Genomic DNA, 144,179 nt, shown 5'->3' with positions numbered 1-144,179 from the left:
TTCTTAAACAACAAACTTCTGATTCCAAGGCAAGATAGCTACTAATTTAGTCAGGCTGACACCTAAGCTTGATAGAGACATGCACATTTGAAAGACAAAGACCATCTTGAAAGGAGATGAAAAAAATTAATGATATAAATCAAAGAATTATAGAAATATAATGTTTCCATTTGGCCCATCAAATCTGCACCAGCTCTCAGAACAAGCTGTACTTTCAATACCACTGCCCTGCTCTGTCCCCTTATCACTTCAAGCCTTAATCAAATTAAAGTGATGTTTAAATTAAAAGCATTTGACTGCAGAGGTGAATGTATATTTGTGAGAGAAAGAAAAGGCAGGATCTCTAAGGGTAGCTGGAGATATAAACTGACATTAATCCAAGTAGTTGCTGGAACAATTAAGCTGCTTGAAGAATTATAAAAGGAAAGGAGCTTTAATGTCACTAACACACAATAGATCTACCAGGGAAAAAGAATAGCGATACATGGTTAAAAAAGTCTGTGAAGCTTTTAATAAGGGTAGAAACTATATTGCATAATGAATTATTCAACTTTACGCATTTGGAAATCTTCACTGTCCAATTCATCCATTTGTAAGTGATGTCAATAAGGTGCAAGGTTGGCAAAATCTCAATATGACATGTTTAAAAATAATAATAATTCTTGCATTTGATATAGCACCCTCTCACACTGTTGAGACATCTCAAAGCACTTTACAAAATATACTGTAAAATGAACTGACTGTATATTTTGTTGGTGAAACGTGGCAGCCAACAGCGCATAGCAGTTTCCCACAAACAGTCATGGATTGAGTGACCACTTTTTTTAAAAGGGATTATTATCCCTTGAAAGCAATCCACAAATCGACTAACAACTGGGTTCCTATTTACTGCTGGGTAAACAGAGAAGTGTAGAGTAGGAAAACTTGGATAAGTTTTCGTCTACCGCAGGGATCAAAGCCAGGTCCTCTTGCTTGTAAGGCGAGTGCTCTAATTACTCTAAATGTGCGAATGCACAGTGATATATCATGCCCACATTGGCAATTTGCATCTGCAGCTTCTGGACTCAATAGCTACATGTGCAATGCAATGCAATCAAGAACAATGCAGAAATCAATTTAAATGCAGCATTAGTTACACTTGCAAAATACAGATTTAAAAACAAAAAAAAGATGGTTCAGGATCTTAAGGTTTTTTTAGTATCTTCATTTTAAACCCAAGATTACAATGCTTTACTTCAAAATTTGCAACAGCCCTTGCGCTGCCTGTGGAATGATAGATTAGATTCACTGAAGTATTGCCACTGAGTAAGATGGAGTAGGTGTCAGGCATATAAATCAACCACACTGACAGGTCAGGAATCGTTGACATGTATTGTTGTATGCATAAGTGTCATGGTGGCAATCTTCATAGAAAGGCTATTGCCATTGAGCCAGCAACCCTCCAACTCCCCTGTCATTCTGCAATGATATTAAAATTCAGATGCCTAATAATTATCGTGATATTTATTATCGTGTGCTTGTGTGCTGCTCCTTTTATTTTCCCAAGTGTCCTCCTCGGCATCGACCTGGAAATAACTAGTCACAGTTTATTACCCCATATTACAATGTAATCATGTTGTGACATCAGCTACCATCATTCCTGGATTCGGGCGGTTTACATTTTGTAATTCCTTCAAGGATCTTGCATTTTTATAATAATTTTTATGGGAAGTTCAAGACCAATTTGTTTTTATTTGCGAGGCACGTTGAATATTGTTCAGCCTGGTTTCATTGTTAGCACTCTCGCCTCTGAGTCAGATGTCGTGGATTCAACCCCCACGTCAGAACTTTGAGCTCATAGTCTAAGTTGATACCAGTGCAGTGCTAAGCGAGTTCTGGATTGTCAGAGGTGCAGTCCTTCAGATGAGATGTTGTACCAATCTGCCTGTTCAGGTGGATGTTAACAATCCTTTGGCACTATTTGAAAAGAGAGTGTTATTTCCAATGTCCTGGCCAAAAATTCCCCAAATAAAATTGGTGTGCAAATCCCCAAAACTGCTATGCACTAATTGACTACTGATTCAACCACACAAAAAAGATACACACAGTCACATCACTTTACAGTATATCCTCTAAAGGGCTTTGAGAGGTCTCAACGACATGATAAGGCTCTTTATCAAATGCAATCATTATAATTATTATTACTGCATTCGCCTACAATACAGAGTCACTACACTTTATAGTAAAATTATGTGAACTACTTTAGAACAGGATAAGATGCTTCACCAAATGCAAGCATTATTAATATTATTATTCGGAGAATCTACATTAATATCACCTGGAATTCTGAGTATTCAGGTAACAAAGATACTACTACTAATAATAATAATTGTTGCATGTGATAGAGCACCTTATCACGTCTCAAAGTGTTTCACAGAATATACTGTAGTGTCCCACAAATGGTCGTGGATTTAGTGATCACATTTTTGGGGGGAAGGATTATTACCCTCCAAAGCAATCCACTAATTGACTAGCAACTGGGTTCTTACTTACTGCTAGGTAAACAGAGGCATGTGGAGTAAGGAAACTTGCCTATGGTTTTGTTCCGCCCGGGAATCGAATCCGGTCCTCTCTCTTGCGAGGCGAATGCCCTAACCAATACTCTACAGGACTTCACTTATAGATCACATTCATAATTCCAATTTACATTTATATAGTGCCTTTCACATTATGTATCAAAGCACTTCACACAGTTGGCTGGGAGTTTGATCAATAATTAACAGTCATTACTAATTGTCAATTGATGATTAGCTGCTTTTGAAAGATGTCGAAACATTGAACTCACTGGGGATTGTGATCCTGGACAAAATCTTTCTTTAAAATTCTAAGGTAATTATGGATTTCCAGGTTTTGTTTTTTCATTTTTTTATGTACTTACACGCATTGTGGTGAGCGAAAACAGTGCTAGAAAAACAAACCTATTCAACATTGCGCTCAGTGATAGACTCATCTATACCAGGTCAACATGAAGTGAAACATTCTACATTATTATAGGTGCACTACTGATAGATAGTATCTGGCTTCAAATATTAAAGCAAAGCAGATAAAGTGGCATACTTTGTTCCTCTGTTTGTCACATCAAAGACGTTATGCAAGTGGTACTAATGAGAATGTGAGGCGAGGTATATCCTTATTAAAGCAAAACTGACAGCACAAGCAGCTAATTTTAAGAAACAAGCCGTAGACCTTGGCATGAATAATAATACCTCAGAGGTGGTTATCAAATTATTTTTGTTTAGAAAGAGAGAAAAAAGAAAGCTAAATCGAGAGAGAGATAAAGAGAGAAAGAAAATAAATGAATCAATATATGCAGACAGTGTACAAGTAGCTGGAGCATTGGGTGTGTGTCTGGTAGACAATGTACAGTATACAATAGCCACAGTGGCTGATCTCTGGGTGTGTGTCAGGGAGCGAGCAGGTCAAGGGGTAGAATGCTGCTGCTTATTCACAGTGACAGCCTGTAATGAGACACTCAACCCTTTATATTCCCCAGCTCACACATCGGTCATTCTTAGTTGGAATTGGGTACAGCTCAGGCCAAGTGTTCCCTCAGTGGATCTTTTCTGGGGTAAATAATCCCTTCAAAATTTTTTTTAAAAAAACAATAATTTGGTCACTCAATCCATGACTGTTTGTGGTACACTGCTTGTGCAATTGGCTGCCACTTTTCGTACACAAAATATACAGTCAATTAACTTTATAGTATATTCTATGAAGAGCTTTGAGACATCTCAATGAGAAGATAAGGCACTATATCAAATGCAAGGATTATTTTCATTATAAACTTGCTTTGGCCCTTTGTGGCTTTATTCAAAGATCCTTTAGGAGAGTGACCTAAAACAGACATGGTTTACAGTCAACTGCTCTCACAATGTCTGTGAAGTAGCAAAGGTAAAATAAACTCAGTTTCTATTTCTCTAACCAGCAAGATACCATATCAAAAACCCGCCACTACCTAAAAAATCTCCCTAGGAAGTGTAGGTACCAAAAAGCTCTACACTATTGGGGTGAAGGCAGAGGTGGCATCAAGCTATGCTTCATCTTCTGCTGTACCTGAATGACCTGCAACATGACCTGCAAGAGAAAAATGCAGACATAAATGAATGAAAATGTTGTGCACTGCAGTTTCTAAATAAAATGTTTTACAAATGGTTCTCTTCTCTCAGTGTACCGGATATGGCAGTTTATCATTGTAGTATTGCTGAATTAAAGAATATTTATCCAGTGAGAAAAAACTGATTGAAGGACATTAAGTTGTTTCAGTTATAAGCTTAACCGTTAGTGGAATAAACAGCTCCAATATAAGAATAGTTATCTAATGCAGCATCTTATCACATTGAAATGTCTCAAAGCACCTGACAACAACTTGCATTTATATAATGCCCTTCACTGGGGGTAGCATCTGGGAGTCCATATAAATGGCATAGTTTTGACACCAAGCTGGGGAGAAATGGGAGGTGGCAGGAGGCACGATTCAAGAGAAAAATCAAGAGTTGTGGCTAAGTTTCTATGTGCTACTTAAAATACATCAGCTGATATGTGTTCTCCTTCAAAGCATGATTTATCTGACTTTAGCTCCTCGTTTCACAGTTTGAAAATTTTGTCTTTTATAACTTAAGTTGAACATTTTGCATTGGAATGATTGTGCTACGGTCACTTCCTTCCCTTTCCTCTTGCTTGGTGTCCTCCTGACTTGAAAGGAGCTATACAAATGTAATTTATTGTTGATGGAGTCCGACCCCGCCATTTTGCAGCATTCGAAAATGCTATCCTGTGTGAAGCGTACGATATACAACAACAACAAAATTACTTTTGTGAAGTGCCTTTCACTTCAGGAGGACATCCCAAGGCACTGAACAGTCGGCGATCAGGATCCAAGCGTGGGGGGGTAGGGTTGGGATGAGGGAGGGCAGAGGGGTAGGAGGGCAGCTGAAGATACGGTTGAAAACGAGGGTCTTGAGTCGTGCCTTGAAGGAGGCAAGAGAGGGAGCGAGGTGAAGGGATTGTGGGATGGAGTTCCAAAGGGTGGGAGAAGAGAGGTTGAAATCCCGGCTGCTGATGGTAGGGCGGGTCAGGCAGGAGACATGGAGCAAGGCAGAGACGGCTGAATGGAGGGAGCGGACAGATTGATAGGGGATTAGCAGGTCAGAGAGGTAGGAGGGGGCAAGGCAGTGGAAGGCCTTGAATTCTCTGATGGATCGGGAGCCAGTGGAGCAGGCAAGGGTGGGGGTCATAGGGCCTGGTGTGGGAAAGGACACAAGCTACAGAGTTCTGGATGATTGTGGAGGGAAGAGTTGGGGAGGCCGGCAAGGAGGGAGTTTCCGTAATTGAGCTTTGAGGTAATGAATGGATGTATGAGGGTTTTGGCTGCCTGAGGGGTGAGGCAGTAGTGGAGTCAGCAATGTAGCGGAGGTGGGCTAAAGCAGAGCAGGTTATGGCACGGATATGGGGGGAAAAAGACAGTTGAGGATCGAACAAGATGCCAAGGTTTCTGACTGGCTTGGTGAGGTGGAGTGTGCATCCGTGGATGCTGATGCTGCCGGTGCCTGAGGTGCTGAGGTGCTGGTGTGAGCCAATCAGGAGAGCCTCGGTCTTGCTGACATTCAGCTGTAGAAAGTTGGCTCTCATCCAGGACGATGTCAGACAGACAATCTGACAGGATGTCAGTTTACCTGGAATCGAGGGTGGAGGCAGAGAGATAGAGTTGGATATCATCTGCGGACATGTGGAAGTTGATCCCATGTCTGCAGATGATGTCACCTAGATGGAGCTCGCAGAGGTTGAAGAGGAGGCAACCGAGGACAGAGCCCTGAGGAACACCATACAAGACTGTGCGGGGGCTGGAGGAGAACTTGTTGACAGAGACAAATTGGAGATGTTTGAGAGATAAGACCTGAACCATTCAAGGACAGAAGTTTGAAAGTTGAGGTGAAAAGAGAGGCGGTGGAGGAGGATGGAGTGATCCACTGTTTCGAAGGCAGCAGAGAGGTCGAGGAGAATGAGGAGGCAGGGGGAACCCTGGTCACAGATGGGCAGGATGTCGTTTGTCACCTTGACCCAATTGGAGAGGCACGCGATTGGAGGGGCTCGCTTCCATATAAATGCAAGTTGTTATTATTATTGAAAGGGCAGTAGCCTTCGCAGCGGTTCGGGGAAAACGTAGGTAAATGGAATTGAATTGATTGCTCTTTCAAAGAGCCAACATGAGCACAAAGGGCTGAATGGCCTTCTTCTGTGCTGTAAGTTTCTATGATTCTATACCTCTTCACAGACTGAGACGGTTTTCTGAACAATAACAGAAAAAACACTTCTTATGTCAGCCTTTAGTAATGCTGGGCTCTGAAGTGATTTTGTTAGCATGACTTCGGTGAGTTCATTCCTTTATGATTTGAGCAATGTCAACCCCCCCACAGATTCAATAAAACAAATATTTTCTCTTTCGAAAATGTCAAAGAGATTCAAACAATAATAACGAACAACAGATGGTAGGTCTGGTTACCTTATTAAGCCACTAAACTGAATAAGTGTCTGCTTGTAATTTAAGAAATATTGTTGCATCAGAGATTTCACTAATTATTTACCAAGGGAAAACTTCTTACAAATCAATTATTCATCTCTGCACATCTCATTACTTGGCTGACTGCTGGGAACTGTTACTACTTTTCATTCATTGTTTCTTTCCTGTGGACTCTACAAACTTTGCAGCTTTTTAACACCTCATACTGATAAAGAACCCAGTGGCCATTGAAAAAAAATCAACACTAGCCTGTGGCTTTTTTCTTTCATCTCTCTCGTTCACAGTGAGATGACGCGCTCTGAACTTCAAACATTCAGCTCCTGTGCAGAGAAGCATAAAATAAATCTAGCATTTGTATACATGAGGTGTGCAGGGTGGCTGAAATGTTCTCAAAGCTGATTTACAATGCACAATACCATAACTAAATCATAAGACGTTCTTCTGCTACACCGAACATCAAAATAATTGAACTCATAATAAATAATAACTGATAATATATAACAAAGTACGAATACAATCCAAGGCTGTTGTGTCATTTCTAACTCCAGCAAGTTGTCCTCTGCTCCCTCCAGAGGTAGCACTCATATACAAACATTTCACATATCCAAAGAGTCATGGTCTGTGCGATTTCCCATTCTACCATCAAGGTTGGTATATTAATGAAGCAGTGGGGAAAATTGTATTTTCATATTATTACCAAGCTCTGTTATTCTCTCACCTTCAGAGATACATCCCTATTGAATCTATAGGATTGCTTGAGGTTTCCAATACATCAAGAGAGAAATTTTATACAATGTCTATATTTATAGGTATCATTGTGGGTTGTCAAGATTGTGTTTTGTCAAGCAACAGCAGAACAAAAGGTGATCAGGGTAAGGACATAGTGGTGAATGGGCATGAGTGATTAGTTTTTTTTGTTATGTTTTGGCTCTCGGTTGTGCTAATGATTGTCATTTTGGGTTCTGTCACTTGAGTTTGGGGAGCTGGTAAATTGGGAATAGGGGTTGGGGGGTAGTAAGGGATTACACCTTTCAGTGTTTTTCTTGTTCCGGGTACAGGCTTCATGCTGTTTGGTCAGACTGGCATGTTTCCAACAGCTGTTCTGCTCAGGTGTTAATGATGATATTGTTGGAGGTTGGGTTGTGAAAAGTACTTAAAGCAGTGTGCACTGAATATGTTTGCATGCTGGATGCAGTCCCTATTCATCAGGGGAACAAGCAGACTTATGGCGGAGTCTTGGGGGAAGGCAATGTCAGGGTCTAATGGAATAGTGAAGCCAATCATGGCTTATAAGTCGCTAAATTTTGTGTGACATTAAATATTGTATTTTATCCTTTGCCTGTAAAATACAGTCATTGAACTTAACAGTATATCCTGTAAAGCACTTTGAGACATCCTCCCAAAGTGCGAGGTGCTATATCAAATATAAGGATTATTTGCTATTATTTATCCAAAAAAGTTGTACATGAAGCGTTACCAGAAGCTTACAACAGTGGAGCCTTCTGCTTCAATGAGTCATTGCCTTGTACGTATTCACCCCTGTTGTAAAGCATTAATTTTTATAAGATTATCTGTTCCATTCATCCACAGCCCTGTGGAAAAAAACAAATATCTCAGTAGCCATTCCTGCTTGACGTTGTTAATTTTACACCTTGTGTGCTCTAGTATTGTAATCACAATCTGATAACATCTTTCCATGTACACTATCCACAATCCCTTATAGTTTAAAGATGTGGATCACGTATCTCAATGATTTTCTAATGAAAACATATTCAGTTATGTGAACTTGTCTTCATAAATTAGAATCTGGAGTTACAGAGACATTCACGTTGATCTTTTCCTGGACTCTAATTCATCAATGTACCTTTGAAGGTACAGAGCCAAAACTGCACACAATATTTCAAACATAGAATAAAGTTAAGGTCAATGTATCTTGTATGACTTAAAATCAGTTGCTCTTGAGATACAACCTAGTACTTATTTATTCTTGTTAATAACAGGTTTATATTGACTGGATACTTCCAGTAAATGGCTGTGAATTTCCCCTGAATCCTTTTTTGCTTTACTGATCCATTCATTGAGTATTTCTGTTCCATGTTTTTTGCTCCAAACTGCATTGTCTCATATTATCCATATAAGATTGTCTGTGGGTTTAAATTTATTGGTCAGAAATCTTTAGAAACTCTGAGTTTCCATTATGTTAAACACCTGAGCTCGAATTGCACCTACCCCACGATTAGCAAGTCATCAACGGTGATTGTTGATGCGGGTACACATATAATAATTGCTTCCCCCCACCAAAGACAATGCAGATTGAAATATAACTTTGCATGGGACCTCAAAGGGCAAACAGCACCTCTGGTATTAGGAAAGATGAGATTGGGTGTGCCAAAGCAACTTTTTCGTCCAGACCTATCTTGTGATCTTACAAATTACAAATTTACATTTATATAGCGCATTTCATATCAAGAGGATGTCTCAAGGTGCTGGATATGAACAGAGCATTCTATCTTTATCCCACACACAATGGACTGACCTCAATAAATGGGTTTGGTACCAGGTCAGTTGCTGACTGAGACCTGTGGAGCTCAGCAATCAGCTCATTGCAAAGCCCCTGATCTGAGAACTGGAAGTCCCTCACATAAAACGGGGCTAATGGTTTGACTCGTCCAAACTAATATCTGGTGAGCACCTCAGTGCCAAACTTTATTCGTATTTTACAAATTCTGTCCACAATCTCAGTGACTGTGTATGTGAATGTATTGGCATTGTCTAAGCCATTAAAAGTCGGGTAACAACGCTATGCAATGAAGAATAGCATTGCAAAGTAATAAACCATGCTCTTCCTTGCAGCCCCTTCATCCTTGTATTCTATTAATAGCCACTCCTAATGGAGCAGATTTAACAAATGATTGTCACACAAATTTTTCTAACTTCTTTTATACAGTCTAGTTTGAACCAGCCACAAACCATTCAATTGAAACTCAGACTGAACTTGTAACAAAATTCACACTATTGCAAACCTATCTGAACTCTTCTCTCATTAACTCCAAGAAAGCAAACTAACGTTTTCCTTTCCATGCACACCGAATACTATACTAATGATTCCACACCAACACAGTGAATGCCAATTACTTTTAAACCAACACTGAATTCTGATCATTGTTCAGGGTGTATTGATCCAGACATCAGGCTTAAACAACTAAAAGTCTCAAACTCTCTCTCCTTTGGTTTAGATTTTAAACGGAAGTCTGTTGAGGTGAAACGTTTAATGTAGCACTAATCAAGAAGGAATGGGGAGTTTATCCCAGTGTCCTGGCCAACAATCCTCCAATTAAAATTGCTCACTCATTCCATGGCGGGTTATGGAACAAAGCTGTGAGCAAATTTGCTGCTGTGTTCACTTCCTTTCCAATCCATCAGAGTTTGGGTGTGAACATTTTCCCCTCTCCCCATTACGCTAGGTGGTGCAACAACAGTGGTCGGGATAAAAGGGCTTCAGCCATGTTTGGGGCAAACCATTGAACTGAAGTGTGTGTATTTGGGTGTGGGGGAAACCAGACAATGATTAAAATCTGTTTTCCATCTCAACAGTTTGCAATGTGATATATTAGCACTGATAATCATGTCACATTATTCACCTTCATATATACATTTTGTTTTAAAATAAGACTAGAGGACCCATAATGAGTCTTTATATAGTTCACAAATCTATCAAACAAATAACTCCAGTGTAATAGCCTATGAATATTCATAACAAGAGCACTGGAGATTCAATAAACTACAACCTATAAATATACCAAATAATGTGCGTACCCATTGAGCTAAATCGGTGTCTGACGTCATTACAGTGCTGGTGACCATGAAAAGTGGAGAGGAAATGCCAGGAATATGTAGACCGACGGAAATGGAACAATTAGGAAGAGGGATTGCAAGACAAAAATGACAGGTTTTTAAAGTTTTATCCCTTTATACATTTTTAACTAAAGAGTACTGCAATATCACGTCCTGATTCTGAGAAACTGTAATGGACCAGGACCAACAGCGTAAGCATTACGTAAATGCTAATTTATTTTCATTTGCATTGATTGTTTATTGCATTTTTAGCTAGACTTTGGGTAGGTACTGTAAGAGATCATCCGCGCTGGAAATCCATACATTTTATCCCCATTTTGAACGTTTGGTAATGTTACTTTTCATTCTTTTTTCCTTTTTATCTCTTTCATGGCATAGCAAACCTACAGGAGCAATGATGGGAAATATCATTATGAATCACCTCATTACAATGTATTTGTAGCAGGGTTAAAGTATGAATTTGAGACAGGTCATTCCTATTAATTCCATGAATATAAAATGCATTGTTTATTTTTTTTCTCCTTGATAGTACACATAATGCCAAAGGTAATCAACCTTTTAAAGTACAGCATATTAAACATCTATTTCATTATAAGTTGAAAAATGTGACATCAGACTACTTCAGGAAGAGATCTCTTAGTGTTTTATTTAAATGCACATTAAATCTGAGTACCTTTCAAAATTAATGAAATTGTAATTTCATCAGCATCTGTATTTTATTCATCTTTGTAACTTCCAATGTATTATGGACATTGATTTTTGCGGTGACCATTAAAGAATATAACCTTTTAAACTGACTTGCAACAGTTATCATTAAGTAAAAGACTTATCTGCTAGTTCCAGTGGTGGTGAGATGCATAAAGCACTATATTTTATATTTTGTCTTTTACATCAGGGAGGATTCTTCATTGCCAAATAGCTTTTATGAATGAGAGAGTTGCCCTTCCTAGCCAAAGTCCTAGAACGCGTTGTTGCCAATCAACTCCACTCACACCTCTCCTCCCACTCCCTCTTCAAACCCCTCCAGTCCGGCTTCCGCCCTGCCCACAATACAGTCGACCACGCCATCCTCCTCCACAGCCTTTCCTCCATCATCCACTGCAGTGGGACCGCACTCGCCTGGTTCGAGACCTACCTCACAAACCACCAGCAGTACATCTCCACAAACGGCTTCTTCTCCCGCTCTCACCTGGTTACCTGTGGGGTACCTCAAGGATCCATCCTTGGGCCCCTTCTCTTCCTAATCTATATGCTCCCTCTTGGGGATGTCATCCACAGACGTGGGGTACACTTCCACATGTATGCGGACGACACCCAACTCTATTTTTCCACCTCACTTTGTGACCCCCAGTCCCCTGATGTTCTATCAGCCTACTTTTCAGACATCAGGAGCTGGATGAGCGCGAATTTCCTTCAGCTAAATGTTGATAAGACAGAAGCTATACTCTTTGGCTCTCGTCAACGTCTTCAATCACATGGTTCTTACCTCCTCCACCTACCCAACCTGCCCCTAAAAACTCTCCGCACCCGTACGCAACCTAGGCGTCAGGTTTGACCCCCAATTATCCTTCCTCCCCCACATCCGGTATCTCACCAGCACCACTTTCTTCCACCACCCGTCTCCGCCAATATCTCATTCCAAAAACTGCCGAAACCCTCGTCCATGCCTTTGTCACTCTCAGCTGGACTATTCAAATGTCCTCCTCGCTGGTCTCCCCTCCACTACCATCCATAAAATCCAGGTCATCCAGAATTCTGCCACCCACATTCTTATCCGTACCAAACTCCACTCCCAATTACCCCAGTCCTTGCCAGACTGCACTGGCTGCCTGTCCCAGAGATCGATTTCAAGATCCTCACTTTTGTTTTCAGTGCCCTTTGCCTGACCTCCTCCTAGTCCCCTGAATCCTCCGCTCCACCATCGATGGCCGTACCTTCAGGCACTACGCGCCAAAGCTCTGGAACTCCTTTCCTCACGCCCTTCACCTCGCCCCCTCTCTTCCTACTTTCTGGTCTAGGTTAAAGACCTTTCTTTTCGACCGCGCCTTTAGTCACCTTCTTCCCCCTCCCCCTGGCTCGGCCCCAGGATCCATTATTGTGAAGTGCTCTGAGATGTCGTCTGGGGTGGAGGGCGCTATATAAATCCAAGTTGTTGTTGTTGAGGGAATCTGTGAATGATCCCTCTCGGGTCTCTGCCTATGATATCTTTGAGCAGATGCATAAAAGCATCTCCAAATGCAGCAGTAGTCCAACAACACCCCTTATTTCGATTTTTCTCCTCTCCCTCTGTGGAGGTACTTAACCTTCACTTGGTGCCATTGCACCGCAGGTGAGCTTGGGACCTCAGCAGAGTGAAGCATTGAGACTGCATCTCTCTGCTCTATGGTGCCATGGTGCCGATCTATGGTGCTGCAAAAGTATCGCATTACTGTGTCCTGATGTTCGATTAGATACATTAAAACAATACAAGAAGAGCAGGATTGACTTAAACCTGCACCATATTTATAGTAAACTAGAGTCCCTTCCCTCAGACATGGCCAGTGTCCTGTCCTCAGTAGTAGAACATGCTTCCTTAAAAGGCAATAGTAGCCAGATTGCAGCAAGACACTTGCATACCTCAGTGTGGTACTTGAAATGTCCGAATAGCCACTTAAAAAATGGACTCCAATGGACAAATTACACGCATTTTAATATATAAGCATAGACCACTTTATTTACTGTATGTTTACGTCTTTATGGCTAACCTTTCCACTGCTCATTTTTCTAGGCCCGCAATTACTTGTAAAATATTGAGTTTTTCTTTAAGTGTGGAGTTTCCAATGCATTAGCTGAAGTAACATAATTTTTCCTTTTCTGACACTATAATCGTTAGTCTATTCATTAATCCTCCAAATGCATGAGTTCAGCTACTTTTTCAATACCTACTGGAATCCAGCAGCAAATTTGTTCCACTTGGGTTGTTTGAGGAGCCATACATAAAATTCTGTGTTATTGAAACAATATAGAATTTAGTTTTTTTAGTGCAGAACTCGAGTCAATTTAAATTCTGCTGGCTACTGTGTTTCTTACAATGTGATCCGAGATTAAATTGGTGACCAATCATTCAATCGCATGTTGAAAGTCTAAATCCTTAAATAGAAGGCTAAAAGAGGAAACTCAAGGCCAATGATAAGTCTGGAGAATCAACAGAAGTTGAATCCATTATACATAAGAGGATCATGCTTGAATATTTTGTGAGACAATATGGACATTGGCCTTCCTCCAACAAGACATAATGAGTCAATAAAGAACTTTTTCTGTAAAAATTATTGTAATATTAGGGACTGATTTTCAAATTTCTGTTTGTGTCTCTTTCAGGACCGTACAAACCTGTCTTCACTTTTTCATATTACCAGAGTAGTTGTGTATAAGCAAATTAACTTGTGGCCTAAATAAAGAGATCCATTCAGCATCAAATAGGAATTATCCGGATGTGTGGAATCCAGAAGCCAGGTTCATAGGAACACAAGATTGATTCAGATGAAGATAGCTCTTTGGCCCATTTGTACACATCCCTCCAGAATGCCTGCTCCACTGTCCACCATCACAGCAATAAGATATTTTTTAAATGAGTCCAGTGTCCTAAACCAGCCTCGGTAGAGAATTGATTCAGTTATTAATTAATCTCTGAGTAAAGAAACACCTCTTGAAATTGCCCTTTGCAACTCTAAACCCATGTTCTCTTTCACTGTCTTGGTGTATCTGAAAGTTTTGTATTAGGTTTAGTTTTTACAGTTCCATTTAAAATATTATCCATCTGTATAAATTCCTCTCAAAGTCATCTCCTTTTTCAGACATGATCTTGCTTGTTTGATCATTGCTCATAGTTCATTCCTCTAACATTGGGGGATTGTCCTCGTTCCCCTCAAAGTAAGGCCAAGCTGTAATCCTTAAAATTGGTTGTTAATTCTGTATCTAATGTGTTTCCCTGTAACTGTACCCTGTAATTTTTCACAAGAGTTGTTAAGTAATTGAGCATCAACATTGTTCTGCAGAGCAACATTACTTCTCCCCACCACCCCCCGCCACCGCCCACCACACATATATATTTCCATGAAAGGTGATGTCTGTAAAGCTGTCTTTCATTCGGTATTGGGCTACTAAGATTTGAGAAAATGATTTTGTAAAGATTTCAGAACCTTTGCCTGAGGGCAATCTTCAGGCTAACAAAATCTAACCTGAAAGCTATAAAGGTAAATTAAATCTCTGACTCACCATTGGTTTCCTCTAGATTATAGATTATCTTTGAGTTTTCTTTGCGTGTCCTTTTTTGTTCAGAAAATTTCCTAGAAATCTACGTCAGAGATCAGAATATATCAGTACTATTGATATACAGCGTATAATGCTTGACTTATCTGTTTAAAGACTATTGATTCATGGTCAAAACCAATGTTAGTGATGGCTATTGACAGAAGCACCAAGGGACTCTATAACCACACAGTCAAGAATGTGATTTAACCATTTCCTCTCACTTTAAAGGACATTAAGAAAGAGCTGAATGACACATCAGGACAGTTCTAAGAAATCATAAGAAAGTCTTGTGTATGGATAGATTACATTTCACAAATTAGATGGTTGTGGATTATAGGTTCTAAATTTATCATAATTTATAAATTTAGCAAAGTTGCTTTCTGAAGACAAGCTAGCTATATATTGTCCTGAGGATCAATCATAGTTATGTATTCATCATTAATTTTAATTGCAAATTACTTTCTGCATTCTTCGGGATTATAGGTACATCTACCATTGAGAATCACCAGACCCCAATTTTAGTAGAGAGTTGTAGCAAAGAATCCTGGTAGAATTCCTGTTAATCTAGAGAAACTTTGCTCCAGAAGCCGATCATGCTAGAAGAGAGTTCCTGCGTGTCTGCACGACGCATTTCCGATTGTTGAAAAAAGTTCATATTACAAGATCACAAGAGAGGTTTGGATAAAGAAATTCGACCCGTTTGATCTTGTTTGTCCAAAGTACCCACCCTGCTGTCCTTCCATCACAGAGTCAAACTGTTTTTTTATAAATAAATCCAACAATCTGGACTCAACCACCCTATAATAAATGCAAGCAGTTGCATTTGAAGTTAGAGGATAATGTAAACCATGATAAGCTGTTTTATCTTGTCCAGAACAGTAGAACCAGAGGATGTGGCCTGTGTTTGAACAACAACAACAGAATTACATTTGTAAAGCACCTTTCACGTGGGGAGGATATCCCAAGGCACTGAACAGTCAGGGATCAGGACCCGAGTGTGGGGGGATAGGGTTGGGATGAGGGAGGGCAGAGAGATAGGAGGTCGGCTGAAGGCACGGTCTAAAAGGAGTGTCTTGAGTAGTGCCTTGAAGGAGGTAAAGGAGGGAGCAACGTGAAGGGACTGTGGGATGGAGTTCCAAAGGGTGGGGGAAGAGGCTGAAAGCCCAGCCACCAATGGTAGGGCGGGTCAGGCAGGAGACATGGAGCAGGCCAGAGCCTGCTGAATGGAGGGAGTGGACAGGTTGATAGGGGATCAGCAGGTCAGAGAGGTAGGAGGGGGCAAGGCAGTGGAAGGCTTTGAATTCTCTGATGGATCGGGAGCCAGTGGAGCAGGCAAGGGTGGGGGTCATAGGGCCTGGTGTGGGAAAGGACACAAGCTAGGTAGGAGGGGGAAAGGCCGTGGAGGGCCTTGAAAGAGAGGACGAGGATTTTGAATTCTATCGTCTGAGGGACGGGAGTCAGTGGAGCTGGGCGAGGGTGGGGTTGATGGGGTCACGGAGCCTGGTGCAGGAGGGGACACAACTTGCAAAGTTCTGGACGATCTGCAGCTTGTGGAGGGAAGAGTTGCAGAGGCTGACAAGGAGAGAGTTTCTGTAGTCAAGCCTTGAGGTGACGAATACATGTATGAGGGTTTTGGCGGCCTGAGGGGTGAGGGAGTGGTGGAGTCGGGCAATGTTGTGGAGGTGAGGGAAGGCAGAGCAGGTCATGGCATGGATATGGGGGCGATAGGACAGTTGAGGGTTGAACAAGACACCCAGATTTCTGACTGACTTGGTGAGGTGGAGTGTGCATCCATGGATGCTGATGTTGCCAGTGCTTGAGATTGTGAGCTTTAAACAATTACAATTCCAGTTCCAGCGCCTTGGGATGTCCCCCCAATGTGAAAGGCGCTCTATAAATATAATTTTGTTGTTGTTGTTATTATCAGCATTTACCAGCATTTTCTGGCACTGGAAAAAGCTTCAAATTCCTGCTCTACGAACCGGATCTCAACCTCCACCACTCCACTCGTCCATCATTAGTCCGGCTAGCCGGGATTTAAGTGTGTATCAAATGCAAGGATTATTATTATTATTTGTTTTTGGCGATCCACTATAAGTTTTATATATGTTAGTTTACATGNAAAAAAACTTGAAAACATTTTCAAGACAATTTGAATAATCTAATAAAAGATCATTTTAAATTACTCCTGTCTAATTTAGCCCCAAAACTCCTGGTGCGGAAGAGTTTGAGATGTCCTCCTGACTTGAAAGATCCTATATCAAATGCAAAATTGCAAGAATTCTGACAGCCGAGCGTTTCCAAACATTTTCAAAGAGCATCTGCCTTTTTATTGTTATGTTCAACATTTAACAATTCATTGCTATTTAGCATAGCTTTGGAAGTCTAAAGACGTTTGTTGAAAGTTTTAGATACACATTCGTCATCTGCTATGTCAATGTGACGGGTCATGTCTTTAGCTCAGGTATTGAAAATGTTGGGAATGTTTACATTTATACAGTCATTACACTTGATAGCAATTACCTGTGAAGCACATTGAAGTAGATTTGAATAGAGATGTAAGTATGCGCAGTCATGTTTTTACTTGTTTTAAAAGATTGATTTAGTTCCAAATTAAGGAATAGATTATTCACTTGTTTGTTTTCTTTGTATAATGTTTTAGATTGGTGACAATTTTTTTTCCCTGAAGAAGTCCTCAGAATATGAAAGCGCACTTTCTCAATTTAACTTAATAACTGCACTGTGTTATTACATTGCAAAATCAATTTGATAAAACAAGGCACAAGGGTCAACCCTGCTTATTAACACAGGAGAAAAGGACTTTTTATTTTGCAGTTAAATGGCATTTCTCATTTTCTTGAAAATAAGTTATCAGACAGTTGTTGAATATATATCAATACATTTGCTGTCTTGATCATTTCACACAATGTAAAGTAGTAATACACCTTGCATCATGTCCCGTCAATTACATAAAATATTAATGACATTATTAATAATGCTGGGAAATATTCATCAGATCCAGTTGACCGCTGAACACTTCCATTTCGCAAGCAATGAAGATTCTACAGCTCAATATGAGGGCTCTTTTGATTATAATAAAAGGCTGTTTTGCAACATTTGAATGAATATTTAATGAGTTCAGCAGACAGGAACTTTAATTATTTTTGTTGTTCATTTGCTTTCAGTAATGTATTCAGTGCAGTTTCAAGACCATTATGTATAAAGGGGAAAAAAAAGTAATTGGTTCAAAATGTTAGTGCAGGATTTGTATAATTACCATTGGGCTCTTTTCAGACTCTTGTTTCATTTCAAGTAAAGCACTCTTCTTTCCAAATTTGCCTTTTCTAGACAGTAGTCATTAGAATGTGAAATTAGATGCTGGCAAACAGACTCTAGTGAATCGTGAAAGGGTGGGTAATGACTGAGGTACCAGTAAATTGAATATTTTAATGCTCAGGCTACTGCTATATGACACAGGATTAAGCAGGAAGAGCAGATACTGGTATATGTGCCTGGACTGATCTGTCAGGCCTCCGATTACATTCATTCTCAGCACAGCAAAGCTCCACATGCCAAGGCTCCAGGCAAGCTCTTTGATGGATTGAACTGCTGCTCAGACTGGTTTTGTTCCAGGATCATGCTCAGGGGATTAAAAGGATTTCACCTCATCACAGTCAGGTCAACCTGTGTTCAGAATGCAATAGGATGCAATATTAATTTCGGTATAATTGGCAAATGTATCAATCTCTTGTTGTCAGCCATCTGGACATGGAACAGGAGTCATTACTAGTAATTGTCATAACAATAGCAGCTTATATTGACTCTAATGAATGTGATTAAAATGTTTTACTGAAAGCGGTAGGAAGCTCTTCAAACCATAGCACCAACAGTGAACATCGAAAGAGATCCGAATGCACAATTGTTTTTGTAATTTCTGCTTGGCAATATGTGAGCACCTGAATTCATTTTTTTGTGTGAAAAGACCTCACTTATTGGCAGTTTCTCTATATGTTAGCTTGTCATTGATTCTTTATCAACCAATATAATAATAATCTTCAACAAAACACAAAATACTGCAGATGCTGGAAATCTGAAACAAAAACAGAGAGAGCTGGGAATACTCAGCAGGTCAGGCAGCATCTATGGAGAAAGGAAAGTGAGTCAACGTTTCGGATCCCTTCGTTAGTGACTGAAAGCATGGCCGTCGATGGTGGAGTGAAGGGTGTGAGGGACAAACAGGAGACCGGAGCCAGCTGAGCAGAGGCAGTAGGTCGTGGAGTGGGGTGTAAGCAAATCGGGTAGGTAGGGAAGTGCGAGGGCATGAAGGGAGACGTCAGGTGTCCACAATTGTTAATACTCCAGCCACTTTCCAACCAATATCCCAAACGTTTTAAATGTAACAGTAACTCTTGCTTACATTCAATACCATATGCAGGACAACCCCACTAGAACATACCCCAGTTTAGCACAGGACTGAATAATAATAATAATAATAATAATCCTTGCATTTGATATAGCGCTTTTCACGTCGGGAGGACGTCCCAAAGCGCTTCACAGAATAGACTGTAAAGTGAATTGACTGTATATTTGTGGGCGAACGCGGCAGCCAATTGCGCACAGCAATGTCCCACAAACAGTCGTAGATTGAAAATGACCAATTTATTATTGTTTTTGTTTTGGAGGGATTATTATTAGGCGTGTGGAGTAAGGAAACTTGCCCAAGGTTTCGCCCTGCCTGGAATTGAACTCAGGTCTCTCACTTGCAAAGCGAGTGCTCTAACCACTGAGCTACAGGACTCCACAATATAGCACAGGTCTGTCGAAGGTCATTGTTACACGAGGTGCAGGGTACACCTATCTTACACCTGTGTATTTCACACATGTGCTCAAGGATATGCAGAAAGTGGCACTACATCAGCATGTTTTGCCCATGGAGCATGCATAAGGTGCAGGGATTGACGTGAGCGACTATCTGTTGACCAGGAAGCCATCCTTTCTCTCATGCCTCATTTTAACATACTGTGGGAGGTGGGCGGGATTGAGCTTTGAACCCAGACCACTCCGTTATAAACAATTTGCCTAATATTAATAAATAATCCTTGCATTTGACCATAGCTGAGATGTCTCAAAGTGCTTCACAGGAAATATCTCAAAGTAATGTGACTATGTGTATTTTGTGGGTGAACATGTCAGCCTTGCCTAGAATATAGAATTCCTCCTGTTATTTTATTATCTGTTTGCACCCCTACAATTAAAGACCTGTCTCCTTTGGTGCTACATCTCTGCTGTTTAATTTGAGAAATTAGGGAGGTATTTGACTCCACATACAGCCAATATGCACACATTATTAAAGAATCCTTTTCAGAATTAGTGCAGACTAGATCCTGCAGTCATTTAAAAGGATTATTGTTACTGACTTGTCATTATCTGTGAATATTCCTAATGTGAACAGACATGGGCAATACAACGGCTATTTTAGACTGATTGATATAGACTTAGCAAAATGATTGCTATGTTTAAAAATCAGCATAAGATTGACTCTTAAGTATGGAAAGATCTGACACCTTTACTTAAGCATTTTGTTTGGGCAACCGGTGTCTGACATATGCAGAATCCCATTACAACGGTATGCAAACTAAACTGAGTTCCAAATATGTATGCCAAGTATACAAGGAAATTTCCATGTTTGGAATAGAATGCTCACTCTCTCCCTCGAGAGATGCACCCAGCTTACCTAATTCTAGAAAACAGATTGACAAAAAACAAGGCTTAGATACTCCTGATGTTTAACCAGCTAAAACCACATATCTTACCATTGAGAGCACTGTCTGGCAAGTTTCCTGCTGCTTGTTTAGCTAAGACCACCCTTCTCATCAGTGTTTTAGCTTGCAGGGTTAGCAGGAGTTATGTGGGAAGAATCCCTGCTCCCAGTCTGTCCCTCCAAGTCTTGATCTCTATAAGGTCCCCATTCTGACTGGTTTCTTTGCATTGTTCAGTGATATGTTAAGTAATACTGATGATAATTATCATATCACACATTTCATTTTTACACATACATACACACACTCTCACACACACATATACTCACACACAGTAAAGAAATACCACAAATTAGACCTGGTGTTTTCCACAAAGCGAATCTTTACTGAACACCAGGTATCTGTAGGTAATTCTGTAGAAAGTTACGTTAAGTGAGGGTTGACTGTGGGCTTGCTAATAGGCTCCACTCAGTTTCCCTGTGCTTCACCAGCAGAAAGGAAATTCTGCTTTTAAGAGGCTTCTTGTTAGTTTATTTGCTTCACATGGGACTTAGATTATCTACTGGCAGGATTATGTTAAAACAAAATAAAATGACGCATACACTTTCACATTCTCTGTTCTTTATTCTGTCATAATAATGCCTAGTTTTTTCTATAACAACTGCAATTATATATATTTGGTTTATAAGGCAGTGACAGGATTCATTTTAACAAACCTGTGAGCCTCTATCCTCAATGTCCACAACAAAAGTAGATTCATGTATCTCGCAGTTACATTCAGGTTTTATATAATAACCCCAAGTATTCCCCTTTCCTATACGCTTCTATTTCCTTCCCCGCATGTATGAATCAAGGTTTCTCTTACAACATGCTTCAATCACAGCTTTCCGGGAATTCTCATCACTCTCTACGTAACATTCCTCCTAAGCTTCCTTTTAGATTTGCTACAAGCTAACTTATATTTATGCCCCCTATTTTGGACTCACCAATAAGGATACATGATTCATAACAAACATATTAAGTCTTAGGAGTCCTGTAGCTCAGTGGTTAAAGCACTCGCTTTGCAAGCGAGAGACCTGAGTTCAATTCCAGGCAGGGCGAAACCTTGGGCAAGTTTCCTTACTCCACACGCCTAATAATAATCCCTTCAAAACCAAAAACAATAATAAATTGGTGTTTTTCAATCTACTACTGTTTATGGGACATTGCTGTGCGCAATTGGCTGCCGCATTCGCCCACAAATACACAGTCAATTCACTTTACAGTGTATTCTGTGAAGCGCTTTGGGACGTCCTCCCGACATGAAAAGCGCTATATCAGATGCAAGGATTATTATTATTATTAATTATCACTTTTTGTTCTAAAATTTGTTTTACAGCGCCTTATGCATTTGATACAGAGCCTTATGATGCTGTCAAGACATCACAAAGTGCTTCACAAGATATGCTGTAAAGTGGTGTAACTGCATATTTTGTGATGAACTATGCAGTCAATGTGTGCACAGCAATGTCACTTTGTGACAATTCCAAAACATTGGATTGAGAATGTAAATCTAGGACAATATTTTCAGATATGCAAAATCAGCAGGACAGGAAGGAACAAGTTCAAAGTAGTGAAGGGAATTTCAGGAGATAATCCACAAACTTTCTTTATACATGGGATAATTAACAATTGGAACAGATTATCAGGAAGTTTACTGGTGGCCAGGACACTAGATTCATTTAAGGAACAGCATACATAATATTATAATGGGCAGAAAGCGTATTCTAGAAGGATGAGATCTAATGCACCACAGGGTCTTTATCCGTACTTATTAGGTTTTAACCGATGAACCAAAATCAGGTTGTGCTAAGGGTAAGTTTTCTTATGTTTATCAATTTTTTTGCATTTTGAATTTAATTAATTCATAAAAGGCGTATCTAATTGAAATACTTTATTCAACAACAACAACAACAAAATTACATTTATATAGCTTCTTTCACGTCGGAGGATGTCCCAAAGCTCTGGATAATCAGTGTTGAGGACACGAGCTGGGGGTCGGGATTGGGGAGCGGAGAGGGCATGGGGTGAAGGAGGGTGATCGAAGGCATGGTCGAAGAGGAGGATCTTGAGGAGGTCTTGAAGGAGGCAAGGGAGGGGGTGAGGCGGAGGGACTGTGGGATGGAGTTCCAGAGGGTGGAGACAGAGTGGCTAAAGGCCCGCTGCCAATAGTGGGGTGGGACGAAGTGGCGGACTTGAAGCAGGCTGGAGCCCACTAAGCGGAGGGAGTGGGCAGGTTGTCAAGGGGTTAGGAGGTTGCAGAGCTAGGGGAGAGCAAGAGCAAGAAGGGCTTTGAAGGTGAGGACCAAGATCTTGAACTGTATTCTCTGTGTGATGGAAAGCCTGGTGCGAGAGAAGACATGGGCTGCAGAGTTCTGGATGATCTGCAGCTTTTGGAGGGAAGAGTTGGGGAGGCCAACAAGCTACACGTTTGCATAGTTAAGCCTGGATGTAATGAATGTGTGTATGAGGGTTTTGGCGGCCTGTGGTGTGAGACAGTGGCGGAGCCGGGCGATGTTGCAGAGGTGGGGGAAGGCAGAGCGGGTCATGGCACGGATGTCGGGTAGAAAGGATAGTTGAGGGTCAAACAAGATGCCAAGTTTCCGGACTGACTCAGTGAGGTGGAGTGTGCATTCTTGGATGGTGATACTGTTAGTGCCTGAGGTGTGGAGGCGCTGATGGGAGCCCATCAGGAGAGCCTCGGTCTTTTTGAGATTCAACTGTAGAAAGTTAGCTCTCATCCAGGACTTGATGTCTGACAGACATTCTGTCAGGACAGCAGAGGTCCTGGAGTCAAGGGTGGAGGCAGAGAGATAGAGTTGGGTGTCATCTGCATACATGTGGAAGTTGACCTCATGTCTGCAGATGATGTTACCAAGAGGAGGGGACCAAGGGCAAAGCCCTGAGGAACACTGCATGAGACGGTGTTGGTGCTAGAGGAGAAACTGTTTGTGGAGATGAAGTGGAGATAGTGTGAGAGGTAGGATCTGATCCATTCAAGGGCAGAACAATGGGGTGAGGTAAGAGGAGAGGTGGTGGAGGATGATAGAGTGGTCAACGGTATCAAAGGCAGCAGACAGGTGAAGGAGGATGAGGAGGCAGAGGAAGCCTTGGTCGCAGATGGATAAAATGTCACTTGTCACTTTGAACAGGGCTGTTTCTGTGCTGTGGGTAGCATGGAAATACGATTGGAAGGGTTTGTGAAGGGAGTGGTGGGAGAGGAAAGAGCAAAATTGGGAAGCAATGACTCATTCCAGGACCTTGGAGAGGAAAAGGAGTTTGACATGGGGCGGTAGATTAAGAGCAGGGATGGGTCCAGTGAGGGTTTTTTAAGTATAGGAATGATGATGGTTGTTTTTAAAGGGGCGGAAACAGTGCCAGTGGACAGGGAAAGGCTTATGATATCTTTGAGTAGAAGGGCAAGGAGGTGGAGCTAGGAGGTAAGGAGAGGGGTAGAGATGGGGTCAAGGGAGCAGGTGGTCAGTTTCATGTGTGTTATAGTGATGGCCAGAGAGGATGGATAAGATTTCCATAGGGTGGGGGCAGAAAGGCTGAAGACCTGGCAGTCAATGGTGTGGCCGGCTGGGTGGCGGATGTGGAGCAGGCCAAAGCCTGCTGAGTGGAAGGAGCAGATAGGTTGATATGGGGTCCACAGGTCTCAAAGATAGGGAGGGGCAAGGCCGTGGAGGGCCTTGAAGGCAAGGACGAGGATTTTGAACTCTATGCTCCGTGGGATGGGGACCCAGTGGAGCCGAGTAAGGGTGGCGGTGATGGGGTCACAGAGCCTGGTGCAGAAGAGGACACGAGCTGCAGAGTTCTGGATGATTTTCAGCTTGTGGAGAGAAGAGTTGGGAAGGCCGACAAGCAGGGAATTGTCGTAGTCGAGCCTAAATGTGATGAATGTCCTTTTGATGTGTATAAATGTAAAATGTTGGTAAGGAGGGGAAAATAAATTTACTAGGATATTTGCTCTTGATTGGTATCCAATGTCTCCTGCTGGAAAATGAGGACCTGAACATTGGTACATGGATACAGGCTGCCTCAGCTGTGATATTCCCACAGTTAACTCGCTGCTTAACACACATTGCCTGGGCTCCTGAAGTACTTGATGTATTCCCAAAATAAATGATTGCCTTCGGAGAAGTAAGGGATGAAACTGGGAAGTAGACATTGAGGTCAATTGTTAAAAATATGAATGTTTGGTTATGAGTTTCTGTTAGGAAAGTTAATTATAAACATGTAATGAAAAGATTAGCATTGATGACCAACCCATGACAGATCCACAGTGTACTAAACATTGCCCTTTCAGTTCTGGGACCTCAAATGCAGATGTGGTGATGATGTTCTTTTGTGGTCGTCATAACTAGACAATTTCAATCTAATTCTTTGCAGATGGAAATCCACCCTTATCTTCCAATCTCAACAACAAAATGCTTCAGTAAGACTCAGAAACATTTAAAAGTAGCAAGCAATCAGTAATCAGAAAGCCAAACCTTTTTTTTGCTATTTGTTTGTGTGCTTTCTTTTCAACTCGTTTACTGTAGGGTATTATTGACATTTCCCGATATGTCCTCTGAGAATGTTGCCACTGATCTTAACTAAAAGTGGCTTGAATTCACTTCTGCGAATAAATTCAATTCTGCAGTAAAAAAGCAAAGTATCTGTTTTTATTCTTTTATTAATAGTCCAGAACCATATCACTGAGCTTCAGACTTTCTGAGTCACATACAAGCCTTGATTCCATGTTTTGGCAAACAAACTCCTGTGGGATTTTGCCAGCTACATTAATAGCACAGCTCAGTTACATGGCACATGTGGTCACTAACCCATAAAATCAGATTGCATGTTACTGCTGCTGTAATTCTCTGGAGCAATCGCTGATATGCCATACTTCATCAGGACTAGCATGCACACAGAGAAAGGTCTTTTTGTGTTTGTTTCAAATTGATATTTAAAACTTCACCACAAGAGAGCGCTCTAACCCTGAAATAAGACAAATATTGATGTTCCCATTTGGGACTTGAAGCTCACAGTTAATACTGACACTATAATGCATTGCTGGAGAGCCCTGCATTATCAGGGGTGCCATTTTTGGATGAGACATTAAACTTAGTTTCTGTCTACATGTGGATGTTAAAGATCCCATGGCACTATTTCAAAAGAGGTTGGAGTTTTTCCCTGTGTGCTGGCCAACAATACCCCAGATAAAAATTGTTAATTCACTTTGTGGTTGTTTCTGGGACATTACGGTATGCAAAGTGCATTTCACAACAACAAAAACTAATAATAATAAAAATAATATAGCGCCCCTCATGTAGGTCCCAGAGCGCTTCTATAATCAAATGCAACAAATGATCATTCTTGGTTTCTTAGTTTGGAATAGTTCAGATTGTGTTAGAGATAATATAAATACAAATCTAATTCAAGCTAATTTCATCAATTACAATATTTTTAAAAAATGCAAACAGTGGAACCAGAATGATTATTTCTCCTCTAAACCACTTTATCTATTTACTCAAAACAGGAATAATGACATAACTGAGCATATAGCTACACATTAAAGGTGCCAAGGCACTACTTTCTGGGGTCAAGTTAATGGTTTCCATGATAACAGGAATGTGATAAAATGTGATGTAAATCAATGGATTTTCTAAGCCAATTTTGTTAAAATTGTGACTTATTATGTGTTAACTAACACTGGTGATTCGGGGGCCAGCCTTCGGCTCAACTACTGTAGTTGTCAACCTGGTGCAGGTAGTAGCACTCTTGAGTTTGAGTCAAAAGGTTGTGAATTAAGCCCACATCTGGACTTTGAGCCCAGAGTCTAGGTTGATGCTCCAATGCAGTGCTGAGGGAGCACTTGATTGTCAGAAGTGCTGTCTTCAGATGAGACATTAAATCAAGGTTCCATCTGCCTTGTCAAGTGGATGTTAAAGATCCTGTGGCACTTTTTAAAAAGAGAAGGGAGTTTCTCCTGGTGTTCTAGTCAACATTCCCCCAAATAAAATCAGTCATTCAATCTTGGATATTTGGGGGACATTACTGCGCACAAATTGGCTGCCGCTTTCACTTACAAAGTCATTATACTTTATAATGTTCAATGAAGTAATAAGGTGTTATACAACAAAAATACTTGCATTTGATATAGTGCCGTCCACTTTGCAAAGCTGCATCAGAATGATTCACATGGGAGCTATTGCAATCTAAAATACGACAGCGTCAAATCAAATCCCTTAATTAGATATTGGGAAACATGTCACATCAATCTGAGGGAAAACCCTCCGATTCAATCCATTTTCAGAGTGGAATTCCTGAGAATCAGTACAGCATGCTTCCTGTTACTGGAAGGAATCCCCACTTGGAATCCTGTTTGAAATTTCCGTGTTTTAGACTCTGTTGAATTTATTTTCTTCTACAGAGGGATCAGCGACAATGTCACAATGACTAATGTAGCCAGCAGACTGATGAGAACACCAACCTGTTCAACTAATTGTGCCCAGTCAAGTTGCAGAGTGTGATGGAAAAGTGTCATGTTGCTATCAAGCATTTAGTTGAATCCAATCTGCACAACATCAATTACAGTTTCATTCAATAAGGCTCTGCAGCACTCTGTCTTCACTAACTCAAGGAATAGATTCTGAGGTGAGACTCCTGATTCTCCCCCCCCCCCGCCGTTTCCCTCTATCTTATATGCCCCTCTCTGTCCTTTCAGGTGTTCTTTCAGGTCTTGGCTGAAGACCTTTTTTTTCGACTGTGCCTTTGGTCACCTTCTCCCCCTCCCCCAGTCTCGGCCCCAGGATCCATCACTGTGAAGCGCTCTGAGATGCTGTCCGGCGTGGAGGGCGCTATATAAATCCAAGTTGTTGTTGTTGTAAGCAAAGATGAATGACCTGTGTGGTAGGTGATATGTGTCAGGTGTTGCCTTTCACATTTCTCCACTGCTTCCCACGCTACACTTCTCAGATGATGGATGACTTTCAACATGGTTTTCCTTCTGTCGCCACCAACAAGAATCAAGTTAGAGTTAATAATAATAATCCTTGCATGTGGTCTAGTGCCTTTCATATCAGGAGAACGTCCCAAAGTATTTCACAGGGTATATTGTAAAGTCCAATGACTCTGTTTTGTGAGTGAATGCAACACCCAATTTGCACACAGCAATATCCCACAGACAGTCATGAAGTGAGTGACTATTTTCATTTGGGGGATTGTTGGCCAGGACACCGAGAGCAACTCCTTTCTCTTTTTGAATAGTGCTATGGGATCTATAACATCCACCTGAAGAGGAAAAAGGAGCCTCAGTTTAACATCTCTAATGATGGCACTTCCAGCACTGCACAGGAGTGTCATCTTAGGCTATATGAGTTCCAAGTCCCAACATAGGGCTTGAATCCATAACCTTCTGATTTAGAGGCAAGAGTTCTACCAACTGAGCCAGGCTGACACCTTGAGTTGCTCATAGAAGTCACATGATTCATTTCCTGTTAACGGGACTAATTTGGACAATTATTAATTAGATACTTGAAGTTATCTGTGGTGAAGAGGTAAATACTGGGGGTGGCGGGTGGATGGAGGGGGGAGCGTGCTATGTTTCATAACTAATTCAATGTAATCACATCAATTGTAAGTTCCCCACAGCTTTGGGACAATAGTTTGCTCAGTAGAACCTCAGCGCTTTAGGATGTCCTCCCGACATGAAAGGCGCTCTATAAATGTAATTTTGTTGTTGTTGTTGTTTTTGTTTCAAACCATTTTGGACATGTTTTGTGGCCATTCTTCCAGAATATACATTTTATCAAGCATCTGAAATTGCTTTTACAGGATATTGGCTGAGTTGAAATATAGCCTATTTTTATGTGATGAAACCAACCCATCTTCTCATTCAGAAGATTAACTATTTGTTGTAAGCTGAAGACTCTGTGCTCCTGATTTTCCTTTTAAAAAACATGAAAAGCAGCATTCAACACATATGGATCAAGATCCCCGTCCTATCATTTAAATGCCTCCACTGTGTTGCCCCATCCTACCTCTGTGACATCCTAAAAAACCCTACCAACCAACTGCTCCCTCCGCTCAGCTTTATGTTGCCTGGCCCACCCCCCACCACTTTCAGCCTATCTACCGTCACCTTCTTGAACTCCATCCCAGAATCCCTTCGACTCACCTCTTCCCTTGCCTCCTTCAAGGTCCACCTCAAGATCTTCTTCTTAGACTGCATATTTGGCCACCTTCCCTCTCTTTTTGAATTGTGCCATGGGATCTCTATTCATGAAAAGATGGAAATTTCACCCTATAATGTCAAAGGAACCTGATGAGCAGATTGTTGCTCACTTCAATCATCTATACTTTGAGAAATAATTTTCTTTTATGAAGCCAGCGCTAAATTGAAACAGCTTGAAGATTCTCAGAAATGTCAATGCATTCCTGGATTGCACTCCCAAAATGAGTCATAACTTTACCTACGATCATAATGTATATACAACAGATTTTGTTTGCTAGTGAATTAATAAGACGTTTTGATCTAATCTTGGGGTCCAGGGCACGTTTGCAAACTGTTTGAGATGGGTTATAGTCTTCACGTTGTTACATTCAAAATTGTTCATTAATCTTGGTGCTCAGCATAATCTGCTGTGCAACCATATGCTTGTAATTTACGATACGATGTATCATTTTGAAGTTTTATGATAAAATAAGGCCTCATCATTTTATTTGTAATACAGTATGCCAATATTGATTAAAATATCACAAAACCGTGGCATGTTATTTCAGAGGAGATTGATCTGAATCCATTTTTAGATGAGAAGAGATTTTGAACATTGAAGAAAATATTTATTCAACAACTTATCATCAAAGGAAGATGATCAGGTAAGACAAATTCCTCATTGTCCAAAGTGGGCAGATGAGGAATTTGTCTAATCTTAGATGTTTTCCAGAAACACTATTTAAAAATACTCTTAGAAAATGTTTGTGATGATTCCAATCTTTCTTGTCAGTAACAATCTGCTAAAGTTCCATTATTCTGAATGATCTCAATGGAAAGGATCTCCTTGAAGGATATATCTATTGGATAACAACATTCTGAGAAGTTCAAAACCATCAGCTCATTTGATCTCACCCCTTCAAGGAACCACAACCCTGAAGCACTGGAGGCAGTGAGAGGAGATCCACTAGAGGAGATCGCTGAGCCAGAGAGAAAGGAAAGGTGACCATAGGCATGATTGAAGACGGAAGTCTTCATTTGTGATCTGAAGACGGACAAAGAGGGAGCAAGGTGGCAGGATTGGGGCAGGGAGTTCAAGATGGTCAGAGCATAGCAACTGAAAGCATGGCCTTCGTCAAAAGATGAAGAAACAAAGGGGAAAAGAGTATGAATTGATTTAATCTGAATTGAGCCTGGCTCACTGGTAGGACTCTTGTTTCTGACAAAAACAGCAGCGAGGTAAATGAACAACGTATCTGGAGGATTGCTGGCCATGACCTGGGAGAAACTCCCTTCTCTTTTCAAATGGTGCCCATGGATCTTTAACATCCCCCAGAAAAAGGCAGCTAGGTCCTCAGTTTATCATCTCATTTTAAAGACACACCTCTAATACTGCATTAGAGTGTCAGTTCAGACAATAAGCTTTGCTTTCAAGTTTCTGCAGAGAACCAGGAGTTTGACTGACTACTTCAGGTTAGCAGAGAATGTTGAAGAGCTTGTGTCCATCAAAGTTTGCTGGAGCACTAGATATAAGAGATGAGCATATTAGTGGGAGGACAATCTAAGTAGCTACACTGCATCATTCATGGACGAAAACACAGGGCATAAAAGAAGATGCCTTCACCGCTGAAGCATCAGTTTCACCAGGTCCAATTGTCATAAGACCCAGGGTGCCAGGACCGGTGTTGAGAAAGTTATTTTAAATTATTTCATTAACAAGTTTCACATATGGGGATAACTGCTGTGCACATAGCTTGTTAAATCCTCCCGGGGAGTTTAGTAGCTCAGGATGCAAGATGGCAAGCATGACAGCATTTGACATCAGTTGTGGTTACTGGAATACCAAAGGTCAGGAAGAAGGTTGCTGTGCTTGTGAGTTTGTGAGCCACATGCACAACTTAGTTTGACAGCAAAGGCTGACCTTTCACTGTGATTAAACCCAACTACAGGCTCAATATACTGCTCTTATAAGAAAAAAAGTATACCTTAAACTTTTACAGGAGAGATTAACAAGCTGCTTTCAGGGAGATTGTAGAGTGTTTCAGAGAGATGAACTTTTCCATTCCTACACTTTAAGTTCATCATTTAAGATGACACTCCAGGGAAGTGCTGGGGCTCTTTCAGATGAGTTGTTAAACCAAAGTCCCATCTGGCTGCTCAGCAGATCCAATGGCACTATTTGAGAAGAGAATGGAGTTCATTTCTCCCAATGTCCGGATAACAATCCCCAGATAACTTGATCATTCATTTCATGATTGTTTATAAAACTTTGCTGTGTGCAAATTGGCTGCTGCGATTGTTTACAAAATATGCAGTCACTACACTTCACAGAAAATTAATAGATGGTTTGAAATATTCTGAACTTTGTAGGCAATATCTCAAATGCATTGTTATAATTGTATTACTTGATCCTGAGTGTCACAGCTACCAGCTCAAACATGTGCTACCGTTTTCATGAAATAGAACCCATATTACCAGACTGGTTCTGTTAGTAGAAATCTCACCTCTGAATCACAGGGTTGTGGGTTCAAGCTCATAAATATTTAAAGCTGAGAGGGCAAGTGGATGAAACTGTGAAGAAAGTTGATGGGATCCTAAATTTGTTAAGAGGGGAGTAGAATATTTATGTATGTTAACCCCCAAGGTCTAAGGCTTAGCTCTTCCACTTCTTTTAAAATTGTACCATTTAGAATATAGTTGCTCTGGGTATTCTTCCTCCCAAAATGTACTCTCTTACACTTTTATAGCGACCGCATACATCAGGAGAAAAGCAGCAAAATATATCATTGCCTTTGTGGAATTGTCTTACGGCATACCTTTGCAGTATGTGTTAAGTGAATTTTTTTCATGGAATCTAAGTCATGCAAATGGGGAATCCTTCACAGTGACCCCGACCTGCAGGAACTCCGATCCCACACCATCTGCTTGCAGAGTGGTGCACTTCAGGATTTCTAACAAGATTCCTTATGAAGAAATTCCTTCAAGAAATATTCCAAATTTAACTCCAATGCTTCCTTTAGTTTGCCTCACTTTCTCTGTCCCCAGGACATACTGCATTCATTTATTACATCTAAGTAAGACTACGCCAACTCCCTGCTTGTCGACCTTCCCAACTCTTCCCTGCACAAGCTGCAGATCATCTGGAACTCTGCAGCTTGTGTCCTCTCCCGCACCAGGCTCTGTGACCCTATCAGTTCCACTCTCACCTGGCTCCACTGGCTCCCCATCCCCATCCTAGAGGATAGAGTTCAAAATCCTCGTCCTTGCCTTCAAGGATGGAGCAAGGATGGGCTTTGCTCCATCCTACCTCTGTGACCTGCTGACCCCATATCAACCTGTCCGCTCCCTCCACTCAGCAGGCTCTGGCTTGCTCCACGTCCCCTGCCCAGCCTGCCCCATCATCGGTGGTTGGGCCTTCAGTTTCTCTGTCCCCACCCTTTGGAACTCCATCTCACAGTTCCTTGCCTTGCTCCCTCCCTTGCCTCCTTCAAGACACGTCTCAAGACCCTCCTCTTCGACGGCACATTTGGCCACCTTCCTACCCCTACCCTCCCTGCCCTCCATCCCACCTGATCCCAAACCCCTGCTCGGGTCCAAATCCCTGACTGTCCAGCACCTTGTGATGTCCTCCCGGCATGAAAGGCCTTGTTGTTGTTGTTGTGTTTGAATAACTGATTCTTAATTCTCCTCTGGTGGGTTGAAGTGTTCTGTTCTATTATGTTTTGGAGGGGGTGCTGGAATGGATAAGGAGTGAATGGTCAATGAGAGTGAGTCACAAGCAATGTCAACTGCTCTGGCCTTGGGCCAGCGCTGCAATGTGGCAGAAGTAATATTTATTTTTATGTATTTGGACAACTGCCTGCATGGCACTAACAAACTGTGACTGTCACAGTCTCAGCATGTGGTGGTATCACTTCTGTCTTAGGTGAGTCACCAGTGCTTGTGCCCCCGATGATACAGTCTGACTGTGGTGCTATATTGCTTTGATTCTCTGGGGTTTGCCACTCTCTCTCTTGTTCCTTCCTCTTTCCTGAGTTTGGTGCAATTTCCTATTTAGAATGAATCTGGCTGCTTTGCCTGGACTCATTATGTTACTTATTTTTCCGTTTCTCTTGTTTTCTCCTTGCTGCAGTTTTCATCAGTTCTTTGGCAGTTTTTCTTTCCTTCTCTTCTGTTTAGTTTAGTTTAACCCTCTCCATTTGTGTTCCTCCTAACACGCCATCGTCCACGCTATTCTTCCTCTTTCCTGGGATTGTAAGAGCCCTTGAGCAGGAAAACTGTAGCAGTGTAACTGGGGCAGGTGCCAGAAGAGTTACCTCAAGACATAACAGGTGCCTTTTGCAAAGAGCCCCATCCTATGTAAGTCACGCCATCTCTTGATACCTCAGGTAAGGGTTTGAGATTGCATTCACAGTTGAATTCTTGCAGGTGACGCCAGTGGGATTCCATGCAGGAGATGCCCTTTATATCTCCATGCTATGGTCCTACCTTTCAACCACAGAGCTTGCAAAATTTGTCATCCATTGCTTGCTGAGACATACATTTCACATTCTCACATCCTATTGTGTGACAAAGTCTTTTTTGAATCCATTTGGAATTGATATAATCCTAAATTAAAGATTATGTCACCTTGTATTGATTTCTCCTACTAAAGGGAGGAGTAGTTCTGTATCTAGCTTGTCAGTTCCAATTATTCTTTTTAAAGACTTCAGTCAGATCATCTCTTGACTTCCGCAGGTTTGAGAAATACAAATCCCTATGATAATCCTGTATTTCAAGTCTATAAAGCTTGATGCCACAGTATGCTGCTGTGTCCTGTGTTTTTATTCCCAGTGTTTATTTGTTACATTTATCTGAGCTGAAATGCTCTGTTGAATGAAATGGCTGATGCCCAATGAACATCATAGATGGGAACAGATGTTATGTTATAGTTACAGGAAAAAGAACAGAATATTAAATGAAGAGGCGTCATTTACAGATTAACAGTACATCATGTCCCAAATCAAGCACATTAAAACATTTGTTCAAAATTGTTTCTCCTTAACAAGGAATAAAATGTAGCTGTATTCAAAGAAGCATTTATGAAAAGAGTCATGCATTACATTGAAAATTGATGGAAAATTCAAATAGATTAGACATTAAACAAGATACATCAATATTGTTGTTTTAAGTATAATTAAGTTTTCTGCTAAAGTTAAATATGCCTCTCTTTTAATATTTAGTGAGTCCTGTAGGATACTGGTTACAGAACTTGCATCGCAAGCAAGAGGACCTGGGATCAGTTGCCAGGCAGGCTGAAACTTTAAGCAAGTTTCTTGCTCCACGGGCCTCTGTTTGCCTAGCAGTAAGTAGGAACCTAGTCGATAATGATTGATGGATCGCTTTCCGGGGGTAATAATCCCTTCAAAAAATAAATAAATAATTTGTCACTCAATTCACGACTGTTTGTGGGACACTGCTGTGTGCAATTGGCTGACACGTTTCGCCTACAATATATTGAAAAGCGCTATATCAAATGCAAGGATTATTATTATTATTATTATTATTATATGTTTCAGCAATGTTTCACAACAGCTATGAAGTGAATGACTATTTTTATCTGGGGGATTGTTGGCCAGAATATTGGAAGATACTCTCTTCTCTTTCTGGATAGGGTCAAGGGATCCTGAACTCCGCATGAATGGGCAGACAGACCTTGAATTAACATTTCATCCAAAAATGCATGCATTGGAACCTCATCTTAGGTTATGAGTTCCAAGTCCCAACGATTGAATTCATAACTTTCTGACTCTGAGGCTACCAACTGAATGCTAAAATAAAATAATTCAATTTCCAGTCTGGAATTCCCTTCCTCTCTCCCCCCACCCCACCCCCACTACACACTTAACTTTGGCATATTGGTTTGGCTGTCATTTTGGATTGATGCTTTGTGAGAGTCAGACAAATATACTATTTTAGTATACTATTATTTTGTACATTGAAATTTGGAATAATAATTGGGTCCGAAGATCTCCATGTTCATAATAATAATGCTCATAATAATAATAGTAATTCTTGTATTTTGCTATTACACCTTATCAAGTTGCTGAGACATCTCAAAGCGCTTCACAGGATATACTCTAAAGTGAATTGACTGTATATTTTGTGGGCAAAATGCGGCAGTCAATTGCGCAGAGCAGTGTCCCACAAACATTCATAGATTGAATGACCACATCATTATTATTTTTGAAGAGGTTATTATACCCCCGAAAGCAATCTGCCAATTGACAAAAACAACTTGGTTCCTACTTACTGCTAGGTAACAAGAGGCATGTGGTAAACAGAAACTTGCTTAAGGTTTTGCCTTGGCTGGGAAACAAACAAGAGTCCGCTTGCTTGTGAGTTGAGTGCTCTAACCAATACGCTACAGCAGGTGGAGAGATATGGAGAATTACATATTTGAGCATTTGATAATACAGCAATAACAACAGCAAATTGTATTTTTTATACACATTTCACATCAAGAGGACGTCCGAAGGCGCTAAGATAGTAAATAACAAAATAACAAGATATCAGCTTAACTTAACATCATCCAGTAAGGCAGTATACAACTTCCGAGCTTCTAAATATTTTTGACTGCAACTGCTAAGAGCTAATTTAAGATAAAGATAATTTAAGATAAAGGCAATTTTCTCCAGCTTCTTGGAAGCAAACCATTGTCCCACGGTCACAGGGGGTGTTGAGACCAAAACCGATCCGTGATTATCAACTGAAATTCCACCATTTAACAACATGTTCCTTTTTTGAAATATCACAAATTGACCCCATGATTTCCACAGGTCTTTCTGCAGGCAGGCTTTACATTGTTATTCGTATCATGTCAAGAATTGTTACAGAATGATTAACCCAGGAATCGGTAATAGTTACCATTTAGAAATGAGCTTTTCTAAGTAAAATCTGGTGCATTTGCTGAATATTAAGAGGTAAAGAGTTAGTCAACATTATTTGGGTCTGTCATTGTCAACACAAATATAATTTTTGCCATTTATATCACAACACTTTCTGGATTTGTTTATTCAAATGTTCTCATCTGTGCCCTGGCGATTAAGAATGGCAACTAGATAGAGATTTAAAAATATCAATTCATGAAATAGAATCAGATTTTTTTTTGTAGTGCTGATTGATTACTATAATTGAACAGTTTAAAGCTGCTAAATTAGCTCCAGAGCTCGTTGCTACAAAAACAGACATGAGAAAGGTATCATCACCTATCTAGTACTTTCATGTGTTGCAGTTCATGTGATCAAGCTGTAATGCTTGACTATTTTTTACATGACTGTAGGGTCATTCACTTAATTTCTGTTTGTGGGACATTACTATGTGCAAGTTGGCTGCCGTGTTGGCTTACAAAGTATTTATCATTACACTTTACAGTAAATCCTATGAAGCCCTTTGAGATGACCTCCTGACACAAAAGGAATCATATCAAAAGTAAGGATTTGCAACATGGAAAAATATATGGAAGGAATTCTCAAGCATAATACTATATAATAATAATTATTATATCTATTCCAGTGTATGTTAGTACATGTCGTGTATTGCTCTATCTACTTTGGCACACTCTAATATTTCTCACATAATTCGTCTTTCTGAGCCTGATATTTAATTCCAACATGGTTCTCAATTCTGAATGTTTTAGAGTTCTATTAACCAGATTGAAACGGTCTGAATATATTGAAAACTGGATTTGAATCCAATCAAAGTCAATGAAATGCAAGTCTTTTCATTCTGCCAGCTCTGAGGGTTCTAATGGAGTCCTGTAGCTCAGTGGTTAGAGCACTCGCTTTGCAAGTGAGAGACTTGAGCAGGGCGAAACCTTGGGCAAGTTTCCTTACTCCACACGCCTAATAATAATCCCTCCAAAACCAAAACAATAATAAATTGGTCATTTTCAATCTACGACTGTTTGTGGGACATTGCTGTGCGCAATTGGCTGCCGCGTTCGCCCACAAATATAAAGTCAATTCACTTTACAGTATATTCTGTGAAGCGCTATGGGACGTCCTCCCGACGTAAAAAGTCTATATCAAATGCAAAGATTATTATTATTATTATTATTATTAAGTTGAATTTGCACAGTATCAATACAGTAACATACTGTATTATTCAGTAATCTCACTGAGTGGGGCTACTTGTTCGGGAAATGGAATCCTGCTGTTGCAATGAGGGCAGTGGTCTTATGAGACTGGACTAAAACACAGTCCTGCAGTGAATCGTAACTCTGCATGAGTCATACTCATAAATTATTCTTGGATTTGATATCATGCCTACAGTGTTGAAAAGTTGCAAAGTGCTATGATTAGTATACCTGATATGCTGTTTATCTTAGACAGACTTTACATTTTCCAGACACAGACATCTCTCACACAAAATTGTCCTCCCCTCACACACTCACAAACAAATAAGTAATGTTCTTTTTGTTCACAATAATTACTCGACAATTGTCATCTTCTCATCTGCCAGACACTAGTGACTGAAGTGCATATAATAACAATCCTTGCATTTCAAGTAACCCCTAAACCTCAAACAATTTGCAAGAAATTGTTGTCAAGTGTAGTGACTGTGTTTGAAGGTTGATACAGAAGCCATTTTGTGCACAGCAATTTCTCACAAACAGCCATGAAGTGAACAATCAATTTATATGGAGGATTCTTGTCCCGGACATTGGGAGATACTCCCTTCTCTTTTCAATTAATTTCCTAGGATCTTCAATGTTCACCTGAGTAGGCAGATAGGACTTTGGTTTAATATCTCCTCTAAAGCATAGTACCTCAAACAATTCAGTGCTCCCCTAGATTATGAGTTTAAGTGACCACACAGAACTTTAACCAACAATCATCTGACCCAGACACAAGAATGTTCCCAACTGAGATTCCCAACTAATACCTTAATAGTGAATCCATTCAAATCACCTGAAGTACTGTACGTGGGCGTTAATTTGTAGCCTATTAAAATTACTATCAACCAGCAGGAACTTGCTCCAGAAGTAAATCTTGTCAGAGTGGTGTCCCATGTGTCAGCATGTCCTATGTACAATGACGAGAAGGAGTCCCAGTTGCTTGACTCTGAATCCTTTAAAAGGAATCCCATTAATAAATAAATCAAATTATCTGCTATTAACATCATAGATATGTGATTAGCCTCCTATAATAATAATAATAATAATAATCCTTGCATTTGATATAGCGCTTTTCACGTCGAGAGGACGTCCCAAAGCGCTTCACAGAACATACTGCAAAGTGAATTGACTGTATATTTGTGGGCGAACGCGGCAGCCAATTGCGCACAGCAATGTCCCACAAACAGTCGTAGATTGAAAATGACCAATTAATTATTGTTTTTGGTTTTTGAAGGGATTATTATTAGGCTCTGTGTGGAGTAAGGAAACTTGCCCAAGGTTTCGCCCTCTGCCTGGAATTGAACTCAGGTCTCTCACTTGCAAAGCGAGTGCTCTAACCACTGAGCTACAGGACTCCACAATAACTGTGGGAACTCATACATCTAAAATTTAGAGTTGTAACTGGACTCTTAGAGCTCACATAGCATTTTGAACGACTCAGAAAATTCTGACGATACCTTGGACAAATGCCAAAAAAAGGGAGAAAGGGGTTTTAAAAAAAAAGAAATTATCTTGTGTACATCACAAAATTGTTTTTTTTACCTAAACAATGGGAGGATTGTGAATGCAACAATTGTGTTTATGGCCATGACAAAATCCAATTGATGTAGTATGCCAAACCTTTACAACCTTGGAGACATGTCCTCTTACAAGGTACATTTCTAAATAATACCAGTGTTGTTCACTTATGTTTATTGTTCTTTCTTTTCTTGTGCAACTCCAGTAACTAAAACCAGATTGCAAGACATAAACTGCACATTCAGAAGGTTACTGGTCTGTCCTGTATATATACCCACCAGCTCACTGGAAGAGCCATCCAGGGATGAATTGGAGTAAGTATTCCGAATATCCCAAATACGAACTGAATTGTCAATAGATGCAGAAGCTACCAAACTACTATCAGGACTGAATGCCAAGCTAGTTACATTGTCAGTGTGTCCTCGTAACTCTTTAAATAAGGAGCCTGATGCAAGGTCCCATATCTTCAGTCGCTGGTCTTCACCTGCTGAAGCCAAGTATTTTCCATTGGGTGAAAAGGCCAATGAGAGTACAGGGCCACGATGTCCTGTGAAGAGACGTACAGTACTTCCTTGCTGCGTACTCCATAATCTTACAGTTTTATCTGTTGAACCTGTGGCAATGTAGTTGGAGTTGGGATGAAACTTGACACAGTCTACATCTGCTAAGTGACCTGCATAAATGCGCAGTGGGTATGTTCGGTCCAGTGCCCAAAGTCTAGCTGTCCGATCATGTGATCCACTTACAAAATAAAGGCTTAAGGGACTAATATCAATGTCCCAGACTGGATAGGCATGTCCTTGATACAAAACAGTGTTAGTGAAACTGCACAGGTTCCAGTAGCGGACTGTTGCATCTTCTGAACAAGAGAGAAGGCCTGAACTATCCGACAGAAACTTTGTGCCATACACTGGTCCACAGTGCCCTCGTAGGATCTTTATTTCACTGCCCACATCGTCATCTTCCCCCTCATTATCCAAGACATCGCAGGCTAGGTTGATTCGAGAAACATCCACCTGCCCCGGGGCTGCCTAATATCCCAATTATAAAGCACCAAAAGATTCACTGACATTTTATCTCTAGGTTGTAGTGGGTACCACTAGAGAGGCAATAAGAACATAAGAACGTAAGAATTAAGAACAGGAGTAGGCCATTCGGCCCCTCGAGCCTGCCCCGCCATTCAATAAGATCAAGGCTGATCTATTCTAACTCCACCTATCCGCCTTATCCCCATATCCCTTAATCCCTTTATCCACAAGAAATCTATCAATCTCAGTCTTGAATATGTTCAAAGACTGAGCATCTATAACCCTTTGGGGTAGAGAATTCCATAAATTCACTACCCTCTGAGTGAAGAAGTCTTTCCTCAACTCAGTGCGAAAGGGCTTACCCCTAATTTTAAGACTGTGACCACTGGTTATAGTTTCTCCAACCAGGGGAAAAAGTCTCCCACTATCTACTCTGTCGTGCCCCTTAATAATCTTATAGGTTTCTATAAGATCACCTCTAATTCTTCTATATTATAGAGAATATAGGCTTAAATTGCTCAACCTATCCTCATACCTCACAACCGTCTTCCTTGGTACCAACCTAGTGAATCTATGTTGTACTGCCTCCAAGGCGAGTACATCCTTTCTTAAATAAAGAGATCAAAACTGCACACAATACTCTAGGTGCGGTCTCACCAGGGCCCTATTCAGTTTGCAGCAAGACTTTCCTACTCTTATATTCTAACCCTTTTGTAACAAATGCCAACATACCGTTAGCCTTCCTAATTGTTTGCTGTACCTGCAAACTAACTTTTTGTGCCTGGTGTACAAGTACACCCAAGTCCCTCTGAATGCTAACACTATCTAGTTTCTCCCCTTCTAAAAAATAATCTGCTCAACTGTTTTTGCCACCTAGGTGGATGACCTCACACTTACATTATACTCTATCTGCCACCTATTTGTCCACTCACCTAGCTTATCTATATCTCGTTGCATTTTTTAAATATCATCCTCAGTGTTTACTCTCCCTCTTAGTTTTGTGTCATTCGCAAATTTGGATATATTAAGTTCGATGTCCTCATCTAGATCGTTAATGTAGATTGTAAATAGTTGAGGCACAAGTACTGACCCGTGTGGCACTCCACGAGTCACATCCCGCCAATCTGAGAAGAACCCGTTTATCCCTATTCTTTGTTTTCTTCCTGTTAGCCATTCTTCAATTCTTCAATCCATGCTAATATATTCCCCTTGATTCCATGGGCCCTAATCTTGTGAATCAACCTTTTATGTGGCACCTTATTGAATGCCTTTTGGAAATCTAAATACACTACATCCACTGATTCCCCCCTATCTAATCTACTTGACATGTTCTCAAAAAAATCTAAAAGATTTGTTAAGCATGACTTCCTTTTTGTAAAGCCATGTTGACTCTGTCTAACCATATTGTGATCCTCTAAGTATCCCACTACAACATCCTTATTTAAGGATTCTAGAATTTTCCCTACCACCGATGTCAGACTAACTGGTCTATAGTTCACCATCTTTTCTCTCCCACCCTTATTAAATAGCGGTGCGACGTTTGCGATCTTCCAAGGCCTCCACTATCTCATGAGCTACCTCTTTTAATACCCTAGGCTGCAGACCATCAGGTCCAGGGGACTTGTCACTTTTTAATGCCAACAATTTCCCTAGCACCAATTCTTTGCTAATGTAAATTTCCTTAAGTTGCTCCCTATCATTAGCCTCTTGGTTCATCTCTATTTCTGGTAAACTTCTTGTGTCTTCTAACATGAAGACAAAAGCAACGTATTTATTTAGGGACTCTGCCATATCCTTATCCCCCATTATAATTCCTCCTGTCTCTGCCTGTAATGGACCCACATTTACTTTTGCTAGCATAATAATAATAATAATCCTTGCATTTGATATAGCGCTTTTCATGTCTTCTAGACGTCACAAAGCGCTTCACAGAATGTACTGTAATGTGAATTGACTGTCTATTTGTGGCTGAAACATGGCAGCCAATTGTGCACAGCAGCATCCCACAAACAATCGTGGATTGAGTGACCAAATTATTATTGTTTTTTTTCTTGAGGGATTATTATCAGGCATGTGGAGTACGGAAACTTGCTCAAGGTTTCGCCTGCTGAGAATCGAACCCAGGTCTCTTTCTTGCACAGCAAGTGCTCTAATCACTGAGCTACAGGACTCCAATGGCCAATCTAGTTTAATATAAAGGTTAGTATATGGGTCCTTATATATACTATATATATATACCACTACAGTACAACACTTTGCATTTATCCAAAAACACTGCACATCATATTAGTAACAAAATTTTACAGAGCGACTCCTACACACTGCTGTTCCTGCTTGGCTAGGTTTCCAGGCAGTTTCTTTTACACATGCCTCTGTCCCTTGCATTCAAATGTCCAACAAATCAAGAGGTTCTGCTGAAGAAATCCTTTTGGCCCAAATGATCTCGACTTTCCAAAATGCAAACCTTACCTTCATCTCACGACAGCATTTCAAATTATCAAATCATTTCTTAAATGAATTCAGTATCCTGGATTCTACTATGATTCCTGGTAACCCATGACAGCTGACAATTACCCTCCGTATAAAGAAATACTCCCTGGTTTAGGTCCTAACATTGCCCTTCACAGCTCTGGTCCTCTGCCCTTTTGCCACGTCTGGAAATGTTGTGGTTTGCATTTTCCAACCTGTCGAGCAACTGAGATTTGAAATGCGCTCAATGGCCCATAGGAAAGCTCCCAATTGTAAACCTTCTTGCCCTGGAACATATTTCCCAATAACAGTGAAGGTCAATTTAGTTACAAACCTTGCCTTTTTATAGTTGATCAGAAAGAATGGGGTGATGTTCTACCTTGGTTTGGATTTATTCTATTAACATAATGCTTTAGAGCTTTTGGTCCTTGGCAAATTGTTATATTCACTTTTAACTTTGAAATCAGTTTTCTGTTTTTTCTTAAAAGACTCTTGAGAAGAGGAGACATTTTTTTTACCCAGAGAGTCGTCACGATCTGGAATGAATTGCCTGAATGGGTGGTGGAAGCAAATTTGATAGTAGAGTTCAAAAGGGAATTGGATAGGTGCCTGAAAAAGAAAAAAAATTGCAGGGCTATGGGATAAGAGTGGGGGAGTGGGACTAGTTGAATAAATCTTTCAAAGAGCTGGCATAGGCATGATGGGACGAATGGCCTCCTTCTGTGCTGTAAGATTCTATGAAACACGCAGAGAAAATTAAGGCTAATTTTTAAAGATTGTGTGAAATTCTGAACACTCTAAAATGCTATCTTAATGGAGTAAATGTAGACCCAAGTGGAAGGTATGCCTTTGTTTTATCTAAACTACAAAAAAAATGAATTTCGGATATTGTATTGAAATGTTCCTGGAGTCCTTTGGGGTAATCTACAAAGCAAACCTGTGAAATTAATTATTCTTTCTTCAACTGTAAACGTATAGATCTGGAGCAAGAGTATGAGAAAATATGCTATCAGGATATGGTCTTTAAACCGTTCATTACGCTGGTGAAATATAATTAAAAGTAAGGAGGAGGGAATTTTTCAATGACTCCTGACATTTAATGAAAATAAAAAGAACAAGCCTTCAATGCTAGGTTTATTGAATTTTACAAACCCATGTCTCCATACAAGCGCAGCATGTTATTTGTCAAGGATAACCCCACACTGTCCTTCACATTTAAGCTATAACAAAGAAAAACAACACAAAAATTTGCCTCAGACTGCATGACGCACCTGAGCTTTCAGATATCCAACAGTGCTTTTTAACTGTGTGAGGACTGGTGTTCCCTTGCAGGTTCCTGTCGATATATCAAGGCTGTGTCAGTTAGTATAACTTTGTATACCTGCTGAAGAGTTCCCTCAATGTTAAAAGGCTTGTATTTGGCTATTGTTCATGCCAGCGCTTGAGAGATCTGAAAGACCACACTCGCTGCAGGCTGCAGAAAGCGAGATGAATGTGCAATGGCAAACATTAAAACCGTTAGATGAATTATTGATTTATTAGCTATATAAAATATAGCTAATAAGTAATCTTTGGTTGATTTCCAAGGCCAACCACCACCTCCCAACTCAATATAAACTTTAATGTGGAGTTTGCCATTCAACATTCAGCGATGCTGAGACTCTACGGTTGCCAGGTAACAGAATATGTAATTCCTTCAATGCAGGGCTGAGGGGTCTATTTTTGGAGAATGTAGCTTTTTACAGACAGCTCAGTGGTTTCAGACCTGTGATTCCCATTGCTAATTGTCATTCCTGATTCATTCTGACAGAACTATTTTGTTCTTTACCACTGCTGTACTTCATATTGTACAGACGAATATACTGTATGCAATCAATACGTTGGGCTTCTCACTTGTTCATTTTTAGTGCCTGCTTATTTTTTAAGAAACCTTGTTTTCTCCCACTCAATGCTGGACTGAGAGGATAGAGAGTTGATCTGTCTGCAGACCTCAGCCAACACTGCTCTGGAAGGCAGGTAGTTGTGCAAAAGCAGATGGGATGACTCACTCTGATGCTCTTCAACTCTCTATTGGGAAGTACCCTTGCTCTGCATGGCGTCTCTGCCTGGTATCATGGCTGACATCAGAATTGAGACTGAAGGTGAGTGATAACCACTGACCTACACCTACCACTGTGACAGAACAACTTGGGCACTATCTCACATCATAAACGTTTTTAAAAAAAACAATAATAATGATAATTTGGTAGAGTGGCTTTCATATCAACAAGTCAGTTTGAAGCACTTCCAAGATTTACTAAAAAGTGTAGTGACTGTATATTTTGTAGATGATCCACGTTTCAACCTTATGTCATTTTTGAAGCTAATAATACTAGGACAGGGCTGAGATGGACAGTGAGTTAAACGCTAGATAGTTACCAATGGGAACTAAATTTGAATCCAAAGTGGATCAATGTGATCAAAACCTAATGTCGGATTAGAACTTACAATTCCCTGTCTCGGAAATGAGAGTGCCACTAACTGAGTCAGGCTAACACCTCTTCTATTTCTGGTTGTAAGGGTTCTTTCAATTCAGTTCCTCGTGATCGCAAAGCACAAAAATGATATTAATGTGATTCTCGTTTATTCCCAGGATAACAGTGCATGTGCAAAGCTGGGACACCTTCTTTTGCCATTAGATGCTTATTGACTCTACATTCTATAGTAGAAATTGAGATTAACCTTTCCTGTTAACTAATTTTGCTAAACCCAAGCTTGTTCCAATAGCATCAGTCAGGCCCAACAGTAATAATATGCTATCATTACATCTGCAGGACCATTATACAGCATAGATTATTACTTCAAAATATGCTGGTTTTCAGTAAGAATCCAAGATGGCATTGCCTGTGACTTTCATCTAGATTTGGGTGCTACATTACTCAGAAATTGGAGTTCTTTCAAAATACATTTTAGCATTCCTTAAATAAGAAGTAGATTGTGTTTAAGAATACATCAATTTGACCCCAACAAAATATTACTATGGAAGCAACACCATTGTCAGGCTTATTTGACGTGTATTCCCTTAGTACCAGTGCTGTTTGGGCTCTTAATTAATAAACAATAATACTAGTAATAATCCTTACATTTGATATAGTGCCTTTCAGACCAGGAGGACACTTCAAAACACTTCACAGGAATCACTGTGTATTTTGTAGGTGAATGTGTGCATAGCAATGTCCCACGAACAGCCATGAAGTGAATGACCAATTTTATCCTAGGGGATTGTTGGCCAAGACATCAGGGGAAGCTCCATTCTCCTTTTGAATAGTGCCATGAGATTAACATCCACCTGAACAGGCAGACAGGGCCTCAGTTAAACATCTGATTTAAAGGATGGTAACTTGGACAATGCAGTGCTTTCCCAGCACTATACCTAGAGGGTTGTAGGTTCAAACCCCACATCGGGACTTTGAACTTTATGAGTTCAAAGTCCTGATGTGGGGTCTGAACCTACAACCCTCTGTCTCGGAGATGAGAGTGACACTGACTGAGCCAGTATGACACTTAATTTGCCAATTTATAGTAAAAAAGATCAAATCACAACAAAGAGTAAAATTGTAAATCATAAATGAGGCACTGCACCCTAAAGAATTCTGATTTCTTCAGAAATTGTCAGTAATAGTATACAATTACTCCATAGTAATTGTAATTGGAGTTGATTCAATGTTACAAACAGCAAGGAGAAACTGGAAGAATGGGCAAAGTAATGTAAGAAAGTCAAACAGATTGTAATTAACCCCCAAAAGACCAATAACTATATTCTACATTGACTAAAATGCAATGCTACAATGATAAGTAGGCAGAGCATTCCTTTAAGATTATGCAGCTTCCAACAATTGTGTGGCCCCACCTGGGGGTCTGGATGAAACATAGAATCACTACCCTTTGTCTAAATTATTCAGATATAATGGTGGAATCTTAGCTAGAAAATGGCTTTTTTCGTGATCTCTTATTAAAAAACACAAAATTTATGATTTTCTAATCTCTACAATTTCTGGGAATTTCTGTGTCACTGATCGTGGCACAGTGGGGTTGCCCAGGCCTTAGAGGTGGTGGAGTGGAGAGTAACAAGGATGATCCTCAGTGGTAGAGGAATGAGCTACGAGCAATAATTAGACAAGCTAGGGGTCTTCAGTCTTGAGAGATGAGGACTCAGAGAGGACCTTGTAGAGGTACAAAAGATTAAATAGGAGGGAAAAATTTAAACCCAGATCAATACTTTAGGATGTACCAAGATAAGAGGACATGGTTTTAGAGTTGCAAAAGTCAATTTCAAGACAGATATCAGGAAGTTTTTTTTTACTGAAAGGGCAATTAAATGGAACAGGTTGCCAGGAAAGGTGGTAGAGGTCATGACACTAGATTCCTTTAAAAAGCAGCTGGATGCAGTTGGGGATTGGTAAGGTGGGTGTTCTGGAGGGATGCGATTGGATGAGTTGAAAAGCTTTCTCCATCCAGACCAGTCTTGTGATCAAACATCACGCTTAGCAGGACATTTCATATCCCATCCACACTGTCTAAAAACAATTCTCCTAACCTCCCAATGTTAACACTTTGGGTCTTTGAACTCCCGATCTAGGAGCTGACACTTCAATGTTGTGCTAGGAAGGGTAGAGGGTGCTACTGCATTGACGGTGGCTTAAACCAAGGTCCCATTAGCCTATTCAAGTATATGTTAAAGATCCCATGACCCTATTTGGTCATTCACATTATGGTTACTTGTGGGACATTGCTGTGTGAAAATTGGCTGTCTGCTTGGAGAACCAGTGGAAACCTGGCGAGGATGAGATGCAAGTCAACAATTCTTAGCTTTATAAAATACAATTCTGACCAATACCCTTAACAATTCTCCCACATCTTCAATAGTTCTTTGATCATCTCTCCATAAAAGTCTTTCCATGTCTCTCACTTGTAGTCTCTAAACACACATCTGTCCCACCTCTTTTTGTCTTTCTGTAATGCTATTGATACTAGCATAGTCCTTGATCGTTTGAATTGTTCTTTCTTGGTTTTGTTTTTTATAACAATTGCAAGAATTATTATTATTACTTTGTGGGAGCTTGGTGGTACAAAAGACTACTTGCCTACAAATACAGTCACTACACTTGGCAGCAGGCACTTATGACGTGTTTTGAGACAATCCAATGTAATAAAATGTGATCTAAATAAAAAGGCACAAATTATTATTAAAATCAAAACTCAAAATATCATGTCCTTTTCTAACTCATTCTTTCCTAGGACCTCAAACTGAGGAACTCCCTACTTCCAACTTCCTTTCATTCCTCCTATTATCCATAGGTTTACCACTAACTTGTCTCATTTTCTCTGCTTTTAGCAGGGCCCTGAACTGTACAGCACTTTTTCACTGCAGTCTTTCCAACCAAAAATTGATCTGAGGACACTAAGATTCAGCCTGTTGTTAACATTCTGCGGCATGAAATCAGTCTGTGTCTGAAGATCAAGTTGTGGGAACTCAAACCAGATTCTTAAAGGATAAGAGAATTAAAACAATACGCTGACACTCTTCAAAAGCTGAAATGTAACATGCCACTGAGGGATTGGAGTAAACAAACTAGCAGGATTATTTTAGCTACATTATTCATGATGTATGAATGATTATTCCTGTCCCAAGTTACAAAATAATTAGTTCTCCAGCATTATTAATCACTCATCACAACATTAGATGATCGCAAAATTCAGTCAACAGCTGAGAAAAAAAATTATTTGACAATGAGACTGATGAAGTGAGTGTAAGTGTAGCCATAAATAAACCAGTTAAAATATAAATAGCAACAAAATACAGCACTAATGATTAGCCCATAACTTTAAATGCCGGTAATTGTAATATCAAAGAAAGATAAAAGAAAAACAATAGTTAGCAAAGTTACTGTGAAAAATAATAATCATTATCAATATGTAATTTCAGATAGATTAGATACTCAGTTCAATATTTGGAACAATTTTTGTAAACTTCTGTGGAAACAAAATCAATAGAAACTTAATTTGCACAAAACAACATCCTCAAGAAGAAACAGTAGCAAATTCTTGTGACTGATTCAGTGAGACATCTTATGACGGCTTTATTGCACACCAAATGGTTTGAATCCTCAGAGACACTTGTTACCTATCACTCAAACTAACGGCACGCACATTTTTAAGATGACAAAATTCTGTGATTCATAGCTCATTAAAGTCACAGGCAGTAACAATCATTTACATCAATTTGAGTTTACATTACAGCAGCTGAGTGTTGTGCAGGAGCTCCAGATGTTGAAAGCAGACCAATTAAAACTTACAAAGCCCTTATCTTTGTAAGTGTTTTACATGTTCATCGGTCAAGAGACAAGAGAGTTTGAGATAAAGAAGGCCCTTCGGTCCATTTAATCTCATCCACCCAGAATACCACCCTAACATTTTTCCATACTAGCAACAAGCTGCTTCTTCAATGAAGTCAAAGAAATACATGAGCATGCACTGCACTGGGTTCTAACTACTATTGAAATCATGGTCTGGGTATTAATAGTTGAGCATACATATTGGTGAACTGGGTTTGGAGGAAAGTTGAAGTCTCGGTCACATTAGAGTTAGCTAGAGTGATATGACATGGAAACAGGCTATTCAGCTCAACTTGTCCATGATGGTATTTACACTCCACACAAGCTCCCATCCCTCCTATTCCCCTTATCTGTATCCCTCAAGGTGGGTCATACCTGGTGGTGTTAGTTTGTACTGATGTTAAATAAGAAATACCACAAATTTGATCCCTATCCAAACTAATTATCCAAAATTAAGCTTAATATTTTTTTACAATACACACGTGAATAATTCTCACGGAAGGTAGCCTTTCTGTTTCTTTAAGAATGGCAGTTTTTGAGCACTTGACGGTATTCAGTCATGCAGCAAGACATGTTTTACCTACCTTTTTAAAAAAAGTTAAATTGGTGATTCATAAAGTTTACTGGACCATTCAGAGGAAGATACCAGATAATGAATGAGACGTATCACTCTAGTGTAACATATGACATTTCATTTGTACCGAAAGATTACATGGTGGAATGGTTTCACATATAATTCGTGTATAATATGATTCCTTATTATGTTAATGACCTCTTGACATTTGAGAGAGTACAGTGAAGGATAACAACAACTTGCCCTTCACAAAGGATAATGTCTCAGAGCTATTTACAAGACAGGTTTGGATATCAATCAAGGGAACTAAGCAATGACAAATAAATTGAAAGCTGGAATTTGGCACCTGAGTTATGATGGGAAGGAAAGGAAAGAGGAGGAGTAGACGTCTTTGAAAGACTAAACCCTAATATCATGCTTGTCCTGGTCATAGCTTCGAAAGGACAGAGGGATTATGGGATAAGGGGGTAGGGCGGTTAAATGGAATTAGGTTAGAAGATCAACCAAGATCTTATTAAATAGCGGGGAAGGCTCGAGGGATCGAATGGCCTACTACTGCTCCTACGTCTTATTAATAATAATAATCCTTGCATTTGATATAGCACTTTTCACGTCGGGAGGATGTCCCAAAGCGCTTCACAGAACATACTGTAAAGTGAATTGACTGTGTATTTGTGGACGAACGCGGCAGCCAAATGCGCACAGCAATGTCCCACAAACAGTCGTAGATTGAAAATGACCAATTTATTATTGCTTTTTTTGGGGGGTTTTGGAGGGATTATTATTAGGCGTGTGGAGTAAGGAAACTTGCCCAAGGTTTCGCCCTGCCTGGAATTGAACTCAGGTCTCTCGCTTGCAAAGCGAGTGCTCTAACCACTGAGCTATAGGACTCCACAAATTATCTTATAACAATTATATTATGAGGCATAAACAAACACCTTGGATGTAATTACTTTACACAGAGGGTGGTGAATATGAGGTATAGACTATCCAGGGAGGCTATGGAAACAGATTATATCAGCAAATATGATTTGTAGCTAGATATCTATTTGGTGAAAAAATCAATTGAGGTGTCTAAGAGATAGAATAGAACAGCATTTCCTTTGTATGTTCAGAACTGTATAAGTTTATTTATGTGTCAGCCTGGCTTAGTAGCACTCTGAGTCAGAAAGCTGTGGGTTCGAGTCCCACTTTGGGACTTTGAACCCATACAAAACTTATTATTATTATTATTGTTATAATAGTAATAATAATAATGCTGACACTCCAATACAGGGCTGGTTGCAGGTGCCGTCCTTTGAATGAGACATTAAACCGAGGTCCTGTCTGCCTGTTCAGTTGGACTTTAAAGATCCTATGGCACTATTCGAAAAGAGAAGGGTAGCCAAAAGGATGATAGGTTCCTAAGAGGTTCCAAAAACATAGACCCTAAGAAAATAAACAGAGGCTGCAAGCGTGGAATATTTTCTATAATCATTTATAAGGCATTGTAGTTCAGTGTATTTGTATTTCAAACTGCAACAATACATTTGCAGTGACGTGTTTTATGTTTACCAGCATTTCTCTGTACAGTGAGAGAGTTAATAAATATGAGCACTTAATTAGTTTAAGTGTGAGGGCCATTTTCTGTGGCATTGCTGGGATACATTATGAGAGTACTGGTTTGTTTGTGGTTCGGTTGTTGGAGTAGTTTTCTTTGTGCTCAGTAATAATCTCTGGCTACAGAATGAGAGTAGTGCTGGCACCTCAGTCACATGAGAGAGGAATCACTGGAGCTCCTTCCCTCTGACCCAGTCCCTCTCCCCCCCTCACATAAAACATGCTTCTTTGACCACGCTTTCAGTCATCTGTCCCCTTCCAACCCCCTCAGCTCCCACCTCCAGCTCGGATGCCCATCCAGCATTATTAAGTGCTTTGAGCAACCCTCCCAATGTGAAAGGCATTATATACATGTACATTGTAATTGTAAATTGTATTGAAATATTTAACATCAAGTATATCTTTCCATTTTAGCTTCCATTTATATATTTCCTATTTCCATTAACGTTTTATTACCTCTGTGCAAGATTCTGAAATATGTGTTGCTATCAATGTTTTCAAAATATTTGCCAATGTGATTTATGAAATTTCCCAACAATATTTATTGATGAACTCATGTCCTACTCTTGATGGTGATCTTAAGGAGGCTGCTTTGAAAATATACACATTAACATTCATCATTGAAAATAATAGCAGGGTGAATTATCTCAGCAGACGTGGAACTATGAACTACATGTAATTAAGTATGAAAATGAGTCATGTCAAGTTCCTCTCTCATAATAATCCTTACATTTGATATAGTGCCTTATCATGCCATTGAGATGACCCAAAGCGCTTCCCAGCATTTGACTTTGAAGTATATTGATTCCATACCTGTATTTGGAGGTGAACTCAGCAGCCAATTTGCACACGTCAATGTCGCACAAGCAGCCATGACATGCAGAGCCGAGGTGAATGACCTCATGTTCTGGAGGTCGATGGTAGAGTTTCTGTGGGGTTCATGTGACACAGTTCTGGTTACTGTCAGGATTCCCTTTTTGCAGCTCGGAGTCGATAATACCAATTCCTGACGGATTGGAGTCAGTGATTTCCAAACAAGGCAATTGCTGTTGAGGCCAGAGTGCTGGACTTCTTTAAGAGAGAGCTTGATGCTGTATTGGGACGGCAGAGGGTGAGTGTTCTGAAGCAATAAAATCAAATGAGTTGACGGGCCTTCTTCGTCTAAACCTCTCTTGTGATCTCGTGAAATCCTGGCTCTGTTTCTCTTCAGTTCAATTTGCACGGTCAATTTTACGGTTTGTTGTTTCTGTCAAAACAATAATCGTGCCTATAATTTGTTTTGTCATTTTGATTGCTTCCTCCTCCCTCCTCTTCCTCCGCATGTTGTTGCTCTCAAATTTTTATTTAATCTTAGATTTAATTGTTTCATTAAGTTGTTTGAAATAAGTTGTCTTACTTTTTAGTCTGGGGCTAAAATGTCTTTCTCATTAAAGACAGGAGAGCCAGCGTAAATAAAGGAAGATGGAGTGGGTGCCATTACAAGAGCAAATGGCTGTGTTTACACTGGAGTAGTTAATAATGCCTTTCTCTCTAACATACGTCAGATAGGATTAGCAGATCTATTGCAGGTAGGAAGTTTGACGCAAGTCAATAAAGAGAAATGATCCTGAAGTGTGAAAAGCTTCATTTTTGTTTTCATTAAACAGGGTTTACTTTGGGCTTCTCACGCTTCTTTAGCAGTTTTGGAGACACAGCAAGGTCATTCCAGTCACGTGCTTTGTGAGAGACCTTGAAGTCTTTGCAAAGGCAGATAATACTTAACAGCAAATTTGTGAGAAAAAGGTTTCTGAAATGAAAGAGCTCTGTATTTTCACATATAACGGTACACAGAGATAAGAAATCAAAGGTGCAAGTTGCAGTCAAGTGAACATAATTTGAATCAACGAAAATATCAAACATCAGTTATTTTCAGTACAACATCAAAATTACATTTGTATAGAGTCATTCACTTTGGGAGGACGTCCCAAGGGGCTGGACAATTCAATGTTTCGGTCCCGAGCTGAGGGTCAGGATCGGGGAGCATGGTGGGCGGGGGGAAAAGAGGGTGACCAAAGGCATAGTGGAAGAGGAGGGTCTTGGGATGGGTCTTGAAGGAGGCAAAGAAGGGGACGAGGCGGAGAGATTGTGGGATGCAATATATTTGCAATCTTCTTGAAGAAAAGGAGCATTATTAAAATGTGTATTATTGCATTTAGTTGAGCTAGTTTGAGGATTTAAAATGTCTCAAAGAGATGTAATTTCTGTCAGATGTAGTGGTTATTTTATTAGTCATTCCCACAACAGCTTTGGGGTGAAGGATCAATTTATCCAGTCAATTGTTGATCAAGACAGCAGGAGAAACTCCTCTTGATTGTTGTCAAAGGATCATTTAGCTTCCAGTGAGACAAAGAGTCTGGAAAAGTGGGTATTCAAGATGGATGAGATCACATGGGCTGAAAGTGTTCTTACCCTATAGCTATACCTGCACATTTTACTGCAGAGGGATCATTGGATATCAAAGAGGGGTGAGAATTCCACTCCACCCACCCCATCTCATTCACTTCAAGCTGAGAAGCGTTGAGTAAAATTGTATCACTTCAATAGATTTTTTTTTGGTCAACCGGGTTGATCAAGCTTTCCTACTGCTTGATCAGCTAGGACCATTTATCCATTACTGCTTTGGTTTGCAGGATTAACAGGAGCTGAGTGGTAAGAATCCCTTCCCTCAGTGACTGGTCTGCCCTTCCAGGTCCTGCCAATGAGCCAGTCTGGCTGTTGCTATCACCCTCAGTGCCCTGGAATACTGCAGACCCACCTGGCTCAAGAACTGGACTGGAAACCACCACAGAGGGCTGGCTCGAGTCCAACGTTCCATTGCCAAACATGTCACTTTATAAGCAGTTCAACTCCAAGGAGACCACACTTCCGCACCCCCACCCCCACAAGAAGAATAGTCTAAACATACAAATTTATATTTATATACCGTCTATCGCCTCGCAGGGAGTCCCATTCTGTTCCTGAATTAATTGCCAGGATAATAGAGAAACAGTACAGAAATTGTCTTTGAAACGAGTGTTTAAAACGTGTCTCTACAGACAGTTTTGGCACCTTTTCCTCGCTTCAAATTTGTATAGAATGGTTTCTCACACCGAATTATCAGAATGGAAATTTTTGTTTACTTTCAGGGATGTCCTCCAAACATGAAAGGCACTATACAAATGTAATTTATTGTTGTTGTTGTTATTTACTTAGAGAGTACACAATGATTTTATTCCTGGCATATTGAAATTTCAGCCACTTTGCCCCGAAACTCTGGAACATTCTCCCTCAATTCCTCCACCTTGCCCTCTCCTTCCCTATGTTCAGGTTGCGCCTGAAGATCTTCCTCTTTAACCATGCTTACGTCACCTCCCACTCTCAATGGCTTGGCGTTGTGATCCGCCACTGTTCCGTTCATCTAAATCTTCCTGTTTGTTTTTTTTCTCTTAAGTTATCAAAACTTATATCGTGGAGTCGTATGGCATATTGGTTAGAGCACCCGCCTTGCAAGTGAAAGGAACTGGGTTTGATTCCCTGGCAGGGCGAAACATTAGGCAAGTTTCCTTACTCCACATGTCTCTGTTTACCTCGCAGTAAGTTGGAACATGGTTGTTAGTAGATTGGCGGATCACTTTTCCAGGGGCTAATAAACTCTTCAAAAATAATAATAATAAAAAAAATTTAGTGCTCAATCCACAGCTATTTGTGGGACACTGTTGTGCATAATTGGCTGCCGTGTATCGCCCACAAAATATTTAGTCAATTCACTACAATTTTGCTATAATTGTACATCCTGGAGTCCTGTAGCTCAGTGGTTAGAGCACTCGCCTGACAAGCGAGAGACCTGGGTTTGATTCCCGACAAGGCGAGATGTTGGGCAACAACAACAAAATTACATTTATCGAGCGCCTTTCATGTCGGGAGGACGTCCCAAAGCGCTGAACGGTCAGGTGTCGGGGCCTGAGCATGCGGGAGGGGTGGTGTAGGGGTGAGCGAAGGCAGAGAGCTGGGAGGGAGACCAAAGGCACAGTCGAAGAGAAGGGTCTTGAGACCGGCCTTGAAAGAGATGAGGGAGGAAGCGAGGCGAAGGGACCATGGGATGGAGTTCCCGAGTGTGGGGGCAGAGAGTCTGAAAGCCCAGCCACCGATGGTAGGTCGGGTCGGGCAGGAGACATGGAGTAGACCGGAGACCAATGAACGGAGGGAGTGGGCAGGTTGGTAGGGAATCAGCAGTTAAGGGCAAGTTTCCTTACTCCACAAGCCTCTGTGTACCTAGCAGTAAGTAGTTACCCGGTTGTTAGTCGATTGGCGGATCGCTTTTCCAGAGGTAATAATTCCTTCAAAAAAAATTTTTTAAATAATAATTTGATCACTCAATCCACGACTGCTTGTGGGATACCTCTGTGCATAATTGGCTGCCATGTTTCACCCACAATATATACAGTTAATTCACTTTACAGTATATTCTGGAAAGCGCTTTGAGACGTCTCGAAGACGTGATAAGGCGCTGCATCAAATGCAAGGATTATTATTATTATCCTAATCTTTCCCATTCCCTTTTCTCTGTACAATTTTCTGCTAGCAGCTGGAACTGTCAGTCTTTTATATGCAGCTTCTCAGTTCTAATGCAATTGTAATGAAGTATAGTGAAAATGGAAGGTTTTGAGATGCTGGTATATAATAATAATAATAATAATAATAATCATTGTATTTGATACAGCGGTTTTCACTAGACGTCTCAAAGTGCTTCACAGAATATAGGGTGAATTGACTGTATATCTGTGGGTGAAATGGGGCAGCCAATTGCACACATCAGTGTCCACAAACAGTTGTGGATTGAAGTGATCAATTTTTACATTTTTTTAGTTTAGTTAGAATACATAGTTCTCCAAGGGCATGGACTATAGCTTTTAATCTGTTCCTTCACAAATTCCGCTGTTTGAATTTAAAAATGCTCGTTAGGAAGTAACTATCCCTCAGTAAGTAAGAAACAAGGTGTAGAGTCCAATTCTGTTTGGCTTGCCCGAATACTTAGTTTCTAAGCTTGTAACATGACTATTTTTAATATAAATATTAGTTTCTTATTTTAAATGGCTCTCTCTCTCTGGATAGTGCAAATGGGATTCAGAATGAGGATTAGTAGCCTGAACCAGACAGATAGATCCAGTGTCTGCTTGAAAGCGCAGTGATGGCTTACAATGGTAGACGTTGGTGGCAACTGCAAATGGAGTTGAAACAAAGCCTTTCCTTGTTCGCCCTGCCTGACCTCTTAACGACATCAGGGCAAATCAATAGCAAAAAGGACAAGGATTTCATGACAGATAATAAAGGTAAAGAAATAGACGCAGAGGTCAGCAAACACGTCTCCCATTTTGCCGTACGTATCCATGGAACGATTGATGACTTCCGCGGGAATTCCAGACAGAAGCAGTGCAGCAGTCAACAGTGTGGTTTTCACCTTCTTTTCGCTCTTTGGAAAATATTACGACAATCCCATATATGCAAGTTGAAGTGTCAGAAATGGAGCAAAAATTGACAGATATTTACCTGCAAAGGTTCGGATCATGTCAACCAGCAGAGCTCTCCCCACTAAACGGAAAACATATGAAAGTGTTCAAATGATGAGCTGTGCAGATATTGGAGAGAGGGGCCTGGTGGCAGAGAATAGGTGGTTCGCTTCTGAAGATGATCTTTGAGATTCAAGTGGTTCATAGTCATGCCACTGAAAACAATGACCTCTGAATTGTAAAGTGCTTTTACTGTTACACTTTGAGAAAGTATAACCAAGGAAATGTCAAATACTTGATTGTCTCCTCGTCATTCACCATTAAAATGAAAGTGCATTTAAAATACAGTACTTAGTGTAAAGCATAATCTTATTATTTTCAATTAGAGCAGTTCACAGGTTACAGGCTGGGGAAGAATGAAATCTTCTCAAGTGCCAGGGTTCATAAATGCATCACTTAAATTCTGGATAAGATCAAGCCATTTATACAAGATAGACTACACTAAAGTATCAATTTATTTACTGTAAATGTAACTCGAATCAAACCTCAAGATGCAGATTTGGAATCCCATAGTCTAACAATAAAATTGGTGATACTCTTGCCTCTAAGTCAGCAGGTTGTGAGTTTAAACTACATTTCGGGAATTTGAGCTCGCAGACTTTGATAACACTTCAATGCAGTCCTGAGGAAGTGCTGTATTATCAGAGGTGCTATCCTTCGGATGAGACTTTAAACCGAGGGCCTGTCTGCCTGTTCAGGTGGACATTAAATATCTTGTGTTTTTCTCAGTGTCCTGGCCAACAATCCCCCAGATAAAATTGGCCATTCACGTCATAGCTGTTTGTGGGTCATGGCTGTTTGTGGTATATTGTTGTGGAGAAATTGGCTACTGTGTTTGCCTACAAATACACAGTGACTATACTCTACAAAAAAAAATTGAGGAGTTTGAGAGGTGTCAACATGATAGGTTGTTATATCAAATTCAAGGATTATTATATTATTATTTATTGTAAGATTTGATCTCTTTATCATTGTAAGTTCTGAAAACAAAAGGTATGAGAAAGAACAGTTTGAATGGTTTAATGAGGAGTGAAAAGTATCATCTGTTTAAATGAGTAAATGATGCAGATTAATGAAAGGGCTTTACACCCCTTCACTGCAAATAGAGTATCCGATGCTGACAAACATGAGGCAACAAAAAAGCAGCAGTGCACATGTGGAAAGAAACTGATTAAATGCAATCCTAGCAGAGACACAGAACTCCACAACCTGGCTGGAGTTCTGCTACGACTGGAGATTAACCCCAGCAGCTGATGATGTGGAAGAATATTGAGGATGATTTTAATCTCAAGTGCCATGCACTACGGCAAGGATTCCAGTGATGACAAGAGCTGTATCTGTAAAGAAATATCACTAGTTAGACTTAAATAAAGGATACAACATGAAGCAAAAAGATTCTCACTGAAACTAAAATCTACCAAATTACAATAAATATGATCAGAGTCATATAACAACAACAATCATATAAATAAATAACCTAAATTGTAATGCTAAAGACTTAGCAATCTTCAATGCAAAATCTTAGTCATATTCTCATAATAGTTTCAATGGGAGGATAAGCATTTCACAGAATTTATTGAAGCATGTAGTTACTGTGTATTTTGTAAGTGAACATGGCAACCAATTTGCATACAGCAATGTGCCACACAGAGCCATGAAGTAAATTAACTTTTTTTTAAAATCTGGCGATTGTTGGCTAAGGCACAGGAGAAACTCTATTCTCTTTTTAAATACGACATGAGATCTTTAAAGTCCACCAGGACAGACAGACGGAACAGACCCAGTTTAATGTCTCATTCAAGGGACAGCATCTCCAACAATGCTACACATTGTTGAGCACTGTATTGGATGTCTGTATTTTTATCTCAGACTTTGAGTTCAAAATAATAATAATAATAATCCTTGCATTTGATATAGTGCTTTTCACGTCGGGAGGATGTCCCAAAGCGCTTCACAGAACACACTGTAAAGTGAATTGACTGTATATTTGTGGGCGAACGCGGCAGCCAATTGCACACAGCAATGTCCCACAAATAGACGTAGATTGAAAATGACCAATTTATTATTGTTTTGGGTTTTGGAGGGATTATTATTATTAGCCGTGTGGAGTAAGGAAACTTGCCCAAGGTTTCGCCTTGCCTGGAATTGAACTCAGGTCTCTCACTTGCAAAGCGAGTGCTCTAACTACTGAGCTATAGGACTCCACAAAAGTCCTGCTATGGGGTTTGAAGCCACAACCTTCTGATTCAGAGGTGAGAGTTCTACAAAATAAGCCTGGCTGACACCACAAGAAAAAATGTAATCTGCTTTTCATGAATGTAATCAATAGCTTCACATATATATAGGCAAAGAAGTGCTGTGAAATTAAACTAAGTCCATTAATTATTGTGAAAATGCAAAATCATCTCTTCTCAAAATTTAAGATGGGCATCTGCCAAAAAGTCAAACAGCTGCACACAAAATAAATCAAAGTTAATGGATGAAGGAATGCACAATCGAAAATTAGGCTGAACATAAATGAACAATGATTGCAATGGCTTCTCAGTAAAAGTGGGAAAATTGAGTTCAAAACAGAACTCAAATTGAAAGTGATGTGTAGATTTATCAATTTACACGTACTACCAGATTGGATTAATTAACAGCAATAAGGAAATAGACAAATAATCTTGAAATTAGCAAATTAAAAACAATTACCTAGAAAATGAAAAGCAATCACATGTATTAAAGTAATGTAAGAATGACCAACTGCATAAAAGTCTGTAGAATCAGAATGAGGTTTTCCCAGTTCTGTTTTGATTGCTATTTTTCCACTTTTATTAGAATAAGACTGAAATGTTGGACCAGAATGTGAACAAGTAAAGCGATACATGAGGGAGAAGAGAATAGAAGAGTATGAAAAAAGGGATTAGGAGGGCTCATAAACACCAGTTTGGATTAGTTAATAATAATAATAATAATTGCATTCGATATAGCGCCTTATCACGTCCTTGACATGTTTCAAAGAGCTTCACAGGATATACTGTAAAATAGATTGACAGTGTGTCTTGTGGACAACATGGCAGCCAGTTTGCACACAGCAATTGCTCACAAACATCCATGCGGTGCGTGACCAATTTTATTTGGGGGATTTGGAGGCTGGGACATCTTCCTTCTCTTTTCAAATAGTGCCACCTGAACAGGCAGACAGGGCCTCGGTTTAACGTCTCTTCCAAAGGATGGCACCTCTGACAATGCAACACACCTCCAATGCTGCATTGGAATATCACCATAACAACTGTGTGATTCCAAGTCACAATGTGAGGCTTGAACCCAAAACTTTTTGCCTCAGGTGATTCTAAGCTCCTGTTTTCTACCACACGTCACCTCCTCCACGGCTCTCCATAGGAATGTTCCACCCTCACCTTGAATGCCAAACGTAAACAGGCCTAGGACTTCAAATCAGTATTGCAGCTCCCTTGATGGATGAATGGGTGAAAACCCTAAGTGAAACCAGATTGTAAGTCTATGATGAGTTACTTGATCTCAGTTTGGTACAGCTGTGGAGTGGAAGAGGTGTTGGTCACGATAGGGGGGCATCTATTGTATCATCAGTTGTGATTCTCTCCATGATCAGAGAATCTGTCAATGTCCCAGGTGTCTAGCATCTATGGATTTGTATCCTAGTTTCAGAGAGGAAGACGAAGAAGAAGAGATTTTTGGGAAAGACTTGCTGCAAAGCTTAATTTTGTTTATTCTGCAATGTTTCCATTCAACTTTCATTCTTTACTCCTCCCTTGAAGACACAAACTCATTCTGGGGTAAAGTTCCCACACCTTGCAGTACCTTGTCAAACTGATTGTGAGAGCAAAGACTGTTAGTCACTTGACTGTTCATTAATAACGGAAATCCTTTCATTATATGAAACCATAAGGACTAGCACTGGCTATAAAATATATAAAATATATGATATACATATATAAATTATATAAGCTATAAGCTGTTCTCACCCAAATCTTCCCACACATACACACTCACAACACACATATTTTTGCAGCAGGGATATCTGGATTGGAAACAGAATGAGAAATCTGGCAGATTTTCCTCCTTTACGATTCCAGGGTTAGTTAGGCCAAATTTGACAGTTATCTGCTGCCTGAGTCATCAACTAGCTCAACATAGAACAGAAAGCAGCAACAACAACAACTTGGATTTATATAGCACTCTCCACGTCAGACGGCATCTCAGCAAAGTTGGGACCATACAGGGCTATGGACTTTATTGCCATGACTTAATCATAGAAAACGTGTATTTTCTCCCGTAGATATTTTTTTAAATTGTTGGTTGGACGCATGTCTGAGACTATGCTTAAGAATATCCAAACCAAACTGAGGATTCCACGGATCCCACCTACACATAGAAATTCCAGAGCTATTTATTTGAATGGAATGTTCACTCTCTCCCTGGTTACCTAATTGCAGAAAGTATTAGACGTAGGCTGGCAAGCGCCGAGGCTTGGCGACGCCAAAGTTGTGTATTGCTGGAGTCTAACCAGCTATAATATTAATAATATATAATAACTCGTGCATTAGATATAGTACCTTATCACATCTTGGAGATGTCTCAAAGCATTTCACAGAATATACTGTGAAGCGAATTAGCTGTATATTTTGTGGACGAAGCTCACCAGCCAATTGTGCACAGTTGTGGATTGAGTGACCAAATAATTTTTTTTTAAGGGATTATTACTCCTAGAAAAGTGATCCATCAATCAACTAACAACCGGGTTCCTACTTACTACTTTGTAAACAGATGTGTATTGAGTAAGGAAACTTGCCCAATGTTTTACCCTGTCTGAAATTTGAACCTAGGTCCTCTCGATTGCGAGGGGAGTGCTCTAACCACTAACCTAAAACCGCAGAGCTGCCACTGATAGCACTGAATGCAAGCATTTAAAGAAAACATAATCTAGTTGCAAAGAATAGGCTATTCAGCCCATTGAACCTGCTCTGCCATTTTCTTAGGTCATGGCTGATCTGTTGCTCAGTACTATTTGTCTGCCTTTTCTCCATGTCCTCTGATACCGTTCCTAGCCACGTTAAAGAAGCCTACTTCCCTCTTAAAAATTCCCACCAATTCCTGATTGTTGCATTTAACAATCCTTTGAAGAATTGAATTCAACAATCCCACAAAACTCTGTGTAAAGAAAAGTTATTGATTATCATCACATTGATTCAGACCTCCGGGATGGCATGACGTACAGCTGATTACTGACACAATTCAATAGTTAAGAAGCCGTTGTCAATCCTAGTGCGAATATCATATTTTTGATCCCAATGTATTGTAGATAATAGACCAAATTACATTCCAATTTATCGACATTAAATAAATTATGGTGTAAGATTATAAAACAAATTATAATAGAAATAGCAATAATCCACACATATGCTCATAATGTTGGAACATCCCAAACAGCTTCACAGGGCATTGCTGGCAGGTGTAATGACCATATTTGCAGACAGGCAGCAGACATTTTGCACACGGCAATTTCCCACAAATGACCACGAAATTAATAATCCATTTTTTGGGGGGGATTGTTGCCCAGGAGAATGAGAGGAACTCTATCTTCTTCTTGAATAGTGCCATGGGTTCTGTAACGTCCACCTGAACAGACAAATGGGAAATCAATGGCTCCAACAGGTTGACGTTAGAAAGCTGGACTCATTTAAATTAGAGTTTGTTGCTGTGATGGGAAGCAGGGTGGGCGTTCTGAAAAGATGGGATTAATTGGGCAGAAGGACTTTCTTCATCTGAACCTCTCTTGTGAACTTAGAAAAAGAACTTTCTGCCGACTTTAATCACAGTCAAAATGGAACCTGAGTACTGAAAGCAATAGGATGACTCGCTTTGTCTCAAGCACACTCATCAGATCACAAAAAACTAAGCAATAACTTGCTGAACTCAAAGCAATAACTTGCTGAACTCAAAGCAAGATCAGTAGTATCTGAAGAATTGCTGATTCTATTTGAAGGTAACGTGATTGTTTTCAACTGATTCAAGTGTGATAAGACAGAACAGGTGATTGAAATTCCTTAGACTTGGCTCTGCAAAGTTCCATTATTGCTGGCACATTACAATGATTCATTGCTGTATGGAATGCCATAGATTGAAAGGGCATTGTGCACATTAGGCTTTGACATTTTGCAAAACCAGTTGCAGGTGCCAGCTTTGCACTATATCTCACATTGTATTGAAACATAGAAATTTCGGGCTAAATATTGTGGACCTTTCATAGGATATTCCCTTTGTTAATCAGCACAATGAATCGGTTCAGAAGCAGTACAAGTTTGTTCCTTTAACTTAATTAGTGCCACTGTTCTGCAATCAATCGAGACTTGGCCTCGAAGAGCTGCTCTGGGTCTCAGTGCCCATGCCGCTGCTCCTCTGATCAGCCAGCCATGTGCTGTTCAAAAAGACACACAAATTGACATTAAAAACAGTAGTCGGCTTCCTGAGGCAGCTCATTAGGAGTACATACAAACTGATCACACGAGAGGTTCGGATGAAGAAGGCCCTTCTGCCCACTTGATCCCATGTTTTCAGAATACCCACCCTATTATCTTCCCAACACCATAGCAAACTCTTTTTTAAATGAATCCAGCATTCTAGCTTCAACCACCTTTTTAGTAACCTGTTGCAGTCGGTAATTTCCCATTTGTCTGTTCAGGTGGATGTTGCAGAGCCCATGGCACTATTCAAAAAGAAGAGAGAGTTCCTCTCGTTCGCCTGGCCAAATAAATGGTTCATTCGTGGGAAATTGCTGTGTGCAAATTGGCTGCTTCCTGTCTGCAAATACAGTCATTACACCTGCCAGCAGTTTGGGATGTTTCAACATTATGAACATATATCAAAAAATGTGTGGATTATTACTATTTTTATTATAATTTGTTTTATAATCTTAAATCATAATTCATTTAATGCGTTTTCAATAAATTCGAATGTAATCTGGTCTATTATTTACAATATATTGGGATCAAAAATATGGTATTTGCTCCAGGATTGACAACGGCTTCCTGAGGCAGCTTACCTGTAATACCAAATAAGGTGTTTCAACTCGGCATTCCCTATATCGAGTCAGAATTCCTTATTTGGAGATACAACTGCTGCTTACAGGCAAATCTTAATGAAGGAACTGTGGCACCTTTGGGATGTCCATTACCACATGCAGATATCTATGTGCAGTTTAGGGGTTGACTAGAATTCACTCATTGGGTCTTGTTGAAGCTATTGAAGATAACATAGTTTCACTTATATTAGATCATTTAAAATTCCATTATTTCTTAACAAAAAAATCAATTGTATATAAATTTGTGATTTTTTTTCCTTTTGATCTCACTATACAAGTTGATCTTGAGTAGACAATATGGACTTTAGGCTTGTCTGTGACATTTTATAATCGATTAAAAGAAGTGTATTTGTAAAAGAGTTTGATAAATAGGGTATATGTGACCCAGTAGAAGCATCCCCACACATGGTGATAGCTCATCAAGAGGCAAGAAGACATTGATAGCAACATAAGTCAGTTCAAGTAAAAGATTGCTATCATGGTTGTGGGTGGGCTGAGGTAAGCACGATCTCCGTGGGGCTAAGGTGGTGCTGAAAACAGAATGTTGGAATTTAGTCAAACCTATGTGACAGTCTAGTCTAGTTGCTGAGCCAAGTGGGTCCACAGCATTCCAGGGCACTGCTTGTAATAGGTTCATCTGCAGGATTTAGAGGGTCAGACGGGTCACTGGATCATGAATTCCTCCCACCCAATTCCTGTTAACCCTGCAGCAACAACAACAGATTGCATTTATATAGCTCATTTTACATTGAGAGGATGTGCAAGCTAAGGTCCTAATGGGTACGGTGGTCCTAGCTGGAAAAGCAGCAAGAAGCTTGCCAGTACTCTTAATGGCAAGTTATGTGGTTTTAGGTGATTAAACAACAGTAGTGCACCAAAGAGTGCCTAAGGGTCTCCAAGCCTTGGCTTACTTAGCTTCTCTTAAGTATGGATATGTTTTTCTGCATGTGTCAGAGGCCCGGCTGCCCAAAATAAAAAGTAAATGATGGTCTTTTAGAACTTTAATTCAGGACTACATGTGTGAAGTTAGCACTCTTCACACTTCGGATTAGAGAAACTGGTATCTACATCTTCTCCTAGATATAGCTCCTAAAGGTTTTCCTAAAAATGAGGATTACTTTCTTCTATTCTACACTTAGTAAGCACAGAAATGGAGCTACCAATAATGAATACAGTCCTGGGCAACCTAGAATATTGAACAAAAAACGACTAAAGTGGTTTAATTAAACATTCTGAGAAACAGCTATATATTCAGTCTATGCAGATAATGTGTGACTTCCTTGATCCTGTCTGTGCATTTTATTACTGGTGATGGGAGCAATTGGATTTTGTTTGGACTAGAAAGTACGAAGGCACAGATTGAATAGGTCAATAAAGTGGCACAATGACAGGAAATTGAAGATTTCAGCAGCCAATCAATTATTTAAAGCTCAGTATAATGACTACACATAGAGTACAGCATATTGTAAACCAGTTAAAGTGATCAAACATAAATAAAGCCAGCCAAACAGCAGCCAGGAACATCAAACAATCAACAAAGCAATGAGTAACCAAGTGACCTTGAAGTACTTTGAATCATTCTCACAAAGTTGTTGGTGATCTCTCTAATTAAGTAATTTGCATTTTTCTAGTGCCCATAACATGAAAACTTCTCAAAGTAATTTTGTCAAGCGTAGTGACTATTTTTCAGTGGAAAAACACAGAAGTCAATCTGCACACCGAAATCCTGCAAACATTTGAGGGGAATGCCCAACTTAAATTTTTGACAACCTCAAGTCCTAACATGGAGTTTGAACACACAACCTTCTGACCCACAATCATGTACACCACTGACAGTGCCAAGCTGACATCTAAATAGGAGAAAAGCAAGATATGCGTATGCAAAATAAAAAATAACATTTGAGTTACTTCAAAATCAATAGCATCCATATAATTACACTTAATTATAACCAAATGATATAATTTGCATTTATAGTGATATCATCAAGAGTTAAATTCATTTGATGTTGAAGTGAGTGGGGAACAAGTCACAAAGAATAAAAGACAAAACATCAATTTGAAGGTAATTCAAACTGATAGTAATATAATAACTCGCTAAACCATAAAGGACAGAAATTTAATCAAATCCTAAAGAATGGGATTACAGGGGAATCAATGGAATAGAGTACTGCACAGATATCAGGTGACTGAAAGCAAGTCAATTGAAGTAAACATTGTTGTGTCACTGCCTCAGTTGGTATCACTCTCGTCTCCCAGTCAGAAATTTGTGCATTTAAGCATCACATCAGGGCTTTGAGCTCACAATCTAAGATGACACTCCATTACAATACTGGTGGTGTGCTGCATTGTTGGAGCTTTCAGATGAGATGATAAACTAAGGTCCTGTCTGCTTGTTCAGGTGAATATTAAAGATTTCATGGTACTATTGAAAAAGAGAAGGTAGTTTCTCCTAGTAACTTGGCCAACAATTCTCCAGATAAAATTGGTGATTCATTTAATGGCTGTTTGTAGGACATTGCTGTGCACAAATTTACTACTGTGTTTGCCTACGAGTACAAAGTCATTACACTTCACAAAGAAATCTTGTGAAGTATGAGCAAAGTTGGTTCGCAATGACAGGTTCAAAGACTTTGGCCAGATAGGGCAGTTTTGTGATGGGTTTGAAGTTTGTGAGGTTGGAGGGATCAAGGGTAGTTTTTTAAAGAAGAGGAGTGATAACAGCTTTTTTGATGGGGAGTGGAACAGAGCCTGAAGAGAGGCTTGGGGACTGGTTGATTGTATCAGCCAGCAGTGGGCAGAGGATGGGGAGTTGAGTGACCAGAAGCTGGGTGGGGAGCGGGTCGAGGCAGCAGGTGGTGAACTTCATGCGGTGATTGTGGTTGAGAGGAAGGAGGGAAAAATGGGGGCAAAGGAGTGTAAGGAGATGACATGAGCCATGGCAGAGGGAGAAAACAGCGTGGATGGTCTGGGTTATGGTGGGGAAAAGAGAGGAATGAGAGATGGCAGCAAAGGAGTTTAAGGTGGGGGCCATGGTAGGAGCCGAGGTAGGAGGAGAGGGTGATGATTAAGACATGGGGGTGGGAGGTGGGGTAGGCAACATGGGGGAGGGGAGGAGAAGGAGGCAGCCAGGTGGATGTTATCTATTTTAGAGATAAAGAAGTCATCAAAAGTAAGGATCGAGAGTGTTTGAGAGGGGCCGAGGAGAAGGTGCTGTGTGGAAGAGAACAGGATTTTGGAGTTGTTTTTGGCCTTCAGATGACATGTGAGTGGAAAGCGGTTTGGGCTTGAGAGGGAGCCATGGTAGATATGAAGATGCTGAAGCCACAGTTAGTGTACAGAATATAAGGTAAGAAAAGTATTTCAATTATTTTTTCGTGTCAATAAGCAGAAATATCAGTTTGGCTCCTGTTATTTTTCTCGTGATGATCGAGTTACCAGGTTACCAGGAGAAACACTCTTTTGTTTTAAGCTTCACATCGTGACTTTGACTCAGAGTCTAGGCTGGCTTTTAATGGTGTGGCCATAAATCAAGAAGCATTCAAGAAGAGAGAAAAGATAGAGAAACTAGACAAGAAGAAGGAATACAGGATGAACAGAAATAAAGTGATAAAGTTTGTGTTTTTTTAAGCATATATTCTGTTAGGTTTTGCTGGTAGATGTCATATGCTGGCATAAACTAACCCAAAGAATGTTTAAAATGCTTTTTAAAAATTGCAAACGTTCCCCCACTATGTTCAAAATTTTATTTTGTTCTTAAAATGTGTTTATTATTTTTCATGTTTGTCACATGGAGTTAATATCACAGTGGCCTGTGATCCATAAACTGAAAAATCAGCTATATTGATTGGTGAAAATTGCAAGGTTCATGTCAATTAACACATGACACACCACAATTTCTAGCCTACAGTATAATTCTAATCCTAGCACTTTGTGGCTTTTTTTATTATAATATTACTGTTTGTTTCAGTGTTACATAATGTCAGTTGAAATCTTAAAAAGAAATTGGTGCAGGGAGACTGGAAGAACTTTCAGGAAGCTGAAAGCTTATTATCAAAAACAATCCACTCGTGACACAGAAGTAAGTAATGTGCTGTTTGGTAACTCTATCAAACTTTTCATCGCTTTGCATACTTTTGATGAGAAAACTTATTACTTAACTCGCATTTTCAAAAAAAACCTTGATGCTGCAATGGGAGGGCAGTAGAGTATGGTACGATGGATGTTCTGGCCATCTTCATCCAAACTGATGTTATGAACTCACTCGGGTCTTCAATTTTTGTCTGGGTTATGGTTTTATTCCCTGCTCACCTTGAGGATGTGCATGTTTGCTCACAAAAGCTACTGCACTGAGCTGTGAGAGGGATTACTCTTGATTCACACTCTTTGCAAGTTGCTGGTGTGCCGTAATAGATAAACCCACCTGTTTTCAAAGACCACAGGAGCAGAATCCAGGACTTGTGTCTCGGTCATTGGGCTACCTGAGATTTATTACTCACACCATCTTGCCATTGACACCAAGTCATTTCAACCTTGTGGTGAGTCATTCATCCCAGTGGCTCTCCCATACCAGGCTCTGTGACCTCACCACCCCCACCCTCGCCCGGCTCCACTGGCACCCCATCCCTCAGCGGATAGAATTCAAAATCCTCGTCGTCACTTTCAAGGCCCTCCATGGCTTTGACCCTCCTACATCTCTGACCTACTGATCTCCTATCAGCCTGTCCGCTTCCTCCATTCAGCAGGCTCCGGCTGCTCCAGGTCTCTCGCCCGACCCGTCCTACCATTGGCGGCCGGGCTTTCAGCCTCTCTGCCCCCATCCTTTGGAACTCCATCCCACAATCTCTTCGCCTTGCTCCCTCACTTGCTTCCTTCCGGGCACAACTTAAGACCCTCCTTTTTGACCGTGCCTTCAGCTACCCTCCTATGCCTTCTGCCCTCCCTCATCCCAACCCTGCCCCCCGCGCTCAGGTCCTGATCCCTGACTGTTCAGTACCTTGGGACATCCTCCCGATGTGAAAGGCGCTTTACAAATATAATTTTATTGTTGTTGTTGTGGTTGAATTGGATTTTTTTTGGAGCACTGTTGTCCTCTTTGAAAGAGGTGTCACTTTGTTGTGCCACACTCCAGTTGTTGCCAAAATGAATCCAATGACTTTCTTCTATGAGAATGAGATACATAATGTGTGAGCGCTGTCAAGCCAGTGTAAACTATGAAAGATTTGCTCACACATCAAGGAGAATCTTGCTCTCACCACAACTGGTGAATTTGTTTTTGTTATGTGACTTGATGTAGAGTAAGCAGAGAATACTGACGTTGGTTTTGAACAGTGTGTGTGTGTGTGTGAGAGAGAGAGATTGGGGGAGCAGGTGAAGTGGGTTTAAGTGACAAACACCTTGAATAGAATATTATTTTCAGAATATATAAAGGCTATAAATCTGCAAGTAGCGCTAGAAAGATATAGCTCTCAACTATTCTATTTTTCATGACTATCAATCAATAATAATAACTGTCAATTGCCTTGGCACCTCTTCACGACATGAAAGGTGCTACATAAATATAAATATGTATTGTACTATAATAATAATCTTTGCATTAGATATAACTCCTTAATTGCTCCAAGATGTTGCCCCATCTGAAAGGAACTATATAAAAGCAAGTTGTTGTTATTGAAATCTAGAAACATCTCAGAAAGCTTCCCAGATAATTGTTGTCAAGGATAGTGATCTGTGTATTTATCGGTAAATGTGAATAAGTCCAGAGAGGCCATTCATCCCTTTTAAGCGGCAACTGGGCCCATGAAAATATTTGGGGGAGCCAATGAAGTCAGACCGTAGTACTATAGGTCCAAGAGATGTTCATCTACTTACCAGAAGGAGTCTTCATTGGCAGGTTCCTTAAGGAATCCCATTAAGAAAGATCGCAAACTCAAAGTCTCCCATTCTCCCAGGGAATTCTACTTGTAGAGAGGAAACTGCCTGCCCTGTTGACCCTGGTAATTTGAAGTGCCAGAGCAACCATTGCAGTGAGTTGGGTACCCCTGCTGTTAGCTTTCCAAAACTTTCATTGCTATGGTTACCAGTGTGGCAAGAGCTATTCCTGGGAGTGGCCTTGACATCTGGCTGTTCAGAGCAATTAGAACTCACCAGTTTTCATCATTAACCTTACTGTTAGTGCAACAAGTCACCATCCCAGCATGCCGCCCACATCTGTTACCTCCCTGTACTTTTTAAAACCCAGATCACTTTAGTATTTTAGTACAGAAAGAAATTCAAATTGGATACAAATGTAAAAAATGCTATTGTTTCCATGTAAAAGATTTGATAACATTTACAGCCTAATCTCCAGGAAAGAAGAAATTAGTTAATTCCAGGAAATACCAAGAAAATATAAGGAAGAAGCATTATTATAGTCCGTTATTGTGTAAAAATATTTAATTTTATTCTAGATTAAAGTTTCAAAGTTCCAAACTGTGGATCAGAAGGTTGAGTTCCTACCTTGGGCATACAATAATAATAATCCTTGCATTTGATAAAGAGCCTTATCATGTCTTCGAGACGTCTCAAAGTGCTTCACAGAATATACTGTAAAGTGAATTGACTATATATGTTGTGAGCAAAACGCGGCAACCAATTGCAAACAACAGCATCCCACAAACAGACATGGATTGAAGTGACCAATTTATTACTGTTATTTTTTTTGAAGGAGTTATGACCCCAGGAAAAGCAATCCAGCAATAGACTAACAACCAGTTTCCTACTTACTGCTAGGTAAACAGAGGCATGTGAAGTAAGGAAACTTACTCAACATTTCACCCTGCCAGGAAATGAACGCTTGCGAGTCGAGTGCTCTAACCACTGAGCTATCGGATTTCACTGGGGGAATGCTGCATTGTCAGAGGTGCTGTTCTTCATATGAGACTATAACCAAGGTGTTGCTTACCTATTCAAGTGGATGTTAAAGATCTCATGGTACGATTTGAAAAGACAAAGGTGTTTTCCCCGGGTATCTTGGATAATAATTCCTGAGATAAAATTGATTATTCTTCTCATGACTGTTTATGGGACATTGCTGTGGGCAAATTGGCTGCCGAGTTTGCTGAAAAAATGTGCAGCCATACCACCTTACTGACATTTTGGGAACCTTTTTGAATGTTCTCAATCTTATAAAGGTGCTACATCAAATGCAAGGATTATTGTTATAATCTGGCATCTATTTGCTCTCTACTTTCAACTTATAAATTTAAATTTCTGAAGCAAAATGTAGTTCACATTCACAAGTATATTTGCAACAGGATTCAAGAAGGTTTTGAACTATTGAATTCTGCAGTTAACTGGATGAGTATTTTCTCAACCTGCAAGGACTCCACTCCATTTCCTTCTGGGGGCTTTGAAGTGGCCTTTCAGGACTCTGAGACACTACTGTGTTTGAAGGGCACTATATAAATGCGAGTTGTTGGCCAAGAGAAGATGTGTGAATATAGTTGGGTTTCCTGTTAGCAGCAGGTGTGGTACACAACCTGTTACCTGCATGTTTTAACATTCATGAATCTTTATCAAATCCTGTTAAGAATATTACAATTTCAATCCCATTTAGAAGAATTATTGAGTTCACCTGTCTTCCACCATCACCTGTTTGTTGTGTACATCAATGTTATATATTCAGACAACTTTTGTTGTTGAGTACCTGAGGGCAGATTGCAATTTTAAACAAATTCAAGAACACTTACCAGGCAATTCAGTCTCCAGGGAATCTTGCTGATTCTGTACAATACCATGTGGAAAGTGAGCTTTTGAAGTAGATAGTACTCATGATCCAGGTAATGTATTCAGAAACATTTTGGTTACATCTCCAGAACCTCTTCTGCATTCACCTTTCCTGCTATAACATTGTCTCCTCTCACCATGATAACCCATGCCTCACTGCACCCCCACCACAACCCCTCTGCTGTTCACTCTTACGCTCTTAGTCTTGGTGTGCGCATTTTGACTGCTGCCACCGACCCGAGCCGCTTCCCAAAATGCTCTCATCCCTGTCCTCTACCCTCCATTACTTCCCGCTAAGTCCTCCTCTCCCACCACACTCCTCGACTCCTATCCATGCTTGACCATCAAACAGCCTACTACCCTATCCCCATTCCCACCACTTCCTCTCCACCATCATCCACACCCCAGCCTCCCTGTCAGTCCTCCCCTTCAGCCGCCATATTCTGCCATCAATTGTCCCCCCGCATCGGCCTACAAAATGTCCGCTCCCTCTCCAATAAAACACTCACCATCCAAGACCTCATCATCGATGAAAACATTGACAATCTCACCTTCACTGAAACCTGGATCAATCCAGGCGAAACCTTCCCCCTGATGGAGGCCACACCACTCAGCTACACCTTCCATTATACCCCTTGACCTAATCACCATGGTGGCGGTGTGGCTCTCATCTCCTGGTTCCCGCTCGGCCTATCCCCTTACTCCTTTGGAACCTTCCCTCCTTTGAGCACCTTATGGTTATTACCCCTCCAACCATTTCCTCAAAATTCTCCTTATCTATCACCAACCTAAGACTCCCCCACCTTCATCCCCAACATCTACAATCTCCTATCTTCCATCTCGCTCTGCTCTGAATGCCTCCTCATCCTAGGTGACTTCAACCTTCACTTCACCCCCTCCTGCTCTACCTCTGTTGACTTTTCCCCCTTTATCTCCTCCCTCAACCTCTTCCTCCACATCCACTCCAACACCCATGTCCGTTGTCATCCCCTCGACTTGGTGACCACTCGAGGCATCACCATCTCGGACCTCACCATCATCGATAAAGTGATCTCGGACCATCACTTCATCTCCCTTAACTCTTCAATCCCTCTCCCCAACGCCACCCAAACCACCTCCATCTTCTACCGCACCTGGAAAAAAATCTGCCCCCCACCTCCCTCTCAGCTGCCTTGAGACATCTGAACTCCTTCCCCTCTGGGCTTCCTCCCACAATGATCTATCCTCCTTGGTTACTCTTCTCCACAACTCCCTCTCCTCCACTCTAGATTCCCTTGCTCTCCTCTCTTCCCTAACCGTCTCCTATTCACGTAAGTCACCATGGTGCACCAGCCACCTCCACTCCCTTAAAGCACAGTTGCGTGGGCTGAACGCACCTGGCTTAAATCAAACTTAACGGTCCATCGGCAGATCTGGCTGGATTTTATCAAATCCTACCACTCCGCCCTCGCCTCCGCTAAGTCATCATTATACTCCAAGGCAATCTTGGAGGCCAAGGATAAATCCTGGCTCCTCTTCTTCATTACTAACCGGCTCCTCCACCCACCCTTTCACGCCTTGCTCATCCTCTTCTCCAATGCCAACTGCAAGGTAATGCTAGACTTCCTTGAATCCAAAGTTGAGGCGATCCACTCAGCTGCCTCTGCCCTTCCGTCTACTACACCAACCCCATCTCCCCCTTCCACCCCGGTCCCTGCCTATCCCTCCCTTCCTCCACACCATTGAATCTGTCTCTCACTCCTCTCTCACCACCACTATAACCCACATGAAACCAACCACCTGTTTCTCGATTCCATCCCTACCCCTCTACTTACTTCCCAGCTCCACCTCCTTGCCCTTTACTCACTGACATCATGAACCTCTCCCTGTCATTTGGCACTGTCTCCCCCCCCCTCCCCCCCCCCCCCCCCGATTAAAAAATGCTTTCATCACTCATACCCTTAAAAATCCCTTCCTGGAACCTTCCCTACTCCCTAACCACCGCCCCATCTCCAACCTCCCCTTCCTCTCCAAGGTCCTGGAATGAGTTGTTGCTTCTCAGCTTCACTCCTTCCTCTTCCTCCCTTCCCATCTCGACCCCCTCCAACTGGGTTCCGTGCCACCCACAGCACAGAAACAGCCCTGGTCAAAGTGACAAATGACATTCTGTCCATCTGTGACCAGGGCTCCCTCTGCCTCCTCGTCCTCTTTGTCACCTTGTTTGATCCTCAACTATCCTTTCTATCCCACATCTATCCCATGCAGTCACAGCAGCTACGACCTGCTCTGCTATCCCCCACCTCCGCAACATCACCTGGCTCTGCCACTGTCTCACACCGCAGGCCGCCAAAACCCTCATACATGCTTTCATTACATCGAAACTTGACTATGTAAACTCCTTGCTTGTCGGCCTCCTCAACTCCTCCCTCCATAGGCTGCAGATCATCCAGAACTCTGAAGCCTGTATCCTCTCCCGCACCAAGCTCCATGACCCTATCACCATCATCCTTGTCCAACTCCACTGGCTAAAAGATACAGTTCAAGATCCCGGTCTTCACCTTCAAAACCCTCCATGGTCTTGCTCCCCCCTACCTCTGCGACCTACCAACCCCCTACCATCCTACCCGCTCCCTCCCCTCAGCGGGCTCTGGCCTGCTTCACATACCCCGTCTTGCTCGCCCTACCATTGTCAGGTGGACCTTCTGCCACTATGCCCCCACCCTCTGGAACTCCATCCTCCAGTCCCTTCATCTCATCCCCTCCCTTGCCTCCTTTAAGACCCATCTCAAGACCCCTATCTTCGACTGTGTTTTCGATCATCCTGCTTTCCCCCCTGCCCTCAACCCTCCCCGATCCCAACCACAGGCTCAGGTCCGAAACTTTGACTGTCCAGCACCTTGGGACGTCCTCCCAACGTGAAAGGCTTATACAAATGTAATTTTATTGTTGTTGTTATCTCTCCCATCATTTCCACCTTGTAGAACTGAAGTGATTTATTCCCTTTGCCACTAACAAGAAATCCAACTATAATCACATAAATTGTCTTGGCCAACAATCCCCAAATAAAATTGATTATTCACTTCATGGCTGTTTGTGGGACATTGTTTTGCGCAAATTGGCTGCTGCATCCACACTCAAAACACAGTCATGCCTTTTTACAATATATCTTGTGAAGCACTTTGGGATGTCCTCTTGATACAAAAGGCACTATGCCAAATGCAAGGATTATTATCATTATTATAACAGTTAGTGGCAAATAGATTATTATTGCTTCTGTTCAATCCCTATTCACTCCACTCACCATGTTGTGTTATTGTAATTAACATAAGAACATAAGAAATAGGAGCATGGGTAGGCCATTCAGCCCCTCGAGCCTGCCCCGCATTTAATAAGAGCATGGCTGATCTTCTAACCTAATTTCATTTACCTGCCCTATCCCCATATCCCTTAATCCCTTTAATTTTTAGAAATCTATCATTCTCAGTCTTGAATATGTTCAACAACTGAGCATCCACAACCTTCTGGGGTAGAGAATTCCATAATTTCACCATCCTCTGAGTGAAGAAATGTTTTCTCAACTCAGTTCTAATGGGCTGACCTTTAATCCTGAGACTACGACCCCTAGTTTTAGATTCTCCAACCAGGGGAAACAGTCTCACACTATCTACCCTGTCAAGACCCTTAAGAATCTTATAGGTTTCTATAAAATCACCTCTAATTCTTCTATATTCTAGAGAATATAGGCGTAGTCTACTCAACCTCTCCTCGTTGGTGTAATTGTTATTGGGTGAGTGGGATTTTAGATTTGGATCCCTCTCATTATCAAACCCAAGTATAATAACCGTCCTTGCACTTGCTACAACACCTATCTCATTGGAATCCCTCAATCGCTTCACAGTCAATTACTCTTAATTGTTGTGACTGTGTATTTATAAGTGAATGTGGAGGCCAATTTGTACACAGCAGTGTCCCACAAATAGCCAGGAAGTAAATGATCAATTTAACTGGAGGATTTGTTGACCAGAACACTGGGAAATACTCCCTTATCTTTTTGAGTAGTGTGATGAGATCTTTATTGTCCACTCAAACAGGCAGAGGAGACCATAATGTATATGAATTCACGAACAATGTACAAAAAAGCACCAGTAAAGCTAAAGGAGAAAAGCAATGATGCATCCAGCCACCAGAGGGAAGTGAGACCCATTATATTGCAAGAGGAATGAGAGTGACCACCTTAAAATCAAAGGATCTAGTTGAAAAGGAATGGGTCAGGATTTCGGCACTGGACGGTCCCCCAGTGAAAGCAGACATACAGTCTGCTTTCACTGGGGGACCGTCCACCAGACCGTCCACCGTCCACTGCAGACACACCAGAGAATAGAGCATACCCACCAATCACTGTAGGGAAATCACAGTAACAGCAAACATGGAGATATCACACACAACTACCAACCACACCAGATAATTAGCTATGGAAGAAGAACTTACATTTTTATAATATCTTATATCAAACTATTCAAAAGTGCTTGACAGTAATTACTGTCACTTTACAACAACAACAACAAGATTGCATTTATAGAGCGCCTTTCGCGTCGGGAGGACGTCCCAAGGCACTGGACAGTTGGGTCAGGACCCGAGCAGGGGGAAATGGTCAGGGTGAGGAGGGAAGGGAGGGAGCGAGGAGGGCGTAGAGAGTCGAGAGGGGAGGTGAAGGCACAGTTGAAGAGAAAGGTCTTGAGACTGGCCTTGAAGGAGGAAACAAGGAAGCAAGGCAAAGGCACTGGGGGATGGAGTTCCAGAGCCTCGGGGCTGAGAGACTGAAAGCCCAGCCACCGCTGGTAGGGCAGTTGGGGCGGGGGATGTGGAGCAGACCGGAGCCAGAGGAACGGAGGGTACGGGCAGGTAAGTAGGGGGATAGTAGGTCAGAGAGGTAGGAGGGAGCAAGGCCATGAATGGCCTTGTAGGTGAGGATGAGGATCTTGAATTCGATCCTCTGGGGATTGGGGAGCCAATGGAGGTGAGCGAGGGTGGGAGTGATGTGGTCGCGAAGCCTGGTGCGGGACAGTACACGAGCTGCAGAGTTCTGAATGACCTGCAGCTTGTGGAGGGAGGTGCCGGGAAGGCCGACGAGGAGAGAGTTCCCATAGTCCAGCCTTGAGGTGATAAAGGCGTGGACCAGAGTTTCAGCAGCGTGAGGGGTGAGGTAGTGCCGTAGTCTGGTGATATTCCGGAGGTGATGGAAGGCGGTGCCAGTTGTGGCGCGGATATGAGGGAGAAAGGACAGCTCAGGGTCGAACAGAACCCCGAGGTTCCTGATTGGCTTTGAGAGGTGGAGAGTGCAGCCTTGGATGCTGATGCTGTCAGCGCCTGAGGTGCGGAGGCGCTGACGCGAGCCAATCAGGAGGGCCTCAGTTTTGTGCACGTTGAGCTGAAGAAAGTTATCTCTCGTCCAATTACTTTAGTAACTATTTCATAGCGAAATGTGATTCTGTTTAGTGTACAGTAAGTTCCCACAAACAGTCAAGAGATAAGTGATTAATTTATCTTGATGATTATTGCTCAGGACATAACAACACAACAACTTGCATTCAAATGGTGCCCTTCACACAAGGTAGTGTCCTGGATCGCTTGACAGTAGCTGGTGTCACAGTGACACCAGGATGTACTCTGTTCTCTTGTTTTGAATAGTGTCATGGACGTTTGATATCCATCTAAAATGGTAAATGGAGCCTCATTTCAAAAAATTTCATCCAAATAACAGAATCTCCAACAACATGATTCTCCCCTGGACTGTCAGCCTAGACCAAAAACTGAAGTCCCATAAAATGTTTGAACTTTCTGACCTAGAGGTAACTGTGGTTACTACTGTGCTACTGTTTAAACCAAACTGAAAGCATTATGTAGTTGCTTAAACACACAACAAGAATCAGCTAAAAGGAAAATCTGAAAGATAAATGTTGATTAAATCACAGTGGGAAGATACAAGGTCAGCTTCTCATTATAACCAAGTAACAAAAGGTTTATTTGCATATCATGCATTGCATGAATATGCAAATAATTGTATGATTCAGCACAGAGGAGACCAAAGTCACTTTGATCAACCCATCTTAGAACATTCAGAACTAAAATCCAGCTCACTGCAGGCAAACATTCCAGTAAATGTAAATGCACTTTACTTACACAGGGCAAATTTATATTATGTTATTGGTATACCAAAAGATAATTTGATACACGATCCCTTTAATTTTCACAAGTTATCCATTTCTTATATTAATATTAATCCTTTGACCTAGTGCCTTATCACGTCGTCAAGACATCTCAAAGCAATTCATGAAATATAGTGTTACGTGATGTGACTATGTGTATTTTGTGGGCTAATACAGCAGCCAATTTGTGCACGGCCATGTCCCACAAACAGCCATGGAGTGAATGACCAGTTTTATTTGAGGGATAGTTGGCCAGTTTCTTCTTAAAAAGATCATAAACGTTAATTGGAGTGCCAATTAGTTGTATAGCAACTGAACCTATGAGTTCATCCAGTATCCTGCTATTTGATGCTGTGACCCATGGATGTTAAATCCAGCATATCCTGGAGAAAAATGTCAGACGCAAACAACTGTGACAACTGAACTCGCAGTTAGTCAGTAAATTGAAACATCAACAGATGGACTTTATGTGCTGTGTTAATTATCACTTGTGTCAATTAATTGTACCCCTTAATCATCCTTGCAATTGATTTAATGCCTTTCACATCAGGAGGATATCCTAAAGAGCATCAAACGATTTACTGTAAGGTTTAGTGACTACATTTTTGTATGTGAAAGTGACAACCAAGTTGCTCACAGCAATGTCTCATACACAGCCATGGTCTGAATGAATCAATTTCATTTTGGGGACTGGTGACCAGGAGATTAGAAGAAACTCCCTTCTCTTTTCAAATGATGCCATTGAATATTTAACATCCACCTGAACAAGCAGATAGTGCCTTGATTTAATGTTTAATCCAAAGGATTGTAACTCCAATCATGTAGCACACCTTTAGTACTGCACTGGAAGAGTAAAGAGGGTAAAATATTTTTAGGCTGAATAAAATTACATTGCTATTAACAAAATTAATTCAGCAAAATATTAATAGCTTTGAAACAGTCTATAGTGCACGAGACTCTAGACTTTCCAAAATACATTTGGTCTCAGAGCAGCTCGGTACTCTTCCATTATATTAGTTGTTCCCTGTGCTACAATAGTGCAACTTTTACCCATGTGCTCTATTAATAGGTGAAGTGGGCTTCTTTGGGTTTATTATTATTTTCCTACATGGGCTAATGATTGAATACTATAACGAACAGTTGCATCCCACAAAGCTCTACTTATTTCCTTGACTGGCAGATTTAATTACATTCTTAATACTCTTGCCAATAATGCTTTCTGGGTCTTTAATACTTGATGCAGCTGCTCTAATGGGGTTTCCATTCTTGCTTCGAATGGATTTTCCAGAACTTTCTTATAATCCTGCCTATGTGTAATTTTGGTATCATAAAATCCTCTCTAAGCACGTATCCCACTTCAGTGGTTATTCAATTCTACCCGACATTAACCTACATTCAAATTAAACCACAAAATCTGGCAAGATATTACCAGATTTCAGACTTTTCCACCATGTATTTTCTGCTAAGCCATCCAGTGCCACTGATGATATTTCTGCCACTGGACTATTATATGTTCTGGCAGAGAAATAAAGCTACCACCCATGTAATGGCACAAAATATCACAGGTAAACATCACATCAAGTTGATAATGAGATCTTGACTTGCCACACTGACACCGTGGAGATTCTCTGCCTGTCAGGCTGTCAAAAAATTGCACAGAAAATGCGGAGAGCAATGGGTTCTAGCTTTGCAGTAAATCCTGTGAAGCTTTTGAGACATCTTTCTGATGAGAAAAGTGCTATATCAAATGCAAGGATTTGATATATTGCCTTATCACATCTTCAAGACGTCTCAAAGCGCTTCACAGAATATACTGCAAAGTTGAATTGACTATATTTTGTGGGCGAAATGCCGAAGCCAATTGCACACAGCAGTGTTCCACAAACAGTCGTGGATTGGGTGACCACATTTGTTTTAAGGATTATTATCCCCGGAAAAGCGATATACCAATCGACTAACAACCTTGTTCCAACTTACTGTTAGTTAAACAGAGGTATGTGGAGTGAGGAAACCTTCCTAACGTTTCGCCCTGCCCGGGTATCAAACCCAGGTCCTCTCGAATGTGAGGCGAGTCCTCTAACCAATAAGCTACAGGACTCCACTTATTATTATTAATAGCTTGAAGGTTTTTTTTCTAAGGAATCCATCAATTCCCAAGAAAACTGCCCTGGTAGTATATCGTGTCGGAGCAGAGTTCCCATGAGGTTGACATCATAGTTCTGGTTATAAGAAGATGTTCCCAATTTGTGCAGTGAGCATTCTTTATTAAGGAATCACATCAAGAAGTTCTGCAAATTAAATCCTTACTGTCTTCAGAAAGGAGTCGAATGCAATGGTGATGGAAGTTCTGGTCCAAAGGTAAGTGGGACCCACAGAACCCCCACTCCCATTCTACATTCTTTCCTCCCCATCTCTCCCTCCTCCCTCTCACACACCATCACCTTCATGAAACCCACCCCCTCCCCACCAACGTGCTGGTCACCCAGCTCCCCCTCCTCTGCCCACTACTGGCTGACATTATCAACCAGTCCCTCTCCTCTGGATCAGTCCCTGCCTCCCTCAAAATTGCTGTCATCACCCCCCTCCTCAAAATACCCTCCCTAGATCCCTCAAACCCCAGCCATTACCGCCCTATTTCTAACCTGCCCTTCCTCGCAAAAGTTCTAGAACGCTTTGTTGCCAATCAACTTCGCGCAAACCTCTCCTCCCACTCCTTCTTTGAGCCCCTCCAGTGCAGTTTCCGCCCTGCCCACAGTATAGAGACTGCAATTGTGAAAGTCACAAATGACATCCTCTCTATCTGTGACCAGGGCTCCCTCTGCCTCCTTGTCCTCCTGGACCTCTCCGCCACGTTCAACACAGTCGATCACGCCATCCTCCTCCACAGCCTTTCCTTCGTCATCCACCTCAGTGGGACCACACTTACCTGGTTCGAGTCCTACTTCACAAACCGCCAGCAGTACATCTGCACAAGCGGCTTCTCCTCCTGTTCTCACCCGGTTACATGCGGAGTCCCCCAAGGATCCATCCTTGGCCCCCTCCTCTTTCTGATCTACATGCTCCCTCTTGGGGATGTCATCCGCAGACATAGGATATATTTCCACATATATGCAGATGACACCCAACTCTATTTTTCCACCTCTCTTTGTGACCCCCCCAGTCCCCTGATATTCTGTCAGCCTGCCTGTCAGATCTCAGGAGTTGGATGAGCGCAAACTTCCTTCAGCTGAACCTTGACAAGACGGAAGCCATACTCTGAAATCTCAAGGCTCTCACCTCCTCCACCTACCCAACCTCCCCCTAAAACTCTCTGAACCCGTACGCAACCATGGCATCAGGTTTGACCCCCAATTATCCTTCCTTCTCCACATCTGGTCCCTCACCAGCACCGCTTTCTTCCACCTCCGACGCATCGCTCGTTGTCCCTGTGCTCCTCTGCACCTACCTACGTCTCTGACCTCCTCTCTCCTCAAAACAGAACCTGTTGCCTTTGTTCCTCCAGGTCTGGCCTCTTTCTCGTCCCCCTAGTCCTCTGCTCCACCCTCGGCGGTTGTGCCTTCAGCCACTATTCCCTGAGGCATTGGAACTGCCTTCCTCACTCCCTTCATCTTGTTCCCTCCCTTCCTATTTTCAGGTCTCTGCTGAAGACCTTTCTTTTCGACCGCGCCTTTGGTCAGCTTCCTCCCCCTCCCCCTGGCTCGGTCCCAGGATCCGTTACTGTAAAGCGCTCTGAGACGCCGTCCGGCATGGAGGATGCTATATAAATCCAAGTTTTTGTTGTTGTTGTTAAGGTTTCTAATTCTTACTTGAATCTGCTAGTGTAATCTGCACCCATCGTCTCCCTGGGTTTTCCATTTGGAATTTTCATCCTCTTTGTTTAAAGTGACTAAATCTAAATTGCCTCATGTTTCTATTTCTTCGATTCAAGCGGTGTCCTGCTTGTCACAGTGTTCACCATATTTTAGGATTAATTTTATGCTAAAATAGATTGTGAATAAATTAATACATTTCCCCCTAAGCCTTCCTTTTCTCCATTGAGAACATTTGAAACTCAGATGTTTAAATCCAGCTATCCAATTAATTGCCCTTCATTTTTTACTCCTTTCTTATTGTTTCCTTTGTTGCTCTCACAGGCTATCAACCAAAAGACATAGAACAAACAAATAGATAAATCATAAATATCACTCACAATACAAATCCTGTGGGAATTTGTGGAGGGCTTTGCCAAAATTTGCAGGGAAAATTGCAGGGGTTGATTGGTGCAATTGAGGCACATTTTACTGCTTCATGTTTTCACTTTATTGATAAAAACGAACATAAGAAACAATACATACTGGATTGTTACAAAAAAATGATTTATTGCTACTTTAACGAAAACTGGGTAGCCAATTTTTTGGGGGGGTGGTGGTGAAGGTACACCAGTGAGGCTACAGGAGCTCACCACCTCCTGCCTCTCGGGGCTGGCGCCAGATACAGAGACCCAGAGAGAGACACACACTCACAGACAAGAAGGAGAGACAGACATAGAGACACACATACAGACACAGAGAAAGAGACACACATACTCACAGACACAGAGAGAGAGACATACACAGACATAGAGACACACACACTCAGAGATATAGAGAGAGACATATACACTCACAAAGACACATGCACTCAGAGACACAAAGAGAGATACACACTCCGAGACAACAACAACAACTTGCATTTATATAGCGCCCTCCACGCAGGGTCTCAGAGCGCTTAACATTGGAGGAGCCTGACTTCAAGCCAGGAGGAGGTGGGTGTAAGTGCGGTCGAACAAGAAAATCTTCAGGCGGGACTTGAAAGAGAGGAGAGAGGGGGCAAGGCGGAGAGACTGAGGGAGAGTGTTCCAGAGTTTTGGGGTGTAGTGGCTAAAAGCACTGATGGTGGAGCGGAGGGTGCCAGGGATGAGCAGGAGGCTGGTGCCAGTCAAGCGGAGGCGCCGGGTGGTGGATTGGGGAGTGAGGAGGTTGGAGAGGTAGGGAGGTGCCAGGGAGTGAATGGATTTGAACACAAGCGTGAGGATCTCAAAGTCAATCCATTCAGTGATGGGGAGCCAGTGGAGCTTGGCCAGAACTGGTGAGATGTGGTTACGGAGTTTGGTCCGGGTCAGTGTGCAGGCGGCAGAGTTTTGAATGAACTGGTGGAGTGCGTTGGAGTAATCCAAGCGGGGGGGGGTGACATGCACGAGGGTTTCAGCTGCATTTGGGTACGGTTGGAGGCGGACAACGTGGTGGAGGTGGAAGAAGGCGGTCGTGGTCATGGACCAGATGTGGGGAGGAAGAACAGTTGGGTGTCGAACCAGATGCCTGGTTTGCGCACTGGTTTGGTGAGTCTGAGGGGGAGCCCAAGGAGATTGAGGAGCTTAGATCCGCAGGAGTGAAGACATTGATGGGGGTCAAGGAGCATCGCTTCTGTTTTGTCCATATTCAGCTACAGGAAGTTTATACTCATCCGTTGTAGTGTACTGGAAAATGCAACCGCACTTTTCTATAGGCCCAGCTTATCATCAAAAGCACTTCACGGGATTTACTGTAAAGTTCAGTGATTGTCTGTGTTATAGGCAAACTATCAACTTACACACAACAATACCCTACAACAGCCAGGAGGCAAATGATTAATTTTATCCATAGGATTTTTGGCCCAGACAATGGGTGAGATGCATTCTCTTTTGTGAATAGTGTCACGGTATCTTTGACATCTTCCCTGAACAGGCTGACAGTCAGAACCCTGACTTAACATCTCATCCAAAAGATGATACCCGACTGGGAACTTGTTGCATCCCGCACTAGCTATGTAAATTTGTGTTGAAAAGCATGCCCTGTGTTTGCCCTGAATGTTACGTTTTGGGATACAAACGGTGTTCTCTGAAACTGAACTTGAACAGGAACTTACTCTTCCAGCTGTAAGGTTCATTCCAATATGCTACCAGTATCAATGTAGTGTTCTTCCTAGAATCTTCTAGGAATGTTCTAGGAACACTGAATCTTCCTAGAGATAAGTCAGATGTGCTAACTTGTCTCTCATAAAAGTCATGCAGTTACAGCTCCCCACATTCCCTCGGGATAGAATACTAACAGTGGTTTGATCCAGTCACTTTTTATATTCAATTTCTTGTATGAATCTTCATTTTTACAGGAAAATTGTTCCCCCCAACCCAAACTGCTACCTCTTCTTTTTCTCCACGTTGGATCTCTCATTTGCCTCCGCGTCCTTGTGTTGGTGATGCTGTCTGTTATATATAGCCACGCAGTTCAATTTTAAAGTTCAAGATCCATACGGTTGTAAGTGTTTCTCCCACAATGTGTGTCCTGTTGATTTTCATCAAAAGTGACATTGTTCCTCTTGCAGATGACACTATCCTCTATCATATGGTTACTTCTCATCTGAAACACACAACACTATTGAATCACTGAAGGCTGAAATGGACAATGAGACAGACAGCATGTTATCTTAAGCACTAAGAAGATCAAATCAATATCTCTGTTGGAAAAGATACACAGTGGAGCTGCCCATCGTTGGTCTGTAAGGATTGCAAACTTTCTTGAGTTGGAAACATTCAGCTCCTCAGTTTGGTAATCACATCAGAGTTTCACTGGGAATCAAATCAAAGTTATCCCCAGGGAAACAAGGGAGTTTGCACATAGCTGAAACAGGTACTCAGAGAGTGGGAATATCAAAGAAAATCCAATCTTGCCTGTCAATGTTCACAATTTCAATGTTCGGCAAAGGCTATGTGCTTGTAATGATGGAATATTAAAGCTCTGATTGGCAGGTTGCAGAGAAACCTCACCTCCACTCCAAAGACAAGGAAAGCAGTAGCTTTGATGTGAATGAGACCTGGACTCCAGAGTCCAAGATGTAAGATCTTGGGTTCCTCAGCCCAAATCCCATATGTATTCCAAAAACACCAGAACTGCTGGAACTCGTTCATTCCTTTCAATCCAAAACTTCTGTACAGAATAACAGTGACAAAGCTTTATACACCACCTCTACGATACTCTCTCCAGCCTCTGATATTACCTCGAACTCTGTCCTGGTAAAATAAAGTTTAAATTAATTGTTAATCAAGAAGCTGGATTAGGGTCAGTTATATGTGTGTTCAGTCTTTCTACAGCAATGAACAGGATTAAATTTGTGAGGAACAAGTTCTTGTTGTTTCTGACAAAGTAATCATAGCCTTGTTATTAGGACTCCTAATGGAATTTTGTAGCTTAATGGTTAGAGCACTCACTTTGCAAATGAGAGGTCCTGAGTTCGATTCCCAGGCAGGGTGAAACCTTAGGCAAGTTTCCTTACTCCACATGCTTCAGTTTACCTAGCAGTAAGTAGGAACCTGTTGTTAGTTGATTGGTGGATCACTTTTTCAGGGGTAATAATCCCTTCAAAAAAATAATAATTTAGTAGCTTTGATGTGATTGTTTGTGGAACACTGTTATGCGCAATTGGCAGCTACGTTTCACCCACAAACTATAAAACAAGTTACACTTGTATAGCACCCTTCATGTCAGAAAGACGCCCCAGGGTGCTGGACAATCATGGGTTTTGGTCCCGAGCTGGGAGTTGCGGTCAGAAGGGGAGGAAGGCATGGGGGGATGGGGGTGGGAGGGTGGCCAAAGGCACGGTCGAAGAAGGTCTTCAGATGGGAGTTGAAGGAGGTAAGAGAGGGGGTGAGGTGAAGGGATTGTGGGATAGAGTTCCAGAGTGTGAGGGCAGAGATACTAAATGTCCAACTGTCAATGATGGGGCAGGAAATGCGGGGACCTGAAGCAGGCTGAGTCCACCGAGCGGAGGGAGCGGACAGGCTGATATGGGGTTATGAGGTCGGAGAAGTAGGGGGGAGCAAGACCTTGAAGGTAAGAACGAGGGTTTTGTACTTAATTCTCTGAGGAATGGAGAGTCAGTGAAGCTAGGCAAGAATGGCAATGATAGGTTCCCGGAGCCTGGTGTGGGAGAGGACACGAGCTGCAAAGTTCTGAATAATTTGAAACGTGTGAAGGGAAGAGTTGGGAAGTCCAGTGAGCATGCAGTTGGCTTAGTCAAGCCGGGATGTAATGAAAGCGTGGATAATAATAATAATAATAATAATAATCCTTGCATTTGATATAGCGCTTTTCACGTCGGGAGGACGTCCCAAAGCGCTTCACAGAATATACTGTAAAGTATATATATATATATATATATATATATGAGATCAGGATCTCGGCAGTCTGCAGTGAGAGGCAGTGGCAGAGGCGGGCAATGATGTGGAGATGTGGAAAGGTGGAAACAGTCATGGCACAAATGTGGGGTTTGAAGGATAACTGGGGGTTGAAAAGGACACCGAGGTTTCGGATTGGCTTGGTGAGGTGAAGAGTGCAGCCATAAATGGTGATAGTGTCAGCGGCTGAGAAGGTGACGTGATGTGAGCTCTATCTTGCCAACATTGAGCTGGAGGAAGTTGGCTCTCATCCAGGACTTGATGTCAGACAGACAATTAGCCAAGACATCAGTGGTCCTGGAGTCAAGAGTGGAGGCGACAAGATAGAGTTGGGTGTCATCCGCATACATGTGGAAATTGACTCCATGTCTATGAATGATATCACTGAGAGGGAGCATATATAGATTGAAGAGGAGGGGACCGAGGATAGAGCCCTGAGGGATGCAACAAGTGACAGTGCGGGGGCTAGAGAAGATAGCCATGAAGTACAGATGATGGGAAAGATAGGATTGGAACCAGGCAAGAAGAGAACCATTGAGGTGGAGATGAGAGGAGAGGTGGTGGAGAAGAATAGAGAAGAATATAGTTAATTCACTTAATTGTATATTCTGTGAAGCACTTTGACACGTTTCAACGACCTGATTAGGCACGTGAGGAATATATATTATTATTTCTAGCTGCATTCTGATGTGCCACAATAAATGGGGTGACATAATTGCAATACTAGTCTTGACTCTGGCCTGGTGAGGCTGATGTATCTATTTAAATTTGTCTCAAGAAGCATGTACTGTGTTTGCCCTGAATGTTTAGTTTTGGAATACAAATGCTCTCTCCTGAAGCTAAATATGATTAGGATCTTACTCCTCCAGCTGTAAGTTTCATCCCAATATGCTGCTAGTGTCAAAGCCATGTAAACACTGCATTGTACAAGTGCTAACATGTCTCTAGTAAACGTCATGCAGTTACAGCTCCCCACATTCCCTCAGGACAGAATACAAACAGTGGTTTGATCCAGTGACTTCTTATATCTAATTTCTTGAGTGAATCTTCATTGCCACAAGAAGATTGCTCCTCCAAACCAAAATGCTACCTTTTCTTTTTCTCCACATTGGATCTTTACTTTAACTACTTTTGCGCACTGCTGTCTGCTATGCATAGCCATGCAGTTAAATTAAAGGTTTAAGATTTAAGCCATTGAAAGTGATACCTCCACAATATGTATACTGTTGACTGTCATCAAAAGTGACATTGTTCCTCTTGCAAATTACTCCTTTCTTTATCAACTGAAACACATAATGTATTGAATCATTGAAAGCTGAAATAGACAGTGAGATAGACAGTATGTTCCTTTGAAAAGATCAATTCAATATCTCTGTTCTGTACATTCTACCTTACAACTTATCTGAGTGAACAAACAGGGTCACTTTAACAACAAAAAGACCACACCCTTTTTGAGAAAGTTGTAGGCTCAGGAAACTGATCAGTTGAATGATCACTGAGCTGGCCATTCATATCCTGGGCCAATAGAAAAGTGGGGAAATATTTGCCCAAAGTTGTGGGGATTTGACGATTCTCCGAGAAATTACAGGGAATTTTTTGTAGAAAATGGCAGGGAGTTGATTGATGTTATTGAGGTACATTTTACTGTCATCCTACATTTTTTCACTTAATTGATAAAAACTAAACATGAGGAAATACCACATATTAGAATGTTGCAAAAAAAAATTAATGCTTCTTTAACAAAAACTGGGTGGCTCTTTTTGGGGGGAGGGGGGCACCAGCGAGGCTACAGGAGATCTCAGAGTCCAGCACCGCACACAGACCCAGAGATAGAGACACACACACACACTCAGAGACACAGAGACACGCGCACACTCAGAGACAGAGAGAGACACACATACACAGACACCAAGAGAGACACACCCACTCACAGACACACACTCACAGACACAGAGAGAGACACACATTCTCAGAGAGAGACGCACACTCACACAGACACTCACAAACATATACAACAACAACAAGATTGCATTTATAGAGCGCCTTTCACGTCGGGAGGACGTCCCAAGGCGCTGTACAGTTGGGTCGAGACCCGAGCAGGGGGGAAATGGTCAGGGTGAGGGGAGGGAAGGGAGGGAGCGAGGAGGGGGTAGAGAGTCGAGAGGGGAGGTGAAGGCACAGTTGAAGAGAAAGGTCTTGAGACCGGCCTTGAAGAAGGAAAGGGAGGAGGCGGCGAAGGCACTGGGGGATGGAGTTCCAGAGCCTCGGGGCTGAGAGGCTGAAGGCCCGACCACCGATGGTAGGGCGGTTGGGGCGGGGGATGTGGAGCAGACCGGAGCCAGAGGAACGGAGGGTACGGGCAGGTAAGTAGGGGGATAGTAGGTTGGAGAGGTAGGAGGAAGCAAGGCCATGAATGGCCTTGTAGGTGAGGATGAGGATCTTGAATTCGATCCTCTGGGGGATGGGGAGCCAGTGGAGGTGAGCGAGGGTGGGAGTGATGTGGTCCCGAAGCCTGGTGCGGGACAGTACACGAGCTGCAGAGTTCTGAATGACCTGCAGCTTGTGGAGGGAGGTGCCGAGAATGCCGGCGAGGAGAGAGTTCCCATAGTCCAGCCTTGAGGTGATAAAGGCGTGGACCAGAGTTTCAGCAGCGTGAGGGGTGAGGTAGTGCTGTAGTCTGCCGATGTTCCGGAGGTGGTGGAAGGCGGTGCCAGTTGTGGCGCGGATATAGAGAGACACACAGGAACATCCACAAACACACAGAGGAGAGGGAGACACAGACATACTCACACAGACACTCACAAACAGAGGGAGAGAGAGAGAGGCACACACTCACAAACACACATAAAGAGACATACACACAGAGAATCATACACACTCTCTTTCACACACACACACAGACAATCACAAAAGCGGGCCCTCCAATTGAAGCCCATTTGCCGCTTGTGCTGCACTGTACATATTCACAAATTTAAGGAGAGTAAACTGGTAGCCAAGCCTAAGCCCAAACGCTCAGCTTCCTGCACATTGCATGCATGAGTGGACACTCAGATCTAATCTTGACCTGCAACATGGAAATTACAGAGATATTTATTGGAATGGAATTCACACTCCATTCCAATTAGCTTTACCTAATTCCAGAGAATAATAGGCACAGATTCGCAAGAGCCAAGGCTTCGGGATCCCGGAGTGTGCGTTGGGCCACTCCTGAAGTTTAACGAGACAAAACTACATAAATTGCCATTGAAATCCATTGTCACAGTGTCGCAAGCTTTCCCGCTGCTTGTCCAGCCAGGTCTGCCTTATCCATAGGGCTTTGGCTTGCAGTGGTTTACGGAAGCTGAGTGAGAAGAGTCCTTGCCCCCAGTAACTAAATTGCTCTTTCAAGTTCCGCTGATGAGTCAGCCTGGCTGGACTGTCATCTGCAGTGTACTTTAGTACTGCAGACCTGCCTAGCTCATGAACTGGACTACTGGACTACCACAGAGAGTTGGCTTGATTCTGACACTCTGTTGCCAAACATGTCACCTTGGAACCAGTTCAGCTCCAAGGAGACCCCATCGACCTCCCGCAAAGTCACCAGTTGATCATTTGACATCCAACAAGTACGGTTTTGAGCCCTCACTCGGTGCCAGGTACTCCTTGTGACCTTCCTGGGGAACAACACAACAACAGCAACTTATATAGCAATTTACATAGCATTCCATAAGCCCTCGACAGTGGCGAGGCATGACCCTGAGCTGGGGGAGGTGACATTTGAGTCAATGTACAGTGACAATATGCCTTTGCCAGTGTTGATGGCAGCGCCTTGGCCCTGTGCCTCTCACAATGCCCTATGTCGGGGTCAGGGCCAGGTAAATTGAGCTCTTGGTCCTGTGGAGGGGTTCCTTGGTTGGATTAACTCTGATGAAATGGTTCACACAATCCAGCATCACACTAGTGCTGATGATTCATTGCATTCAACCTTAGAATACAAATGATTTTGAACATGTGATAGTCACATCTGTGACGCCATTCTGGAAATGAATCAATTTTTCAGCTTTATACAATTTCCCCAGATGCACAATGGTGTTCTTTAAAGTGATTGAGCATTCAGCTCGATGTTAGTCATCGGTGTCAGGTGGTTTAATTCATTCTGCATGCTGTTGGGCAACACCAGCAATACCAAGTTCATACAAGGATCTTAAGCCTTTTGTGAAAATAAATGAACAACTGGACCAGTGGTGTTAATTTTTAGGTACGAGACTGCCAACCACAAGAAACAACCAGTTACAATCCTGAGGTTTGTTTGTATCAGGATGAACCATTTTGGTGGACAGAATGTCATGTGATCCAGGGCCCCATCTAAAGCACCTTCCGCTAACAGGAGGTAAAACATTAAATCCATTTTTCAAACGCTAACAATTTATGATTTGACTCAAGCTCCAGCTCTTTGGGAGTTGAATTATGCTTGGACCCCTTGAGGAGCTGAGCATTTTTCCTTGGGAGAGGAAAAATTGGAACAGACTACTATTAACTTGGCAGAGATTTTAAGTAGAAAGTCTGCATGTTTTGATGTTTGGATTTTTTAATGCTGCTCCCTAAAAGAAACATTCTTTGTCTATGTCTTTATAATGGGAACTTGTTGTGATCTACATAACATAATAATATAAATAATAATAATAATCCTTGTATTCGATATAGCGCCTTATCACGTCTCAAAGTGCTTCATGGAATACACTGTAAAGTGAATTGACTGCGTATTTTATGGGCGAAATAACCTCCATTTGGTGTCCACAGGATTAAAAGTAATTACAATATACACTCCATTGAATAATCTCGTAACACTTATTCTCTACATGCCTATATGAAGAATGGTCGCTTTGGGAAGATTTGAGGAGTTCCTGGAACCGCTAGCGCTCAGTGTCTTCGGAAGAAAAAGAAGAAGAAGAAGAAGAAGAAGAAGAAGAAGAAGAAGAAGAAGAAGAAGAAGAAGAATTGAAAGAGATTATTGACAATACAGACCCCAAATCATGGTTGGTTGATGAACAATCAAATGTAAGGTACAGGGTTGCCTGGAATCGCGAGATTCACAGGAACTGGGATTGACAGATTGAGACAATGGAGAGGATTGAGAGGAATCAGATTATATTCTCCTCATGCACATCAAATTAGTTTTTTTCTGACCTGTTATTTAATAAACAAGCTAATTCTATCCCAGAGCTTTTGGATGCAAATATGTGCATATTGATGAGGAAGGTATAGTTGAGGTACTAGGTAAGCATTTGTTACAGGAATGTTTTCTCTGTCTGCATACAAATGATGAAGCATTGGAAATGCCAGGGCATGGACAATGCTCTTGCACAGAGGCACATTTTCTTCAGTGCTGTCATATTTTTCATGTCAAATAATAAGCACAAAAAACTAAAGTGGCCCCAAACAAGATGAAATCTGAGTCTTTGCAAATAACTTAAAGTGACTCAATTCAATTCACGTTGGATTATGAGTTGAGTTCAGCATTCTTCCATACTTCGACAGGTGTTACCATAAAAATATTAACTCTTGGTCTTACAGAAAGTCATAATCCCCCTGGCCAACAAATCAACCAAATAAAATTGATCACTCACTCTATGGCTGTTTATGGGACATCGCTTCCGCGTTTCGCCCACAAAATAGTCATTCCACTGTATAGTATATCCTGTGAAGTACTTTGAGACATCTCAATAATGTGATAAGGTGCTACATCAAATGCAAGGATTATTATTATTGTTATTATTATTATTATTGAGATTTGCTCATCGATTAACAATTTCGGTACATTTTTAGGTTTAGGTTCTGTACAATTTCAACTCATGCTCCAATTTTCTTTCTTCTTTTTGAGCTGTCAGCAATAATAAGACAAGCCAGGGCTTAATCCAGTGCCTTACTTACCTTTGCTACTGGAACTACCTCCTCTACTTCTTCTTCTCTGCTCTTTCTCTTTAATATTTGTATTCCCAAATTATGTATTTAATTATTTTTCAAATCAGTTGCAATGTGCGGTAATATGATCGACATCAAACTTTTGTGTAGCAGCCACTAAGAGTTTGGATACCTTCATTTTGATCCTGCTACATATCTAGGATTAGCATTTGTTTTAAACCACCATTATTCTCCCACAAAAGCAGAGAGAGCTGGGAAAACTCAGCAGGTCAGGCAGCATCTATGGAGCAAGGAAAGTGAAAGTGTTCTGACAAAGAGTCGTGGACTCAAAACGCTGACTCACGACCCTTTGTCAGAACACTTTCACTTTCCTCTCTCCATAGATGCTGCCTTACCCGCTGAGTTTTACCAGCTCTCTCTGTTTTTGTTTCAGATTGCAGCATCTGCAGTATTTTGCGTATTATTCTCCCACCATTGATCTCATTAATCTCGTGACTTGAAAACTTCTGAATGAACCGTTCACTATCCCACTAAATAAAAATATTGAATTATGCAGAATTTTTGAATTAATTTGTTGTGTGATATCGACCTGCTTTAATTCCCTGATATTGCCAGAGAAGCCACATTTCCATAATTAGGAATTGGAGGATAGCGATTTGATTGTTCTAAAATAAACCACCAATCAGAACATATTAGTCAACTGAAAAAAAATGAAGCTGACATTTTATAAGATATTTAAAGGTCGAGTGATTGGGTTATAATTTTTGTTTAATTGGAAGTGTGAATATTGTTAAATAACAGATTCACTTTTTTTCCTTGATTGAAATAACCTACCTTGATCGGGCAGCCAATTTGATCCGCCTTTACTATTTTATGGTGCTTGTGAATTTTATTTGACATTATTTAGCTCTTAACATTGTGTTATTAGCAGTTGGGCAGAGTTTATTAATATTGATGCAGGCATTGGATCAGCAAAGCATCAATTATTTTGGATGTATTTCAACATTTAAGTGTTGTGGGTCAGGTGATGTGAAGTTGCATTAATTGTATTGATGTGTTTGTTGACACAAAATAGATATCTAAAATAAGCAATCATATTTAACAAAGGACAGTCACATGTTCAATAAAAATGGTTTGCATTGTGCAGCATCCTTCATGAGGATCATATCTTGGAGTGCTTCACATCGATGGTGTAGGTTATTAGGCAAATTTAAAGATAGATGGGGGGGAAAGAGGCAAAGGGGTAGAGAAAGGGAGTTTCCAAATGGTAAGGGCAAAGTACCTATCAGATAGATAAGATCTCCTACATAGGTCTCCTACGCTGTTCTAATGATCCACAGTGAAAGCTTGAGGAACATCTTATCTATTTGCTAGGGACCCTACAGCCCTCTGGCCTCAATATCGATTTCAGCCACTTCAGACCATAACAGCTCACCTTCAGCCCCACACTCCCCCACCCCCACTTTCTGTTACCAGAAGAGTTATCTTCTGTCATCATTACAATCATCACCCCACACACTCTTTGTCTCTCTCTGGTGTGTTGTCTGTTCTGCACTATTAACACCTCTTCTCCCCAGTTTTGTTTCAACCCATCCCCCCGCCCCCCTTTTGTTTTATGCCACTATCACTTCTTTACCCATCAACTAACACATTCTCTCCTTTGTCTTCTTTTTTGTCATCTTTGTCTTCCTTGTCCTGCCTCCCCCTCTCAACTTGTCTTTAAAAACCTCTCCCTCCCAACATGCCCCAGTTCTGATGAAGGGTCAGGGACCCAAAACATTGACTCACTTTCATTTCTCCATAGATGCTGCCTGACCTGCTGAATTTTCCCAGATCTCTCCATCCAGGCATTATTCGAACCCCTTCAGTCGGGTTTCGGTGCTGCCCATAGCACAGAAACCTCCCTGGTCAAGGTCACCAATGACATCTTGACCATTTGCGATCAGGGCTCCCTCTGCCTCCTCATCCTCCTCGACCTATCGGCTGCATTCAATACGGTCGACCACGTTATCCTCCTCCACCACTTGTGCTCCCACCTCAACCTTCAAGGCCCTGTCCTTGAGTGGTTTAGGTCGTACCTCTCCCACCATCTTCATTTTGTTTCCACAAACGGCTTTTCCTCCAGCCCCCGCACTGTCTCATGTGGTGTTCCTCAGGGCTCTGTCCTCGGTCCCCTCCTCTTCACCCTCTACATGCTCCCCCTTGGTGACATCATCCGCAGACATGGGGTTAACTTCCACATGTATGCGGATGACACCCAACTCTACCTTTCCTCCTCTACCCTCAACTCCACGACCACTGATGTCCTGACAGCCTGCCTGTCCGACATCGAGTCCTGGATGAGAGACAACTTTCTTCAGCTCAACGTGCGAAAAACTGAGGCCCTCCTGATTGGCTCGCGTCAGCGCCTCCGCACCTCAGGCGCTGACAGCATCAGCATCCAAGGCTGCACTCTCCACCTCTCAAAGCCAAACAGGAACCTCGGCGTTCTGTTCGACCCTGAGCTGTCCTTTCTCCCTCATATCCGCACCACAACTGGCACTGCCATCCATCACCTCCGAAACATCACCAGACTACGGCACTACCTCACCCCTCACGCTGCTGAAACTCTGGTCCACGCCTTCATCACCTCAAGGCTGGACTATGGGAACTCTCTCCTCGCCGGCCTTCCCGGCACCTCCCTCCACAAGCTGCAGGTCATTCAGAACTCTGCAGCTCGTGTACTGTCCCGCACCAGGCTTCGTGACCACATCACTCCCACCATTTCCCCCCTGCTCGGGTCCTGATCCAACTATCCAGCACCTTGGGACGTCCTCCCGACGTGAAAGGCGCTCTATAAATGAAATCTTGTTGTTGTTATTTTGTTTCAGATTTCCAGCATTTGCAGTATTTTGTGTTGGTATTAAAATATTGTATCACGATAAAAGCCTGAGTTTGGTAAGAGCCAAGTAATTGACTGTATGTACAATAAGGGCAAATGTCCCCTTAAGGGAGTGCTGAATCAATTTAAATTGATATGTTACACTCATTTTTTTTGCCAGTACAATTTTCTGCTATACACTGTAGTAATGTGATTATTTTATGTATAGCAATCATTCATATATATTTTTTTCCTCGAATAAATGGCTGAATAAAAAAAAGGAACAAAAAATAACAGCCAGACTATTTTGTTACAGATTTTTTGACAAACTTTTTGGCTGTACTGCTATACTTTGGGATAATGAGGCAGCAATTTGCAACATGTCCTACTTGGTACCTATTAACTGAGTGCTGAGTCAAATGAAGAAAGCACAGTCTCTTCCTTGTGGAGAAAATTGCTGGTTCTATTCCCCCCCCAAATTATAATATGCTAAGACAAGCATGAAATAGAAGTATGCAACTCAAGAACCTTTGACACATAATTTGTTTAAATAAAAAAGAGCTGTTTGGCTTCTCTGAAACTCATTAAGTAGATGTTTGTTAAGTAAATATACATGTAAACAACAACAACTTGCATTTATATAGCGCCCTTCACATAGGGTAGCTTAATATACTTGTGACTACATTTACCTATATTGTGTGAGTGCAGGTAAGGCATTTTCTACTAAAATTAGTGTATGTGGCTATAATGGTATCACTGTAGCCACACTTGTGATAGTCAGCGATTTCGGGACAAGATTGTCCTAGAGAGAGAAGCAGTAGGAAGCTTGCCAAATAGTGTTTTCAATAGCAAACTGTGGTTGAACTCCAGCTGTACCCCAACACAGCCTTTTGGGGTTCCCAAGCCTTAGGTCTTGTCAAGCTGCGCCTAATTCTCTCTGGATTTAAGCAAAATCCTTTTATCCTAGGAGAGATGGCATATTTCATTTCCGACACAGAGAAGGTAATTCCTATGTGTACTTGGGATACATATGTAGAACTTTCATTCTGGTAATGGATACGCTGATTGTGGGGATGGGTCAGACACTCAGCTGACCCAAGAAAATTCAATGTGAGGCTCTTTAATGCTAAATTTATTTATCTCCTAGCTTCTTCCATGGCATTCCATCTAACCATCCCATAATCCTAGTAGCACCTTATTACTATAACACTGGATAGGAATATATGATATTTTAAGGTGTTGGCTTGAGGCAAGGAGAGGTAGCAAAACTTGGAAAATTGTTTTGAAAATGAATTTGTGAGGCTTGGGGCACAATGGCTGCAAGCTTGACCATCTTTGGTGGAGAAAAGGGATATTAAAGAGGAAAGGGCACAATATATAATTTACATTTAGATCGCACCTTTCATGTTGGTAGGACATCTCAAAATGCTGGCACTGCTGGCTGGGCACCTGAATTGAGGGTGGGAGCCAAGGTGGGGGGGGAAGAGGAAAAACATGACCAAAAACATATTCAAAGAGATACATCCACTCCAGAGACATGCCTTGAGTCATGAGAGGGAGAAAGACAGTTAGAGGGACACTGGGATAGAGTTCCAGTGAGCAGGGGAAGAATGGCTGAAAGCTTTCCCTCTAATTGTGGGACAGAGAGGGCAGAAGACATGAAGCAGGCTAGTGTTCACTAAACAAGGGAACAGCCAGGTCAATAAGGTTTAAGGAGACCTATTGACCTCCTCATTCTCACCTGCAATCCCTCCATGATTTTGCCCCACACCAAAGGTGTGGTGGAGTGAGTCTGTGGAGAGATTGAAGGTGAAAATAAGGATCTTGAATTCATTGGGGGATGGGGAGCACAAGATTGTATCGATCAGGTGGGCAACACCGTGGAGATTTGAAGACCATGGCAAAGATATTGAAGTACTGAAATACTGAGAACCATTGAAAGAATGGAGTTAGTGGGTGTGTGAATCTTTGAGATGTCTCAACAACATGACAAGGCGCCGTATCAAAATGCAAGAATTGTGAAGGGCAGAATGAAAGCTACGAAGTTCAGGATCAGCAGAAGCCTTTGGAGAGTTGAGCTAAAGAGGCCAGTGAGGAAAGCATTGTAAAGCCTCACCTTCAGGTGTACAATCATTGATAAGGGTAGCAGTGGCTTTGAGGTAAGGTCATGAGTGGACAATATTCCAGAGGTGGAAAAATGAAGTCTTGGTGATGGAACAAATGAAACTCAGCTCAGCGTCAAGCAGAAGAATGCCTAAGTCAGTGCTAGCTGGAATGAAACTAGATGGTTTCAATCTTGTTGACGTTCAGATGCAAAAGATTATGGCTCATCCAGGAGTTGATGTCAGCCAGGCAGGTAGTCAGTCAGAACAACAGCACCTCTGAAATCAAGGATAGTGGCAGAGAGATAATGTTGAGTACATCAGCACTTTGAACAGAATAACTAAACAACTGTAGAACACAATTTTGTGCTTGTATTATTTAACTTGTAACAAATTCATTCATTTATCAATATTTTTTATAGATGTATCATAACGCGATTGAGCGATATGCCAGTCACTTGTGAAAATGCATACTTTCTTGCTTGATAATGTTACATGAACAATGGCTGTAAATAAATAATTCAGTCCCTAAGATTTTATTGCAATAAAAGTAGAATTTATTACCAGTTTAGATAATGTAAATCTTCAAGTTTTTTACAGGCCTGAGCCTTTTCTTTCTTACTGAATATTTGCGAGTTAAAGTGACAGTATTACGCTCACATGCTACATGAATCAAATAGAGGTTCCAATCTTTCTCATCACAATAAAATAGTAGCGAGATTGAAGTGAAGACACTTCCAGTCTGGGCTGTCAGTTGTTTGATTGATGCTCACCCACTGATAGATCACTGTTCTTTTGAATCGGCTGCAGTATTGGTACCTTGGGATTTATTTGCTTTTGTTTTTCAGTCCCACAGAACTGAAAACTCAGCATGTGAATGAGATGGGGGCAGCAGGGAAAGAATGTACAATTGCATCAGAATGAGATCTACGATGCAGTGTTTCTTACAGTACCCTGATACACTTCCTGTTTACCCTCTAACTCAGAAGGTTTGGGGTTCAAACTCCACTTCTGGGATTATGAGCTGCAATCCAGACTGACACTCCAGTGCTGTTTTGGGGAGTGCTGTATTATCAAAGCTGCTGTTCTTTGGATGCGATGTTGAACCAAGGTTTTATCTATTTTTTCAGGTGGATAATCAGGTGATCTTACCCATCTTACTTCTCTATCTTTCTTAAACCCTGCTAACCTGCCTACTCCATCCACTCGGCATGCAGCGGCTTGCTTCATGTCCGCCACCCTGCTCATCCCACCATTGGCAGTTGGGCTTTCAGCATGTCTACCCCCAATCTCTGGAGCTCGTGGAGTCCCTTTGCTTCGTTCCTTCCCTCACCCCCTTCAAGATCCATCTCAAGTCTTTCCTTTTTGACCATACATTCGGTCATCTTTCCCCCAGTCCTCACAAATCCAACCACTAGCTAGGGTGCAAACCCTTGATAGGGATGTCTTCCCAAATGTTAAAGGTGATAACCACATGTAATTTGTTGTTGTTGTTGGATGTTCTGGTGCTATTTGAAAAGAGAAGGGAGCTTCTTCCAGTGTCCTGGCTAATAATTCTCTATATTATTAGTTGATTATTCAGCTTCTGGCTGCTTGTGGGACCTTGCTTTCACAAATTCACTGCCACATTTTACCTATAATACAACATTAAACTTAACAGTTATTACAATAAAGTGATTTGAGACTTTTGACATTGAAGGCATCAGATGTAAGGATTATTATTATTAATTTCAGCTGCCAGGCCATTTGAGTCTTGCAAAATGATTTGAATGGTGGCAACTGTGAGCTTGATGGAGAAGAGAGATCCGTGATCACGCAAGTGTACTCAGGAGATCAGTGACAATAGACGTTCTCAGCTAGCTCGTCACAGCCTACTTGCTAAATGTAATACCTTCATGCGGCTGGTGGAAGGTGAAATGCACAGTGATAAATGCATTTTCTGGTGACCTGAAACTTGTCGGGATTCCCTGTTTCTTGTTGTTTGTTCAATGTGATTCTTATGGCTGATGTGGCATTTTGTTTTCCAAGCACAATGCCAGATGATCTATTTCTTTCTTTTCCATGCTCTCCCTGTGGGGGATCGTGTTAGGGTGGTGATGTCGTGCAGGTTTTAAATGTTGGTTGTGTTCTGTCTGTTGATTGACGTTTCACGGTGCCAATAATATATATTTACCCTCATTCCTGCTGCTGTAAGGTGATGGTGCATTATTTTGGCCTGGGAACCATCCGTAGTTTGGGTTGTGGAAGAATCATTCACATAGATATCAAAGTAGGATTCATGAACATAGATCTTTAGATTCCGGATCAATTTAACAATTCAACATTAGATAGTCAACTACTTTATCAAACCCTTGTAATTCATGTCAACACATCTCAAATGCTTCACAGAGGTATTTTAGTGTAGTTGCTGTGTCTTTGTAGGAAAATGTGGTAGTCAATTTGCACAGAGCAATGTTCTACAAACAACCACAACCATGAAGTGATAGCCCAATCATTTAACACTGGGAATTTTTTTTCTCACTTTTCAAATACTTCCATGGGATATTAAATGTCCACTCGACAGGCAGATGGGACCCAGTTTAATGTTTCATTCAAGAGATGGCACCTCCAACAAAGTAGCACTCCCCTGGCACTACACTCGAGTATTAGCCTAGACAATAGCCTGATGTGGGGCTTGAACCCACAACCTTCTGACTCAGAGGCAAGAGTGTTACCAATTGAGTCAGACTGACACGATTATCAAAAGTAGATTAGACTGGCCATTAAGTGTTTTATATCTTTTTCAATGAGACATTATCAGCCACGTTAGATTATTCAGTAATATCTGGTACTAATCCTGTATGTTTGTATAGTAAATGAGATAATCCAATTGACATCTACAAAGTGCTCTGGTGGAGTAACCGTTGCATAGTTGCTGGAAAAGGCGTCCAAAATGTAAACAGGTTTTTCTCCCTGACTGGCATGTAGTTCCAAAGAACAACAATAATAATCCTTATATTTGATATAGCAGCTTTCCTATTGGAAGGATGATTCAAAGTGCTTCACAGGATTTACTGGAAAGTAGACTGACTGAATGTTGCCACAGCAATATCCCACAAACAGCCATGAACTGAATGGGCAATTTTATTTGGGGGATTGTTGGATTGACACTGGGAAAAACTCCTTTCTCTTTTTGATAGGTGCCATCTTTAACACCCGACTGAACAGGTAGACAGGACCTTGACTATATGAGTTCAAAGTCTGAAAGTCTGGCTTGAAACCATAACCTTCCAACTAGGGGTGAGATTGTTACCAATTGAACAGGCTGACACAGATGTCAATGCTGCTGAGATCTCGGATGCCAGTGAGTTTTATAAGCATGCATGCTGTATGATGGATTCCCTGGAGAAAACTCTGGTTCCATTGAGGGAAATTGATCCAGGGACAGCATGTTGATTGTACCAGTTAAGTGCTCTTTAGATGCTGTTATGTTAAAACTCACCAGAATTACTAGAGCATGCTTTAACTTCTGTCTTTCTCACTTATGAGACGGAAACATTTGGCTACTTTCCATTTTATAGTGATATGTAAATGTTGGTGCCACCCACGGATTCACTCTAGCTTCTCGACATTAATTGCAGAATCCCTTTAACCTTCCTGGCCTCTTGAAGTTATTAAGACAGTTTCTGCATTCTTCCACATCCCTCTTCATAGTAGAGATGCTATTAATGTTAGCCTACGCATTTTGACATTCACTTTCTGTGGATAGAACAAAATATACAGTCAATTCTCTTTACAGTCTATCCTGTGAAGCACTTTGAGACGGCTTGGAGAAGTGATAAGGCGCTGTATCAAATGCAAGAATTATTATTATTATTATAGATGACTTTTGGATCCCAGCATTTTCTTTCCCACTAATGTGCTCTTTCACAAAAATATGAAGCTTTCTGACACACTGTTAATGCCTTTTTGAGATTTTGTCTCAGTTTCTACAAGTCAAAGTAAATTAATATTGTTAATAAAAGTCAAGTGGGAAAGTTCCGGTTGTTAAACTGTTTCATTTGTATTGTATTTAATGGCTCCACATATCTATAATTACCAGTACTGAAGATTTTACCTGTTTTAAAGCAATCAACACCCCACCTGATAATGAACCACTCTGTGAGATGTAACCTTAATGTGCTTTCGGGTGTCTTGATGTTGTGATAAGGCACTATATCAGATGCAAGCATTATTATTATTAATGTTATAGCGATGAAAGCTCATGGAAGCTTATGATACGAGTGTGCCTCATTGTCCTTCAAAAAAATGTTAAACTGAGGTCCTTCTGCCTATTTAGATGGATGTTAAAGATCCCATTCAATGGACTTCAAAAAGAGATGTGATGTCTGCAAAATTGGCTACTTTTACATATAACATACACAGTCATTACACTTTACAGTAAATCTTAAGACGGGCATATCCTCCCAACATGAAAGGCACTACATCAAATGCAAGGATTATTTATTTAACATACAACCCGGCGCAAACTGGCTGCTGCTTCTAATTGCAAAGCAATATTATTATATTATATGTGAAGGAGATAGTTTTCAATTAAACTCCTGTTGTATGACACTGACTCATGCGGTATGGCCAAGGTCTGACTGGAACCGAAGAGGTGAGTCATTGTCATGTGCTGGAGTTTCACTGCTGAAAACAGTTTCTGTCATGTGAGGCACTTTTCCCATTGGTTATGCTATTTGCAGTGATGTCCTGAAGTGAGAAGCATGCCAGGCTGAAACTGCCTGGGCCACTTCCCACTTGTTGGCCGGTTTTCGAGAAGGTGAATGCCTCCCTTGGATTATCTATGCTCAACTGAATCAATCTAAGACATTCCACAAACTGGCATTATCTGTTTTAACGGAATTTCAACCCATATGTCTTACACAATATGATATATGCAAAACATTGACCTATTTTTTTCTACACAACGGCAACAACTTGCATTTATGTGGAGCCCGTCACTCCGAACGGAATCTCAGAGCATGGAATATATGCTACACCTAAACTGGTTAAGCAGAGTTTGATTTTCAAGGTGCAGTATATGAATATCATTCCAATTAGCAATAATATCCCAAAATAGTATGTTTAAAATCCTGGTAGGCAAGTTAATGATTTGTAATGCCATATGCTTATTAAGGCTATTCTGGAGATTTATTTTGTTAACCAAGAACTTTGACTCAGATTTGTTACACTTGAACAAAAATAGAAAAGCGGAGTCAGTGAGGATAATCGCTGACTGGGAAGTGAACACCCCTCTCGATTGCTGTCAGTTTAGATCTTGTTTTGGGAAATCTGTATTTGTATGGTTTGGGATTCAATTCCTTTTGGAATTAGATGTCTATTTAAAAATGTATCTTTCTAAACAAAATTAATAAACTAAACAGTTTAGAGTGACCTGTCTATTTATCTTTTTGCCTGTCTGCCTGCCCAACCATCCATCCATTTGCCTGCCTGCCTGGCTGCCTGTCTATGCACTGTCTGTGTCGTGCTCCTCCTCCAAAGTTCAGAGATGACTGGAGTTCTAGGTCATTGCATACATAACTCAATCATGTTCCCTCAGGATTATCTGCTTGCGTTTTCCAAGCAAAATTTATTTATCTTACACCAAAACAGACACATGTGCATTAAGTCAACCCCCACTCGAATTCGAGGCAGGAGACATCTCAAAACGTTTAAATGGTGAGACATTTTAAATGATTTGAACTAGTTTTAAAACTCAAACTGGTTTGATTATTTTTTATTTTTCAATAAAAGCTCCACATATCCTGGGTTAAAGAGACGGGGGTGATTGTTTTATTTTCTTCAGTGGGATGTGGCTCTGGTTGCAACACTGATCGGGGTGAGGAATGTGATCTGATCTAATTATAAATTTTTCGCTATTAATTGTCAAATTAATCAGGCCATAGTTAGCAAACACAGCTCACAGGCTTTACTACAGCCCAAAGATTGAGTCATAGCAGATCCAATGTTATGAGTTGCACCTACAATACGGGAAAGGCAGGATTATCACCATGGGGGGAAAATGGCTTTGGCTTCCTGCTATGTCAGTCTGAGAAAACACAACATGCTATCAGGTCTGATTTTTTATTTGGTCAGTCAAGTGTCTAACCATGCGGAAACCCATCACCATGCTTAAGAATATCCAAACCAAACAGAGAATTCCATGCACCCCACCTACACATAGAAATTCCCAAGATATATTGAAATGGAATGTGCACCCTCTCCCTGGAGGGATGTATCCTGCTTATCTAATTCTGGAGAGTATTAGGTGCAGGTGATAAGAGTGTGGATTGCGGGACTGCTGAAGTCCAACCAGCTAAAACTGCTTAGCTTGCCATTGAAGGCACTGTAGAACAGTTATGGAGGCACTGTCCTGCACAGGATTATTGCACTTATAATAGTCCTTTTGTTTACATAGAACTTATATGTCTCAAAGCATTTCACAGGAAATTGTTGTAAGTTATATTTATCGGCAAAAATGGCAGCCAATTTGCACACAGCATTGTCCCACAAATAGCCATGAAGTGAAAGCCCAATATTATTTGGGGGATTGTTGGCCAGAAACTCCTTTTTATTTGGGGTAGTCCCTCGGGATCTATAGAATTGAACATGTCCTCCTCATTCCCATTGGGAGGCATTAAAAGTGGGGAACAAAGGCAAAAAATATAAAATAAATTGAAATAAATAAATAATTCCTTTTGAGACTTGAGATATCATTATGAAGCTAATGCATAGAGATTAGCTCTCAGCTGTTTTAGCAACAGTACCAGTAATGTGATAGATGCTGTTGTGACTGTTACAACAAATTACAATGTGAAATACAAATAACTTTACGCTGGTGTTAAAGCTTGGCAATAGTCACCAGTGCAGTTAAGAACATTACCAACATTTGTTGGTAGAGTGTAGATTGATAGAAAACACGGGTAGTGCTTTCACTTCTCCCTTAAAATATCTTACAGGAAACCAGCTTCAAAGTTAAGGTTGTATGAATTTGCCAAATTTTGGTCACTCTAAAAATGATGCATAAATAGAGCAAATCAAGAACCAGATGGAATTTCTACCATCCTTCTGAACATTCCTCATCAAATAAGTGATCAAAATGATTTATGATTTAAGTATATCAGTCCTCTGAAGAGCAACAACAACAACAACTTGCATTTATATAGTGCCCTTCATTCAAGGCAACATCTCAGAATGCTAAACAGTGGCAGGGCCTGACATTGAGCCGGGGTGAGGGAGGAGGTGACCATAAGCATGGTCAAAGAGGAACGTCTTTAGTCGTGATCTAAAAGAGAATAAGGAAGGGGCAAGATGGATGCAACCTCAGTTTAATGTCTCATTTGAATTTAGATTGCAGTTGGTATTGTGTTTAGCTTTGGGCATGTCAAGCCCTTAGACAAGGAGATACAGAGAAGATTGATACAGGAGATTCACTTGAGGTGGTACCAGGGATGAAAAGTTTCACTTATGAAGATAAAGTAGAGAAACTGGAATGTGTCCTCTAGAAAAGAGGAGTTTGAGAGGAGACCCGGTAGAGGTCTTTAAAATGATGATGGGTTTAGACAGCATAAACTTGGAGAAATTATTTCTACTTGTCAGTAAGTCAACAAACAACACGTTGCATTTATGTTGCACCCTTCACTCAGGGCAGTATTTCGGAGAGCTTAACAGTAGCTTGATATCAAGTTGGGGCATAGATTCAAGTCAATTATACATAGATAAATCATAGAGGATGTAGCTTAGGCACTCACACGATATCTATAATGTATTTTACAGTATATGTTTCAAATTCACTGGAGTATTGTCATTTTAAATCAGGCTGTTGGTTCCTGGCTTAGTTACTGTTATGGCATTTCTCGGTGTGTAAATGTAAAGTCAGCACATCCAATGTTCAATCAGTGTCTGACAAAGTTCAGATCTTCTCACAGAATATTTAAATCCCCTTAATAGCTGTGGGATCACTGAACAAATCACACGATGGCAGCTTCCCGATCAGTTTGACTGTTTTGTTAGTTTACCTAAATACTTGTTGCAGTAAAACATGGGAAACTATGCCCAGGATCTGTGACAAGGTTCAGACACTACATATTCACATGGCGTTGTTAATCACAGACAACTGAAAAATTGGACAAAAGGAAGCTTTGCACGAACAGTGTGACTCAGCCTCCACACATATATAACAGACAGGGGCCATTAATAACAATTTGGTCACAGTTTGAGAATCACCATGAGACCTATGTATAAAGACAACACCAAAGTCCTTCAAATTGCCACAAAAATAAGGCATCAGTAATCTCAAGGCTGTTGGACCTTGGCCAGCGATGCTTTTACAATAGCTTGCAATGACTTTATTCCAAATTGATATCAATCAATCTACAATTTCTACACTACCAACTCACTCGCTTTTTTCATTCTTAATACATTGAAGCTTAAATCAGAAAAGTGACTCGAGATTGTATCTACTTTAGTTGGATACATTTATTGAGATTACATTATTCCAATGGCTTCTCCTTCTGCCCTAGCACTGTTACGTGCAGCAACCACAAGCAACAACAACAACAAATTGCATTTATATAGTGCCTTTCATGTCAGGAAGATGTCCCAAAGCACTGTACAGTCGAGGATTTCCACCCGAGCTGGGGTTGGAATTGAGAGGGGTGGGGGCCAAGGGAAGTGGGAGCGGGAAGATGACTGAAGGCTTGGTCAAAGAAGAGGGTCTTCAGACAGGTGAGCAAAGTGGCAGCCTAGGATCGAGTGGGGCAGGAAGGCTGAAGGCCTGACTGCCGATGGTGGGACAGGTGGGGTGGGGAATGTGAATTAGGCTAGTGCCTGTGAGCAGAGGAAGTAGGCAGGGTTGGTAGGTATTAGAAGATCACAGAGATAAGGGGGGCAAGACTGTGGAGAGATTTAAAAGTGAGGACAAGGATCTTGAACATGATTCTCTGGGGCACTCATTGGGTCTCTATCCTCTGTCCTATCGTTTTTAATATCTACATGCACCTGGTAGCAATGTCATCTCCAGGCATGGGGATAACTTCCACAGGTACGTAGATGACAACCAACTTTATCTCTCTGCCTCTTCATTGATTCCAGGACCACTAATGCACTGACCTGTCTGATAAACCAACATTACTCCACCCCATGATGGAATTTGAGTCCTTTTCCATTTATACTGAGGTGAAAATCTATGGGCCTTGGATGACCTTTAACATTTTGTCCTTGTGACTATTATTCATATGTGAACCTTTACTCAGGGCTATAGTTTGCAGCATTTCAAAACTATTGATGGATTTAATATTGTAACTCTCCTGGTAAATGCTGTCCTTTTGCAGATCCAGTCATATGACCTTTTTTTAATTTGGAAGCTAACACTTTTTATATTTTAACCTTGTAGGTTCTAATGTCACTTCTAAATAATTTGTTTCTGTTCAATATTTGTTGTCTAGAGTTTCCCTCAAGGAAAGTAAAACCCGTCCTCTCCCCAGCTAAAATGTTAATTATCAAATAAGTCAGAGTGTCAGATGCTGCCACCTAGTGGATTGATAATGTTGCCAATGATGCATTGGAAACACCACAAACTTTACGCTGATAAGTGCTGGTGAGTCATTCAGCCGTGGATCCACGTGGACTTGACCGACTGGTTTGGTTCCTAAACCACCTATTGGAACTGGCTTCAGGAAAAAGGGTCAAAATGGAATTGATAATTCTAAATCTGGAGTTATACAATAATTTTAGCATCAATTCCTCAGCAGATTGACTCTAACATCCTCACACTAATCTTCAAAAACAACAACTTGCATTTATATAATGCCCTCCATGTAGCATCTCAGAGCGCTTAACAGTGGTGGAGCCTGACTCTGAACTGGGGTGACGGGGGCGGGGTAGGTGACCGTAAGTACGGCTGAAAAGGAGGGTTTTCAGGCGGGACTTGAACAACAACAAAAACAAATTTCAACTCAACCCCCTTTTTTGTTGTACAACCCCCCTTTTGTTGTACGCCATTATCACCTCTTTGACTCATCAACTAACACATTCTCTCCTTTGTCTTCTTTTTTGTCTTCTTTGTCTTCCTTGTCCTGCCTCCCCCTCTCAACTTGTCTTTAAAAACCTCTCCCTCCCAACATGCCCCAGTTCTGATGAAGGGTCGTGGACCTGAAACATTTACTCACTTTCCTTTCTCCATAGATGCTGCCTGCCTGCTGAGTTTTCCCAGCTCTCTCTGTTTTTGTTTCAGATTCCAGCATCGGCAGTATTTTGTGCTTTGTACCACAAAATGACATTTATATAGCCCCTTTCGCATCGGGAGGGTGTCCCAAGACGCTGGACAGACAGAGTTTAGGACCCGAGCTGAGGGTCGGGGTGGGTGAGGGGGGGGCAGGGGGGGAAGCAGGGAGATCGAAGGCACGGTCGAAGAGGAGGGTCTTGAGGTGGATCTTGAAGGTGGCGAGGGAGGGGGCGAGACAGAGGGACTGCGGGATGGAGTTACAGAGGGTGGTGCAGAGTGGCAGAAGGCCCGCCCGCCAATAGTGGGGCGAGTGAGGCGGGGGACATGCAGCAGGCCAGAGCCCACTGAGCAGTGGAAGTGAACAGGATGCTAGGGGGTTAAGAGGTTGTAGATGTAGGGGGAAGCAAGACCATGGAGGGCTTTGAAGGTGAGGACCAGGATCTTGAACTGTATCCTCTGTGTGATGGGAAGCCAGTGGAGTTGGGCATGGATGGAGGTGATAGGGTCACAGATCCTAGTGCGGGAGAGGACACTGACTGCAGAGTTCTGAATAATAATAATAATAATCCTTGTATTTGATATAGCGCTTTTCACGTCGGGAGGACGTCCCAAAGCGCTTCACAGAACACACTGTAAAGTGAATTGACTGTATATTTGTGGGCGAACGCGGCAACCAATTGCACACAGCAGTGTCCCACAAACAGTCATGGATTGAAAATGTCCAATTTATTATTGTTTTTGGTTTTGGAGGGATTATTATTAGGCGTGTGGAGTAAGGAAACTTGCCCAAGGTTTCGCCCTGTCTGGAATTGAACTCAGGTCTCTCGCTTGCAAAGTGAGTGCTCTAACCACTGAGCTACAGGACTCCACAATGATGATCTGCAGCCTGTGGAGGGAGGAGTTGGGGAGGTCGACAAGCAGTAAGTTTGCATAGTCGAACATTGATGTAATGAAGGCGTGTATGAGGGTTTCGGCAGCCTGCGGTGTGAGACAGTGTCGGAACCGGGCGATGTTGCGGAGGTGGGGGAAGGCAGAGCGGGTCATGGCAAATGTGGGGTAAAAAGGATAGTTGAGGGTCGAACAAGACCCCAAGATTCCAGACTGGCTTAGCAAGGTGGAGTGTGCAACCATGGATGGTGATTGCTGTCAGCGCATTAGGTGAGGAGGCACTGATGGGAGCCAATCAGGAGAGCCTCGGTCTTGTTGATGTACAAGGGGAGAGAGGGGGCAAAGCAGAGGGATTGAGGGAGAGTGTTGGGGCAGAGGGTGCGTGGGACAAGCAGGAGGCCGGTGCCAGTTGAGCGGAGGTGCCGGGTGATGGATGGGGATTGAGGAGGTCGGAGAGGTAGAGAGGTGTCAGAGAGTGAAACAATTTGAACACGAATGTGAGGGAGTACGGCATTTGGTCTGGGTAAGTATGCGTGCAGCAGAGTTTTGAATGAGATGGATTTTTTGTAGTGGAGTTGATGAGACTGGCGAGGAATCCAGGCAGGAGATGACAAGCACACGCACGAGGGTTTCGGCTGCTTTTGGGGTAAGGTACGGTCAGAGATAGGCAATGCGGTGGAGGTGTAAGAAGGCGGTCCTGGTCAGGGTCCTGATGTGGGGGAGGAAGGACAGCTGGGTGTCGAACCAGATGCCTAGATTGGACACTGGTTCAGTGAGTCTGAGGGAGAGCCCAGTGTGGGGTTTGCGAGGAGAAACTATTTGTCGAGATGAAGTGGAGGCAGTTGATTAAATAGAATTCGAACCATATGAGTGCGGTCCCACTAAGGTGGATGAGGGAGGAGAGGGCGGTAGAGGAGGATAGAGTGGTTGACTATGTCAAACGCGGCAGAGATCCAGGAGGATGAGGACGTCATTTGTGACTTTGACAAAGGCTGTCTCTGTGCTGTGGGCAGTGTGAATACCAGACTGCAGGTGGAAGGAAGGAGTGGAGGGAGAGGTGTGACCAAAGTTGACCTGCAACAATGCGTTCCAGGACTTTAACAAGGAAGGGTAGGTTGGAAATGGGATGTTGGTATGAAAGATTAGAGGGATCGAGGTGGGTTTTGTGAGGAGGAGTGTGATAACAACAGTTTTCAGGGGGAATGGAACAGAGCCTGAGGAAAGAGACTGGTTGACTGTGATGGTCAGCAGTGGGGGAAGGGAAGTAGAGTGACCAGCAGCTGGGTGGGGAGAGGGTTGAGGCAGTAGGTGGTGAACTACATGCGGGTGATTCTGGTCGAGAGGGAGGAGGGAGAAATGGGGTAAAGAGTGTAAGAAGGCAGAAGTGGCAGGAGCTGTGGCGGAGGGAGAAGGCAGTGTGGATGGTCTGGTTGGCGTGGAAGCAAACATGGGGTGGGAAGGATGATGCAGCCAAGTAGATATTTTCAATCTTTGAGGCCAAGAAATCTAGGATCCCTTTGCACTTGTTGTTTGATGTGAGGATAGAGGGGGCTTGAGGGGATGCAAGGAGGAGGTAATGGACGGTGGAAAACAGTGTGTTTGGATTGTTGTTTGCCTCCAGGATAGCTTTGGATTAAAAGGCAGTTTTGACCTGTGAAAGGGAGAGGCGGTAGGTGTGGAGGTGCTCGAGCCACAGCTGGCAGTGAATTGTGAGGCTAGATTTCTGCCATCTGCACTCGAGAGTCCGGTTTGGGGTTTTAGTGAGTGGAGAAGATTGTTGTCCCAGGGGGAATGGGTGGGTTTGGAAACAACCCTGGATTTCAAGGGAGCCGGGAATTGAAGGTTGTGGAGAGACGGTCATTCAGCAGCTTGATGGCTGCATCAGGATTGCTGTGGGTGGAGGGCCAAAGGGAAAGCCTTTTCCAGGGGCGGAAAAAAATGGTGGAGGACTTGGTAGAGAGGAGTGGGGTGCGGGAGGAGAGGGAGATGAGGAAGTGGTCCAAGATGGGTTTGTCCGTGACGGACAGGTCGGAAATGTCAAGGCCATGTGTGATGATAAGGTCGAGGGGGTGGCCACGGTTGTGGGTCAGCGAGTTAAAGTGAAGGGTGAGGTTCAGGGAGGAGAGAAGGGCAGTGAAATCCGAGGAGGTAGTGCACAATCCTGCCCAATCTCTGATGTTCTGAGGTTCCACTTCCCCATTCACTCCCTCCCCTCCGCTAACTCAGGCGTGTTGCACATTCTCCACCCTACCATCACTGGGGGAGCTTTCAGCAACTTTGCTACAAACACCTGGAACTCTCTCCCTAACTCTCTGTACATCGCACCTCACTTGCTGCTTTTTAAAGCCATCTAAAAAACTTATAATTTTATCTGTTTGTTAAGCCACATCTCTCTTATCGCCCCACCTATTCTTCCCTGATTGAGCTCCCAGTGTATCTCTGTGAAGCACTTTGAGATGTTTCCAGCAACTTGGGACTGCCTCTTGATGCAAAATGCCCTTTGTGAAGGCATTTTTTTGGTGGTGTTTTCCTATATATTGAAATCTCTGATAAGTACATGGTACTTTGGCACTAATGTGCCAGTTATCTGGCAGCAACAAAGCCGGAAGTTAAGTGGCCAGTTTTGTCTGCTGGTTTTCACAATATTTCTGACTCCTGTTTCATTTCATCTGACGTCTTGCAAGCCTTTTTTTTTCTTAAAAAAACAGGAACAGATTTAAAAATTAATGATTCAGAATTGATGTACTCACGTAAGAATGGCTGAAAATAAGTCCATCCTTGCAGAGTGTCAGGCATTTCACTCTGCAGCAAAAGGATGAATCAGCCTGATGACCCAATTCTGGTCAATGTGCTTCCTGCACTGGGATCAAACATTACTGTAACTCCAGCTCCTATTTCCCAAATCTATGTGAGATCATTGTACTAAACTTTCCTTCTTTTCTTGTTTTATGCGATAACAAAAGAAAAGTGCTAAATCCCAAGAACACAGGAGGTTTGGACCAAAAGACAATTTGGAATTTTTGCTCCTTTCTCTCCTTATAAGAATTAACTTGTATTAAACATGTTGGTAGGAGGTGGAGGGTGAAAAATGTTCTTCAGGAAAACAATTAAGCGCTCCAAGCTGCTGTCGGGCGTGAAGGACTCGGTATAAATGCAAGTTGTTATAAGTGTCACTGGGGCTTCACGGCTGGAAAAAGACTCTTGCATTGTAAAATATTTCTCCAGTAGGAAACCTTTGCATTTCTCAGCAACTTATGAGACCTCGGCTCCAATCCATAAATCCATAAAGGATATGGAGTGGAAGACTGATAAATAAAAGACATATAGGAGTCTCCACATACAATACTCAATCTATGAGGCAAGGTGCATTTCCTGCTGACGGCTCCATTAACTCTTCCGCTTTCCTTCAAGAGCCTCGGGCATCAGACTGCCTAGGGCGACATTTCTGGGTGAGCAATTTTTTTTGAGTGTTCAAACAACGAAATTGACACGGGCAATGGGGCTGCAGAGAGTGCCACATGTTAGCAGTGGCTTGTAGGCATTCATCTCTCTTAAGTTAAAACTAAAACTATCAAACTTTTTTTTGTCTAGGGTGACAGACTGTCTTGAGCGACTTCTGTAAGGATATACTGTAAAGTGTAGTGACTGTGTGTTTTGTAGACAAAATAACCATTAACTCTGTATGCTCCATTTTATAATTTTCATTTTCTTTTTTTGTCTTTCTTCCTCTCCTCCCACAGTATATTTACATGTTACCCCACAATTAAGGTAGTGGCTCCTCTCACCTTCTATGCTGCCTTCAGCTTCAGTGACCTAAGAGTCTGACTGGATAATTCTCTGTTTTAACAAGCAGATTCCCGTTTGAGATGCAGCCCATTTATTCTGCACCATTTCTCCTTTTCCCCCCAAATAGCCCCATTTAATAACTTATTATGTTCTTGGTAAGATTATTATCCAAAATTCACTAAATTTATAGATCTAATTTGGCCACAGCTTTTTATTCTCTGCTGGTCTATAGATTTACAGGCTTAGGAGATGTGAATTTATTATGGAGAAAATCCCATTTTAAGATCATACTATCAAGATCCTCAAATTTACCAATTAGTGGAAAATGGGGAATTCCTGCCAATCACAAGTTTACTTGCCTTATGCCAATACCTCAAATTTTGTGATTTATTTTTTGCCCTTATTTCCAATGAATGATGTCTGAAATTTCTCTTACATATGTAAACCCCTTTTACATATCTTAAACTTTGGGTTTTTTATATTATTTATTCCAACATCACCACCAATATCAGGTCATTTCCTACCACTGATCCCAATTATTTAGCATACCATTGATATCCATTTTTCTGCCAGAATAAAGGATATGGATATCAAGGAATTACTAAATAACTTGTCTTATCACTACTCAAATAATAGCCTCTTTTCCTCAACCTCAACCCAACTTTTCTTTATCATATAGCTTTTGTAAATAGTCCTCCCCCAACATGTCTCCTTCTTGCTGGACACCAACAACCAGCCACTCACATTCAGTGGCCTTCCTGTGTGCATCAACTAATCTCTCCAGTTTTGTCTGCCCCTTTACTGCCTTACATTGCAAACATTGTGCAAAACAAAAGTCTTTGAACTTCACAACTCTGATAGCAGCATACATTCCATAGCACACACAAACCACACACTAGTCAAGCCCATTTCAACCACAGAAAATCTATTATGAGTATTGGAATGTATTGGGTAACTTCAGTTATGAATTATAGCATTAATTTTGGTTGGGTATAAAATACTATCCTTGAAATGATGGTTTGCTTCATATAGTTAACATCCACCATTTCATCTTATTCTAGACTTTCATATAACACAAGCTTTGTTTTATCAATACTCTATAATTGAGTTAAATTAATTAGCTACTCTGAACAGCTTGTGTAAAAAATTAGCATTCTTGTCTTTTCTAAAATGATTGATAGGATTAAATTGTTTGTCAGCCTGGCTCAGTTAGAAGTTGCCTCGGCTCAGAGCCAGAAGCTAGTGGGTTCAAGCCCCATGATGGGACTTCAAACTCAAAAGGTCGAGCCTGACAGTTCAGTGCAGTGTTTGGGGAGCGCTGCATTGCTAGATGTTTTGTCTTTCAGATGAGATGTTAAAACCAAGATCCCATCAACCTGTTCAGGAAGATACTAAAGATTTAAAAAGGGAAGAGAGTTTCTCCCAGTATCTTAGCCAACAATCCCATAAGAAAATTGGTCATTTGCTTTATAACTGTTTTTGGGCCATTGAGTGTCCAAATTGGCTTCTGCGTTCACCTATAAAATATGCAATCATTACACTTCACAAGTATCCTGTGAAATACTTTTAGACATCCTCCTGATGTGAAAGGTGCTGTATCAAATGTAAAGACTATTATTATTTGGAATAAAATGCTTCCTGCTTATTTATTGAAGCCAATGTTTTTTAAATCTTACTAATTAAAATTAATCACAAATTTATATAATTGTTCAGAATCTATATTGCTCTTGAAAATGTATATGATTTTAAAACAAATGGTTACACTATCCTTTTATATATGTTTTACTTTAACTCACAAACAGGCATGCTTTGAATGAATCATTGCTGTCAAATCCATGGTTCTATTCCATTGGTGCAATACCTATGTATAATGTATGGGAATAATGGATCATATCTTGCCTAAATATTCCAAAGCACTAAATAATAAAACAAATATTGACTTTAGTTTGGGTTTATTGCTGGCACATCATTTATGGGATGGTTTATCACTTTAGTTATCAATTTGTATAATACTGTATCAATATTGCCTGGAGGTGGGGAAGAGGGTGGAGAGGGGGTGTCTGCATTAGATTACAGAATAACAAGGAAGTAGCGTTCACACATTCTGATTCTTGTAAATCACACCTTTTCCTAAATTTTCTTATATTTTTAGGTATATTTCTTGTATACACGTCATGCGTCGTGCTCCGCGTCATGCTCTGCCACTGTCAAGCACTCTGGGACGCTACCCTGGGTGAGGGGTGCTATGTAAATGCAAGTCGTTGTTGTTGTACACAGCCGTGCATTTGCACTAAGCAAATCCTGAGGTAACTCTTAAATAAATGTTAAAAAAAAACATTACTTGCAGGGGATGCCCTCTCCTCGTTACAATATTCGATGGATGGGTCTTAGGAAAGAAAATCTATTGACATTGAGATGGGAGTGCTCCCTGCAACCAGTTTCTCCCAGCCAGTTAGCTGCTTGCCAGTGAAACATCAGATTGGGGGAGCAATTGTGTTTTGAAGGGATTAGTCCCCCTGGAAATTGATCCGCCAATCGACTAACAGCCAAGTTCCTACTTATTACTAGGTAAACAGAGGTGTGTGGAGTTAGGAGACTTGCTTAAGGTTTCGCTCCGTCTGGGAATCAAACAAGGGTTCTCTCACCTTGCGAGGTGAGCGCCCTAACCACTATGCTACAGGACTCCATGATTTGTCTTTTGCAACTCTAAACCTATGTCCTCTTTTGTTATTGCCTTGGCACATCTGAAAGTAGCCCTTTGTGATGCAAGGATTTTATAACATAGTTGTCTTATTGTTTATCAGTCTAGGATACATGTGAAGGGAGACATTCTAAGTTCACGGCCATTCACGGCCATTCACGGCCTCGCTCCCTCCTACCTCTCCAACCTACTATCCCCCTACCTACCTGCCCGTACCCTCCGTTCCTCTGGCTCCGGTCTGCTCCACGTCCCCCGCCCCAACCGCCCTACTATCGGTGGTCGGGCCTTCAGCCTCTCAGCCCCGAGGCTCTGGAACTCCATCCCCCAGTGCCTTCGCCTTGCTTCCTCCCTTTCCTCCTTCAAGGCCGGTCTCAAAACCTTTCTCTTTGACCGTGCCTTCAGCTCCCCTCTCGACTCTCTTCCTCCTCCTCGCTCCCTCCCTTCCCTCCCCTCACCCTGACCATTTCCCCCCTCCTCTCTCCCTCCCTTCCCTCCCCTCACCCTGACCATTTCCCCCCTGCTCGGGTCATGACCCAACTGTGCAGCGCCTTGGGACGTCCTCCTGACGTGAAAGGCGCTCTATAAATGGAATCTTGTTGTTGTTGTTGTTGTAAGTTGGTCTAAATTTCCTCTATGTATGTAGCATTTTAGAGCATCCAGAATTTGTTGCATTCTGTAATGGGATAATAGCATGTTGCATCATCGTTTCTGTAATGAGTTTGATACCGTCTGAGACAAGCGTGAATATATATCAACAAATAAATACATACATTTTGAATTAAAAAAAGCCATGGACTAGTTGGGCTGAACAGGCTGTTTCTGTGCTGTATCAATCTATGTTATAACCTGAGCCAATAGAAAAGTGCGGAAATATTTGCCAAAAACTGAGGGGAGATTTGGAACTTTGTGGAAAATTCTTGGTCAAATTTGACAGATTTTACAGAATATGGCAGGGAGTTGATTGGTGCCATTGAGGTACATTTTACTGAAACCTACATTTTTTCACTTTATTGATAAGAACTAAACATGAAGAAATACCACATATCAGATTGTTTCAAAAAAAAATTAACTGCTTCTTTAACAAAACAGGGTGGCCTTTCTTTGAGGGAGGGGAGGGGGGATACCAGTGAAGATACAGGAGCTCTTCAGGGCCCAGCATCCCACACAGACCCAGAGAGAGAGACACCCACACACACATTCAGAGATACAGAGAGACACACACACTCAGAAGCACAGAGAGAGAGACACAGAGAAAGACACAAAAACAGAGACACACACACATTCAGAGACACAGGGAGATATACACACTCACAGACATTAGAGACACACGCACTTAGAGACACAGAGAGAGACACACATACACAGACACCAGAGAGACACAGAGACACAGCAAGATACACACACTCAGACACATAGAGAAAGACACACATGCACAGAAACAATGAGAGACACACACTCTGAGACACAGAGAGACACACCTTCTAAGAGAGAGGATATGAGTAACTCTGTGTGACACTCACAAACATATAGAGAGACACACATAGGCACATCCACAAACACAGAGGAGAGTGAGACACAGACATATTCACAGACACTCACAAACACAAATAGAGAGACATACATACAGACAATCATACACAACAACAACAAAATTACATTTATAGAGCGCCCTTCACAACGGGAGGATGTCCCAAAGCGCTGAACAGTCAGGTGTCGGGGCTCGAGCATGGGGGAGGAATACACACTCACTCAAACACACACACATACAGCACCACACTGCACTTACGAGTCTGGAGCAGTCCCGCCTACATCAGGTAAACAGCCCGGACGCCCGTGGGCCAGAAACTACATTTATAGCAGGTTTGTAGCGGATTCCGTAGAAAGAGTGCAGCCGCACCTTTCTATTAGCCCAGTTTATAACTGTACCTTCCTCTGTACAATTGTGCTGCTGTACCTCTTGCTCAATCTTTGTAGATCAGGCCACATGTGTAACTAGTTTTCATGGAACCTATGGAGTCTGTGGCACAAAAAAAAATAAATCTTTATCACCATAAGTAGGGAAACTGTTGACAAGAAGAAATTATTAGCAAATGAAATTTACAAGTACATTGAAATAAATTACCCACAAGTTCATAATTTGAGAAATGAAGTAAAGCTTCCTAGTTTCACAGAGTGCCTGAGAAATCCCAAATACATGGTATCACTTTTGGATAGTGAATTCAATAGCCGATCTATATTTTAAGCAAAATTGCCTTACGGGCTTTTTATTTTTGCAACAAAATCACTTGTTTTGATTTTTTACTGTAAAGTGTGCATCTGTAGGTAAACAAAGCAAGCAATTTGTGTACAAATGACCATGGATGGAGTGAATGACTAGTTATATTTGGGGATTGTTGGCCAGGATACTCTTTTCAAACAATGCCATGGGACCTTTAATGTCCACCTGACTGGGCCAATGGGACCATCTGTCTCCAATGTGCCATTGATTATACTCATGACAGATAGCCTATATTTTATAGAACAGATTTATGTGACAGACTAACCTGTTTGATAGGTCAGTGAATTAAATCAGTACCTGTCATATGGGAACATATATATTTTCCACAGTTGTGCAATGGTGGGTTGAAGTTGAAATGAAATGAAATGAAAAATATGGCATACTGCAGTGTTCTATGACTGGTATTTTGCTATAAACACTGTTGCTAGGTAACACAGTTGTTACCAGATGCACAGCTATGAAGAAACATCTGTATCAGCCACTTCTGCACAATGAAAATCTATTCATCTTCATATCCCCTGCTAAAACCACTGGGCAACATTACCTTCATAGTTAACAGGACAATTGAGTTCCATGTAATGAAGCATATTCTCACAACACCAGAAATACAAAATATACAGTGTTTATTGATCCATTCTTCTGTAGCAAAAAAATTGTACCTTTTGGCTTTTCGTTAGCTATCTTTTACCAAGCTACATATTATGTATATCTTTCAACTTGTTTTCTTTGTAACCAAGCTGAAATAGAATCACCCTGAGGCACTTTTACAGATTGTAACTCTAACTCTCCACAGTGTTCCTGTGTGTCTTGAGTGTGTATTATGCAAAATTGTGTTTTTTGTATTTATTGTAGTGGATGACTTTTACTAATAATAATTCTTGCATTTGATTTAGTGCTTGATCACATGATTGAAACATCTCAAATTGCTTCCCTGGATGTACTGACTGTGTATTTGTAAGCTAACGGACAGCAGATTGGGCACAACGATGTCCCACAAACAGCCATTAAGTGAATGACCACCATTTTTCTGGAGGAATGTATTAAAATGGTATCCTATCTCTCTGCCTCCACCCTCAACTCCAGGACCACTGATGTCCTGACAGATTGCCTGTTGGAGATTAAGTCCTGGATGAGAGCCAACTTTCTACAGTTGAACGTCAGCATGACCGTGGCATGAATGTGGGGGAGAAAGGACAGTTGAAGGTCAAACAAGATGCCTAGATTCCTTACTGGCTTGGTGAGGTGGAGTGTGCATCCGTGGATGCTGATGCTGCCAGTGCCTGAGGTGTGGAGGTGCTGGCGCGAGCCAACCAGTAAAAAACCTTGATTGCCCGATTGCCCAATTCTGCCACTGCCTCACCCCGCAGGCTGCCAAAACTCTCATACATGCCTTCATTACATCCAGGCTCGACTATGCCAAAGTCCTGCTTGTCGGCCTTCCCAATCTTTCCCTCCGCAAGCTGCAGAACCTTCAGAACTCTGCAGTTTGTGTCCTCTCCCGCACTAGGTTCCGTGACCTCATCACACCCACCCTCACCCAGCTCCACTGGCTCCCCATCCCTCAGAGGATCGAGCTCAAAATTCTCGTCCTCACCTTCAAGCCCTCCATGGCCTTGCCCCTTCTATTTCTCTGACCTGCTAACCCCTTATCAACCTATCCGCTCCCTCCACTCAGCAGGATCTGGCCTGCTCCATGTCCCATTGGGCCTTCAGCCTCTCTGCCCCCACCCTCTGAAACTCCATCCCACATTCCCTTAGCCTCACTCCCTGCCTTGCCTCCTTCAAGGGATGCCTCAAGACTCTCCTCGTCGACTGTGCATTCGGCCACCCTCCTACCCACTCTGCCCTCCACCGTCCCTGATCCCAACCTCCCCACCCCACAGCTCGGGTCCTAATCCCTGATTGTTTAGTGCCTTGGGACATCCTCCTGACATAAAAGGTGCTTTACGAATGTCATTTTTTATTGTATTGGATCCTTATGTTTGAGTACCTTTTGTGGAGTTTGTGGAGTCCTGTAGCTCAGTGGTTAGAGCACTCGCTTTGCAAGTGAGAGACCTGAGTTCAATTCCAGGCAGGGCGAAACCTTGGGCAAGTTTCCTTACTCCACACACCTAATAATAATCCCTCCAAAACCAAAAACAATAATTAAATTGGTCATTTTCAATCTACGACTGTTTGTGGGACATTGCTGTGTGCAATTGGCCGCCGCGTTCGCCCACAAATATACAGTCAATTCACTTTACAGTGTGTTCTGTGAAGCGCTTTGGGACGTCCTCCTGACGTGAAAAGCACTATATCAAATGCAAGGATTATTATTATTATTATTACCTTTAATACTGTTATATTAGTATATTTTTGACTTTGGTATGGGAGCTAATATTGTACAGAGCTGGTGATCCCACAGCAACAGGAATCTCTAGCTGTCTAAGGATTAAGCAGGGTTTTACTATGGAGACAGGAATTGATTTGGGATCTGGTCTTAGAGGAAGATGTTTGTGTTATTCTTCTCAGAGAATATGCATTAGTCAGAGCTTGTCAGACTTGTGTAGAAAATTCCCTAAGGTTTACACTGACAACTTGTTACTTGGACCTTAAATGTTATTGAAGGATCTTACCTAGATTTAACCAGTTATACCTACAAACTTCAACTGACTTGTTAAATTACATTCTTTTTCCTTTCTTTCCTACAGTTCCAATCTTCTCCAACTCAATTCTATCCGTATCCTATGCTCTTCCAATTCTGATGCTTGTTTCTTGCTCCCTCCATCTCATCATCGATGGCTAAGCCTTCAGTCAATATGTTCCCACTTTTAGAATTGTCCCAAAAATGCCCCTCCTTTTTTAACTGCTCAGTGATCTTGGTTGCTCTTTGAGCAGTGCTTTGAGACGTTCATTCTACAGGAAAGGTGTTATATAAGTTTCAAGTTATTGAAAGTTATTATTTTGAAACTATAGTCTTACTTCATATTTCTTGCTCAAATCAGTAATGTTGGATATTTTGAACATTAATATCCATATACTAAGTTAACTTGTTAGGACTTATTAATCAACTTTTGGCCAATTTAAAAACTGTGGTATACCCAATAAGAGAAGTTGATCACACAATTTACCTCTAACAACCATTACCCATTTTACATCTGGACTTATACAGCGTCTTCCTGTATTGTATTTGTACTCCTTACTCCCTCTTTTTTATTTCCCCTTTCTCTTTTAGTCCTTGTATGTTGCAGCGGTGGCGTGGGGGTTATAATTCTTCCACCCCTGCTCCTTCTTTCTTTGATCACTTCTGTTTGTGTCCTTCTTACTGCATTATTCTGGATTTCCTTTTCAATCCTTTTACTTCATGGGTTTCTTATACACCTTGTGTTCCTTCTGTAAATCTCTCCTTTTAATATGTATGAACTGGGTGTGTTTCCTTCTCTGTTTATGGCTCCTTTTTCCATGGTTGCTTGTCAATATTTTGTATTCTGTCTCCCACTCTCATCTGCTCACTTGATCCTTTCATACTTGTCATACCATTTCTCTTGATTTTCTTTCCGTTGAGATGTTGCCTACTTCAATATTTTTGGCTTCAACCAGCTGTACAGCGTCACTAGTCTCCTTGAGAATCTGCACCAGAGAACCCATTTCTTCCCTTATCGGGGTATTTATAATTTCTAGCAGGGCTATTTGGGGATCCTCTCCATCTTCTTTAGATTTTTTCAACACTTTCCTAGCCACCTGCACCATTCTTTCTGCAAATCCATTCCCCTGTGTGTATGTATATTCATATCTTGAGGATCTATATTATCAGCATTCTCACAACAGTATCATAATCAGAATAAGAACCCATAGCTTGAATTTGCTTCAGAGCTCCTCATTACAACTCCCTTTTGCATTTTATCTCTCCTCCAACCCTCTCTTTGCAAGAAGCAGTCTGGTGAATAGTGCACACTGTCAGATAATCCAGATAATTGGTGGCTTGTTAGAGAGGAAGACATATACATGCACTTGATTATAAAGCAATCTTCCCTGCCTGTCCCAAAGGTAACCATCTCTTTCACAGTTTGGCCACAGCATTATTCTGAAAGCTGCTAAGGCCACTATTCTGAATTCAGGTTGCAAATCTATTGTAAATCCTATTGGATCTATGTTGCAAACCAAGAATCTAATAAATTCAGGAAACTTTAACCCATAATTGTTGCATCTCATTTTATAATAATTGTGTCTTATTTTATTACATGGTTTAAATGTTATTAGCATTTTCCATAGACAAACACAATATACTATATTCTGAAATACGTGTATTCTATACAAAACTATTTATATTTATAAAAGGCCTTTCAAATGAGGAAGACATCTCAAAACCCTTTACACAGATGTCTGTGTGAAGCTGGCTATACTATATACAAAACATGTTTTAGGTTTGCGGAGCCCAGCAATGGTGTATATATGTGTCTGATGAAATTAACAAGGGAATGATCATGCTAAGACAAAAGAATTTATATCACAGTAGTGCGCAACTCAAAATTGAGAAATTATTATTTATCTCGTTTTCATGAATCGAATCATCACATTTGCTACTTTAATATGTATGGATTTATGAGAAACTAGCTTTCTCTCAAATTCCAGTAATCTAATATAGCTTACTCAGGAAATTAATAATATATAAGCATACTCCAATGACGCCACCCTCTCATCAATTTCTCATTGCAGCAGAACTAGTTTTTAGCAATGTCCTGAACCTGCTCTTTTTTATTCTATCTTTCCATTTTACTTTCACAGCCAAGCAGATTGGTGAAGCTTGTGCCAAATTGTTCTTAGTGACCTCTGCTAATGTTATTGCATGATTGTCCAGCACTAGGTGAAGTTGACTTGTAGGACAGTGGGTGGTGTCAGTGAGACACAGTGAGACATGATGGATTCTTGTCACTAAAATGCAGATGAATTTTGGTTCTTCAACTTGGAGACAATCTGAGAATCAATTAAACTGTTCTCATTGGTACTGGTAAGATCAAATGATTGACAAACACCAGACCTGTTTTGCCTGTTTAACCTTTACTGCTGTACCCAATTTCAGTTAGGCACAGACATCAAGGATTGATAGGAAGAAATTTGTTTAAAACTTGAATTGCAAAAACCAGGCTTCAACATTAATCCTGAATTGAAAAAGTTTGAAAAATTCAGTACAATTATAGATTCAAAGATGATCTTAAAACTATGACTAAGGAGAATTTCAGGCCTCTACAGCACAGGAATAATGGTGTTTCTGTGGTGGTTATATCCTAGTTCCATTTCTAATACCAGCTTCATTGCCTGTGGTGGGTTTGTATTAATCCTTTCCAATATCATGATGACTTTTCAGAGTTGCTTGTTTTCCTAAACTACATATAGTGTGCTATCCTGTGTAAGGAGCTTCCATCTAAGAGATGCCCATTCCAGGGGGATTCTCTTATTCTAATTCATTTTCACTCCGCGCTGTTACTATAGTTACTACATTGCGCATTGTTGATCTTGGCTTTCCTATTGGTTCTCTGTTATGATTTTTCTTTGTGTGGTGTGAACTCTTTTTGGAATAAAGAGTTTTTAAAAACTCTGCATAAGTACCGAAGCAGATATAAGTTTTGTGCTTGGGAACAAATCAGTTTTAATGATGGTTTTGCTTACAAATGCTAATTAGATCATTACACCCCACTGTGACTGTCTTTTCACATAGAATTACAAGACTCCATGCATTGTCCTCGATGAATAAAGAGCTTACTCTGATCATTTTTTTACCATATTTTAGGAGTATTATTTCTCTTTTCCAGTCTCCCTTGTCTGATCCCAAATGCAGTCTCTCTAATCCCCTACAACCCAGACTGTTTTTGTAAGCCTCTAACTGCACAAACGTGACATGACCCAGGGGAATAATGAATGTATGCTTTACTAGTGTGTGTGTGTATACTCCATATGTCAGCCTAGCTCAGCTTGTAGCACTCTCATTTTCTGAGTCAGAAGGTTATGGTTCAAACCCCATGTCAGGACTTTAAACTCAGTCTACTCTGACACTACAATACAATGTTGTGAAAGCGCTGCACTGTTGAGGTGCCATCCATTGGATGAGAAATTAAACCCAGGTCCTGTTTGTCTGTTCAGGTGGACATTAACAATCTCATTTCACTATTTGAAAAGAAAGGAGTGTTTCTCCCTGGATCTTGACCAACAATCACTTGGATAACAGTCACTTCCAGGCTGTGTACAAAACCGGCTCCCACTTTTGCCAACAAGGTCCTGTGAAACATTTCAAAACATCCTCCTGACATGAAAGGCACAATATCAAATGCAAAGATTATTATTTTTACTCATTTCACACCACCACATTTTCTGAAGATGGTGCAAACCATCAGATTCACAGCAATGGAGACAATTTATAAACAGTTAAACACTGAAAGGCCAAATTTCCACTCAATCTTAGCCAATAGATATTGTTGTCATAAAATTTAAGATGGCCCAGAATTGTGAAAAATTGTTAAACTCGATTTTAATTCGGATGTCGGTTCTTTATACAAACTGCAGAAAACAGCCTCCAAACTGAGCTTGATTTTAAGAATTTTCCACAATTCTGCACCACCTTAATTTTTAAGATAAAAATGGTCTTCAAGGCCAAGATTTGGTGAAATTTGGGGCCTTAAGAATACAATTATTATTATTAATAATGGTAATCCTTACATTTGGTATAGCACTTTTCAACTCGGGAGGATGTCACAAAGCAATTCACAGGATATAACGCAGGATGGGGTCTGTGTATTTTTGGGGCAATTGTACTGTATTGAGGCATTCTAGTATGAAAAGCCTGAATTTTAGCAACATCCTAAAATTCATTGAGGTGAAATTTGTGATATTTTGTAATGCATTTTTTGTGATAAATATCACAGGAATGAGTTTCATTGATTCATAGAATGTTACAGCACAGAAGGAGGCCATTCGGCCCATCGAGTCTGTGCAGGCTCTTTGACAGAGCAAGTCACTTTCACTAACTCCAATCACCAGCTTTCTCCCCATAACCCTGCAAACCCGTCTTCCCCAGATACCTGTCCAGTTCTCTCTTAAAAGCTATTATCGAATCGGACTTCACTACTCTTTCAGGCAGATCATTCCAAATCATTCCAAATTCGGACAATTGTGATGAAACACAATTTTTTTTTACTGTTTGAAAGTCACTGCTAGTGTACAATCAGCTGTCAGTCAACACAACCTGTGTGGATGGATGCTATCAACCTGTACGCTCCCTCTGCTCAGTAGGCTCCGGTCTGCTCCACACCCCCCGCCCCGCCCACCCCATCATCGGCAGTTAGGCCTTCAGCCTTTTTGTCCCCACCCTTTGAAACTCCATCCCACATTCTCTTTGCCTTACACCTTTCCTTGCCTCCTTCATGGCATGTCTCAAGACTCTCCTCTTTGAATGCCCTTCGGTTACCCTCCTACCCTCCCTGCCCTCCAATCCCCCTGATCCCACTTGGGTCCAAATCTCTGACTGTCCAGCATCTTGGGACGTCCTCCCAACATGCAGGGAGCAAAACAATAATTTTGTATTGTAATTTTGTATTGAATGTTCCTTTGCAAAGCTGCTATCACTGAGACAGATTTTAAACGAAAGGGTAAAGGAAACCAACTTTATTTATTCACTTCATGCTTCTAATTAGGCACAAACCTCTAACTTGGGCGCCTATCCAGCACTGTGAAGTGTTTTGAGACATGCTCCCAAAGTGAAAGGCGCTACATAAATGTAAATTATAATGTATTGTAAAACAGCAGAGCATAGAATCCTTCATACTCTACCATTCTGTTTTTATAGGTAATGTGTAACAGTTGTTACACTTGATAACTCTTACTTTTGATTAATTTCTTCCAAAGACGAGGATTCCTCCGAACTGCACGCTAGGTGAAGAAACTCCCCAAATTAATTTGACCCAAAGTCGATATGAGAAGCTCCCTACCAACTGGAGATTATGAATTGAAATGCTTTTTTGATTTGTGGTGAGTACTCTTTGATATCGATTTCATTCAGAAGATATTAAAATACAATAGTGGACTACATCTATCAAAATATCTTTCAGTCCAGCTCAGTCATGCTGCTGTTGATGCCTACATAATTCAGTCTGCATAACTTTGTAAAATGCGGCTTTACAGAGCAGCAGAATTTCATCCTCCTGTAGTGTCAATACTCTTGGGTGAGGTCCAGCACTAGCTAAGTATCACATATGTTCACTTTTAGCCTATCACAATGACTTTCTTAACACACACCTGAAAAGAGCTCTCTTTACTGGCAAACAGTGGGAAATTATATAGCAGCATGACCTCTTTAAGTGAACCTAGCAATTTGTAAGAGTGAGTGGCACATTTTAACAGTTTTCTGCTGTAGGCTCAGACTCAAACTGGGTGTTCAGATAATAATAATAATAATAATAATAATAATAATAATAATAATAATGTAGCATTTGACATAGCGCCTTATCACATCTTCGAGACGACTCAAAGTGCTTCACAGAATATACTGGAAAGTGAATTGACTATATTTTATGGGCAAAATGCAGCAGCCAAAATGCAGCAGCCAATGATGCTTAAGCTTGTCTCATCCAGTCGAGGGCATTTAAAAACAAAAAAAAATTGTTGCATTTGTTCAGCATGTTTTAGTGAATCTTGAGGCCATTTGAGGCCAGCGCTTTGGGACATCCTCCCGACGTGAAAGGTGCTCTATAAATGTAATTTTGTTGTTCCCTTGAGCCCATTTGCCCCAATGCAGTATGAATGCAGCCTGTGGGAATCAAACCAAGCTCACTCACCCTTGGCTCACTGAAAGCTCATGGCCTTGAAGCAGATGGTGTGGGCACTTACAACTGAGCATTTCTTAAATTATTAATTTTGTGGACCGAATCTCACCCATAACTGGATCATTATAACTCAGTCCTGTAGCTCAGTGGTTGGAGCACTCGCTTTGCAAGCGAGAGACCTGGGTTCGATTGCCGGCAGTGCGAAACCTTGGGCAAGTTACCTTACTCCACATGCCTGATAATAATCCCTCAAGAAAAACGACAATAATAAAAAATTGGTCACTTCAATCCACGACTGTTTGTGGGACGCTGTTGTGTGCAATTGGCTGCCACGTTTCGCCGCAAATATACAATCAATTCACTTTACAGTATATTCTGTGAAGCGCTTTGAGACGTCTAGAAGACGTGAAAAGCACTATATCAAATGCAAGAATTATTATTCTTGTGGATATTATCGTGGAGTCCTGTAGCTCAGTGGTTAGAGCACTCGCTTTGCAAGCGAGAGACCTGAGTTCAATTCCAGGCAGGGCGAAACCTTGGGCAAGTTTCCTTACTCCACACGCCTAATAATAATCCCTCCAAAACCAAAAACAATAATTAAATTGGTCATTTTCAATCTATGACTGTTTGTGGGACATTGCTGTGCGCAATTGGCTGCCGCGTTCGCCCACAAATATACAGTCAACTCACTTTACAGTATATTCTGTGAAGCGCTTTGGGACGTCCTCCCGACGTGAAAAGCGCTATATCAAATGCAAGGATTATTATTATTATTATTATTATTATGGGAAGATTTGAGCTCCTGGCTTCAGTTATGCTTTCAGCCCTCTGTTGGTTGGGATCGGTATTGCAGTACTTCCGATCTAAGGAGTTTGATCTGCCCTCACAAAGAGAAAGCGGAGATCATAGAATCATAGAATTATACAGCACAAAAGGAGGCCATTCAGCCCATCATGTCTGTTTGGCTCTTTGAAAAGAGCTATCCAATTAAATCCCACTCCTCCGCCCTCTCCCCATAGCCCTGCAAACTTATCCTCCCCAAATAATGATCTGAAACTGGAACTCTGGATACTGGAACTCGGAGATCATTTGAGCACTTGGTCACTAGGCTCAGGCCAGGTTTGCCCTACCAGATAGGCCATCCCTTCACCTGACTTGCTCAGGTGGTCGTGAAGACATGGTTCAGGTCCACATTGTCCTTTGACAATTTGGGGCCTAGAAGAGTTTGGGAGTATTGGGGCTTGTCTGCTGGAAAAATCCTTGTTCCTAAAGTGGAACGTTTCCGTCTAATTCGGTTAATGTGGGTGAGCAGACCTAACCTCACTCACCCAAAAAAAAATGTTGCTGTCCCATTCTGAATTTATTTATTTGTAGTAAGTACCCCCAAATACAACACAGTGAGGTTGCATCGAGAGCATGGACAAAATTATAATCAGGCTCCTCAAACTCCAAAGGCAGAGAAGCCACTGGTCCAAAATCAATAACAACAGCGCGACCATCTCAATATGCGCCTGATTGACTTCTGTAACCAAGCAATGTAGAAAGTATACTTGATCTTAGCTAAAAGGCCGCATTATTTATGACACTGAAGAGCTGAGCTCACAGCGGTTTCTTTAATAACATTAAAATACAAAAACCTAGATTCGTATTCTACATGTGCATAATTTTGCACGGAAAATTCTTCACTTCATTTCTAATTTGGAAGCATTTTTTTGCTTAAAAAAAAACCCTCCTCAAATTCAAGACCGCACATAAGATTTTTCCACAAATCTACTCAATCTTAAATTTTAAGACAATATGGTTTTACAGGCAAAGACTGGGTGGAATTTCAGGCCTCTGCTGACGCAGTTTGAAAGTATTGTCTCTGACGAGCTTTCTCATGATGGCTATTAAGATGCAACAGAACAACACTGCTTTCTGTAACACACTCAGCTTCTGTTTCAGGGATGTTTTGGAAATGTTGGTCATGTTCTTACACATCATTATTTAAACACTTCTTCCCCATTCTCGTTTGTTTTCATTTAAAAGCCAAATCACCTTGTGAAATTTACTGATGTCAGCAACACATTACCAGCTTACAGTTGCAATTCTGTTTCATTTGTGCAGAAAAGATTGAACCCCTGTGTATTAATTACGATAGTGGTAATGTCAAATAAGCAGCAACAACCCATTCACTGCATACAAATTCAGGAGCAGAGTACAACAACAACAAAATTAGATTTGTATAGCGCCTTTCACATCGGAAGACGTCCCAAGGCACGGGCGAGTAGGATTCACTCGATTAATAATACAATGACTGGAATGTATTATTATAATAATAATGGAATAAATAATAATTCTTCTGATGCTTCAAAGCATACCAAGAACATGTTGCGATATAATTGGCCCAATGGGATTAACTCATTCACGGAGGCTTGATGCAAGAGCTGATCCCTGCTGCTATCACTGATGAATGGGACTTGATCGAGTGTTGAGTTGGGGAAGAGGAATTACTATTTAAATCCTTGTTCTGTTTTTATTCTTTTTTCCCCCAATTACTGCCCCAGAAGCATCTATCAGTACAGACAGAGATCCAAAATATACAATATTGATTTTTCTTTCCTACCAAAATCCTACCTTCCCCCACTCCCTCACTTGCATCTTGTGCAGTGTGAGTACTGGTCACTCCATGACAGTAGTGGTTAGTTAACCTGTGGCCCATGGGTCAGAAGTGGCCTACGGGTAGGTTAAGAAGCGATCCTCCCAAACATTTACACAAGTCTAGATAAGTCCGTGTTCAATCCGTAGTGCGTTTTCAGTTTTTTTCTTGATTGAATATTTCTTGATATATGGCCGCCACTGCTTTATGGGAACAGTGGGCTTTTCCTGAGTGTTGATAAGATTAATATCAATGATTAAAAAGGGAGACAGAATGAAGATACTTTGGTATGGCTAGCTTCTCTGCTACCATGGTAACAGCTTGGTTGTATATTAACACTAAGTGGATATGGGCATTAAAGTGGTACAAAGCTTTACAACATTTTCCACTAAAGCCTTGTAGAGAGGTTCTAGTGTGCATAATTTATATAGCTGGTGTTTAGTGGACATTAATTCCTATATGGATGTTGACACTATACATAATAGTAATAAAAATTCTTGTATTTCAGATACAATAGCGCATTTCAGGTTAGGAGGACATCCCAAAGTATTGTTGGCCAGAACGCCAGGAGAAACATCCTTCTGTTTTACAAAATATGCAAATAGCTAGTGCAAAGTGTCCGCCAATATCTCACCCCAAAAGCCGCCAAAACCCTGGTCCATGCCTTTGTCACCTCTCGGCTGGACTATTCAAATGCCGTCCTCGCCGGTCTCCCCTCCACTACCAGTCATAAAATCCAGGTCATCCAGAACTCTGCTGCTCGCATTCTTACCCACACCAAACTCTGCTCCCCGATTACCCCAGTCCTTGCCAGACTGCACTGGCTGCCTGTCCCAGAGAGGATCGACTTCAAGATCCTCACTCTTGTCTTCAAATCCCTCCACTCCTCTGCACCCCCCTACCTCTCTGATCTCCTCTCTCCTCACAACAGTGCCCGTTGCCTTTGCTCCATTGGGTCTGGCCTCCTCCTTGTCCCCCGAGTCCTCCGCTCCACCCTCGGTGGCCGTGCCTTCAGGCACTACGTCCAGAGGCTCTGGAACTCCCTTCCTCACTCCCTTCGCCTCGCTCCCTCTCTTCCTATTTTCAGGTCTCGTCTAAAGACCTTTCTTTTCAACCGCGCCTTTGGTCACCTTCTTCCCCCTCCCCCTGGCTCGGCCCCGGGATCCGTTACTGTGAAGCGCTCTGAGATGCCGTCCGGCGTGGAGGGGGCTATATAAATCCAAGTTGTTGTTGTAAAGATATAATACAAATATACAACCTAAAAGTGTAATTCATTGGCAGCAGTGATAACATGGAGGTAAATTAATTCTATTTTAGATTGGATTTGACAAGATCAAATGCTATTTAACATTAAAAATAAAGTGTAAATAAATCTCAGATTTGGTCTATGTTGCTGATAGACCAAACGTGCGCAAGATCTCAATGTTTAAACTACATTAGTGCTCTGGTCAGATTGCTTTGACTCAAGGAAATAACACCTATTTTTAACTATAAAACATTTTGAAATTCAATCTTCATTTGGAAGCTGGTCTTTTAAAGAGTGACAGAAAATTGTCCCCCAAATTTTGAATTTAAGTACTCTATTTTATTCAATTCTGCACAAGCTTAAATTTTAAGCCAAGAAAGATTTTACATAGATGTGACTATTTGAAATTTTGGTCCTTTGAAGTATTGCGTACAGTTCTGCTTTTGTGAAAGTGTTGAAGCTGCCCAGGCTGTAGGTTGTTAACCACATTCCCCTCACCCTCCTTGCTCACCCTCCCATCCCTTAGCTCCACCACGAACTCGGGTGCAAACTTTAGACTGACCAGCACATCCTCCTCATGTGAAAGGTGCTATATAAATGTAAACTTGTATTGTGTATCTCTATTCTGTCCATAAACATGATTCTAATCCTCCACCAGCTTTCCAACTCTTAGACTCTGTCATTGGTTTTCAACCAAGCCCAATAGAAACTTTAGGAGCAATAATAATAATGCTTGCATTTGATATTGCTGAGAATGTTGAAATCTCAAAGTGCTTCACAGGAAATTGTTGTCAAGTGACAATGTAATTGTAGGCAAGTGCTACAAACAGCCATCAAGTGAATGATATAGTTACTTAAGAAGATTCTCAGTTAAGAGCTGAGACAAACTAATTTGTCTTTTTAAGTTGTGCTGTGGGATTTTTAATATCCCCTGAATAGGCAGATGAAACCTCAGTTTAACGTATCACTTCTAAGAATGCAGCACTCTCCCAGTACTGCATTAGCATGTCACCTTTGACTGTGAACTCCAGTCCTGCTTTGGGCTTGAATCCATGACTTCTGACCAGAGACAAGAGCGCTATCAACTTATCTAGGCTTACAAGGTCTTAAAGTGTGCTTTGGGAAGAGCTTGAGGAGGTAGACATATAATTCCAAGATATACACAACAAAATATTGAATTGGGCTGCTATAAATTTGCAATAACTAATTATATTGTGATTTTGTATATGAAATTTTGCTATGATGAATGAATGGCAACTTAGACCAAATAATTGGATCAATCCAAATGTAATTGAACTTCCTGCCATAATAATAGTAATAATAATCCTTGCATTTGATATAGCGCTTTTCATGTTTTCTAGACGTCTCAAAGCACTTCACAGAATATGCTGTAAAATTAATTGACTGTATATTTGTGGGCGAAACAACCTCAGTTTAGGATCTCCCTGGCTACTTCCCTACTTTCCTGTGGCCATTAGCAATAGACAGCAGAATTAAATGCTCAGATTTAATGAATAGAAGTAATAGAGAAGGGAAATAGTCACAAGATCCAACGGTACACAAATTTTATGTTATTGCTCCTTTGAGTTCTACATAACAGTTCAATTTGAAGGCAAACCAGGGCATGGCTGAAATAATGCTTCAATCACAGATTGAGTTTGGAAGAACTGAAAGAACTGAAAGCTATTTTTCCCTTTAAATGAATAATCCAAAAGGTTTTGGAGGGAGAATACGGAACGAGATGAAAAGAATCACCTGAAATTTCTAAAGAAAGTCCTGAATCAGTCGAAAAGCCGGCTGAGTCTCTGTTACCTTGTTATCCATTTCACCATTTTTTTGTTCTTTTCAGAGTTTCTTTAACTCCTGTTCTTTCCAATGTGTCCTACGTGAGTATTAAGGAAAACAAAAATGTAATTAAATTTCATCTAACTTTCTAACCTTCTGAGTGAACATGCTGTGAAAGGAACAAAAAGCTACAAAAAAGACTATTATTTTGGCTGTTATTTTGAGGGTGTTGAAGAGAGCATTTTCAAAGAATGCTACTGTTATCAGCCTCTTTTGAAAGCTTCATGCAACAAAGAGACTAAAGAGCAGGAGTGCTAGTTAAGAACCTGCCTGTTTTACACCCCTCATAAGTATGATTCTCTAACTCATTCATGGACTGAATAGCCTCAGAAATAATGGATTCACTTCTGAAAGTGAACTATAGGGATGAGCACAGCCGTAAATATGTCTTGTTAAATTTGGGGGAAATTCATGCCTAACTTTTGTTAGATTGTCAACAGCCAGATAAATCATAGTTTTATAGAATAACGTTAAGTATCACAGCACGCAAACAGACCATTTGGCCTAAGTAGTCCATGTCTGTGGACCTCTCCTATTCCCCTCACTGAGCCTCTGAGCTCAATGTCCCGATGTGGTCTCCAACCCACAATCTTTGATTCATAACAATAATAATAATAATCCTTGCATTTGACTTAGGACCTTATCACATCTTCAAGACAACTCAAATACTGTATAATGAATTGACTGTGTATTTTGTGAGCGAAACCCAGAAGTGAGTGCTACCAACTGAGCCAGGCTGATACCTAGTAGTCCTGAGCTGAGGTTTGAACCCACAAGTTACTGGAAGTGATAGCGCTACCAATTGAACCAAGCTTATACTTTTTGGATTTGGGTTAAGACTTTATCATATGTCTTGTATTATTTCTGTTGTTCAATAGCAATTTGAGCAAAACAAGCCAGCAAAGGGAGAAAAGGAAGTCTGTAGAATGAAAGAAAAAGAAAATCACAGATTATGGGAGTCATTTGAAAAAGTGTTTCAGTCTAATTAAAATGTCTTGGCCAACAACCCTCCTAATAAGTTGATTATTCAACTTCCATTATCTTCTCTTCCTAACTGGTAATAAAACCATGAATAATTATTATTGTTCCTCTCATTACAATAATGAAACACGCACTTATATAACGACTTAATAAAAGTTTTTCAATTGCTTCACCATATATCAGAAAGCCCTAGAAACAGGTATTTGAAACAAACTGTAAGGTCAATTAATAATCCAAAATGGTTCCCCCAAGATGTTAAACATTTAACAGCTATTTGTACTGTGTCAGTAAATTAAGTATTGGCTGTTTAAAATATTAATTTTAACAATTATGTTTCCAAACAGTTTAGGAAAGTAGCGAGAATTGGTAACAATAAAACATAATCTTAATGGCTTAAAGTAAAATATCAGTGCTTACTTGGCTCCCTAGTGTTCTATGGAGTGCTGTCAGAAAGTGGCTGGGAGATAAATTATAATAAAATAATAAAAATAATAATCCTTGCATTTAATATAGTGCATTTCACATCGGGAGGACGTCTCAAGGCAATGTATTTCAAGTGTTATTACTGTGCTGGATTTATTAAAGTGTCATTACTCTGTATGTATGTTAGCGAATGCAGTAGCATGAAACAATGGTGCCTAGTGCGCCCCCCCCCCCAATGAAACTGTTGAGGGCGGAAGTATGTTTACGCCCTCTCCCAATGTAAAAAGCCTCTGCAACCATCATCGATGGTGAGAATGGACTCATCAAAGGTGTCGCTGACCAGGTTGAAGATGAGGACGTTCATCTCCCCCTGCCCTTGTCCAGGCCGTTGATGAAAGTGACTCGTCGATGATGCGGAGGATATTGAGCCCAGCGATCACTCGCTTGTCTTTGATCGTATGGCATTGGGAGTCGTTGAAATAAGGTTTCAGCGAATTTTGGTATCCCTTGTCCTCAAGCTTCACTCCCCCCACCTCCCCCCACCCCCAAACAGCCATGAAACAAATGATTAGAGGAACTCCCTTCTCTTTTCGAATAATGCCAATAATGACATGGGATCTTGGGATCTTTAATGTCGATCTGAACAGACAGACAAGATCTTGGTATAATATCTTATCCAAAGGATGTCAGCTCCAACAATGCAACATCCCCTCAGCACTGCACTGGAATGTCAACCTAGACTAAGTGAGATCAGTACCATTTATATTGCTTTTAAGCTGCAATTCAAGCGTCCCTAAGTGTGATGGAAAAATGGAGCCAGCATTTTTACATGGCCTCTGGATTTCCAGAGACCGGGGCCAGTAAATTACCTCCTACCATTTTGGCGGGGCACTTGACTCAGTTTTGTAATTTTTGTGACCACATCAAGGCATTCCCCCATTTCTCAACTACCATCAGAATTTTGCTTAGGTATCTCCGCTGCTGAAGGAATCGTAGTGGAGACTGAAAGAAATTCAAGTCACTTTGTTGTATTTGCGAGTTTGCTACCTTTGTTCAACAACAGAGATGTCGTCATGAAGTCAACAGTCATGAAGATGACTTTCCGTCCATATATTGATGTCTATATTTACATGGAATGTCACTGAGCCTGCTTTTTCCAACTTGTCAGCTTTTTACTTTCGATTCCCATTTCCTGTATGTGGAGGCAACGGAGAAAGGGTTAACTGGTGCAAAACCTGGATAGACCAAGGGATCACTCTATCATATCATACACCCATTAGAAATCATGTTAGTGTTATATGTTCCTACAGGAATCATATAAATTGCAGCATGTGTGAGGCCATTCAGCTCATTAGGAACACATCAAGCCTGTTCTACCAATTTATTAGATCTTAGCAGATCTTTTCAACCTCACCTCATCGAGTTTAAACTATTGCTAGCTCATCCATTGGTGACAATTATACTAATCCTAATATCCGGCTCTTTCCATTACCTTTTTTTTGTTCTTCCTCTTCAAAATATGAAATTGCAAATACCTTTTCTGCTTCCAGCATGAGTGACAGAGCCAGGACGTCTGTTGTGCCCCAAGCAACAACAATAACATGCATTTATATAGTGACTTTCATGCAGGGCAGCTTCTCAGAGCGCTTTTGGTTACACTGATAAGTAATATCCATATCAGTATGATAGTGATGTCTTTGCTGTCATCAGACCCTGTTTGACCAGGACAGATGATGTTGAGTGAAATTCTGCATTTAGCCTTTATTTATTTCACCCCTCTTAAGCATGGTGATGGGTTCCCGCATATAATCCACATGGCTGACCAAAATAAATAGTAAAGAGCTGGAATCCAACAGTGGAGATTAGAGAAGTGACAAATGGCAGCAGTTTGCCTCCTTCTGTCATCCAACTTTGAAAAAAGACTAGGAAGGCAAGAACATAGTTGTTGTATTGATCAGCATGCGTTTTGCACAAAGCAGGGAGGCTGGTGGCAATATTCTTTCACTTTGTATTGAAAGATCCTGACACTATTTCCAACACAAACAATTATTCAGTAAATTGTGTCTCTAACACAGTGATACAAATTGATTTCTGAATTAGAGTTGCAGTGAAAGCAGATATCTGTCCTGATGACATTTCTATCTGCATGTGGTAAACTATGGTTTGTGGTAAACTATGGTAAACTATCAGGGATTTGCAATTTCTCATGGTTTTAGTCTTAAGGCCACTGTCTTTCAAGTTAGGATTTTGGGGAATATTGGAAAACAGTCTTTAGAAGCTGTTTTTCCACAGTACCTGAAGGAACTGCTGGAATCACCCAAATAAGTTTAAAAAGAACATAAGAATTTGATAGGCAAAAGAAGATCAAGGTGCATTCAATTTGGCGTCCACCATCCTGGCGGTTGCATGCACATGTCATGTCCCAAACTATATCCCGAGATATTATTTCCTAACATAAATCTATCTAATTTGTTCTTGAAAGAATCAACACTTTCTGCTTCCACTGTCTCCCTGGGGAGCCTGTTCCAAATGTTTACTACTCGTTCATTGAAGTAGTGTTTCTGCAGAGTTGTTCTGGATTTACCTCCCTTCAAGGCCGTGTCCTCTAGATCTACTGTTCAGGACAAGATAAAACATTATTCAAACCCCTTCGGTCGGGTTTCGGTGCTGCCCACAGCACAGAAACCGCCCTGGTCAAGGTCACTAATGACATCTTGACCATCTGCGACCAGGGCTTCCTCTGCCTCCTCATCCTCCTCGACCTATCGGCAGCATTCGATACGGTCGACCAAGCTATCCTCCTCCACCGCTTGTCCTCCCACCTCAACCTTCAAGGCCCTGTCCTTGAGTGGTTTAGGTCGTACCTCTCCCACCGTCTTCACTTTGTCTCCACAAATGTTTTTTCCTCCAGCCCCCGCACTGTCTCGTGTGGTGTCCCTCAGGGCTCTGTCCTCGGTCCCCTCCTCTTCACCCTCTATATGCTCCCTCTTGGTGACATCATCCGCAGACATGGGGTTAACTTCCATATGTATGCGGATGACACCCAATTCTACCTTTCCTCCTCTACCCTCAACTCCACAACCACCGATGTCCTGACAGCCTGCCTGTCCGACATTGAGTCCTGGACGAGAGACAACTTTTTTCAGCTCAACATGCGCAAAACTGAGGCCACTCCTGATTGGCTCACGTCAGCGCCTCCGCACCTCAGGCGCTGACAGCATCAGCATCCAAGGCTGCACTCTCCACCTCTCAAAGCCAGTCAGGAACCTCGGCGTTCTGTTCGACCCTGAGCTGTCCTTCCTTCCTCATATCCGTGCCACAACTGGCACCGCCTTCCATCACCTCCGAAACATCGCCAGACTACGGCACTACCTCACCCCTCACGCTGCTGAAACTTTGGTCCACGCCTTTATCACCTCAAGGCTGGACTATGGGAACTCTCTCCTCGCCGGCCTTCCCGGCACCTCCCTCCACAAGCTGCAGGTCATTCAGAACTCTGCAGCTCGTGTACTGTCCCGCACCAGGCTTCGCGACCACATCACTCCCACCCTCGCTCACCTCCACTGGCTCCCCATCCCCCAGAGGATTGAATTCAAGATCCTCATCCTCACCTACAAGGCCATTCGCGGCCTTGCTCCCTCCTACTTCTCCGACCTACTATCCTCCTACTTACCTGCCCATACCCTCCGTTCCTTTGGCTCCGGTCTGCTCCACATCCCCCGCCCCAACCGCCCTACCATCAGTGGCCGGGCCTCTCAGCCCCTAGGCTCTGGAACTCTTTCCCCCAGTGCCTTCGCCTTGTCTCCTCCATTTCCTCCTTCAAGGCCGGTCTCAAGACCTTTCTCTTTGACCGTGCCTTCAGCTCCCCTCTCGACTCTCTACCCCCTCCTCGCTCCCTCCCTTCCCTCCCCTCACCCTGACCATTTCCCCCCTGCTCGGGTCCTGACCCAACTGTCCAGCGCCTTGGGACATCCTCCCGACGTGAAAGGTGCTCTATAAATGAAATCTTGTTGTTGTTGTTGTTATTATTGTTGTATATTATGGTCAACATTATCTAGCCCTTTTAGCATCTTAAAAACTGTAATCATATCGCCCCTCAACCCTCTGTTCCCCGGTGTGAACATGCCCAGTTTACCTAATCGCTCCTCATAATCCAGTCCCTCCATCCCCTCAATTATTTTGGTTGTCCTCCTCTGTATCCTCTCAATCGCTGCAATTACGAGTAAAGAATGCATGTAGTCAATTTCAAAAACATAACTACTATTTAAGCAAATTTCTCACAATGCTTTTTATAAATTGCTCATTGAGAAGATGATAGCATAAGTGGATACGCCATGATGAATAGATGCACAAATTGAGCAGCAGTAACACAGAACTGTTCTTCAGTTAACTGCTCTGAGCATCAGCATTTATCGGTTCTTTGCAGTAACGTAACCTTAGCTGTCAAGTTCGTACATTTTAGTTTTCTTTGTTCTCGGAACAAATGTATTCTCTTTCCAGCTTCCTTGAAGCATCATTTAGAGTTCTGAGACTCTACCCCACGTGAAGGGTGCTATAGAAAGGCAAGTTGTTGTAAAGTAATTCCACTTTTCTTCTGTTATTGTATTTACTATTTCTGCTTCCCACATACAATAAACACTGATAACTTGTTACTCCCAGGAAAAAGGGCTCAGTGATGGGTTATCAGGAGTAGTGAGATAGGCATAGGCCCTCCTGGACCACAAGGGAACACTGTGACTGGTGCAGGTGCTCAGTGAAGGTTGGGCACACATGCTCAGATGCATCGCAGAGGCCTCTGAACTATTGAAGGCCACGCCATGGCCTCCCGATCTATTCTGTCACAGGATATGTGGTGGGTAGGGAGGCAGGGACCTTCAATAGACCACAGGACTCTGCCATGCTTCCACACGTACATGCCCAAGCTCCACCGAGTACCCACAGCAGTCACAGGAAGGGCAGGAGGCATCTGCGATGCAAGATGGCATCTGATTGGATAAATTATCTGACGTAAGTACTTATAAAAAATTCCAGAACAAGACTGGTTATGTATGAAGTGGAGTCCCTTGTTAGCATGGGGAGTGGCTGGGTTATTGACAGTATGGTCACTTAAATCATAGTCACAAGTTAAGATAGGATCTTGTTAGTAGGAGTTTACTGTATTTCTCTCAGGAGCTTCTCCAGTGAGTGCATCTTGAAAGTCACAGAGTTCTGTAATACTATTTTGATCTTATTCTTTAATACAATTTTCAATTTAATAAGATTATCACTGGAGCCCAAACATTTACTCACATTGTTTAATAATAATAATAATAATAATCCTTGCATTTGATATAGTGCTTTTCATGCCTTCTAAATGTCTTAAAGCACTTCACAGAATATACAATAAAGTGAATTGACTGTATATTTTTGGGCGAAATGCGGCAGCCAATTACGCACAGCAGTGTCCCACAAACAGTCGTGGATTTAAATGACCAATTTATTATTGTTTTTTTTGAGGGATTATTATCAGGCATGTGGAGTAAGAAAACTTGCCCAAGGTTTCACCCTGCCGGGTATTGAACCCAGGTCTTTCACTTGCAAAGTGAATGCTCTAACCACTGAGCTATAGGACTCCACAACAGGAGACCTCATAGAGGCATAAAGATTTTAAATTGGATTGAGAAAATAAACTCAGAATAATTATTTGGGGTGCACCAAGAAAACAAAACACAAGGACATAGATTTAGAGTTGCAAAGGGTAATTTCAGGACAGACGTCAACCATGTCATGGCTTAGAACCCATATAGTCTAAGATGACACTTCACATGCAGTATTGGCAGTGTGCTGCATTGCTGGAGGTGCCGTCCTTTCGTTGAATCTTTAACCCAAGGTCCTGTCTGCCTGTTCAGAGGGACTTTAAAGATTCCATGGCACTGTTCAAAAAGCGAAGTATCCTGGTCAACAATCCCCATATGAAATTGGTCAGTCATTTCATAGTCGTTTGTGGGACATTGCTGTACACAAATTGGCTGCTGTGTTTACCCACTAATACACAGTCACTGCACATTACAGTATATCCTGTGAAGAGCTTTGAGACATACTTCCGATGTGAAAAGTATTATGTAGTTAATATATTGTACAATTTAAAAATCAGCTTGATAATATAATAGGAGGACACTAGTGTGGGTTGTCTGGAATGATGAGATCAAATGGAAAATCCTTCTTCATCCGAATCTTTTGGTATTTTGTGAACTGATCATTAAAATCTTCATGAGTTATTGACCTAACTGTGTCCTACAAAGTGGTGTTCAGTCACCAGAAGTTGAGAACAATAACAGCAACCATGACCAAAATGAAATCCAGATGGTGATGAAAGTTGGACCCACCCATTGGGCCATAGCCTGAGATGAGCATGTGGGATAATAGGGGTGGGGGTAGGGAGGTATCTTTAATAATAGATGAGAAAATGTAATGTTTCATAACTAATTCAATGTGATAGCATCAGATCTGTTCTAAGCATCATATTTTTCAACCCTTATTAAGTTAAGCAGTGATCAAAGTTTATATATTTCTTGAATGTTTACCTTTTCTTCTGGATGGCACTAATAAGTCTGACCATTTATCCTCTAGAGCAGGGATGGCCAACTTGCGGCCTGCGGACTGCATGGCCCATGTGTAAAATAGTCACGTGGGCCAAACATTGGCCACCCCTCCTCTAGAAGATTGAAATCTCTTGCATTGCTCACGTAAATTTTTCTGTTACAAGTGCAGCTGTTTGGTGGGAATTGATAGAAATTGTCAATTACTAGTCTTTGACCTAAACATAATTCATTTCTACCCAAATAATTTCAGTTATTTTTCCTGCTGCCCTTGTGTCTGCCCTCTCAATAGCTATTAAGCCCCTTACTAATAATGCTACCTCTTGGCCAACATTAGATTGTAGCAAATGGAATGACAAGATTAGTGAAGGACCCAAAGAGAGAAAGGGAACAGTGAGGGGAAAGAGACTCACTGGACCTAAATGTTATACTTCAGAAAGAGAAATATATTAACCGATTTATCAAATCCTATCGCTCCATTCTCGCCTCTGCTAAATCGTTATTCTACTCCAAGACAATCTTGGAGGCCAAGGACAACCCCAGGCTCCTCCTCTCCATCACCAACCGGCTCCTCTGCCCACCCTCTCATGCCTTGCCCATCCTCACCTCCAATGTCAACTGCAAGGCGATGCTGGACTTCCTTGAATCCAAAGTTGAGGGGATCTGTTCAGTTGCCTTTGCCCATCCATTTACTACCCCCTCCCCATCTCCCCTCTCACCCCAGTCCCTACCCATCCCTCCTTCCACACCATCAAACCTGTCTCATACGCCCCTCACACCACCACTATAACCCACATAAAACTGACCACCTACTTCCTTGACACCATCCAAACCCCTCTCCTTACCTCCCAGCTCCACCTCCTTGCCCCTCTACTTACAAACATCATAAACCTTTTCCTGTCCACTGGTACTGTCCCCCCCCCCCCCCCCCATTAAAAATGACCATCATTATTCTTATCCTTAAAAAAACCCTCCCTGGACTCATCACTGCTCTAAACCACTGCCCAATCTCCAACATCCCTTTCTTCTATAACAACCTGAAATAAATTGTTGCTTCCCAGCTTTGCTCCTTGTTCTCCCTCCACCAACCCCTCCAATCGGGTGTCCGTGCCGGCACACGGCACAGAACCAGCCCTGGTCAAAGTGACAAATGACATTCTGTCCATCTGTGACCAGGGCTCCCACTGGCTCCTTGTCCTCCTTGACCTCTCTGCTGCCTTCGACACCATTGACTACTCTATCCTCATCCACCGCCTCTGCTCTCACCTCAACCTTCATGGCTCTGTCCTTGACTGGTTCAGATCGTACCTCTCACACCGCCTCCACTTCATCTGCACAAACGGTCTCTCCTCTAGCCCCTGCACCGTCTGTGCGGTGTTCCTCAGGGCTCTGTCCTTGGTTCCCTCCTCTTCAATACCTAATATGCACCCTCTTGGTAACATCATCCGCAGACATTGGGTCAACTTCCACATATATGTGGATGGCGCCCAACTGTATCTCTCTGCTTCCACCTCTGACTCCAGGACCTCTGCTGTTCTGACAGAATGTCTGTCAAACATCAAGTCCTGGATAAGAGTTAACTTTCTTCAGTTGAATGTCAACAAGACCGAAGCCCTTCTGATTGGCTCCTATCAGCACCTCCACACCTCAGGCACTGATTGCTAAACCATCCATGGATGCACACTCCACCTTACTAAGCCAGTCCGGAACCTTGGCGTCTTGTTTGACCCTCAACTATCTTTTCTACCCCACATCCATGCCATCACCCGCTCTGCCTTTCCCCACCTCTGCAATATCACCTGGCTCCGCCATTGTCTCACACCACAGGCCGCTGAAACGCTCATGCACACATTAAAACATCGAGGCTTGACTATGCAAATTACTTTCTTGTTGGCCTCCCCAACTCCTTTATCCATAGCCTACAGATCATCCGGAACTCTGTAGCCCATATCATTTCCCACACCAGGCTCTGTGACCCTATCACACCCCTTCCTTGCCCGACTCCATTGGCTTCCCATCACACAGAGGATACAGTTCAAGATTCTGGTCCTCACCTTCAGAGCCCTCCATGGCCACGCTCCCACCTATCTCTGTGACCTCCTAAACTCCTACCATCCTGCCCACTCCTTCCGCTCAGCGGGCTCCAGCCTGCTTCACGTCCCCACCTCGCCCACCCCACCGTTGGCAGGTGAGCCTTCTGCCACTCTGCCCCCACCCTCTGCACAGTCCCTCCGCCTTGCCCCTTCCCTTGCTCCTTCAAGACTCATCTCAAGAACCTCCTCTTTGACCATGCTTTCAATTATCCTCCTTCCCCCCCTGCCCTCCACCCTCCCTGATCCCGACCCCCAGCTCGAGTCCAAAACACTGACTGTCCAATACCTTGGGATGTCCTCCCGACATGAAAGGCGCTATACAAATGTAAATTTGTTGTTGTTTGTTGTTGTAGAAAGGTCTGTTGTTTGAAAGCATTATATGCTTGCATTTTATTTTGTATGGGTACAAGTTGAGTACACTTATTATATATGAATTTACTAAGAGGTGCCAACCTGGTTGTAGGTTAGAAGGTTCGAGCCCAATGTCAAGACTTTGAGTTCATCATCTAAGCTGACACTCCAATACAGTGCAGGGAGAAATGTTGCATTGTTGGAGCTGCTGTCATTAGATCTGCCATCTGCCTGTTCAGGCGAATGTTAACAATCCCATGGCATGGTTCAAAAAAAGAAGAGTTTCTTTCTATGTTTGAAACAGTTCTAGGCCCCAATGTTCGATTTCAAAATCTTCACATTCATCTTAAAATCCCTTCATGCCCTACCTCTCCAACCTGCTCACTCCCCAACCCATCACTTGTTGCCTCCGCTCAACTGGCTCTGGCCTCCTGATTGTCCTCCATGCCCTCCGTTCCACCATCAGTGGCCGCACTTTCAGCCACTACACCCTGAAACTCTGGAACACTCTCCCTTAAATCCTCTACCTTGCCCCTACCTTTTCCATCTCCAGGTCACACCTGAAGACCTTCCTCTTGGACCGTGCCTACTGCCACCTCCCCTCCTCCCCGGCTTGGCCTCATGCTCCACCACTGTCAAGTGGATTGGAATCCGTGAGGGGTGCTATATAAATATAAGTTGCTGATGTAGGCACTATATCAAATGCAATGATTATTATTGTATGAGACTTCAAATGTTGCATAACGTAGAAAAATTCCAGCCACTATTGAATGAGATTTCTATGCAACTACTGAAACCACCACATACAATATGTACCACACTCATTATAATTTTACCAAGTTAATGTGGTGTGTTCACTGCTATTGGGGAAATGTAGGGTAATCATTTGGCCTCTCTGCATAATTGAGTACTATATCAATCAACTGCAGCTTGTGACAGGCATTGCTGATTCTGTGTTTTCTCTGTGAAAATGCAGAGGTTGTCTAATAATGATTGGTGCGTTGAGAAATGTCAGAACTATTGAAAGGATAGCCCTTGACCTGGTTGACAATCCTCAAAATAGATCGTCATTCACTTCATAAAGGGAGTTTCTCCCAGTGTCCTGGCTATTAAGGCTCCAGATAAAATTGGTCATTCACTAACCGTTTTTGTGGGACATTGCTGAGTGGTCACATTGGTTCTTATATTCACCTACAAAATACACATTCATTACACGTTATAGTAAGTCGTGTGAAAGACATTTCGATACAGAATAAGGAGCTGTGTCAACAACAACAACAACAATGACATAGTCAACCAGGCCATCTTTCTCCATCGGCCTTCCTCTCTCATCTGCCTTAGCGGGACCGCATTCACATGGTTCGTGTCCCACTTAACCAACCTCCTCCATTTCATCTCAGCAAATGGTTTCTCCTCCCACCCCTGCCCGCTCACCTTTGGGATATCCCAGGGCTCCATCCTTGGCCCTCTTCTTTTCCTTATCTAAATGCTCCCTCTGGGCAATGTCATCTGTAGACACTGGGTAAACTTCCACATGTATGCGGATGACACAAAAATCTACTTTGCCTCCTCCAGTACCAACTGCAAGTCCACCAATGTTCTATCAGATTGTCTGGCAGACATCCACGCCCAGATGAGTGTAAATTTCCTGCAGCTGAATATGGACAAGCCTTAGTCCTTGGCTCCCATCAACGTCTTCACTCCTGCGGATCTAAACTCCTCAACCTCCCTGGGCTCTCCCTCAGACTCACCGAACCAATGCGCAAGCCAGGCATCCGGTTCAAACTCCAGCTGTCCTTCCTCCCCCACATCCAATCCCTGACCAGGACTGCCTTCTTCCACCTCTGCCACAATGCCCACCTCCGTCCGTACTTTACCCCAAACCAAAACCCTTGTGCATGCATTTGTCACCTCCCGCTTGGATTACTCCAAAGTACGCCTCACCAGTCTTCCAGCTCCACCATATAAAAGATCCAGCTCATTCAAAACACTGCCGCCCACATACTGACCCCAATTAAACTCCATACTCACATCTCACCAGTTCTGGCCAGGCTACACTGGCTCCCCATCACCAAATGGATCGACTGCAAGATCCTCACACTCGCGTTCAAATCCATTCACTCCCTGGCACCTCCCTACCTCTCCAACCTCCTCACTCCCCAGTCCACCACCCGGCGTCTCTGCTCTACTGGCACTGGCCTCCTGCTCGTCCCTCGCACCCTCCGCCTCACCATCAGAGGTTGAATGCTTTCAGTCACTATGCCCCAAAACTCTGGAACACTCTCCCTCAAACCTTCCACCTTGTCCCCTGTCTACCCTCTTTCAAGTCACGCCTGAAAACTTTCCTCGTTGACCATGCTTGTGGCCACCCCCCCCTCCCCCTGGCCCGGAGTCAGACTCTGCCACTGTTAAGCTCTCTGAGACACTACCCTGCATGGAGGGTGCTATATAAATGCAAGTTGTTGTGTTGTTGTTGTCTTTATGTTCACTGATGTTGGCTGTAGAGTATTTCTGGTACATTAGCAACCCCAGAGAATATAGTTAAATAGAATAGGCACAAAGAGCGATAGAAACAAACATTGAAAAAACAGTCATGTCGATTTCAAAGGTTGATTTACCCTCCAGAGGATGATCAGAATAAAATTGTTGGGTTTGAAATTCCTCCAATGGAAAATCAAAGGAGTAAACCTTGTATTAGTTTATATATATTTACCAAGTTTTGACATCATCAGATTAGGGTGCAAAATCATAAAATTGACAGTTTGGATGTATCTAAAGCTGGCAAAAGAATAGCAGGCCCTCAAAGAAGCTTTGTTTCCCTCTTTGAATATATAATAACAAGCAGTTAAGTCTTGAAATGGGTCATCATCAGCTCAGCTCTGGAGTGTAACTGCTGATCCCATTATCAACAGCTGGTGAATAATTTCTGCTTGCCATCATTTGATAAATGTACAACAAGAGAAGACTAGCTCTCTGTATCTTCAATTCAATTTGTCTCTTGACTTTCATCAATGACGATATTACAAGGAAAGGAAGATGGGACTTTGGGTTCAAAAAATGTGACATTTCCTAACAGATTTGCTGTGATAATCATCACAGTAAATGTATTATAAAACATCACATTTTCTCTCCACTTTGAGCACACAGAATGGAAGCTTAATTGTTTAAAACTTCTTGCTTAGAGTTCA

General features: G+C 41.6%; 1 protein-coding gene and 1 non-coding gene across 2 annotated transcripts; one reads left to right on the top strand and one right to left on the bottom strand.

Annotated features, from left to right (window-relative positions):
* Window positions 1–38,532: 38,532 nt before the first annotated feature.
* Window positions 38,533–119,773, bottom strand: LOC103183472 (TAF5-like RNA polymerase II p300/CBP-associated factor-associated factor 65 kDa subunit 5L). Its single transcript, XM_042331672.1, has 2 exons — window positions 119,561–119,773; window positions 38,533–39,406 (listed from the first exon to the last, which is right to left on the bottom strand). Exons 1-2 carry the CDS (start codon window positions 119,771–119,773, stop codon window positions 38,549–38,551), a joined length of 1,071 nt encoding a protein of 356 aa, XP_042187606.1. The 3' UTR covers window positions 38,533–38,548.
* On the top strand, window positions 54,235–54,306 carry trnav-gac. The gene has a single exon. It is a non-coding gene; the product is annotated as a tRNA-Val (tRNA).
* Window positions 119,774–144,179: the final 24,406 nt, after the last annotated feature.

Source organism: Callorhinchus milii, unplaced genomic scaffold, assembly GCF_018977255.1.
Source record: "Callorhinchus milii isolate IMCB2004 unplaced genomic scaffold, IMCB_Cmil_1.0 Scaffold2, whole genome shotgun sequence".
Taxonomy (NCBI): domain Eukaryota; kingdom Metazoa; phylum Chordata; class Chondrichthyes; order Chimaeriformes; family Callorhinchidae; genus Callorhinchus; species Callorhinchus milii.
This window is presented reverse-complemented; position numbering and strand designations above follow the sequence as displayed.

Excerpts from the sequence above, each read along its gene's own strand:
- LOC103183472 (XM_042331672.1), bottom strand. The coding sequence starts at position 119,773 with ATGGTGCAGGTGGCTAGGAAAGTGTTGAAAAAATCTAAAGAAGATGGA. Across the intron at positions 39,407-119,560 it reads AAAGAAAATCAAGAGAAATG|GCAGCCCCGGGGCAGGTGGA; the intron begins GTATGACAAGTA and ends TTGGGATATTAG.